The 144,179-nt window shown below is 40.6% G+C and overlaps 1 protein-coding gene across 2 annotated transcripts; it reads left to right on the top strand.

Moving 5' to 3' along the window:
- The first annotated feature begins 34,730 nt into the window (after positions 1-34,730).
- LOC126334756 (exocyst complex component 7) lies at positions 34,731-136,212 on the top strand. Of its 2 annotated transcripts, none has more exons than XM_049997324.1 (14): positions 34,731-34,946; positions 35,044-35,209; positions 36,831-37,021; positions 41,007-41,124; positions 53,087-53,322; positions 62,962-63,023; positions 71,134-71,234; positions 92,887-93,071; positions 100,999-101,178; positions 118,539-118,773; positions 129,153-129,369; positions 131,537-131,651; positions 135,800-135,933; positions 136,048-136,212. In XM_049997324.1, exons 1-14 carry the CDS (start codon positions 34,896-34,898, stop codon positions 136,148-136,150), a joined length of 2,094 nt encoding a protein of 697 aa, XP_049853281.1. In that variant the 5' UTR covers positions 34,731-34,895; the 3' UTR covers positions 136,151-136,212. The 2 variants fall into 2 exon arrangements, with proteins under 2 accessions (XP_049853281.1, XP_049853283.1); XM_049997326.1 differs by having other exon boundaries at positions 34,765-34,946; positions 53,087-53,319.
- The last annotated feature ends 7,967 nt before the right edge of the window (positions 136,213-144,179 follow it).

The following is a 144,179-nucleotide window of genomic DNA, read 5'->3' as shown; positions in this document are numbered from 1 at the left end:
TCGTATGCAGTCCTGATTGTGGCGCTCACCTGCACGGCGCCAAACACGCATACGACCATCATTGGCACCAAGGCAGAAGCGACTCTCATCGCTGAAGACGACACGTCTCCATTCGTCCCTCCATTCACGCCTGTCGCGACACCACTGGAGGCGGGCTGCACGATGTTGGGGCGTGAGCGGAAGACGGCCTAACGGTGTGCGGGACCGTAGCCCAGCTTCATGGAGACGGTTGCGAATGGTCCTCGCCGATACCCCAGGAGCAACAGTGTCCCTAATTTGCTGGGAAGTGGCGGTGCGGTCCCCTACGGCACTGCGTAGGATCCTACGGTCTTGGCGTGCATCCGTGCGTCGCTGCGGTCCGGTCCCAGGTCGACGGGCACGTGCATCTTCCGCCGACCACTGGCGACAACATCGATGTACTGTGGAGACCTCACGCCCCACGTGTTGAGCAATTCGGCGGTACGTCCACCCGGCCTCCCGCATGCCCACTATAAGCCCTCGCTCAAAGTCCGTCAACTGCACATACGGTTCACGTCCACACTGTCGCGGCATGCTACCAGTGTTAAAGACTGCGATGGAGCTCCGTATGCCACGGCAAACTGGCTGACACTGAAGGCGGCGGTGCATAAATGCTGCGCAGCTAGCGCCATTCGACGGCCAACACCGCGGTTCCTGGTGTGTCCGCTGTGCCGTGCGTGTGATCATTGCTTGTAGAGCCCTCTCGCAGTGTCCGGAGCAAGTATGGTGGGTCTGACACACCGGTGTCAATGTGTTCTTTTTTCCATTTCCAGGAGTGTACATTAACACTCTTGTTGATTGGTCCTGTCTGGTTTTACCTGAAAAAGAGAAAGACACACTCTGTTGAGGGATTAGTAAGACAATCCCTCAGCAGGTCAGGCCAACGCGTGGTTGGCCTGTGATGTGGTTGTTGGCCCAGTCCACGGATGAGCCGGTTGCGGGAGTGTTCCGTCCTCTCGTAGAACTTCCTGGCGATGGCGCGGAACCTTTCTCGGAGAGGCAGGATCCCGGTGTCCTCGTTGAGTTGGCGCGTCGAAAAGCGCCTCGGAAGATGCATAGCAGTCTTCAGGGCGCGGTTCTGTATCCGTTGCAGAGTCACAATGTGAGCATCTGCGGCTTTCCTCCAGACCACGGCCGCATACTCTAACAGTGGGCGAACCAATGTTAGGTAAAGCGTGATGCCGTGTTGCGGTGGCAATGACGACTGCGGGTTTAGCAGTGGATACAGGGCGCGGAGGCGTCCAATTGCTCTCCCTTTCACATCACGGATGTGATGCTTCCATGTGAGCCTGCGGTCTAGGGTAACCCCTAGGTATTTCGCCGTCCCACTCCATGGGATAGGTTCTCCCAGGATTTCGAGCGGCGTAAGCCCTGGCGGCAGAAGTCTTCGAGTGAAGACGACTGCCTGGCTCTTTGTGGCGTTGAATTTCAACCGCCACTTTGTTGCCTATGAGCCCAGTGCGTCGCACCCGCGTTGGAGGCGGTTTCTCAGCACCTGGGCATTCATGCTGCGCGTGAACAGGGCTGTATCATCGGCGTACAGCGCCAGTTCGACTCCTGCCACTTTCGGCGCGTCTGCAGTGTACAGGGAGTACAGCGAGGGGCCGAGAACCGACCCCTGCGGCACCCCTTCACGTATCTGCCGGTCTGTGGACGTACCGTCGTCAGCCCTCACGTGGAGGGTTCGTTCGGACAGGTACGACCGCAGCAACGTCATGTGAGACGTCGGTATCCCTTGTTCAAAAAGTTTGAACTCGAGGACGTCATACCACACCGAGTCAAACGCTCGGGAGACGTCGAGGAACACTGCGCCAAGGAATTCCCTTGTTTCCAGTGCCCTCATGGCCGGTTCTACCACCCGCAACAGCTGGTGGGAAGTGGCATGCTCTTCTCGGAATCCGAACTGCTCGTCCGGGATGATGCCCTCCTGGGTGACGTGTCGCATCAGTCTTCTCGCGTACAGTCTCTCGAAAACTTTCGAGAGGGACGGGAGTAGGCAGATGGGTCGGTAGCTCGATGCCTGGCGTGGGTCCTTGCCGGATTTCAGGATGGCCACGACCTCCGCGTGTTTCCACGCAGAGGGGTAGTCACCCGATCGGAGAATCTCGTTGAAAACATCGGCAAGTATGCAGTACTGTGTACTGCATACTATACAAGAACACTTCGTAGACGATGACTGTTTGTACCAGTACGACAAAGAACTAAAGCAACATCTGCGAAGTAATGTTTTGTCGACAATAACAATCCTGTAACGGGCTGACCGGCCGGACTCCCGATCTGAACCTAATGGAACAGATTTGAGGTGAGTCACCACGGCGACTTCGCTCCATATCCCAGCGGCCAACGTCACTGTCTTCTGTGGTTTCGATTCTCGAATGGCTTCCGTTGCTCCAAAGACATTTAGACATCTCAATGCGAGAATCCCCAGCACAGTTACAGCCGCCAGAAAAGCCAGAGTGTGCACGCACCTCATATTCATGTCCACTAATAAGTATCCGGATACTTTTGATCAGATCGTGTAATGTGGAAGAATACGTACTGTGGATTTTTAGACCTACATAAATAGTGAATAAACAGCGATGATAGCCTTGTTCTAATTGTGTTAACATCCTAAAACTAATTCTTTGCATGATTCCACAGTGCCATTAGCCATATTATCAGTGATGTATTTATGTTCTTTTTTAAACTTTGCATTTACATCTACACTCCCCAAGCCATCTTGTGAGGCGGAGAATACCTCGGCTTACACCACCATTTCCGCTTTCCGTTCTCGAATGCTGTTTGTGACAAGCCACTGTGGTAAGCCTTTGTCAGATTTTCACACAATTTTTATTTCGTGAGTTGTATGTGGCAGAAACTAACATGTGCCTGACTCTCCTTGCAACGTACGCTATCTGAATTTTGTTAGTAGAACTTTCCATGGTACACAACGGGTCTCTTGTAGCGTCTGTCATTGGAGATTGACGTCTCTCTCTCTCTCTCTCTCTCTCTCTCTCTCTCTCTCTCTCTCTCTCTCACACACACACACACACACACACACACACACCTCTATTAATACCACCTGATAAGATTTCGTAGTGACAAGCACTATTCAAAAATCTGTCGAAAGTGGGTTTTGTAAGCTGCATATTTTGTGGGTGAATTACATTTTCGCACGATTCTTGCAAACGGATCTCTGTTTGGCACCTGTTTTTTCCACAACTAATTTGATGTAGCCATTTTCTGGCGACATTTTGCAGTTGTTACTGTTCTCACTCATTGATCACCGACCGTGATAATCGGACCATAATACGTACTTCCGTTTATTTGTGGGTGAATTGCATTTTCTCACGATTCTTTCAATGAATCTCTGTTTGGCATCTGTTTTTCCCACAACTAATTTGATGTAGTCGTTATTAGGTTGATTTTACATCTTATCAGTTTATGAGATGAATCGCAGGGATGGTGCTGAGAAACTGTGCTTCATGCCTAACGTAGCTCTTATTCTGAAGAATCTGAGAAAGCATTCAACAATTTGCCATCACATTATTCTTCTCAAAGAAGTCGGTGAAGACAACAGTTTGTCACTTCCGCCTGTCTCCACTGAGCCTGTTGTGAAGATGTATGGCTTCGACAAATAGAAAAATCGAACACTACGAGGAAACATAACAATACCAGGGCATTACGATAAAATGAAGGTTGTTCCTGCTTAAGCACTTTTAATTGTATTGTTTCAGCAGCAGCTAAGTATGTAATAGAATAAAAGATACTTTAAAGTTATACTGAGTCAACTTCATACTTTATCGAATTAATTACTCAGTAGTTTAAAATAATGACTTTAAGAGGCAGGAAAACTGCAATGTTTAAAACTGTTGAAGGCAAGCACGATGCTGCTCTCTATAGTGCCCCACGAATGTTATCACGCTGACTGAAAATCTGAAAATTGAGAAGAGGGGTACCTGGTAAACATCACCGGAGCTTCAGCCAATAGTATAGTGTTTTCGATCACGTGACCAGATCTTTATATTTAATGGTTTTAACGATTTAAGTAAATAAAAACAACAGATATTTTGCGAGAATATTGATTGAAAATGCTATTTGAATGTCATTACCGTTCAGAATAACAACAATCTCAACCATATATGAAGATAGTAACTGTTCCCGAAAGAACAGATACCATTGACGACCGTGCAGCTTCTCTAGAATAAATAATAATTAATTGAAACCCTCAGCTGCCGACAGGTGTTGTTGACATACCTTGATGGGGACAGCTGAGAATGTTCGAGTCCCAGCCGGGGCACACATTTTCAGCTGTCCCCATCAAGGTATGTCAACAACACCTGTCGGCAGCTGAGGGTTTCAGTTAACTATTATTTAATCTCAACCATATTTCTAACACAGGAAAACAGCGTATTCTACAACAGGTTGACGCCTGTGATACAGGTCAATTGTAACTGTGATAGAGGCCAGTTGTTGCGTAGTACATTTTGAAAACGAGAATGAACTGCTTTCTTTAGCAATGGTTTGAGACGCTTGGTTCCTCTGACGACCTACGATAAAGTACTGGTAGAAGGAGAGATCTTCCGTTCCCTCCCTCTTTTAATTTTTTTCTTTATCTAATTTGGATGACATTGAAAAGCGATGGACGCAAATACACGATGCCGCATCTATTCAGAAGGCAGGGTGAGGCGGATCTGGATTTCGTGCACTGCCCGTTACGTAAGCTCGATCACATGGCCGACCACGCCACTGTGCCCGTAGATGGCCGGGTGGCGACAGTGCGAGCGACAAGGGATCCCAAACAGCAACATATAAAGGAAGGCGCAGCAACGGCGCTTGACCTTGCACAAGGGCGAGCGCGCCGCTAAGCAGACAATACGGCTACGCAACAGGGGCGGTTGCCGACTCCGCAACACTATATACAGCAAACAGCGGCGAATTAACTGCGACCAAGCCAAACCACAGCCTCATTTCCGATTCCTCACGAACGCAAAGCCCGGTTGTACCTTGATCAGGAAGTAATTAAGTATTTTGTAACTATACTCAATCTCATTCAGCACGTTGAATTAATTATTTATACACTGGTCGTTTAGCCATACACTGGGGTGATAAAAGTCATGGAATATCTCCTAATATCGTGTCGGATCTGCTTATGCGCGGCGCAGTGCAACTGTTCGATGAGGCTTAGACTCAACAAGTCGTTCAAAGTCGCCTGAAGAAATACCGAACCATACTGCCTCTACAGCCGTACAAATAGTTCAAATGGCTCTGAGCACTATGGGACTTAACATCGGAGGTCATCAGTCCCCTAGAACTTAGAACTACTCAAACCTAACTAACCTAAGGACATCACACACATCCACCCCCGAGGCAGGACTCGAACCTGCGACCGTAGCGGTCTCGCGGTTCCAGATTCAAGCGCCTAGAACCGCTCAGCTATACCCGTACATAATTGGGAAAGTGTTACCGGTGCAGGATTTTGTGCGCTAACTGACCTACTGATTATGTCCCATTAATGTTCAATGAGAGTCATGTCGGCCGATCTGGGTGGCCAATCTTTCGTTCGTACTGTCCAGAATGTTCTTCAAACCAATCGCGAACAGTTGTGGCCCGGTGACTTGGCGCATTTTATTCATAAAAATTCCATCGTTGTTTGGAAACATGAAATCCATGAATGGCAGCAAATGGTCTCCAAGTAGCCGAAAATAACCATTTCCACTCAATGATATATTCAGTAGGACCAGGGAACCCAGTCCATCCCACGTAAAAGCAGTACCTTTATAGAGCCACAACCGTCTTGCACAGTGCCTTGTTGACACGAGGTGGCGCAGTGGTTAGACACTGGAATCGCATTCGGGAGGACGACGGTTCAATCCCGCGTCCGGCCATCCTGATTTAGGTTTTCCGTGATTTCCCTAAATCTCTCCTGGCAAATGCTGGGATGGTTCCTTTGAAAATGGCACGGCCGACTTCCTTCCCCATCCATCCCTAATCCGATGAGACCCATGAGCTCGCTGTCTGGTCTCCTTCCCCAAAACAACCCAACCCAACTCTTGTTGACAACTTGGGTCCATGGCTTCCCATGGGGTCTGTGTCACACTCAAACTCTACCACCAGCTATTACCAACTGAAACTAGGACTCATCCGACCAGGCCACGGTTTTCCAGCCGTCTATGGTCCGACTGGTAATGTCACGATCTCAGGAGAGGCTCTGCAGGCGATGCCTGTTGTCGGCCATCTGCTGCCATAGCTCATTAGCGCCAAATTTCGCCGCACTGTCCTAACGGATGCTTTCGTCGTACGTCTCACATCGAATTCTGCGATTATTTTACGCATTGATGCTTGTATGTTAGCACTGACAACTCTACTCAAAAGCCGCTCCTCTCGGTCGTTAAATGAAGACCGTCGGCCACTGCACTGTCCGTGGTGATAGGTAATGCCTAAAATTTGGTATTCTTCACGCTGTGGATCTCAGAATACTGAATTCCCCGATGATTTCCGAAATGGAATGTGCCACGCGTCTAGCTCCAACTACCACTCCGCGTTCAGAGTCTGTTAATTGTCGGAAACTTTCTCAATGACTCACCTGAGTATAAATGACAGCTCTGCCAATGAAATGCCCTTTGAAACGTTAGTGTACGCGATACTACCGCCATCTGTACATGTGCATATCGCTGTCGTATGACTTTTGTCGCCTGAGTGTGCAAAACATATAGCACATACAACGGGCCCAGCGCTGTCACGGAAACCCGCAGCTGGGCTGCTCACTTTTGAGTGGGAAAATTAATAGCAGTTTCGAATTGAGTACGATAATACTGTTTAGGATTATGTGCAGCACTGGAAATGACAGATTACTGAAGTAAAATTGAGTCACTCAGTTGATTTGATCTGATTAATACAGGGAGACAAAAACAACAGTGGTCTTAGCCTAATGCCGCCCACATCGAAACTGAGTTTCTCGTGCGATTTCGCTCCCTGTGGTTCTAGTAAAACCCTTAAGAAGTAGTAGGAGTGCCTTCACTAGTTTCTCATTAGATACGATTTCTTCAGGTCTGCCGACGCGAAAATTCTGTGTCTCTTGCCTTCCAGAGCTTCGCATTCGAAGAATAGATTTGGTGTCATTTCATCTTCCTCGCCACATACTCTACACTTAGGGGATTCTTCCTCTATACCCATCGTGTGTGTTTCTTAAAGTTCCCATGGCCAACCGTGAGTCGCACCATGAGCTTAATCAGTTTCCTGTTAAAAAAAAAAGGCTCTGAGTATTATGTGACTGAATTGCTGAGGTCATCAGTCCCCTAGAACTTAGAACTACTTAAACCTAACTAACCTAAGGACATCACACACATCCATGCCCGAGGCAGGATTCGAACCTGCGACCGTGGCGGTCGCGCGGTTCCAGACTGTAGCGCTTCGAACCGCTCGGCCATTCCGGCCGGCTAGTTTCCTGTTCAAGTTCAAGTTTCCAAAACTTCTCTTGAAACATAGCTTCAGCGTAATTAGCTTGCCATGTTTTTGTTTTTGTATCGTAGTCCAATTTCTACATGCTGCCTTCTGATCCAGCTGCACTATGTGATCAAAAGTATCCGGACACCACCAAAAACATACGTTTTTCATATTAGGTGCATTGTGCTGCCACCTATAGCCAGGTACTCCATATCAGCGACCTCACTAGTCATTACACATCATGAGAGAGCACAATGGGGCGTTCCGCGAAACTCGCAGACTTCGAACATGGTCAGGTGATTGGGTCTCACTTGTTTCATACGTCTGTATGCGAGATGTCCTCACTCCTAAACTTCCCTACGTCCACTGTTTCCAATGTGATAGTGAAGTGGAAACGTGAAGAGAAACTTTCAGCATAAATGCGTGCAGGCCGATCTCATCTGTTGACTGACAGAGAGGCCGGCCACGGTGGCCAAGCGGTTCTAGGCGCTTCAGTCCGGAACCGCGCGACTGCTACGGTCCCAGGTTCGAATCCTGCCTCGGGCATGATGTCCTTAGGTTAGTTAGGTCTAAGTAGTTCTAAGTTCTAGGGGACTGATGACCTCAGATGTTAAGTCCCATAGTGCTCAGAGTTATTTGAACCCTTTTTTTTTTTTTTTTGACTGACAGAGGCGGCCGACAGTTGAAGAGGGTCGTAATGCGTAATAGGCAAACATCTATCCAGCCCACCACACAGGAATTCCAAACTGCATCAGGGTCCACTGCAGGTACTATGACAGTTAGGCGGGAGGTGAGAAAACTTAGATTTCATGGTCGAGCCGCTGTTCGTAATCCACACATCACGCCGATAAATGCCAAACGACGCCTTGCTTGGTGTAAGGAGCGTAAACATTGGACGATTGAACAGTGGAAAAACGTTGTATGGAGTGACGAATCACGGTACACAATGTGGTGATCCGATGGCAGGGTGTGGGTACGGCGAATGCCTGGTGAACGTCATCTGAAAGCGTTTTTAGCGCCAACAGTAAAATTCGGAGGCGGTGGTGTTATGGTGTGGCCGTGTTTTTCATGGAGGTGGCTTGCACCCCTTGTTGTTTTGCGTGGCTCTATCACAACACAGGCCTACATTGATGTTTTAAGCACCTTCTTGCTTCCCACTGTTGAAGAGCAATGCGGGAATGGCCATTGAATCTTTCAACATGATCGAGCATCTGTTCATAATGCACTGCCTGTGGTGGAGTGGTTACACGATAATAACATCCCTGTAATGGACTGGCCTGCACAGAATCCTGACCTGAATCCTACAGGACACCTTTGGGATGGTTTGGAACGCAGACTTCGTGTCAGGCCTCACTGACTGATATCTATACTTCTTCTCAGTGCAGCACTCCGTGGAGAATGGTCTGCTATTCCCCAAGAAACCTTCCAGCACCACCTGATTGAATGTATGCCTGCGAGAGTGGATGCTGTCATCAAGGCTAAGGGTGGGCCAACACAATATTGAATTCCAACATTACCTATGGAGGGCGCCACCTACTTGTAAGTCATTTTCTGCCAGATGTCCGGATACTTTTGATCACATAGTGTGTGTAGTTTCGCTTTTACCATCGCCCTAGTGATGATTAGGACAGGTTCTGGTTCAAAAAATGGAGTCGTCGTGCATGTCCTGGCCAGTCTATCAACTTGTTCATTGTCACTAATTTCTCAGTGACCATACACCCACAGCAGATTTACCTTGTTGCTTTCCCCTATTCTCCCAAGAGGTTCACGGCATTCTGCAACTATTTTTGATCTCGGCGCAGGACCTGATAGATATTTCAGAACTGCTTATTTCTCTGACTAAATTTAGATGCAACAATCCTTGTTGCATACACAACTTCTCCTCTGTGCACACTTAACTACGTCTCCGCAACTGTGTCGTGGTTGATTCTTCTAACATTCCCTTCTTCGAACTGTTACACTGAAAGGTTTATTGAAGCAGGCGGAAGTTACACTCCTGGAAATGGAAAAAAGAACACATTGACACCGGTGTGTCAGACCCACCATACTTGCTCCGGACACTGCGAGAGGGCTCTACAAGCAATGATCACACGCACGGCACAGCGGACACACCAGGAACCGCGGTGTTGGCCGTCGAATGGCGCTAGCTGCGCAGCATCTGTGCACCGCCGCCGTCAGTGTTAGCCAGTTTGCCGTGGCATACGGAGCTCCATCGCAGTCTTTAAGACTGGTAGCATGCCGCGACAGCGTGGACGTGAACCGTATGTGCAGTTGACGGACTTTGAGCGAGAGCGTATAGTGGGCATGCGGGAGGCCGGGTGGACGTACCGCCGAATTGCTCAACACGTGGGGCGTGAGGTCTCCACAGTACATCGATGTTGTCGCCAGTGGTCGGCGGAAGGTGCACGTGCCCGTCGACCTGGGACCGGACCACAGCGACGCACGGATGCACGCCAAGACCGTAGGATCCTACGCAGTGCCGTAGGGGACCGCACCGCCACTTCCCAGCAAATTAGGGACACTGTTGCTCCTGGGGTATCGGCGAGGACCATTCGCAACCGTCTCCATGAAGCTGGGTTACGGTCCCGCATACCGTTAGGCCGTCTTCCGCTCACGCCCCAACATCGTGCAGCCCGCCTCCAGTGGTGTCGCGACAGGCGTGAATGGAGGGACGAATGGAGACGTGTCGTCTTCAGCGATGAGAGTCGCTTCTGCCTTGGTGCCAATGATGGTCGTATGCGTGTTTGGCACCGTGCAGGTGAGCGCCACAATCAGGACTGCATACGACCGAGGCACACAGGGCCAACACCCGGCATCATGGTGTGGGGAGCGATCTCCTACACTGGCCGTACACCTCTGGTGATCGTCGAGGGGACACTGAATAGTGCACGGTACATCGAAACCGTCATCGAACCCATCGTTCTACCATTCCTAGACCGTCAAGGGAACTTGCTGTTCCAACAGGACAATGCACGTCCGCATGTATCCCTTGCCTCCCAACGTGCTCTAGAAGGTGTAAGTCAACTACCCTGGCCAGCAAGATCTCCGGATCTTTCCCCCATTGAGCATGTTTGGGACTGGATGAAGCGTCGTCTCACGCGGTCTGCACGTCCAGCACGAACGCTGGTCCAACTGAGGCGCCAGGTGGAAATGGCATGGCAAGCCGTTCCACAGGACTACATCCAGCATCTCTACGATCGTCTCCATGGGAGAATAGCAGCCTGCGTTGCTGCGAAAGGTGGATATACACTGTACTAGTGCCGACATTGTGCATGCTCTGTTGCCTGTGTCTATGTGCCTGTGGTTCTGTCAGTGTGATCATGTGATGTATCTGACCCCAGGAATATGTCAATAAAGTTTCCCCTTCCTGGGACAATGAATTCACGGTGTTCTTATTTCAATTTCCAGGAGTGTATGTCATGCATATTACTCAGTCGAGTTTCCTGCTTCGGGGACGCAAGTTGCAACCCTGTACCGGTTGAGTGCCTCAAATTGTTGCGTGTTAAGTGGCAGTGTGTGACGTAACTATATTGGTATACTGTGAGGTCCTCATAAAACTGAAAGCGCTAATTTGAAGACTTCATCCATCCATGAAGCACGCTCTCCTTTAGCGTGATAATGCCAGAACACACACGAAAGCTGTGACATCTGCAGCAATCCGACGCCTTGGATTCATAGTCATCGACCATCCTCCGTACAATACTGATTTAGCCCCATCCAGTTTTTGTGTGTTTCCGAAACTTAAACAACATTTTCGAGGACTTCACTTTTATAGTGATAAGGGGTGCATGCAGAGGTGTTTTGGTGACGTCAGCAAAGTCAAACATTCTACAGTGACCATCAAACTGGTCTCTCACTGAAAACAAACGTGTTCGTCACCATAGTAACTATGACGAGAAATAAATATGAAGACACGAAAAATAATGATGTACACGGACTAGTCACATTAACGTGACCACAGCACATGTTCAACTTCAAGGTGCAATAACCACTCATAGACGGAAGATCGCAGCACTAGCACTCGAGGATATTTAAAGTCTGTCAGGGAGACGTGGAAAACAGTGCAGTCGTTGTCTTAATGCGGAAACGGAGCGACTTATCTGACGTCCTAAAGGGCATGACGGGTGAAATCATTTCCGAAACGGCTAAGTTTGTAAAGTGTTCGCATGCTGCTGTTGTTGAAGTATACCAGACATGGCAAAATGGTGCTATCCAAGACAGGCGCCGAGGCAACTGCAGTGAATCATGGGTCACAGATGACGGGGGTAAAAAATGGCTGCAGAGACGTGAATGGGCGAAAAGACGTGCAACTGTCGAACAACTGGCGACCCTCTGAACTGAGGCGCTATCAACAGTGTCTCTTCAACGTCAATTCTGCGAATGTTGCTGCGTTTACCCTCTGCAGCAGGTTCCTGTTTCATGCATTCATGTTGTCTATTCTGTCGCCTGAGGCCACTTGAGAGGTATCAAACGGGTTTCCTGCGCTCAGGTGCCAGGACAGGTGCGAGTCACCACTCATCTGAATGGGTGTGGAAGTCTCTGAAAAGTACATTCTTAAAGGTGCCGGACAAAGGTGCGTGGATGGCGCCAAGGTTGCTGCCGAACTGAAGGCTCTTAGAGGGACCCTTTGATGTTTTATTCATACGTGTCAGTGGTGCACCCCACTGGAGGGCACGAAACAGAAGGGCTGAAAGATGTTTCGGGTCATTTTCAAATTTCGTCGAACGGTTGAGAGGTGGCTTGAGCCCCCTCTCATATTTCTATCTTAGTCTGAGTAATTCGATCTTCCTCTCTAATTGTATGCAGTGAAAAGCCGCTATTCCTTCACACGCGGACTTCCCACGCAGCGTCTCTCGTCACGCGGGTGGTCCGGTGACAGACGGGCTCTGCTGATCTTGAGAGGGTTAAGCCGACGGGTGTGAGGGAGTCGAGTGAATGCTTTCCAGACGCCGACATTGTCATAAGAGCGGCGGAGACACGCCCGCAGGGGCCTGAAGCAGCGGCTGGGCTAGAGATTGCGTTACTTCGCAGAAACTTAGTGAAAACCGTTCCTGGCGGGCTACAGCGAAGCGTGGGAATGACTTGTGTTCCCAGGCAGTCTTGGCGGGCAAATTCCCGCGTTTTCTGCAAAATCGTACTGTGATTGGCTTGCTCAGGGCATAGTTCCTTGACGTAGCAAAATCGGCGCAGAAATTGGCGCCAAGAATCTCCGTTGGTTGAATGGTAGTGCTTCGGCAATAGAGTGGAATTTTCCGCCGGTTTTCGAGTTGCTGATTGGAACGTTTAACCACGGCCACTGTCGTGGGGGCGGGAATATTCTGTGATTGGCTTGAACGGGTGCTCTTGAGAGAGTCGGCTCTCGCCTTTCGGTCGGAGTAGGACAGCCTGCCTTCCGTTGGCTGTCTAACATACTTTTATTTAATTGTAACGGTTTGACGAAGTTGCTGAAGTTTCGACTTTCCAAGTACAGTTGGCAATTGAGCGTTCTGCGTACAATCGGCCTAGTTGTCTGTCTTGACCAGTTTTGGCTAAAGTTGACTGTATCACAGTTACTGTGTGACTTCGCTTGTTAAAATCAATCACTGTACCGTCAGTGATTGTGTGGTGAGCCTTCTTCGTCTCCCTCAGAGGCGCATTTGTATTCCTAGGAAGTCTTTAGTCTGAAACAACCAGACCAGGATAATTTGTTTCGGGCTATACTCGCGACATTATCATCACCACGTCGAAGCAACCAGCCATCGCCTCCGGTACACCAGATCATGTCCTTGCAGTTAAGAAGACAGTTTGGTAATGTATGTCCGCAGCACCGGCAGATAGGGATTTTCCTAGGTGATAATGAGAGATCAGCAGAGGGCGCCTGTTCGTCTTTTTCTAACTTTGTTCTATCTTGGGTGTTCATTGTCTGAGTTCTCACTACTGTAGCAGCAATTAGTGTTGGGTTGGCTGTGTGTTTCTCTTAAGATATGAGTTGCAAGGAATTGGCTCCACATACCACTTCGTCATAAATGTCACAATCTACTTTAGGGACAACTTCACCTTCACAGCATTTATTTGAGTATCCAGTTTGAGCCAATTTGATGTATTGTAAATGTTTCATGTGTTTTGTTTATTATTTTGATTTTAGTCATAATAAATCATGTTGTTATTTTGGACAGAACTTTCATTCTGTTAATCGGTAGAGCTACCCTCTCATTTCTCACTACGTTAATGAAACTTTCCCTTATTTAACTTATTTATAAAATTAAATTATTGCAGGTGGCAAACTCTTTTCTACTCCACTTGCAGGATCGATTACAGTTAGTTCGCGTTTCTTTTTAATCCATGTGCAACAGCAAAAGTCGGAGTTAGAATACGGGCCCTTAGAGCATCATTTATATATGAAGATTCTAAAAGAATTTAGTGTTAAGTACACTGCTAGCCCCGGCACCTCGCACGGTCTTGGGTGATTCCTAGAGGTTTCACTTTGTATACCAGAGCAAATGTTGCGGTCGCGTTTCGGTCAAAAGGTCAGAACACATTCAATGGTGGTGAGTCCCCAGTATCCTTAAACGGGGTTGAATCGTCCGCGAGTGTCAGCAGTATCGGATGTAGTCAAGAACGTCGTCATGTTGCTCATCGCACTGCGAACTGTTGTTTTCGACCGGGAAATGTGTAGGGATAGTCTCCTGACGTCCTTTATGCCACCTTCTGAAGGCTTTCTGTGTCGACTCTGAGCGATGGTGGGTTTGAAATGTTATTCTCGGTCACCTATAAGAAAACCGCGTGTTTTCAACACTGTCGCAGTTCTGACCTCCATAGCAGAGACGTCAAAATTGTTGTTGTTGTGGTCTTCAGTCCTGAGACTGGTTTGATGCAGCTCTCCATACTCTATCTTGTGCAAGCTTCTTCATCTCCCAGTACCTACTGCAACCTACATCCATCTGAATCTGCTTAGCGTAGTCATCTCTTGGTCTCCCTCTACGATTTTTACCCTCCACGCTGCCCTCTAATACTAAATTGGTGATCCCTTGATGCCTCAGAACATGTCCTACCAACCGATCCCTTCTTCTGGTCAAGTTGTGCCACAAACTTCTCTTCTCCCCAATCCAATTCAATACTTCCTCATTAGTTATGTGATCTACACATCTAATCTTCAGCACTCTTCTGTAGCACCACATTTCGAAAGCTTCTATTCTCTTCTTGTCCATACTAGATATCGTCCATGTTTCACTTCCATACATGGCTACACTCCAAACAAATACTTTCAGAAATGTCTTCCTGACACTTAAATCTATACTCGACGTTAACAAATTTCTCTTCTTCAGAAACGCTTTCCTTGCCATTTCCAGTCTACATTTTATATCCTCTCTACTTTGACCATAATCAGTTATTTTGCTCCCCAAATAGCTAGACTCCTTTACTACTTTAAGTGTCTCATTTCCTAATCTAATTCCCTCAGCATCACCCGACTTTATTCGACTACATTCCATTATCCTCGTTTTGCTTTTGTTGATGTTCATCTTATATCCTCCTTCCAAGACACTATCCATACTGTTCAACTGCTCTTCCAAGTCCTTTGCTGTCTCTGACAGAATTACGATTTCATCGGCGAACCTCAAAGTTTTTATTTCTTCTTCATGGATTTTAATACCTACTCCGAATTTTTCTTTTATTTCCTTCACTGCTTGCTCAGATTGAATAACATCGGGGAGAGACTACAACCCTGTCTCACTCCCTTCCCAACCACTGCTTCCCTTTCATGTCCCTCGACTCTTATAACTGCCATCTGGTTTCTGTACACATTGTAAATAGCCTTTCGCTCCCTGTATTTTACCCCTGCTACCTTCAGAATTTGAAAGAGAGTATTCCAATCAACATTGTCAAAAGCTTTCTCTAAGTCTACAAATGCTAGAAACGTAGGTTTGCCCTTCCTTAATCTAGCTTCTAAGATAAGTCGTAGGGACAGTATTGCCTCACGTGTTCCAACATTTCTACGGAATCCAAACTGATCTTCCCCGAGGTCGGCTTCTACTAGTTTTTCCATTCGTCTGTAAAGAATTCGTGTTAGTATTTTGCAGCTGGGACTTATTAAATTGATAGTTCGGTAATGTTCACATCTGTCTACTCCGGGGGCCTTGTTTCGACTCAGGTCTTTCAATGCTCTGTCAAACTCTTCACGCAGTATCGTATCTCCCATTTCATCTTCATCTACGTCCTCTTCCATTTCCATAATATTGTCCTCAAGTATATCGTCCTTGTATAGACCCTCTATATACTCTTTCGACCTTCCTGCTTTCCCTTCTTTGCTTAGAACTGGGTTTCCATCTGAGCTCTTGATATTCATACAAGTGGTTCTCTTATCTCCAAAGGTCTCTTAATTTTCCTGTAGGCAGTATCTATCTTAGCCCTAGTGAGATAAGCCTCTACATCCTTACAATTGTCCTCTAGCCATCCCTGCTTAGCCATTTTGCACTTCCTGTCGATCTCATTTTTGAGACGTCTGTATTCCTTTTTGCCTGCTTCATTTACTGCATTTTTATATTTTCTCCTTTCATCAATTAAATTCAATATTTCTTCTGTTACCCAAGGGTTTCTACTAGCCCTCGTCTTTTTACCTATTTGATCCTCTGCTGCCTTCACTATTTCATCCCTCAAAGCTACCCATTCTTCTTCTACTATATTTCTTTCCCCCATTCCTGTCAATTGCTCCCTTATGCTCTCCCTGAAACTCTGTACAACCTCTGGTTCTTTCAGTTTATCCAGGTCCCATCTCCTTAAATTCCCACCTTTTTGCAGTTTCTTTAGTTTTAATCTACAGGTTATAACCAATAGATTGTGGTCAGAGTCCACATCTGCCTCTGGAAATGTCTTACAATTTAAAACCTGGTTCCTAAATCTCTGTCTTACCATTATATAATCTATCTGAAACCTGTCAGTATCTCCAGGATTCTTCCATGTATACAGCCTTCTTTTATGGTTCTTGAACCAAGTGTTAGCTATGATTAAGTTGTGCTCTGTGCAAAATTCTACCAGGTGACTTCCTCTTTCATTTCTTTGCCCCAGTCCATATTCACCTACTACGTTTCCTTCTCTCCAATAAGGGATGAAATGTGGATAAGAAGGGTTGAGACGACCTTTCCATAGTGTGGCTCGTCCGCTACGGCATCGGGCAGAATTGTGGTAAAATCTGGCGTCAATGTTACATCATTAACCCACCACCCACCTCACATCAACTTCTGAGCTGTGACCTTTCTTTCACACGTGTCGACATACTGCTGTTTGAAGCGTCGCCTAGCCCGGAGGTTGGCGTCCAGGGAGCACCATTTTTGGACCATTACAGAGGAAAGTTGCAAGCATCTTTCAGCCAAATTTCAAACTTGTGCATCGCAATGGAATATTTTTATGGTCTTTTTTGTGCTGTGTGTATTGAGGCACGATAGTTAAAAGATTGTTTTTCACTGCGGAATAATTCAAGGTAAACTCACGTGGCCTGGGACTGGACAAACATTATTCAATTTTGATGTGCTAAAGATAAAGCTCTTTTGGTGTTTCCCTCCTGATGAGCAAAGTTGATTTTTATATAAGTAATGCAAAAGATTTAATTACTTCTACAATATCATAATTACATAGAATAATTGTGTAGATAACTTACGAGGGCCACATTGAAATTAACGATAATAACTTTTTCCGAAGATAAATATAATACATAAACTATGTGGTTCAATTATTTATCGCTTTTTCATCATGGCCTCACTTTCTTTACACATTTTTCAACCATCCTGCAAAACATAGATTTTTTTTTTTTTTTTTTTTTTTTTTTTTTTTTTTTTTTACGACAGCACTTAAGTTCACATACCATTCCATCTAGTTTCTTCGTGTCCTAACAAGCAGTCAGCGGTAATTTTGAACGATGGTTTTTCACAGCATTTATCGAATACTGCATATCAGGAGTAGTATAGATCTTGCCATAGCAGACACTGTATTCCATCCATGATAAAGAAATGCAACGAGAATACAAACCTTGATATTTAACGTTTTTTATTTCTTTCTGTATCACAAGATTCCGTGGATTATACAGGCTTCCTCATTCTGACATATCTGAAGACGGTCTCCTACAATGATTCTTCTTAGAACTTAACTGTTTTCAGTGGATAAGTGTGGAACCAAGCACACTATATTTGAGTCGATCACTAGTCATTTAGATTTTCCGTCACTACTTGATACAACATTTTCGAAAAATAGTGGTGCGGCAAAAACTAGTATTTTGCTGTAATGTCGGTGGTTGTAATATGGATACTTATCCAATTACATAATCATTACGTTAAGACTCTTTCGTTACGAGGAAGTTTTTATTCGTATTATACTAGGAAAGCAATTTTTGTATTTTTGTCACATGCGTTAGTACAAATTAAAAGAAAGAAATTATGGCACAAGTTACGCGAACATAACGCATATTCTAGATATGATAGACGCGAATATTTTGGCATCTTAGCAGTTCATCGTTCTACACGTTAAAAAAGATATATTTGTACCGACATCAATAACGCTAATATGCTGGGAACAACCATCGGCTGTATAAGTGAATGACGAGAATGAAAATTTGTGATGGAATGGGATGCGAACCCGAATTTCCCGCCTTAAGCGAGCGGTCGCCTGAAACACTTCAGCCGCGCGGATAGAGCCGCCATTTCACTGACTGCGCGGCTCCTCCCGCCGGAGGTTCGAGTCCTCACTCGGGCATGGGTGTGTGTTGTTCTTAGCATAGGTTAGTTTGAGTTAGTTTAAGTAGTGTGTAAGCCTAGGGACCGATGACCTCTGCAGTTTGGTCCCTTAAGAACTTACACACATTTGAACATTTTTGAAACACTTTCGCTATCCATTCACGTCTCACCGCCATAACCAAACTTCCATATGTCGTCGTTCCTGCGTCACAGCCTCTGCTCGCACACGCATTATGTAACTCTCGTACAAGGGAGGACATTTTTAACTGAAAATCGCTGCCTGGTGTTGGCTGATAAATGCGATACTGCAGTGCTTGTGTTGTTCAAAATGGTTCAAATGGCTCTGAGCACTATGGGACTCAACTGCTGTGGTCATCAGTCCCCTAGAACTTAGAACTACCCAAACCCAACTAACCTAAGGACATCACAAACATCCATGCCCGAGGCAGGATTCGAACCTGCGACCGCAGCAGTCGCACGGTTCCGGACTGCGCGCCTAGAACCGCGAGACCACCGCGGCCGGCACTTGTGTTGTTAAGAAGATCCATAAATGTTATCAGGCTCGAGAGTGAATGCATGCGTAAGATATATGCGTAGCATTCAATTGTTATATCAGTTCTCATTATGTATAGTTAGCGTGGATGCCACCGGATAGTCAACGATATTTTCACGTGCTCTGTTTGGTGTCTGGAGTACCTCTACTCACATAGGACATACCTGTCAGTTTTCCATAAATGCTACAACATGTCTGATACCTTTCCCCATTCCCTTCTCCATTTCGACCATACGACTCTAGATCAAATCACCCCGTAACCTACGCATTATCCAAAATTACTCTGTTATCAGCGTAGCTTAGTTCTCGGCATATCACAGCTGTTTTCCTTCTGTTCAGCAGTGAACCAGTTTGCATTTGCCTTTACGGAAGTGGAGACAGGAGGGGCGCTGACGTAAAGTCCCTGATCACCAGTCATTGCGCCAATGTTCTGGGTTCAGTCCCAAACCTCTCTGCAGTGTCTAACGAAGTGAGGGCATGCGACACTGTAGATGATGATCCGTCCGCTGGATGGGGAAGTTAAGCTCGGCGGCCCTTTGGTGTTATTCGAGAGGAGTAGGCTATGTTCCGGCACTGGGTTTCACCCTCTCCCTTCTCTCATCATCATCCAACACATATATAGCATCACACTACACACACACCCATTACAGTCTCCTACATGTAACAATTGCACTAACCAACACATAACGCTCACACTTACCGATGGAAAGATCCCTACCCATGTGAAGGACAGAAAATACCTTTCCGATTCAGGTGGCTAAACCTGCCCTTCTGTTTCTCCCAGCCAATCATGACATACGTTTTTACTTCCACTATATTTCTGTTGCATATCTTTACGCACATGTAACAATTGCACTAACCAACACATAACGCTCACACTTACCGATGGAAAGATCCCTACCCATGTGAAGGACAGAAAATACCTTTCCGATTCAGGTGGCTAAACCTGCCTTTCTGTTTCTCCCAGCCAATCATGACATACGTTTTTACTTCCACTATATTTCTGTTGCATATCTTTACGCACATTTCACAAGAACATAAAGAGGAAATTGTCTAGTGTAATATTAATAAGACCAGCACTTATTCAACTATATGTATTAGCTATATTATTATCTGTTAAATGTTACTCATGTACTTTAAATATTGTAATGTTGTCCCATTAACAATCTCTGGTCCGACGTGATAGAATGCCTAAAGATCTTAATCTCGCCACGTGAAGTAAAATGCATAAATAAATAAGTAAATCGGTCGCTGAACTCCCCGAAATGTATATGTGGCGCATGTAGACACATACAGGATGCCATCCACTCAGAAGACTTGAGATCCTTGCTCAGGGCCGGTTCGAGAACATTTTTCCATACAAACAATTTTCCTTTCGCAGCCTCCGCTCCCTCCACCCTCCTCCTCTTCACCACCGTACATATTCACTGGTATCCCTTTTCCGCTAGTAACTGTGATGGTACGCAGCCTATACAAGTCTTGTACGAGAGCGACCCTCCCAGTTTGGCGCCCCAAGCGGCCGCTACCACAAATTGTGATACGTCCTGTACAGAAATCTTACAGCTGTGGCGTCTCCTTCTTCTTGGCACCCAAAGCGGCGACTTGTGTCGCTTGGGTCTTAAACATGCCTTGCCCTTGCTGCTTATAACGTCACTTTTATATTAATGTAGCCATCGCCTGTGTTCGATGTCAAAGTGCAACAACCACTCACTGGCGGCAGGTGTCAGCAATAGTAGTGGAGGGTATACAAAGTGTGTTTGGGGTATGTGGACAGCAGTGCAGTCGTTGTAATGTGGACATGGAGAGATTTATCTGACGTCGAAAAGGGTACGATCACTGGATTTTGGGCCAAGTGTGGAAAACATTTCCGAAGTGGCTAAGTATGTAAACTGTTTCGGTTGTAGTATACCATGAATGGCAAAATGGCGCTATCCAGAACCGGTGCCGAGGCGACTACGGGGCACCAGGGGCCATAGATGACAGGGGTGAAAGACGGCTGCGGAAATGTGTACGCGCGAATAGACGTACAACTGCTGAGCTACTGACTACCTAGATGAATTAAAGGGCTATCAACAGTGTCTCCTCAGCGCTCGTTCAGCGATCGCTGCTGCCTATCGGCATCCACAGCAGGCGAGCGGTTGGTTGATTGGCTGATTTGGGGAAGTGACCAAACAGCGAGGTCTTCGGTCCCATCGGATTCGGGAAGGAGGGAGAAGTAAGCCGGCCGTGTCCTTTCAAAGGAATCATTCTGGCATTTGCCTGAAGAGATTTAGGGAAATCACGGAAAAACTAAATCAGGATGGCCAGACGCTGGTTTGAACCTGCGTCCTCCAGGATGCGAGTCCGGTGTGCTAGCCACTGTGCCACCTCGCTCGGTAGCAGGCGCCTGCTTTATGCACATATGTTTATTGCTGTTCATCGGCGACGAAAAAAGAAATTTGCACGCCAATATCGCAAGCAAGCCAGTATCGCAAGTGGGCGTCCAGTGAGGAGCGACAGGTGGCCTTCTCAGATGAATCACGTTTCATGCGCCATCGGACAGATGGCCGTCAGCGTGTACGGCGTGAAGCGAATAAAAGAAAACATCCTGCATGTGTTATGATCTGGGGAATGTTTTCGTGTCACTCCCTGGGTGATCTCGTCATTCTGGAAGGTTCAAATGGCTCTGAGCTCTAGGGAACTTAACATCTAAGGTCATCAGTCCCCTAGAACTTAGAACTACTTAAACCTAACTAGCCTAAGGACATCACACACAACCGTGCCCGAGGCAGGATTCGAACCTGCGACCGTAGAGATCGAGCGGTTCCAGACTGAAGCGCCTAGAACCGCTCGGCCACAAGGGCCAGCATTCTGGAAGGCACAATGGATCAACACAAGTATGCATCTATCCATGGGGACTATGACCATTCCTAAATGAAGTTTGTTTTTCCTCAGCAGGATAAAGCACCGTGCCACACGGCTCGCAGCGTACTGTATCTGCGTGATTCAAAGAGCACCAGGGTGAAATGTCGTGTGGCTGGGCTTCCTGTCAGGGAGACCGGTCGCCTGATGCAAGTCTTTTCAGTTGACGCCACTTGCGCGTCGATGGGAACGAGATGATGATGATGATGAGGGCAACACAACACCCAGTCCCTGAGCGGAGAAAATCTCCGACCCAGCCGGTAATCGAACCTGGGCCCCTTTGCACAGCTTCCCGTCGCGCTGACCACTCAGCTATCGGGGCGGACCAGGATGAGTTTACCGTACTCTCCTGGCCACTGAGGTCCCCGGATTTAAATCCAATCGAGAATATGTGGAATCACCTCGATCGGGCTGTTCGTGCCATGGATCCTCAACAGAGTTGGTGACGGCACTGGAGTCATATGATTCCTCATCACCGTCGGTACCTTCCAGAACCTCGCGACTCTCTTCCTGTACGTCTCGCAGCGGTTTGCACTGCAAAAGGTGGTTAATTAGGCTTCTGACAGGCTGTCACATTAATACGACTGGACGGTACACTTCTACACGCTCAGCAGCTTTTCATACTTCATTGCCCAATTTTTTGGTTATGCTTCCCGTGTTCCAAGGTTTCCTGTACTGCACCAATCTGAAACGCATTTTCGTGCGCACTTGCCTCTACACCTAACGGCCAGTGGTATAGCGGAAGAGGATACGTGACAGATGGGTGCACTCGCGACGTAAGCGAGGCTGCGGGCCGAGTGAGGCCAATGTGGAAAGCGGGCAGGATGGAGCTCGCGGCGAGGCCTTCGCGGGAGGCCGTGTCCGATGGCGCCTGACGCGTGTCTCCAGCTCTGGCGCAGCCGGCCGTGACGCGGCCCTGCAAAGGCGCGCTATCGTCCGACATCAGAGTAAGCTCACCTGGTACTGCTTTATAAGAGCACAGGTCAACCTGTTCTGTGATAGTGCCGACCAGCACTGCGAATGATCGTGTTTAATTATTTTTTTTTTTTTTTTTTTTTTTTTTTACTGTGTAGGCTGATTTGTAGGGTGGCTAAGGTTTTTGACAATGTCGATTGAAATAAATTCTTTGAAATTCGGAAGGTAGCAGGGATAAAATTCAACGAACGAAAGGCCGTGTGTGACTTGTTAAGAAGCCAGACGGCAGTCACAACAACCGAACGACGTAAAAGTTAGGGAGGAGTTGAGAATGGATAGAGAGAGACAGGCTTGTAGCCTCCTAGCCTTGATGTCGTGCAGACTGTTTCTTGAGCATGCTCTGAAGGAAATCAATGAGAAATTTGGGAAGGAAATCAAAGTTGAGAGAGAAGAAATTAAAACTTTTTTTTTTATTTATCGATGTCATTATAAATCTGTCAGAGACGGCACAGGGCTGCGAAGAGCAGTTGAACGAAATGGATAGCGTCTTGGGAAAGACGTTACAATGTGAGTATCAGCAAAAGGAAATAAGGACAATGGAATGTAGTCGAATGAAATCAGACGACGCTGAGGTAATTAGATTAGAAACTACATCAGTTTTGCTATTTGGACAGCAAAATAACGATGACTGAATTAGATAGGATATAAAATGCAAACTGGCAATAGCAAGAAAAGAATTTTTGAGAAACAAGACATTCCTGACACTGACTATAAATTTAAGTGTTTCGGAGTCTGTTCCGAAGGTATCCGCCTGGAGCGTAGCCTTGTACAGAAGTGAAAAGTGATCGATAAATAGGTCAGACAAGAAGAGAATAGAAGCTTTTGAAATGTGGTCCTACGGAATAATATTTAAGAGTAGCTGGACAGATAGGACAACTTATGTGCAGGTACTAAATCACATAGAGAAGAACAGAAATTTATGGCACAACTTGGCTAAAAGAAGGGATCTATTGATGGGAAACATCCTTCGGCATCAAGGAATCGTCAGTCTGATAATGGAGGGAAGTGTGTAGTGATGGGCGAGTGGATGGTTTTTAATGGAGACTACGGCTTCACAAGAATAAACAAATTCCAACTGATGTAGGTTGTAGAGATGAAAAGGCCCGCATAGGACAAATCAGCGTAGAGGACTGCATCAAACCAGTCTTCAAACGGAAGACCACAACAACAACAACATCAAAGCCCACTGCAACAGGTACGACTTATTCCCACCCGAAACAGCTACTTCCTCCAATAAGTCACATGCTTCTGTGACCGCTTTGCTCAAAATCCAGCACAGATTATGGTTTCTTGCATAGCCATCTCGATAACCTTGGAAGTTGTGAAGCTCCGGGAAGACCAGAATTACACATTTCTTACGACCGTGATGTATTTTCACCTATAAATTTGTATGAACTGATTTACACGTCATTTATAGAATTGAATCAACTCTATGCGACAATTATAATGATAATGAAGTAAATTAATGTGCATTACGTTTGGCGACTGCTGTATCGCCGTCCGTCCAACACATTGGGAGGCACAAAGAAACGTATCATTAACTCTCAATGACGGCCAGTAATTGAAGCACAGTAAATTGGATCAAGTGTCTGGACGAGCATCAGACTATGTGTACTGAATATGTCGTGAAAACTGCAAGTTTGTGCCAGATCGAGAGTCGAACCCAGATTTTCTCCTTTTTGCGAGCCGAGAACATTAGGCTAACTGAACACTCTTCCAAACCCGTTCTTTTCCCTCTAGGATTTCCGAATAAAATACGTATCCCCTTATCAGTGGTAGCACCGCCCCTCTTAGGGTAGGCCAGAGATTATTTCGCAGGGGGACTGGGTGTTTGTGCTCTCCTCATCAGTTCATATCATTTTCATACAATCGCATATCGCCGAAGTGGCGTCAAATAAACTGACGGAAAAAAATATCGCAACACTAAAAAAATATGTAGCTTAATGAAATTTCTGGAATACATTCGTCTACGTATTTAAGCGACTAACGCTGCAAGATCACGTGTTAATGCACACATGAGATAAGGCATTGCAAACGTGAAATGCTGGTACATTAATAACCGTTGTAGTCACCCGAATGTTGAATGCATGCATCGTGCATGCACTGTGTTGTATGAGTGCCGAATGTCAGTTTATGAGATGGAGTTCCATGCCTGTAGCACTTCGTCCGTCAACATAGGGACGGTTAATGCTGTTTGTGGGTGACACTGAAGTTGTCGTGCGATGATGTCCCATATGTACTCAATTAGAGACAGATCTCTAATTAAGCAGGCCAAGGCAACATGTGAATACTCTGTAGAGCAAGTTGGGTTACAACAGGGATATGTGGGCGAGCGTTATCCGGTTGGGAAACACCGCCTTGAATGCTGTTCCTGAATGGCAGCAAAATAGGTTGAATCACCAGACTGACATACAAATTTGCTGTCAGGGTGCGTGCTGTCATACGAAATCGTACACCAGACCGTAACTCCAGGTGAAGGTCCCGCGTGTCTAGCACGCAGACAAGTTGGTTGGCCGGCCGCGGTGGTCTAGCGGTTCTAGGCGCTCAGTCCGGAACCGCGCGACTGCTACGGTCGCAGGTTCGAATCCTGCTTCGGGCATGGATGTGTGTGATGTCCGTAGGTTAGTTAGGTTTAAGTAGTTCTAAGTTCTAGGGGACTGATGACCACAGATGTTAAGTCCCATAGTGCTCAGAGCCATTTGAACAAGTTGGTTGCAGGCCCCCAACTAGCCTCCTTCTAACCAACACACTGCCATCACCGGCACTGAGGCAGAACAGGCTTTCATCAGAGAACACAGAAGACCTCCTCCCTGCCCTTCAATGAACACCACTGAAGTCGCAAATGGCGGTAGTTTGGATTCAGTGGAATGCACGCTACAGAGCATCTGGCTCGGAGCTACGCTACAGAGCATCTGGCTCGGAGCTGTTTGAAAAACCGATTTGTGACTCCTGCTCAAATCGCCGCTGCAGCTGCAGTATGATGCGCCAGAACCATATGCCTACCACGATGTCTTCCCTCTCGGTAGTGTCTCACGTAGCGTCCGGATTCTTGTCTTCTTGCGACCGTACATTTTCATGACCACCGCTGCCAGCAATCATGTAACAGATGCTACATTCCTGCCAAGCCCTTCTGCAATATCGCAGAAGGAACATCCTTCTTCTGGGTTGTCCTATTACATTACTTCGTTCAAACTCAGTGAGGTGTTGATAATGGCGTCTTTGTCGCCTTAAAGGCTTTCTCGACTAACATAAACTCATCACGTCCAATCCCAAAGGCTACTAACGCTCACGGCCGTTACAGCGTGTATTTAAAGCAAACCTGATTTGCATCGTCGTAGTGGCGATACTAGCGCCACTCTTATGCGACTGGGGCGAAATTTGAATGGACATCATCTACACGCCTACCAACTTCCGCTTATGTTGCACAACTCCTTTTTTCCGTCAGTTTAGAAAGACTTGCACCAGGCGGCCGAACAATCGCAGACGGGGTCTCCCGGTCAGTAATGCCGTACGATCATTTCATTTCATTTGCGAACACTACTATCAGAAGCTCTTCAATGGTGTATGTGGGAATAGTACTACTGAAGCGGACAACAGCGAAGAATTGTGATTTAACTTGCCACTCTAATAGCCTATCTGGCTGCACCGATATCATTTCATATGCATTTCATACATTTCATATTTACATATAATTCATCAATAACAACGCTGTGGAGACGCACGACTCGTGGAAAGGAATCATCACTGAAAAGCGGCAGGACGGACACTAATTTAGAATTTTCTACGTGGTCTAACAATGAACTGGACAATTAACACAGTTGTGGTGCTATTTTGACGGATAAGATGCCAGAATTCAACTCATAATCTCGAAACACCTGTTTCTGCAATGCCAATCTAGTAAAACTCTTATCTAAACCGTCTTGGAGTAAGTCTAAGAATCCATATCACCGATACCAACATCATGTTGTTTGGACAGACGATGATTGATTATCAGATAAGGCATCCTTCAACATTTTCTCAAAGAATAAATCCGGTTATGTATGGCAGATGCCCAAAGAATTTGTGCAAGTGATTCCCTTTTCGGGCGTTTAACGTCATAGTGCCTCGGTGATAAAAGTTGATGCGTTTTAAATGTGCTTCACTTGTCTACGAGTTAAACGAGGACAGACTACAACCAAGCTGTATGCATACATTATAGATTCATCATATGGCACCGATATTTTGTAAAAAAAAATTGCTTCTAATGGGATAGTAACCTAATGTAAGGCAGCTCACTTTTTTTAGTAGTGGTCTGAGAAATACAAATGACAGTAAGTTAGGGTCTGGTGTCCCACTAACGACAAGGCCATTACAGAGGAGGTCCTGCGGGAATCAAAGCAGAATAAGGTAAAGAGTCGTAGTATTCGGCTTAAATGATTCAGGAAAACCAAAGGAAACAGAAGCCAGGATCTTCATAGAAGGATTTGAACTGCTCTCCTCCCGTACTCCCCCCCCCCCCCCCCCCCCCCACTTAATACCGCTACGGTCGCATGTTCGAATCCTACCTCGGGCATGGATGTGTGAGATGTCCTTAGGTTAGTTAGGTTTAAGTAGTTCTAGGGGACTGATGACCTCAGATGTTAAGTCCCATAGTGCTCAGAGCCATTTTAACCATTTCCCCCACTTAATTCTGTAATGTTAGCCCATTCTAATCACGTTATTCTTTGAAAACCATTCATACTAAGGAATGAACTTTTTAGCTCTAACGTCTTAGCTATCGCACCATCTTGGTCGGTAAAATACTTAACGATGTACCTCAACAAATACTCTGGTCTGCTCATTCACATGATTGTAATATATCAAACATCTACGTTAAGCTTTGAATATAAAATGAAGAAGACATTTTTTCTCGAACTTTCTGACGGAATTACGTGCTATTGCACTAAATTTCGGGCTGCTACTTCGATATGGTATTATAGGAGCTCAAAGGTCGAAGATTAGATACTAAAGACACGATTTAAGCCGACTGTGAACTGGAGCGAGACGCGATGATAGCAGAAGCAAGCAAAATATATGTAATTTACTGGCAAAAAACTGTTTTTTATTGTACACTATACAAAGAGCAATGTACAATAACTTGCCATATACAGTAAAATTCCCCTGACCCCATGAACCACGGATCTCGCCGTTGGTGGCTTGTGATCCTCGACGATGCAGAGAGGGGTGGTATCTATTGAGAGGCCTGACAAACATGAGGTTCCTGAAGGTGGGTGGGAGCCTTTTTCGGTAGTAGCAAGAGAAACAGTCTGGATGACTGACTGATCGTTCCTTGTAACATCAACCAAAACGGCTTTGCTGTGCAGGTACTGCACACGATGAAAGCAATGGGAAATTACAGCTGTAATTTTTCCCGAGGCATGCAGCTCTACTGTATGATTAAACGATGACGGCAGCATCTTGCGTAAGGTATTCCGGAGTAAAATAGTCCTCCATTCGGATCTTCTGGTGGAGACTACTCAGGAGACGTAATCAAGAGAAACAAAACTGGCATTCTACGGGCTGGAGCGTGGACAGTAAGCAGATTCAGACACTGGGAGATGAAGAGACTGCACAGGATAGTGTAGCATGGTGAGCTGCATCAAAATCTTTGGACGAAAGACCACAACAACAACACACAATAAAATATATATTTTATTTCACTTCCAAACGTAAATTATTGTTATCAGTAACACATTTTTCAACAAAATTGTTCACTTAAGTAAGGCTTTTCATTAATAATTCTTTTTACTAAAACTACTAACAAAAATAAATGCATAGCAAAAATTACAGAAATTTTTAAAAATAGGTCAGAATAAGAGGCACTCTGTATAATTATGGCTGTTAGTTCCTCTACTTAGGCGTATGCAAATCATATAATCACTTCCATCAGTATGGGTTATTGATTACATACAGATCAAACAAAATCCTTGAATGTACTTATTATATCATATGGCAAGCGCCTGCAATCCAACTACTAGTCCTGCAGCTTTGTACCATGAGTGGTAACCTTCATCGGCTGCTCGCTACATAGGCTACCAGCCAGAAGACCAAGGAGCAGTCTGCCGGCCGCGTATCGAACAGCTGACCCACATCGAGTGCCCCGGCACAACTTCGTGGGACGTCACGTTCGACATTGTCTCCAAGCTTTTGCCTCGTGGGACACCACATACCATGGGCTCCACCCACAACTTAAAGACAGTGCAGCACGACGCAGGCCCTATGTCTAATCAATGGGCCATCGCTGAATGACTTGTCGGCACTGCTTTGTAAGATGTCGCCTTGGTCTTCGTCTCCTAGTCCTCTGCCTTGCGGAACTTCGTTCTGCCACTGATTAAAGCCACCTACAACCATTCTCAGCACATTCCAGTGCAGAGTGACGTACTCTAAGCCAGCATCAAGTTATTTACCTGGAAACTATTGTAGCGTTTGTTCATTGACATAAAAGAGCTATATTATTTTGCCTAACTAGTCTCTTACCTAATAGCATGTCGTTCCCATTGAACACAAAACTGGCAATGAGGATTGTTGATTTTCGGATTGCACCTTCTAGAGACAGGCTTGGGTCTCGCCCAGTGTAGCCTCTTTTCGGTTCATTCTTATTGGGCGGTGAACAACATATTTTGTTTCTCTTTTCGCTATGGCATGTCAGCACATGGTTGTTTTGGTGCAGTTGCTCCTGTTACAGACCATACAGTGCAACATCAGTACTGTGAAACACAATGCTATGCTTATGTTGCAGTGACTCACCCCACCCAGTCACTGCACTTCCCCAGGCAAGGACGCCACAGCACCTGCCGCTTCAGGTCTTCGATGACACCTTGGAGCTATGACTAAACGTCCTTATCTGGCTGAAACAGTACTTCTTAGCCTACATGATTCACGAGAACTCTCGTCGACAAGCTTTTCTCCTCTGGTTCTTTGGCCTATAACATCCATTAGTCTCTTAACCTTGGGGCCGACCTTTTCACTCTCTACTATACTCACCTTTGGGACCAACTCATGGTCTACTATGCTGACAGCTACTGACCTCATGATTCTGCGCCCCGTTTCTCTTCAGGGGCATTTTCTCTTTCCCCTTGGGACTCCTGGCTAGGTCCTCCTTCCTGACCTCTCCTCCTGAATCCTCCATTGCATCCTCTGTTGCACCAGGTGCTGTCACTGTGGGTATCATTGCAAAAGGCACTGACACCTGTAAAGGTTGGCCCCTGCAAATGCGGGCGCTGTCGACGCTGGCTCGACACCAGCCCTGTAACACTGGCCTAGTCGATGCCAGCTCTGCTGACACTGGTCTAGACAACACAGGCTATGACGCCACCAACCCTCTCTTCTGCCATCCCGCTGTCCTTCTCTCTCGGTGGGCCTCGCTCCTCATGTTGCACTTTTGTTGTGTCGACTGGTGATTCTCCAGCTTGCACAGTGTCTTTTACAGTATCCATCACACGCCACCCTGGCACAGACACCATTCTCCACAGTCTCCAGTCGTGACTGCCACATGCGACCTCCTGGACCTTCCACACTATGTCAGGTGGTCGTCTTTCTGCATCTGGCTGCCTCAGCAGCACCGTTTGGCTTTCAATGCACTTTCGGCGCTACCATCATGGAAGATTTGTTGAAAACCTGGACCATGACTCTGGTGCCATTTTTCATAGCAGAGCCATCGTTCCACCACGACAGCCTAGTTTGTTTCTCTTCCTGCTACAACCACACACATGTGGCCTGCCTCTGGCCCTGGCTCACTGGGATTGGGCCTCCTTCACCTCGTGTACACCTTCCAGGGACTTCCTCACCACTCTGAGATGTCTCCCCCCCTGCAGGGTTACATCATCTCTCAGATGGTGTCGCCATCTCTTCCTAAGTGAGGGTAGGATCTATATTATATGGCTAGCGCCTGTGATCCAACAACTGCTCATACAACCATGCACCATGAGTGGTCGCCTTCCTTGCCCGCTTGCTACATGGGCTCTGGCACTAACAGGAAAACAATCCACTGTACACAAGAACATGCAAAACTGTTTTCCCTCTGAGTCTCCAGCAGTCACCACAGTTCATGGTGGCGTGAGCCTCACTACATATGACGCTGCCAAAACTAGCACTTCATTGGTGGCACCAGTCATGTGCCGCCAAGTGCTGGTCTCCGTATCCATCCACGACCTGGCTATATAGGTTGCTGCTTGGCCCATCTACAGCAGTTCACATCCGAGGTCACTCTGTAGCTTAACAGCAACTGCCAATGGTCCCTCAAAACAGAGCTCCCATCATTGAGAGTACCACTCTCTCTGGATCAAGCTCACCACACTTTGTGGACCCTCCAGCTAAAGTCCACAGGCAAAGATCTAGGAGAGCTTCACAGAACACATGTTAAACCACTGGGCCCTCTCTTTGTGTCTTCTCCACATTGCTCTGCAGAGCATCATCTCCAACATTGTCAGAGCTATTGCTCCATGTGGTACCAGCTGCTATGTACTTCACCCATAAACAAAGACTGAGGAGTACATCATTGTCCACATGTCAGATTTCCAGGCCATTGCTGGGTGGTTTCTCTACATTGATTTATTGTCTTCAAGCCTTCTGCCTAGCAGGATTTCATTCTAAAACTATTGCAGCCACATACAACCATTCCTAGAATATTCCAGTATACAGTGAGAGACTCTAATCTTGCACCGAGTTATGCCCCTAGATGCTATTGTTGTGTTTGTTCATTGTCTTAATAAAGTGTTATTGTTCTGGCTACTTGGGTCACATTAGTAGCATGTCGTTACACTCGGTCATGGACGCAAAAATAGTCTTTCAGGTTTAAGACCAATAAATGTTCTACCTACGCTTAAAATGGCAAACTCAGTGCTCTAGCTACACTGATGACTTAACAGATGGCATCAGGAGAGATATTGGGTCTAGTTTACAAGAGAAAGGTGTGGTAAATAGCAGTGTCGAACATCTTTTCTTTTCCTCGTCATTCTTTACTAGGCAATCAGCTGTTAGACAGTAGTCTATCTACTACCTAGTCAGCACTTTAGCAAATATAGGTAGCATGTTGGCTGTCAATTTGGAACGCAATAGAGATGTGTTTTAACCAGTCTATGACAATAAAATACTATAATTGGTGAGAGTAAGAAATGAGCATGGTTTCAATGCACAGTATATCTTTTCTCTAGCCTTAACAACCGTTTTCTTTTTCGCTTACAAGGGCGCTAATAACCTCGATGTTGAGAGTTCTAAATCCACATACACAACAGTTACACATTGGGTATTATCCAATATATGAGCTCGCACATGCAGATGATATTAAAGGAAATTGTGCATTGGAGTTTTCATTCACGGGCATTAAAATAGCAACACTATGGTGGTGGCATGTAACGAACATAAAACTTGCACGAAGTGTACTACATGCCTGGATATGCAGTGAATGAACATTTTAGCACAACTGACCAAAAAGTAAGTTGGAGTACTGTCATCTACATTCTGTATACAATGAAAGATTCGCTGCAAGCTATTCATTTAGAAATCACATTTGAATATTGTTTGTCTGAAATGACATGAAATGTTTGTATGGCATTGATGGCCAGAAGTCCTCATCTGTGGAAGTTAACTTTCCCAGTTGATGACATATTGGGTGACTTGTGTGTCCATAATGATGAGAACAACACAACATCTGGTCCCCAAACAGAGAAAATCTCACACCCAGTCAGGAATCGAACCCAGTGCATGACAGTCAGATGCGCTGACCACTCAGTTAAGGGGGCAGACTGTGAGACAGTTGTGTAATCCCTTGTGCAAGAAGAAAAAGGTCTTTGGCAACAGAATTCAACAATATAAAATTGTGGCGTATTGAGACTGTGGTCTATTGTTCTGTGATATTGCTACTTGCTTTGGCTGGGACCCCACGACTGCCATGTCACTAGGAAATCGATGGGTTCAGCTGGGCCATACCCAAAGCCATGAAGGACCTCAATGGCCACTTGTGATTAGCCCCTAAGGGGATAAACATGGACCCCACCACTGCCATGTCACTAGAAAATCGATGGGTTCAGCTGGGCCATACCCAAAGCCATGAAGGACCTCAATGGCCACTTGTGATTAGCCCCTAAGGGGATAAACATAATTTGTTCCCTCGGCCATCCAAAAACATACAGCTACATCACATACCTTAATTCATAAAATGGACTATTTTGCAACAAGGCAAATATACAAACATACAATAGAGAAACGCAGAATGCCAGGATGACCTCCATTGACACGGTGGCCGAGAGAGGTGCGACGACAATGGTGCACCCAACGACAACGACACAGGAGTGACATCACGTTGTCTTTTCAGAAGAGTCCCGGTCTTGCATAAAGCATTACAGTGGACTATCCAGGGCTTAATTTCGGCCGGAACGAAGTTCCGACACCTCCCAGGGAATTTTTTTTAACTTATTGGAACAACTCGACACTGACGGTACACGTGTATTAAATTACAATATAACTATAGGGTGGTACATAAAGAACGAAGTTTTTAATGTAATAATGAAACACTTAATTTATTTGAAAATTGCTAGTTTTATTATGTCAATATGAAACACAAAGACTGCGATTAAACATGAAACAAAATATCAAGCAAATGTCCTCTATGGCTTCGTTTGTACGCCTCCACTTGGTGGACAAAGTTTTTGACGACTCTAGAGCAAAGTTTCGCTTCAGTTTGACCCATGACACACCGAATTTCTGCCTTGAGTTAAGAGATGGCTCGTAGATTGTTCACGTAAACACAAGATTTGACACATCCCCACAAAAAGTCACATGGTGTCAAATCACACCATCTCGGTGGCCATTTATGACCACCATTGTGAGAGATGAGGCGAGGACGCATTCTTTCTCTTAGCAACCTTGTTGTTTCAAAGGCAGTGTGGCAAGTTGCTCCATCCTGCTAGAACCACAAGTGTTCCACATTCAGCTCTTGCAATTGCAGCCACAAAAACTGTGTTATCATATGGTGATAATAATCACCAGACACTGTCGCTGTTTTTCCAGTCCAGTCTTCAAAAAAGTGTGTTTCAATTTGTCTGCCAGCCATAATGCGCACCAAATAGTGATTTGTTGTGGATTAAGACGCTTCTCTTACACTTTGTGAGGATTCTCTGTGCCCCGGGTCCGGCAATTTTGCGTATTCACATAATCATTAAGTTGGAAGTGTGCCTCGTCATTGAAGGTTATTTCCTTATGAAAATCACTATCGAATTCTCGTTTTCTGAATACACAGTCAGCAAATACCCGACGCTTCAAATGGTCCTTCGGCTTCAGCTCTTCACATTCTCTACCGGTCGAAGAGAATGAGGACTTGCAGGTAATGTGATGTTCACTGTCGATCCTATATCTTCAAATTTCCATACCAATCTCTGCATTCGCCCACCAAAAATTAAAGGAAGTCTTCGAACGGTCTCTGTATAGCAATCACTGTACTTGAAATGCACTTTCAAAATTACAAGATTACGCAAGACCGTTCATTGCCCAGAACTACCTCAGTCCAGACGGTGATCGATTCTGGCATGAGCAGCACATCCCCTCGAATTTATCCATTCCTGAAATCATCAGGAAAGGGGTTGCCGAAAGACTGGCTTGCCATTTCTTGCCAGCCACTGCAATTGTCACATGGAATGATGTAACTGAATCATCCAAGCTCAGTTCGACTGCATTCCCGTCCAGGACGAGCCACTGTTAGTGCCAGTTAGTAACTATGTGTACTAAAATTCACACCCTTAATACCCCTCAAATCACCCACAAATTTAATCATGTTCCTCGAGCCATGCTGTATAAGTAAATTTACGTTACCGGTATTTGCTATAAGTACCAGTGTACAATTTTAATGGCCAGCAGTGTAAACTGCGTTTCTGTTTCTCCCCAACATCAACCAGTGCCCATAGTAATCACATTATTAAAACCTTTTATGCACAGTTGTATGAAACAATTTTGATTGAGGTACTACCTAAGTTACCGATACCTGTTCCAGATTTCACGGTGAGTATACATGATCTAAGCACTTTCAATAAAAATACAATGTTAAAAGGAAGGCGATAGGTGCATCGGCACTAGAAACTATCGAATATAACAGCTACGTTAAACGATATTCGTTTGTGAACTGATTACACATTTTTATCTTTCAGAAGGTTTGAAATGAGAGTTTTCTACCATCGCGCAAGCTTGGCGACACTGTTTGTTTATCAGTGATTCAACTGTCAGCTGTCAAGAGGAAGGAGGCGTTTATGCTTGTGTTAGGTTATGTACTGTATTGACGTTATTAATAAAGTCATCGAATCAAACAGTTTACGAAAATGCATGACGCAACGGAACGAAAATGCGAAATCGAATCAAAACTTGAAAAGGTTTGTTAATAAATATTTTCGATTACATTGTTTTATTGTTGCTTTGAGAACTTTCTCGGAAAACATGGTAATACTTAACGTACGTTTCTTGTTGAAGGAGTTGAATAACTTGAATATGCTTAAGGAACTCAAGGGCAAAAGTAATCACCTAACAAAAGGTATGATTAATATACTAGATTCCTTTGAACATCGATTGGCACGTTTGGAGGAGACTATATTACCAGTTTACAATGAAACTGGCAACTTACAGAAACGTCAGGAAAGTATCCTTTTGAAATTAATAAAGTTTAAATTGTAATATGTAGTCTGAGAAAAAAAAGACTTCATGTGGCCATTGTATTATGAATCTGATTTATTGTGCTGAGGTATCTTCAGTAGAGGAATTACTCAGTGTACAACAAAAACAGTTTTCTTCAGAGTCATATGTGAAACAAACAAATTTGTGCATTCATTGTATACACTTCAAATAGTAAACTGTCATAGCAGTGTGAACATAATACAAAATATTTACTAGGTATTTTTAGGTTAAGTTTGCGGAAAACCATAAATAGATGGTATCAGTAGGTCTGTAAAGACTGTTCACAGTCAAAGTACTGTTACATCAACTGAATGTAAAACCATGTTTCGTAGAAATTATAAAATATTGTGAAGTCTATCATTAAGTATACTGTAACTCAATAGTGTAAGAATCCTACCAATCCATGAAAATGAAGGCTGTGTTTGAGCTTATTAGCATCACCTATGACATGGTGGTATTCAGTGTCAATGAAGCATCCATTTCATTAAGGGTAACCTGTCCTGTTACAGACGCAATGAATTAGGCACAGGTGGGGAACAATGCTTGTCTAGACACATACTATTAACAGAAAAACCTTACAGTGTTTCATTTTCCAAGAGCAAAATTCTGTTCAGTAACTAATGAAAGGAAGAGAAGTTTCAATAAATCATTCCATTTCAACATGATATCAGAGTCAGTCAGACATCTCTAGAAAAGACAGATTAACACCACTTACTGCTGACAAGGAGACTGTTTTCAACATCCCAGTGAAGTGATTTGTCAAGTGACAGATTATTTTTCCTAAATAACATATATTGTCACACAAAGTCTTACACTTTCCAATCTCATAATGAGAATATGGAGTGGGAGTAATTATAACATAATGAGTTTCTCATTGTCATTTTTGTTATCGATGTGGTCAATCCCAGTTACATTTTCACTGTTGGTTAGTGTATTCAGTTTATTTTTCTAGTTTGAAACAAATTTGGACAATGAAAACTTTTGTTTACATTGTCTGGTTTATTTAGTTTGTGATGCTATAGTTTAGTTACTTTATTAATACTAGAAGTATCCCGGTAAAAGTTTATTTTCAAAAGTTGTATTTACTATCATGGAATCATGTACTGTGGGAAACAGTATAGAGAACAAGTGCAAGGTCAGGACAAGTTACAAAATAAAACAGAAACTTTCTGCACTAATGTGTAAAACAGAGGCAGCTCTCTTACATTAAAGAAAACTGTAATTTTTGAGCCATAACTGCTTCAGCTTAAATTACTACTCAGCTAATAGTGTTCAATAAGTTTGAAGACCCATTTAAATGTTTCTAGACAAACAAAATTATAGTGCTAATGGGAAAATAGATAGCAGGCTGGTGGGTTTTCATCTGTTATGTGAGGAACTAAAGTAGTCCCAACATTTTGCTAAGTTAAAAATGCATTCAGCCATAAATTTTTCAGATCAAGCAATATGAGACCAAAGCTAATAAATAAAATAGTTCTAATCTTTTTTTTTTTTTAGTTCTGTTTTTTTATTATTATTATTATCCTTATAAGAGATTTATTTGATAGGAGTCTGACAAAGAAAACATCCTTGACTGCCAACACCAGACATTGAAAAAGCACTTAAAGCACTGGATCATGTCATTGGTTTCTACAGTGTCAGCCAAGAAGTGGCACAGGTAGTGCAAGCAGGGCCTGCTCCAGGATTGGAGCCTTTCCTGGCAGCGATGGATAGACTTCAGACAGCACAACGTTACTTTGAAAAGAATAATCCACAGAGTGTTGAACTCGAAAACATAGTGAGTAACTTTTTTTGCTTTTGCTTTTTCTTTCAATAATGTGTGTGTGTGTGTGTGTGTGTGTGTGTGAGAGAGAGAGAGAGAGAGAGAGAGAGAGAGAGAGAGAGAGAGAGAGAGAGAGAGAGAGAGAGAGATGGAAAACTTAATCCAATATATAAATAATATCTAACTACAACTTAATTCATCCTGTGTGGTGAGTAGCAGCCCGTCCTTTCTGTATTGTTGTCCTATATTTTCATGTTGATATACAGATGCATTGGTAGCCTGTTTGTCTCTTCCAAGCAACAGGAGAGGAAGGGGGGTGGGGGAGAGGAAGAGGGAGAGATAGTATTGAATGACTACCTGTCATGATTATAAGTGACTAATGAAGAATGTAGAACTGGTAGAAGCCGACTTCGGGGAAGATCAGTTTGGATTCTGTAGAAATGTTGGAACACGTGATTCAATACTGACCTTACAACTTATCTTAGAAAAAAGATTAAGAAAAGGCAAACCAACATTTCTAGCATTTGTAGACTTAGAGAAAGACTTTGACAATGTTGACTGGAATACTCTCTTTCAAATTCTAAAGGTGGCAGGGGTAAAATACAGGGAGCGAAAGGCTATTTACAATTTGTACAGAAACCAGATGGCAGTCATAAGAGTCGAGGGGCATGAAAGGGAAGCAGTGGTTGGGAAGGGAGTGAGAAAGGGTTGTAGCCACTCCCCCATGTTTTTCAATCTATATATTGAGCAAGCAGTAAAGGAAACAAAAGAAAAATTTGGAGTAGGTATTAAAATCCATGGAGAAGAAATAAAAACTTTGAGGTTCGCCGATGACATCGTAATTCTGTCAGAGACAGCAAAGGACTTAGAAGAGCAGCTGAACGAAATGGACAGTGTCTTGAAAGTAGGATATAAGATGGACATCAACAGAAGCAAAACGAGGATAATGGAATGTAGTCTAATTAAGTCTGGTGATGCTGAGGGAATTAGGTTAGGAAATGAGACACTTAAAGTAGTAAAGGAGTTTTGCTATTTGGGGAGCAAAATAACTGATGATGGTCGAAGTAGAGAAGATATAAAATGTAGAGTGGCAATGGCAAGGAAAGCATTTCTGAAGAAGAGAAATTTGTTAACATCGAGTATAGATTTAAGTGTCAGGAAGTCGTTTCTCAAAAGTATTTGTATGGAGTGTAGCCATGTATGAAAGTGAAACATGGACAATAAATAGTTTGGACAAGAAGAGAATAGAAGCTTTTGAAATGTGGTGCTACAGAAGAATGCTGAAGATTAGATGGGTAGATCACATAACTAATGATGAAATATTGAATAGAATTGGGGAGAAGAGGAGTTTGTGGCACAGCTTGACTAGAAGAAGGGATTGGTTGGTAGGACATGTTCTGAGGCATCAAGGGATCACAATTTTAGCATTGGAGGGCAGTGTGGAGGGGAAAAATCGTAGAGGGAGACCAAGAGATGAATACACTAAGCAGATTCAGAAGGATGTAGGTTGCAGTAGGTACTGGGAGATGAAGGAGCTTGCACAGGATAGAGTAGCATGGAGAGCTGCATCAAACCAGTCTCAGGACTGAAGACCACAACAACAACAACAATGAAGAAGGAAGTACATGTTACAATATCTTTCTACAAAATCTAGTACTTCATATTTGGGTCTGAAATAGGCCAAAGACATGGTCTGTTGTAGCATGTGTAGTGAAATATGAGCAGTGTTATCTAAACACACAAACTGTAACCTATAGTTGTAATATCATATAAATTGTAGTCTCAACAATAAGCTTAATGCTTTTTTCATTTGCACCAAAAATAAGAAAATATGGAAGGTTGATAGAAGGATAACTTGCTCAGCATCCTCAACTGGACTGAGATTAAAGTCATAGGAATGAAAGTGAGACGACAAGGGCTGAGATGGTAGACACTGCATGAGATGACATTTGGAGTAGTATCTTTCCACTTATGATACTTCTAAGAATTGGCATTAAATAGGTAGGTTTGAAAGATATTGGCAACAGAAGTTACTCTCCATTACCTTCTCCTGACATGTGGTTCCTTCTTAGTATGGGTATTTAGTGATTTCTTTCTTTGCTGAAAAAAGTATCTGTTGTTCTCGAATGGGACATTCTGTGATATGTTTTTGCCCACTTTCAACATAATACTCGGAGTTGGGTCTTCTGATGACAATTGTATACTGTCTTTGGACAATGTCTTCATATGAAGTTAAGAGGTATATAAAAATATATAACAGTTATTTATTCATACATGCAGTGTACATTTGAGGATCATCCAGAAAGTAAACAATGGTTGCACATCACGCACAGCACTGGTCCTACACCAATTTTTAAATTTATAGGCAAATAAGTAAGGTTTATGGTGACAGTGCAATGAACAAGTAGTCAGTGAGGAAATAGTGCATTATATTTAATCAAAGAAGAAGCAGTGTGCTCAAGGAAAATATTCGGGAAAACCAACAGTTTGCTTTAAGCATATTACATGAATCCATCCCACAAATTTCACATTTGTGAAATTGTGACAGAGCATCTCGGCTACAAAAAATGTGTGCTCGATGTATGTCTATTTTACAGATGTCCATAACATTAAACTGGTGGGGGAAGCCCTTGAATTTTTGTCTGATTGTTGGTCAAAAATTTCTTGACTGGATAATAATGGAAGTCAGGGTTGTATTCAAGATTCCAGAGAACTAGCATCAGTTTGTGGAGTGGCATCGCTCACTCCCTCCTCCAGGCCCAAAAAAGAAATACCAAATCTCAACACCAGAAAGTGGTGACAACAATGTTTTGGGACAAAAATGGTGTGATCCTTTGGAGTTCATGCCAAGGGTTTGAATTATCAATTCAGACACCCGTTGTGAAACTCTTCACTGATTTTAGTACACTACCCAAAATGAGAAATGTGGAATGCAATACTGTTGCCAAACTTGATTTTGACTCTGGATGTCCTCCTTACAGCCCTGACTTGGGACCGAATGATTTTCTCTTGTTTCTGAAACTAAATGAAGTATTGGGTGGAAAACAGCAAGCAGTGATGGAGAGCAACAAGGGAATTGAAATAATGGCCCCACCTTACAATAAGTGCCTTGACAGCTGTGGTGATTACATTGGAAAATGGTACTCTAACTTCATAAATAAAGTTTTGTGTCACCGTCATGTAGAATCAGTTGCAGTGCAGGTGGTCTGCATTTTCCCAATATCTTTCATTTTTATTTAGTTATGTCAACTGTTCCTTACTCTCTGGACAAACCTCATGTATTTGAGTAAGTCTCCCATGATTATTGACATAAAATTGCACATTAGTCTTGTAAAGACCATCTTAACATAATTCGTAACAGTGAATAGGTTGTTGCAAGAAATTAAGATGTCCAAGCCCTTCTTAGAGCAAGGTAGCAAACATGTGTCATTGAATCTGAAGCAGGGCAGCAATAACAACTTTCACTGTCACCACCGTTCTAATTAGCAGGTGGCCTCAAAAATGACAAGTATGAGAACAGTCATGTGTAATCTAATACTTACAGTTGAAGTAACTGCCTCCTACAAGAAAGATGAAATAATTAAATCACTATTGTGGATGTGGAGAGCAAAACTGTACGTAGGCTATATAGAAGTGTAATTCATGATGACTGAAGTATTGCAAAGTAAGGATGATGCATGTTGTTCTGGTGATGCTAATGGAGTGGAAAAGAAAAAGATTTAGGGGAGGCAGGTTGTTGTAGGAGGAAAAAATAGCAAATACCAATAACTGAAAGCTTTTTATAATGGATTTAAATATACTGCACTTAAAAAAAGAGGGGTCTGAAGTACGCTCTCCTATCATAATGGTAGTTGTCATCAGTGATTGTAATAAACATGATGGTCCTTTTTTTGTGAGTATCATAATAATTATAAATACTGTTATTCAAACAAGGATTAATTTTTTTTAAATACCCAATTGAGCAATTGAGATAATTTAACCTGCTGTTCTTTTTACACAGACAACACTATTTAATGCTGGAGGTGATGCACTGAATAGAGAATTTAAAGATCTGCTCATGCGACACAGCAAGCCAGTACCTCCAATTGTTCTCTTGGATTTGATTGGGGCAGATGAAGGTAAGTCCATTCTGCATTACTGTTTGGCTGATGCTGCGAGCAGTGTCGTGTTTAATACATGCATAATAGTTATTAAAGGTTTTGAAACTAGTTCACTGCCCGAGTGTTACACATTACCTGTCTCAAAACAACAAATAAATAATTGTCATTAGTTACATTATACTATGAAGACTGGAGTTAGTAGTGCAAACTCATTTATTACACTTGCTATTCAGTTATTTATTATTATAACATAATTTGACATCAGTTCCAATTAGCCACAACATTTATGCAACTGATTCTCATTGAAACACTTGTCTGCCTTTCACCTGCCTGCCCCTCATGTGCTTCTCACCTGTCACCCCCCCCCCCCCCCCCCCCACACACACACACCCACCCCCCAACCTTCTGTAACCCATATCCTCTACTTGAACCTGCCACCCACCCCCTGCTGTCCAGCCAAAGTCATTAGCATTGCATCTTCCATGCAGTGACGCATTGCATCTTCCATGCAGTGACACACCAAATGCATGGCTTGTATGGCTGTGCTAGTCATTTTAACATTAAAAAAAATGTTCAACCATTCATGAATGTGAAATGATGTTAAATCTAATGTTATTGAAGTCCACTGTCTAATATGCACATCAGTGACAACCATTTTCTCAGGCACTATGGTGCTTCCATGCTGTTATCTGGAGAGCATAGAAAGAGAGTAGGCCACTGACTTGGAAATCTAATAAGATATGTTCATCACATGGAGGTGAGGTTGAGCTATGGACAGGTTCCAGATATAGAAAAAAACACAAATAAAAGAAATTATTCAGATAGTGAAGGGATGAAAATTTAATAGTCATGGGTGACTGGAATTCGGTAGTAGGGAAAGGGAGAGAAGGAAACGTAGTAGGTGAATATGGACTGTGGCAAAGAAATGAAAGAGGAAGCTGCCTGGTAGAATTTTGCACAGAGCACAACTTAATCATAGGTAACACTTGGTTCAAGAATCATAAAAGAAGGCTGTATACATGGAAGAACCCTGGAGATACTAAAAGGTATCAGATAGATTATGTAATGGTAAGACAGAGATTTAGGAACCAGGTTTTAAATTGTAAGACATTTCCAGGGGCAGATGTGGACTCTGACCACAATCTATTGGTTATGATTTGTAGATTAAAACTGAAGAAACTGCAGAAAGGTGGGAATTTAAGGAGATGGGACCTGGATAAACTGAAAGAACCAGAGGTTGTACACAGTTTCAGAGAGAGCATAAGGGAGCAATTGACAGGAATGGGGGAAAGAAATACAGTAGAAGAAGAATGGATAGCTTTGAGGGATGAAGTAGTGAAGGCAGCAGAGGATCAAGTAGGTAAAAAGACTAGGGCTAGTAGAAATCCTTGGGTGACAGAAGAAATATTGAATTTAATTGATGAAAGGAGAACATGTAAAAATGCAGTAAATGAAGCGGGCAAAAAGAAATACAGACGTCTCAAAAATGAGATCGACAAGAAATGTAAAATGGCTAGGCAGGGATGGCTGGAGGACAAATGTAAGGATGTAGAGGCTTATCTCACTAGAGGTAAGACAGATACTGCCTACAGGAAAATTAAAGGGGCCCTTGTCGAAGGGCGATGTACTTGAGGACAATATTATGGAATTGGAAGAGGATGTAGATGAAGATGAAATGGGAGATACGATACTGCGTGTAGAGTTTGACAGAGCACTGAAAGACCTGAGTCGAAACAAGGCCCCGGAAGTAGACAACATTCCATTAGAACTACTGACAGCCTTGGGAGAGCCAGTCCTGACAAAACTCTACCACCTAGTGAGCAAGATGTACGAGACAGGCAAAATACCCTCACACTTTAAGAAGAATATAATTATTCCAATCCCAAAGAAAGCAGGTGTTGACAGATGTGAAAATTACCGAACTATCAGTTTAATAAGTCACAGCTGCAAAATACTAACACGAATTCTTTACAGACAAATGGAAAACTAGTAGAAGTCGACCTCGGGGAAGATCAGTTTGGCTTCCGTAGAAACGTTGGAACACGTGAGGCAATACTGACCCTACGACTTATCTTAGAAGAAAGATTAAGAAAAGGCAAACCTACGTTTCTAGCATTTGTAGACTTAGAGAAAGCTTTTGACAATGTTGACTGGAATACTCTTTTTCAAATTCTAAAGGTGGCAGGGGTAAAATACAGGGAGCGAAAGGCTATTTACAATTTGTACAGAAACCAGATGGCAGTTATAAGAGTCGGGGGACATCAGAGGGAAGCAGTGGTTGGGAAAGGAGTGAGACTGGGTTGTATCCTCTCCCCGATGTTATTCAATCTGTATATTGAGCAAGCAGTAAAGGAAACAAAAGAAAAATTTGGAGTAGGTATTAAAATCCATGGAGAAGAAATAAAAACTTTGAGGTTCGCCGATGACATCGTAATTCTGTCAGAGACAGCAAAGGACTTGGAAGAGCAGTTGAACGGAATGGATAGTGTCTTGAAAGGAGGATATAAAATGAACATCAACAAAAGCAAAACGAGGATAATGCTATGTAGTCGAATTAAGTCGGGTGATGCTGAAGGAATTAGATTAGGAAATGAGACACTTAAAGTAGTAAAGGAGTTTTGCTATTTGGGGAGTAAAATAACTGATGATGGTCGAAGTAGAGAGGATATAAAATGTAGACTGGCAATGGCAAGGAAAGCATTTCTGAAAAAGAGAAATTTGTTAACATCGAGTATAGATTTAAGTGTCAGGAAGTCATTTCTGAAAGTATTTGTATGGAGTGTAGCCATGTATGGAAGTGAAACATGGACGATAAATGGTTTGGTCAAGAAGAGAATAGAAGCTTTTGAAATGTGGTGCTACAGAAGAATGCTGAAGATTAAATGGGTAGATCACATAACTAATGAGGAAGTATTGAATAGTATTGGGGAGAAGAGAAGTTTGTGGCACAACTTGACCAAAAGAAGGGATCGGTTGGTAGGACATGTTCTGAGGCATCAAGGGATCACCAATTTAGTATTGGAGGGCACCGTGGAGGGCAAAAATCATAGAGGGAGACCAAGAGATGAATACAGTAAGCAGATTCAGAAGGACGTAGGTTGCAGTAGGTACTGGGAGATGAAGAAGCTTGCACAGGATAGAGTAGCATGGAGAGCTGCATCAAACCAGTCTCTGGACTGAAAACCACAACAACAACACATTTATACAAGCAAAACTCTCTCTCTCTCTCTCTCTCTCTCTCTCTCTCTCTCTCTCTCTCTCTCTGACACACACACGGCCCCTGCTGCCTCCAAGCACAGGCATGACCGCAGTGAGCAGCAATCTCAGCTGTGGAGGATAGTGAGATGTAGAAGAGGTGTGACGCAAAGGTGGGAAATAGTAATGGAGTAGGGGTGGGGAACATGCTGTTGTGATGATGTGTGAGAATGTGCAGGGATATGGCAGGGACAGGATGGAGGGCTACTGGATGTTGCATCAGGATGCTGTGCTGGGGAAGAGGGTGGGGGGGGAGGGGAGGGGGGTCACAGAAAAGGAGCAAGGACTGGTCTGGGCAGGTGAGCTGGGAGGATAGACATAAGTGTAAGGCTGGAGCAGTGGCAGAGAAGTGCAAAGAGTGGAGGAGAGGGACTGCTAAAAGTTGTGGGCACAGGGATCCAGTCCACAAGGGTTACAGGAAGGAAGGATATCCTACAGGAAGAATCGTCACCTTGGCAGTTCAGAAAAGCTGGTGTTGGTGGGAAGAATCTAGACGGCCTGAAGATAGTCATTAATGTCATGCGCACAATTTTGCTTGGCATGCTCATCAAGTGGATGGTCCAGCTGTCTCTTGGTCACAGTTTGGCAGTGGGCATTCATGCTTATTAGTGGTCATGCCCACATAGAATGCATTGGGGTGCAATGCAGATCTGATATCTGTGACATCAATACTCTGAATTTTCTGTATTTTTGAAGTTGCATGTATCAAACTGTGTCGTGAATTATCTTTCAATTTTTGTTAATAAATGCACTGTAATGGCACCATGGAATTTATAAAAAATATATCAGCTACCTGCACTTCCATTTATACCCACATAGGCAGGCTGTTGTCAACTCTGAATGAAACCAATATGCTACAAGAACTGATTCAAGGGACTATGCCAGCAAGAGAACAGAACAGGTAGGGAGGACTTCAAAGTGTCTGTACACTAAGTTGATCCAGAAAGAGCTAAGTTGACTTTTGAAATTTTCGAGTGAGAAGAAATGACCAGTTATACTGTACATTGCCTATATCACTTTCTACAGACTCGTGGTTAGCCGAGAAACATCTGTGGAGGCTTAGTATCATGGGGGGATCTTGCAAGGTCTTTTCCAGGGATTTGAACCATGATGGGCACCTACTGTATAGATGAATATCTTAACAGAGGCTGTTAGGCCCCAACTTACGTAAAAATGTCTGTTAGATTTCAGTTTTCATAGCACTTGGTCACGTCAAGATTAGGTATTTTGTGTATGATAAATTTAGTAATAGTGCATATTAATTCTGTAAATATTAGCTGTTCCATTTTATTGTATCCACATATTTTCACAATCTCCTGATAAATAGTCAGGGTAGTAAGTACTATATTCAAATGTTTTATGTTTTTATGCTATACTTTCTGACTTGTTACACACCCACGAAAATTATGTCTTTTTTTTGGATCTGTGGAACGAAAACTGAATCTAATCTAATCAGAACAGTTGCTCTAGTCTGGGGTGGTACGAAGTCGTGAGGGAGGAGCTCTTTTGGCCAGCCAGTGGGTAATGTCTGTGCAGATATGGTACCTGATGGGCAGTGATTAATTTTTATCCAAAGCACTGGGTGAGTTCATTTGTTTGTTCAGACAGGAAGGTCAATGACAGAATCAAGACGCAAGCCCCGCAATCTTTCTCAAATGATTTTACAGTAGAGGTCACTAACTATTTGATGGATACTACATAATATGTTGCTACATATGAAATTTAGCTAACATGCTGAATTTTTCTTTAGACTTGGTAGAGATCTCCATCTGTCACCAGTTTTAAGAAAATTGATCTGATGTAGGACACTCATTTGTGATTGTCCCATGCCAGCGATAAAGCCAGAGTAAAATATCCACACCATTCCTCATATTTCATAAATGGTGTGAGATATTAAAATCATCTTTTGGAAAACAATATCAGACAAAGAGGAGAGTATTTTGCTGTATGGTTATTATGCAAACCTTCACTATCTACTGTATTATTCCACTAACTACAAACTTTTTCCATGAAAGAATATAATTTTTAAGGGCCATCGATAGTTGGTGAAGTGGGAAATCATATGGATTTTGGAACAATACAGCTGGAGAGATTACACACTTATTTTGCATCAAGGATGTGCTTTTTGATAAGATACTGACCTTATTTTTCCCCAGTTCCTTACTTAATAAACCAGTTTCAAAATTCTCTCACAATTGCTTCTGCACAACATGCTAGTGAAGTGACACTTGCGTAAATTATGCTGTGTTTTTGCAAAAGAAGTAAATTTTAACATGGCACCAAGAGAAATGGGTAGGTTTTACTCAAAATTCGCCACTTTTGACACTTCTCTCAAAGCGAAAAATTGTTGACAAGCGAGGTGGAAATAAACCGCTGCATTTTCAGAGAAATTCATTTTAGATACGAATCAGAGCGGATGTGACAGATCTTTTTGAATGGTCACCATGCAAGCGTGGGCATGGAGGGAACCTACTTAATATCTTTAAAAAATGTAAATGTAGGCTTCAGTTTAAAATGGTACATCCCTTCCAGCATTTAGCATTTTCCCTACAGTGCCTGCTCACAGCCCCCACCACTGCCACTCTCCCCATGTGTGCCCTGTCACCTGCACATCTGCCGACCATGGTATTCAGCATGGATTCTATCTGAGGGACAGTAAGTGATTGGAGAGACAAGACACGGGAGGTCTGTGCGGTGGGTAGTTTGTCTGTGAAGACCACAGTGATATCCTCATGTGATCATGAGGGCAGTGGAGTAGATAAGACATTCTTCCAGTGCTAAATTTCATGTCTGTTCCAATTCTCTGAGTGCCCATCACTCTCTGAAACATTTGTTGACAGCAGATAAAGTACAGTAGTCCAGACCATCAAGGATGCCCTCCTCCAGCTACAACTACTAGGGAAGGAGGTGTCTTTATGCTGGGTACCAGGGCACATGGGAATTTTGGGAAATGGAAAGGTTGTTCTAGCAGCCAAGGTGGTGTGTCATAATCTTCAGGGATTTCAGTGTGCCATCCCCTTGCAAGCTATAACCTTGTTCTTGAGCTCCAGAGTCTTGTGTCGTTGGGAGAAAGAGTGGCTGTAAGGACAGACAATAAGCTCTGTCTATTGAAGCCCATGGCACATCCACTGTGTGCTTCCTTCCAGCTATGTAGACAGGACGAGGTTCTCTTCACTTGTCTTCACATAGGCCACAGTCCTGTGACACATTCTTCTTGCTCCAGCAAGAGGACCCTCCAGTGTGTGTCACTTGGGGCATGCAGATCATTGTTCACCACATTTTATTGGGCAGTGTTTTATTTTCTGAGCAGCGGGCCATGCCCTCTGTTTTAGGTAACATTTAAATTAAAGTGGTTAGTGTTTTAGAGTTTTATAAATTGTACAATGTTTCTTTCAAGATTTTAGGGAGATAATTTCAGTCTGTTAATAGGGTGACTGGATCATCATTTTTTTTTTTACATAAGTGGCCAGCCACTGACATTTTCCTGTGCCTTCTTTTTAACTCCTTTTTCGTTTTACTTGTTTTAGTCTCTTGTATAGCATCTTTTATTCTTTTCTGTTTTCTTAGCTTGTATGGTCACATTTTAGTAATTTTATGCACATTCGTTGCTTTTAATGTGTGTAAGGGTACTGACAACCTCGCCGTTGAGTACCCGTAAGCACTCTCATACATCCATCCCTACCCTGTTATGCTGTCCATTCCCACCCTACACCTCCTCTGTACCCCCACTACCCACCCAAACCGAGATTGATGCTCACTGTGGTTGAGGCTCTGTGTCCAGAGATAATAGCAGTCCATGTGGGTGTGAGTTGTGCATGTATGAATGTGTTTTTTCCTAACTCTGAATTAGGACTTTGTCTGACAGCTTAGTGTATTTTTAAATGTACTGGGTAATCGTAATTAAAGTACAGCTACTCATGGATGTCCAGTGTGGGCTGTTAATTATTGTATGGTAACAAAACTTAGTATATATGCCAATGCATTGGTGCAGAACTGATTCACACTGGGAAAAAATAGTTCCAGTTTTGGCCACCAGGTGCAAATCTGGCAATGTACACTGTTTGTATGACGGTATGACATCCATGATGCCAATTGACAAGCCATAATGTGAGTGAACAGCGTGGATATCTAGAAGAGAGACTGCGTGCTTTTAGTGAAATTGTTTTATGTGAATGGCAGCAATTACAGTGCTAGATTGAGAGAATATTGCCAACTGAAAGGCCAGAGGAGAGGCTCGATGTCATTAAATGTTTAAAGATGATGAGCTCAATGTGGCACCTGGGAGAGGTGTCCTATGCCAGTGGAAGTTACTCATGAGGTTTGCTGCTGCTGCAACTGACCATGCAATGCATGCTGTGGGTAGTGCTAGTGCTAGGGGTAGTGCTCGTGCAGTGTTGTGAGAATTGTCCAGCTCATGGTCAACAGTACAGAAAGTTTTGTGGTCTGTTTTGCACTGGTACCCATACAAGATCCCCAGATGGTGCTGAAATCTCATGATTCGCAGAAACATTCTGAATTTGCTCTTCGGTTTCTGGCAGGGCTCGAAGCTAATGACTTGTGGCCAGGTAATACTCTGTGGAGTCATGAGGCACATTTTACACTATAGGGTGCAGTGAATATATAGAGCTGCCAAATTTGGGGTACTGTTAAACCATGTGTTCTGTACGAAAAGGCATTAGACTCGCAATGTGTGGCTGTGGTGTGGATTCACAAGAACCTTTATTCTTGGTCCTTTCCTCTTCGAAGCGAATACACCCAGAGGGCCTGTCAGGTGTACTGTGACATCTGCACATTATCAGACCTCCTTGTACAGCATGTGATTTCTGCTTTGGAAGAGCGCAATTGTGTGGAAACCAGTAACCAGTGTAAATGCCTAAATGTCACATGCAAGCATGCAAACATGCTTGTATTATGTCATACAGGCGCTGGATGTCAATTTGTGTCATGGAGTTAATTGCCTGTTGTACTTGTCACTTAATAAAGGGATGGTTAATACTAGATGTCGAGACGTATCTGGTGATAGAGTAGGCCCAGCCAACATGACTGTAGAGCTAACTCCTTCTGAATCTGCTTAGTGTATTCATCTCTTGGTCTCCCTCTACAATTTTTACCCTCCACGCTGCCCTCCAATGCTAAATTTGTGATCCCTTGATGCCTCAGAACATGTCCTACCTATCGATCCCTTCTTCTAGTCAAGTTGTGCCACAAATTCCTCTTCTCCCCAATTCTATTCAATACCTCCTCATTAGTTATGTGATCTACCCATCTAATCTTCAGCATTCTTCTGTAGCAAGCTTCTATTCTCTTCTTGTCCAAACTAGTTATCGTCCATGTTTCACTTCCATACATGGCTACACTCCAAACAAATACTTTCATAAACAACTTCCTGATACATAAATCTATATTCGATGTTAACAAATTTCTCTTCTTCAGAAATGCTTTCCTTGCCATTGCCACTCTACATTTTATATCTTCTCTACTTCGACCATCATCAGTTATTTTGCTCCCCAAATAGCAAAACTCCTTTACTACTTTAAGTGTCTCATTTCCTAACGTAATTCCCTCAGCATCACCAGACTTAATTCGACTACATTCCATTATCCTCGTTTTGCTTTTGTTGATGTCCATCTTATATCCTACTTTCAAGACACTGTCCATTTCATTCAGCTGCTCTTCCAAGTCCTTTACTGTCTCTGACAGAATTACGATGTCATCGGCGAACCTCAAAGTTTTTATTTCTTCTCCATCGATTTTAATACCTACTCTAAATTTTTCTTTTGTTTCCTTTACTGCTTGCTCAATATATAGATTGAAAAACATCGGGGAGAGGCTACAACCCTTTCTCACTCCCTTCCCAACCACTGCTTCCCTTTCATGCCCCTCGACTCTTATAACTGCCATCTGGTTTCTGTACAAATTGTAAATAGCCTTTCGCTCCCTGTATTTTACCCCTGCCACCTTTAGAATTTGAAAGAGAGTATTCCAGTCAACATTGTCAAAGTCTTTCTCTAAGACTACAAATGCTAGAAACGTAGGTTTGCCTTTCCTTACTCTTTCTTCTAAGGTAAGTCGTAAGGTCAGTATTACCTCACGTGTTCCAATATTTCTACGGAATCCAAACTGATCTTCCCCGAGGTCGGCTTCTACCAGTTTTTCCATTCGTCTGTAAAGAATTCACGTTAGTATTTTGCAGCTGTGACGTATTAAACTGATAGTTCAGTAACTTTCACATCTGTCAACAGCTGCTTTCTTTGGGATTGGAAAAATTATATTCTTCTTGAAGTGTGAGGGTATTTCGCCTGTCTCGTACATCTTGCTCACCAGGTGGTAGAGTTTTGTCAGGACTGGCTCTCCCAAGGCTGTCAGTAGTTCTAATGGAATGTTGTCTACTCCCGGGGCCTTTTTTCAACTCAGGTCTTTCAGTGCTCTGTCAAACTCTTCACGCAGTATTGTATCCCCCATTTCATCTTCATCCTCTTCCATTTCCATAATATTCTCCTCAAGTAAATCACCTTGTATAGGCCCTCTGTATACTCCTTCCACCTTTCTGCTTTCCCTTCTTTGCATAGAACTGGGTTTCCATCTGAGCTCTTGATGTTCATACAAGTGGTTCTCTTCTCTCCAAAGGTCTCTTTAATTTTCCTGTAGGCAGTATCTATCTTACCCCTAGTGAGATAAGCCTCTACATCCTTACATTTGTCCTCTAGCCATCCCAGCTTAGCCATTTTGCACTTCCTGTCAATCTCATTTTTGAGGCGTCTGTATTCCTTTTTGCCTGCTTCATTTACTGCATTTTTATATTTTCTCCTTTCATCAATTAAGTTCAATATTTCTTCTGTTACCCAAGGTTTCGTACTAGCCCTCGTCTTTTTACCTACTTGATCCTCTGCTGCCTTCACTACTTCATCCCTCAGAGTTACCCATTCTTCTTCTACTGTACTTCTTTCCCCCATTCCTGTCAATTGTTCCCTTTATGCTCTCCTCGAAACTCTGTACAACCTCTGGTTATTTCAGTTAATCGAGGTCCCATCTCCTTCAATTCCCACCTTTTTGCAGTTTCTTCACTTTTAATCTACAGTTCATAACCAATAGATTGTGCTCAGAGTCCACATCTGCCCCTGGAAATGTCTTTCAATTTAAACCCTGGTTCCTAAATCTCTGTCTTACCATTATATAATCTATCTGATACCTTCTAGTAGCTCCAGGATTCTTCCATGTGTACAACCTCCTTTCATGATTCTTGCACCAAGTGTTAGCTATGATTAAGTTATGCTCTGTGCAAAACTCTACTAGGCGGCTTCCTCTTTCATTTCTTAGCCCCAATCCATATCTACCTACTATGTTTCCTTCTCTCCATTTTCCTACTCTCGAATTCCAGTCACCCATGAATATTACATTTTCGTCTCCCTTCACTACCTGAACAATGTGGACAAATGTTATCGTGTTGAAAAACATCCCCTTGAATGCTGTCAATGAACGGCAGCAAAATAGGTTGAATCACCAGACAGACATGCAAATTTGCAGTCAGGGTATGTGGGATAACCGTGAGAGTGCTCCTGATGTCATACAAAATCACACTTAAAACCATAACTCTAGTTGTAGGTCCAGTGTGTCTAGCTCACAGATTGGTTGGTTGCAGCCCCTCAACTTGCATTTTCTGACCAACACCTGGCCTCAAATGGTTCTTGTGCAGAAGTGCTTTTCATCAGAAAACACAACAGACCTCTGCTCCACCCTCCAATGAGCTCTCGCTTGACACTATGAAGTCACAAACTGTGGTGGTTTGGGGTCAGTGGAATGCACACTTCAGAGCACCCGGCTCAGAGCTGTCCTTGAATTTGTAACAGTTTGCTGTGTCACTGTGGTGCCAACTGCCTTTCAAATTGCTGCACAAATGCGCCACAGCCATACACCAAATACGATGGTCTTCCCTCTTGGCAGTGCCACATGGCTGTTCAGAGCCTGGTCTTCCTGTTACCATACTTTCCTGTGACCACTGCTGCCATAAAGTCATGTACAGTAGCTACATTCCTGCCAAGTCTTTCTGCAGTATCGTAAAAGGAACATACAATTTCTCTACACGACCTCGTTCATAGTCAGTGAGCTGTTAACAATGGTGTCATGGTTGTCTTAAAGGTATTCTTGACTAACATCAACTCACCATGTTCAGTATCAAATGTAATGTTCACAACCATTACAGCATGTGTTTAAAGCCAACCTGATTTGCAACCTTACAGTGACATCACTAGCGACAGTAGTCAAAGGCAGTGGTCATGTGTGTATGATTTCCTTTTGCATGAATGTGTGTGTATGTTGTCTAATTTTTGTTGTGTCGGTTTACAATGCAACATCCCCAGTGTATGGTGAGTAGCAATTTATCCTTTCCATAGTACTGTCATTATTTCGTCCTGGATTTTCCATTGTTTGACAACACCATCTTGGTGTCGGAGATTTTTTTGTCTGTCTGTCTATATTGATTTCATAGTATAAGGAAATTCCCCACACTTCTTTTGTGTGTGTGTGTGTGTGTGTGTGTGTGTGTGTGTGTGTGTGTTTCCGTTTCCACCCACAATATTTTTCACTTAGAAATGGATTGGAAGATACGTACATCCAGTTTGTATTGTTGTTACCAGTATATAGTTTTTCTCTACACATTATCATTAATGGAAAAGAAAGATTGTATTAGGGCGTATGTAATTCTTGTTTATACAAATTCTGCCCACAGATACACCAGTAGAGGAAGTCCCTTCAGCTCCAGTCCAGCTGCCTGAGGATGTGGCTGCTGAGTTAGTACGCATGGCTGATTGGCTTATCCTACATAATCGTGATGAATACATGAATGTGTATGCTAGAGTTCGTGCTACAGTACTGCTCAAGTCACTGCAGCAGCTCAAGGAACACCAGAAATCTGCAAGTGGTGGCAGCATCCAAGGAGTTGCAGCTGCTAACTCACCAATGGTAGTAAGTTGTATATTCTAAGCTTGCTGCTGTACTGCTTCAGATCCTGCATTCCAGCTTGGTAAACTATATTGTACAGTAATTCTTTGCAAAATACTTAAGCTGAAGTAAGTCTGAGGTAATTATTTATGTAAATGTTGAGGAATCAAATTTACTACTGAGAGTACAACAGCGCTTCAGCATGTGTATTAGACTCGCATGAGTTCTCAGTGTGTGGAAAAGACATGTCAGGCATTTATGTTTTCCTACTTGCTCCTGTATGGAGCATGTGGGGGGCAAAAATGTGGCATGGGGTGGGTGGGCACTTGTGTGTGTGTGTGTGTGTGTGTGTGTGTGTGTGTGTGTGTGTATTTTCTTGTCTCTAAGCTTTACAAGCAATGTGGAAGAGAGGCAGTAGAAATATTTTACATTATGAATCATGAAGATGCTTTCTGCTTGTACCAACCATCTCTCTTGAAAGAGCAGTTTTGCATTACAGAGATTTTTCTAATTATGTTATCCTCCTATACACCATTAAGGATGTCAGCTTAACAGCTTTCAAGAAGAGATTGTGTATTAGCTCTGTAACTTTATGACACTGATGAAGAATTTCATTCATGATCCAAGACTGTCTTCCTCTTCTTGCAGCTAGTTTGAGGTGATGATTTTATACCAGTTCGGGGAGTTACCCGTAAGTATTTGACTGATGAAGTAGTTCAGAGCTGTATAACAAATCTGTTAAGCTTTTTCCTTCTCAAGTACCTTACCTATCTGTCATTTTGGAGTAAACAACCTTACACAGCACCAACATGTAAGCAGAAACATTTTAAATTTCATTAGAGATTTTCTCTTTTAAATCAGTTTCTCAATGTCAATACCTCTTTGTAAATAATGGCATCATTATGGGCTACTGAATTCGCACAGCACCTGGTGTTTTGATACACATCTGGATTAATGACTGCAATATTTTCTGCAGGAAAGCAAGACCTGTTTTCTGGAGGAATTATTTTGTTAAAACATTGTTTACTTTTAATTGAAAGTGTTTAATTTTCAAATATTACAGGATTTTACAGTAGAGAGGTGCTAATAATTTATATTTTGCTTACTTGATTTTACTGATACTCCTGGATGAAAACAATTCATGCTATTTTTTTCAGTCTTACAGGTCTGATCCATATACAAGATATCTACAGCAAACAGTACCGTATTGCCATCTGTAAAACAGTGGGAATTGCATCAGGTTTACTATGTGGTCTTGTTACTTTTCAGCAATTCCTTGTACTTATCATTGATACACAATTTTCCGTTGTGTCCTCAAATTCTGTATTTGTGTAGTCAATGAAGACATACTGAGATGTTACAGCATAGATGAGCCTCTGATATAAGACTTATGTTACATCTACCTTTCCGAGTTCTGGCAAATGGTACAAGTAGTCTCTGACGCAAGAACCCAAACACTCTGGTATTCTATTTAAGAGATTTCACTGAAGTATGTCTATGCAGCTTACTGAGGGATACCTGCATGGCTTTGCAAGCAGATGCATGATTTGCCATCAATACTTTTGGCTGTTGCTCTATGTTATCTTTTGAACTGAACGTCCTGTGATCTTCATGAAATTTGCTGGTATTTTGCCATATTTGTCGTCATGTTACATGTCACACAATTTTCCATGACCCATTGGATGAAGTATTTGAGTGCACCTCAGCTGCTTTGTGTAATTAGTGCTGGAGGTCAAGCAGTCTAATTATTTTAATGTTGACACAGATTAAATTTTGATCCTTCTCTCCTTACGAATTCCTGTCCCCCGTAGAAAATGTACAGTCTTCTTGGCTAAAGGCAATTTGTTATTAGGTTGTCCTTTTACTAGATACAGGCGGTGGACAAAAAAAGAGGAAACCCCAAAAACAAAACACGTTACCATGCCTAACATGTCATAGGGAAAACTTTGGCATTCAAAGCAGCTTCCAGTCATCTCAGAGTGGATAAATACACTGGTCTAGTTTTCAAGGGAATCTTATACTATTAAAATAGTAACAAATTCAGGTAATGATGATGGAGGTGTATCGCGATCTTGCACCTTCTCTCCAAAGTAAATGACAAAGGTTCAGTAATATTGAATTTGGTGACTGTAGTGGTCAGGCGAGATGTGACAATTCATCCTTGTGCTCACAAAACCTTCCTAGAAAATGCAAGCTGTGTGAACAGAGACCCTGTCATCTTGAAACACAGCATCACAATGGGGGAAGAAACATTGTATCACAGAATGGGCTTGATCAACCAGAATGGTCACATAATCCTTGGCCGTAATGTGACCTTGCAGAGTAACCATGGGGTCCATAGAGTACCATGATACGGCTGACCAAATCATCACTAAACTGTTGTCATGTGTCACATGGATGTAAACTCGGCAAGAAGCTGGATACTGTGAAACAAGTCACATATGACCAAATGACATTCTTCTATAGCTTCATACTCCAGGGAGCACATTTTCCCATTATGGGCCTTTCCATCACTGATGTGTGGTTTTGGAATTCCAGCTTGCCCTGCAGTTCGCTGCTTCTGGAGCTGCCTTCATGTTGGTTTGGTGCTGAGAGGGTCTGCAAGTATGGCATCGTTCTGAATGAATGATATTTCTCCATGTTCCTTGTATGCAGTGTAGACCTTTGATATAGTGCCTCTTGAAAAACCAAACACTCAATCTCCTTTGGTTATGGAAACTCTCACCATATGAACATCAACTATCAACCAAATTCTAATTCACCTGGCTCTGACACAATGTACTCACAATTATGCAGGACTCTGTTCTGCCCACAACTTCCACTTGCAATGTACTGAGAATATTGGAAGGCGCCATTCATGGTCAAATACAACAGCACAACCTGCAGACCTGGCTAGCATCTGTGTTTATGTTCAAACATGCATATGTTGTGGTATTTCCACATTTTTGTCCAACCCCTGTAATATAATAATGCTTATATTGCTCCTGAAGTAATCAGCTGTAGCATCTGGTAGTTGATATAAATAACATAGTACTGTATTTGTTTCACATTAGACTGCTATCTTCACCCAGATGTTTCTAGTCACATCCACGATCAAGTGCTTTGGACATCAAAATATGTTTCATTAACACAATGTGGAAGAAACATCTGGTGAAATCTAGGCTAATTTTCTTATAGACATATCTCTCATACTTAAACATTCCACAACTGTTTACATTCAGTTTCAACAAACTCTTGGAGTCTGCATTACAGAAAGGTTACAACTTAAGTAGATGTCTAATTTTCAGATGTCCAATAAGATTGAAAGTTCAGCTCTACACACAGTATTTTGATGACTGACCTGTCTTCAATGTCAGATGATGGTATTAAGTGTGCTTGTAGCTTGGAAATTAGCCAGGATTTGAGGTGTATTTGGTGTTACATCACTGTTCAAACACCAGTTTGACTCCTGACCTTTGACATACTTTTGTTGTCTGGCAACCGTACTAGCATTCTGTGAAACATACACCAACTTAGCTTTATCCTTTGCTCAGTGAAATCTGATGCATCCATATTAAGCTCACAAATGTACAGTGCTTTCCGCACTCAGAGTTTCATGTGAATGCATGATTTGGATGACTAGTAAAATACTCTTGCTTTGAAATCTGTTCCATTAAATTGTTTAATGTCTACCTTATCTTCTCTTCTCTCATTATGTCAGATGACTGTATCGTAACAGTGTGTGTCTGTGCTACTTGGATTGCCCAGGTGAGGCTGTATCATCTGTCAGGCAATCATAATGTTTGACACTTAATATTTTTGACATACGCAATGGTTAGGGTTTATGGTCAACAAGAAAGTGTATCATCTGTACCTTTGGGTAAACATGTTTAAATTTTAACCACACAAAACATTTGGAAACACATCACATGTTATTAACATTAGAAATCATAGTTCGTTGCCTCTGCAACTAGTTGCAAATTACATTTTTTTATTTCAGTTTTAATAAAGGATCATTGATCAGTGTTACCTACAGCTATTCAAATTTCCTGTTTATGAGTTAGTAATTAGAAGTCTGTGATCTAATTGTTAAATTTATAAAAAACACTATCATCCACTTGCAGAAGATATACTTAAAGATAGCATGTGAGGTAAAATGACATTCTTCTATACTCTACTGAAAGCCTGACAGGCTTCACAAACTATCTGATGCAAGTAAATTGTTACAATCATGTAACTCCAGCTGAAAAAAGGAAACATCACGTCCAACACCTGAATGCTTATGAAATACTATCAATTCTCATCCATTTGCTTAATGTATGAAGCAAATTTTGTTTTCCTGTTACAATAATGGAAATTCCAGGGTGGAGCAATGTGTGAAATAAAGGAAAGGCAACCACTCACCTATAGCAGACTGATGTGTGGAGCACAACAACGCACAACAGACAACTGCGTTCTCACTAATTTTTGAGTACTAGCTCTTTTTTCAGCAGTAGGACACACACACACACACACACACACACACACACACACACACACACACACACACACCTGTGGGTGTGTGCCTTTGGGTGTCTGTGTAGAAGTATGTATGTATTGAAAAGCATGTGTATGCTGTTCTCTGTTGTGTGTTACTATGTGTCACACATTGATTGGCTATACATGAGCGGTCACCTTTCCCTTATTTTGCATACTGCTAAATTTCTTTTTCTTATAAAACAGCATTACTAAGCATGTAACTGAAGTATGTTTCTGTATATGCCCATTTGTAGTTGATCTTTGAGAAAAAAATTGTGCAGCAATTTAAAGTTTGATTATTTTATATGCTGAACATTGTTTTATTAATACAAGACAAAAACCCATATAAATAAAAAAGTTATTGTCACGAGAAAACTCAAACAGTAGCAAGTATTTGTCCATTATTACCCCATTTGCATGCACTCTCACAGGCAAGAAAGTATCAATTAGTCTATATGAAAGTAACTAGCAAGTTAGTAGACAGTAATTGGGTGCATATCCAGATTGTAATGTCCAAACATGTGCCAGGTCCTAAAGGGACCAAGAGTGTTGTCACTGACCCCTTTTTATTGACAAACTCGGTCTTGATGTTTGCTTAGCAATTCTGCAGGACCAGTGTGAGTTTAAATAATTGATGAAGTGGTTGGATTGTGTGAAGCACAGTATCCTCATGTGTAGCCCCCGGAGATGATGGTTTAGGGGCACTCTTGTATGTAGTGATCTTGTTACAGTGACAATGGGTGTGTGCCTGTGAAAATTGTTGGGTAGCAGTGGGAATCTGCCTGGTGGGAGGGGATGACAAAGTCATAGGAGCTCTATGTTGGAGCAGTGGCTGCTGGAACATGAGTCGGAGCGGGTTCTGGTGATAATACAAAGGTAATAAAAGATAATACAAAGGTGAGAATACAAAACTTAGCCTTGGCAGAAGTAGAGTAGGTCCAGCAACTATCACATGGGAACTGGGCCAGACAGATCCTCACCTGATGCCCCTAAGTGCAAGCCAACACACACATCCCTGAACTGTATCAGGAGTGCTGTGACATGGGACATAGTAAGTTAATAACTGTCCAGTACTACTGCCCTTCTCAGAATTTGAGACAGCAATTCAGTCCTTGTCTCTGTCCCTTTAACAACTTAATGAGATGTAGATACTAGAGATCATACGTAGGCTCTGTATACTAACTTTAAATTCACCACTAAGCCCTATGAAGTTGTTTCTGAACTCACTGTCTCCGTTGGTTTGGAGGCTTTTCTCTCTGGTCTGTGTTGCTGCCCATTTAGCTGGAAACTCGTCACTAGGGTCTGTTTGTCAGGTACAAGTGGACTCAATTTGTGTTGAAAGGAGAGCAAATACTCACGTTTGCAGGTATAATTATGGCATTGCCACTACATACATACACGTAGAGCACGACAGTTATGATGTAGTAATAAAATGACTGACCGGTTCTAGGTGAATATTGTTCTGCATATAAATGTGACTTTTTTGAACAATGCTGTAAATTTGTTTTAATATTTAATCTCCATTCAGAAAATGTCTAACAATTACGTTGACTTACACACACTTTCAACACACTACTAAGTCTGTGGTGACAGTACAAGAAAAGATGACATGAAGTGCTTTCTCTAAATAGTTATCAATTACAACAGATTTACAACACTCTCAAGAAAGCTACAGAAATTAAAGCTAAGGTGCACAACTTGCTGTTAGCCCATAAATGCAAGTAGCCATAATCAAAAGAGTGGTAATATTGCTTTGTGCCCAGTTTTGGTTTGACAGAGCATCTATGTTTTCTCATGGTGGAGGCAGAATAAATAAGAATACAAAAACTTTGCATTGGATAAAATCGGTATGTTTTTCATCTGAAGCTTGAGTCACCTCCTCAGCTAATGGGAATTGCACTGCCTCTTGGGAGCCTAAAAGCAGAATACACCACCATGGGCAGCCAAGATAGAGCATTTGCTTTCACATATTGGCTAATTGGTATGAAAATAGTTTTGATTACAGTATGCTGAAGATGTGTCTTCTAAGAAATGGGTGAGAGTTCTCAACTCCATTATAGTTAAGATTCAATCTGTGCTCAACAGATTCCAAATGCACTTGTGCACTCCATCGGGGTTGAAATTGCCCACATAGTGTCCCCCTGCATCATTGAATTGATCTCCTTTAGTTCCTGGGCATGCCACTCATTGCCTTTTGAAAGTTACATAACAAGTCATGTTTTTGAGATGATGAAAACAGACACTTCATCAAAATTACCATGTTTCATTTAATAACTGCGCAATCTGGACAAATGACAATTTTTTCAATCTATCAGATGGGAACAGTTCTGAGAATTTGTGGCAGAGGTCATCTATGGCTAACAATTCTTTAACATTAGAGGTTAATGTAACATTTTTATGAAATGAAAACTCGGACATGGTAATCACATCCAATCCTAAAATATTTCTAGCGATAGGCACAACTAAGGAGAGCAGGAAATGCCTATGTCTTCAATAAATCACTTACAGAGAAAACTGATCTTTGATGGGATTTCTTTGTCCACTACAGCTAAACAAATGTTACAGCTGAGTTGCAGGAGGCGAATGTGAACACAGACAGGTATGTTTCACAGTGGCGAAGTCACAGGCTTGTGGCTTGTTGGTGTATAGGGAGGTGGCATAACGGTGATAAACAGGCATCCTGGTGGTAATCATTTGGGGATGGTTGAGAAGTGCTGAAAGAAGCAGTTTGTGTCCTTCTTGCAGAAATTTAGGCATCAGTCAACAGATTGGAGTGTTGGTTAGCAACAGTGTAGCCATGGTGTTCTCAAACCTTACCTCTCTGTGTCCCCTACTGACATCAAACCCATTGCCACAGTCCTTACACATCTGATCTACTATACCCATATTGTAACTACTTCTCCTTGTAGAAGACGATTTACGAATAAATTTGTGGCACAGGCACCCGCATTTCACTCTTTTATGACAACATATTTATGTGCCACCTAGAGAAAACCTTCCTAACCATCCACGATCCTAAACCCCTGGTCTGGTACAGGTTCACTGGTGACATCTTCATGATAGATATCTAGGGCTTATACATGCTATCCTCATTCCTTCACAACCTCAACACTTTCTCTCCTGTCCACTTCACCTGTCCCTTTTCAGTTCAGTATACTACCTCCACAGAACAACCCAGCTTTCCAGAAGTCACACTACCTACATCCTTATATCATAGTCAACTAAAATCATGGAACGATAGCCAAAGTAGTTAAGAAGCCACTTGCAATAAGTGGGAAATCCAGTGTAAGTCCCAGTCCAGCACAAATTTTGATATCTGAATACTGGGTAGTAAATATATACAGGTGATGTCAAGGAATTTGCAGTCAGCAAATTAATTTTGAAGTATCTCTTACCATTGTAGATCAGTGTCAGTTCTTTCAGACATGCATGTAAGCTTTCATTATTGTTTATGTGCCTGTCGACTGCTCAGATCCTCAACTATATGATGAGAATACAATTTCTCTTATTTATGTGTCAGTATGACTTTCCTGAGTCATACCTGTAATAATGAGACTGCTGTGTGGATGGCAAGGTCAACTAGAACCTCCAGCTGAATTGTATTGAGTGTCTGTGGAATTTGATTGAAAAGGGTATTACAGCTAGCTGGCAAATACCTCAACTGTTTCAGGCATGGAAATGCTGTTATTTAGTATTGGTAAAGTTTTACTTAGATACTCCTCGCTCTTCTTCTTTTCCTTCAGTGTTTGTCCAGCGTACTTGCGGGGTCCACTACATGGATCCATTGTCTCCATTTTGCTCTATCATGGACTACATCTGGGTGGATGTTCAAGCATTTAAGCACTTCTCTCACGGGCTGCATCTGGGTGAATGTTCACACATTTAAGGTCTTTATGAATTGTATCAGCCCAACATTGCTTAGGTTGTCCTTTGGGTCTACTGCTGATGACTTTAAGTGTGTTACCCGCCTTGGGAATAGAGTCATCTCTGGCTCCTACTTCTAAATTTTTGCCACAAAGTTGAATACCAATATGGGATGTTCATGTTTACAATGGAGACTGTAATAATGGGTAACTTGACTTGTTTCTGCGCAACAATTTCCTCACATCATTGTATTCATAGTGAAGAATTACAAGCCACCTATTTTTTATATTCCTGTAATTTACTATTTATCTGGAAGTGATCTTTCTAAGTAATTTAAAGTAAATGGAAAGCTCAACTTTCGATAATATGTGATTTCTCAAGTGACCCCTTAATTGCTTGGGTCACTGAATTCCACTTAATTTTTCACAATACACAGGTAAACTGAAAAAAGGCCAAATGGGAAGAAAATACCGTAAATATATCAGACAGGGTTTTCACAGGAAAATTTGTTTGTGAAGTAAAAGAAAGGGAAGCATTAAACATTAAAAATGATAAATATAAGTAACTATTAAGCTCAAAATTAGCTGCATATTTTCCTTTTTCAGAACTTTTGTTGTACCCAAGAAACATCATTACATTATGCTTTCGCAGAGTTAACATTGGTGCCAAAGTCCACCAGACCAAAAAAATTACATATAGTTGGTATGATTGGTGAAAGGTTTTTCCCATTGCATAAGATTTATTCCTTAAATTGTCGTGTGGATTTGTTATTTACACTGGATGACTTTGGGTGACTGTAAAAATTAAAATGCCTGTATTCAAAATTGGCATGTCATTGGTTTGTTGTTAATTTCAGCATTTTTGTATACTATACTGCATTACCTTCAGACATAACATGATAACCCACCCAGCTTATAGGCTGTATTGATGTAGGCAACTGTTGGTTTTTGTATTACCCAGGGCATAAGTCTTGTAGTTCGAACTTGGTTTTCCCGTACTGAATTTGCATACTGCATTATATTACATAAGTATAATAGGATATTCTAATTTTTAACTTACAAGTTACACATTGTCATTTGCTTCTTGAATCCCAGCTCATGCTGCTTTAAGTGATCGATAAGTGGCTGTTAAACCTGTAACAAGGAGAAAAGCTGTGCATGAAGCATGTTTGTTGACAGTTAATGGTTGTTATTACATTGACATGATTTTTGAAACACAAAATTTTTATTGTGGGACAACTTCATTCATTACATGACTACTTAGTATATGCAGAAAACTTATACTCAGTTACTACTGTTACAGAGACCTAAATTTCAATCACGTCATGATACACCAAATCGAAGAGGATCAAAGAGACTGCAAGTGTAAGTACTCTGCTGTGCTACTGTTACTATAATATGTGCCATGTGTTACATGTTGTTCTTAGCTGCCACAATCTTATTTAGTTTTGCTGGTGATTTGATTTCAAATACTTACTACAGGAAAACCAGTCAGATTATAGTACCATGACAGTGAAGTTGGTGCACATGTGATTTCGTTAGCTTTTGAGGAGGATCTTGTTACAAAGTCAGCAATATTTTCAGTCTTGTTTATGTGCTTATCAACTACTCAGCTATATGACAGGTAGTTTACCTTTACCTCTTCCATTATTTGCCATACAGAAGGCTGAAAATTTACAATTTCTTCCCCAAAAGCCTGGTAATATGAAATTTTTAGGTAGTTTCTCATAAGATCTATTGTTGTTATTCAGGTGTATGCTGGTTTAAGCATCTCTAAGATTTCTGATAAATGATCTTGGTGCCAACAAGTGAATGACCCTTTGTGTTGTCTTTTTCCCACAAGCTTGATGTTCTCAGTTAACTTTACCTGATATGGGTTCTAAAAATTTGAGCTGTAGCCAATTGTGGGTCATGCAAATGTTGTGCAAACAATCTGTTTTTGAAAATAATTTGCAGTTTTCCAGTATCTCAATGATGAATTGAAATATGCCAATTGCTGTATACATAATTGAACTTTTTCAGTCTTTTCACCTCATAGCTATAACTATTGTAACTACCAGATATTTTTGTGGCAGTTTTGACTCAATGGTCATGATGCACTGAAAGGGCACTACCACCACAAAGTTACATTTTGTTAAGTGCGGATTGCCCCCCCCCCCCTCACCACCACCACCACCACCACCACCACCACCACCACCACCACCACCACCACTGGGATGGCATTTTTGTCAAGAAGTAAACAATTGATATTACAAGGTCATTCAATAAGTCCTCAGAAAGAGAAAGAGATAGATAAACAAAATTATTTCAGGATTTTAAAAAATATTTTTCAACATAATCCTCTTTTAACTCTCTACACTTTTACAAGCATTGCTCCAAATTTCTTAAACTATCCAACTTGTAGGATTTCAGAAGATCTGCAAAACAGGCATATGTATTGGGTGATTACCTCCTCATTCTAGGTGAACTATTGTCTGCTGAAAGTAAAAAAAAAAAATCACTGGGGGCCAAATCTGGTTTATGTTCCAGTAATTTGAACTGTAATTCCATAGTTTTGGCCATTGAAACTTCACAGGTGTGCATCCCTGCATTGTCATCATGGAAGGAAATCTTTTCTTTTTCAAACAAACATGTTTTTCCTTGAGTTCTTCATTCACCCAGTGCAACACACAATACTCTCCAGTTATTGTTGGTCCCATTTTGAAGTGATCACTTAGACTATTCTGCATGCACCCCAAAAAACTGTGGCCATCACATTGCTGACCGATTTAACTGTCTTCACCTTTTTTGGAGCCCATTTCCCTTCAAAAACCCACTGTTTTCATTCTTCCTTAGCCTCTAGAGTGTAGTGGTGTACCCATCTTTTGTCCAGAGTTTCCTATATATGCTGAAACCTGGAAGGATTTAGACAGGAATGTGCCAAACACAACCTGAGCATTTATTCTCCACTGAGAACAAATGCAGCATTCATCTTGTGGATGTTTTTTTCAGACCCAATTTTTTGTGCAAAATTGTAATTGCTCTACCTTGTGATACACCTGTGGCTTCAACTATTTCATGCACTTTGATTTGTTGAACTCGAATTTTATCATAGATTTTGTCTGTTATTTCAGAGGTGGTCACATCAACTGGGCTGTTCATCGTTTGTGAATGTACACTGATATCTAAAGTCATTTGCCCACTTCATCCAACTCAGTTTTGATCTGTATGAGTATTAAGCCCTTTAAATAGAAGTGTTTAATCACTGCTTGAAAAGTACTTTCTTCCATGTTGCGAAATAAACATAAGCTTGTTGCTTGAATTGACTGGAACAATGACATCATGTAATTAGTTCAAAATTAGAATTATATATTAATACCTTCAGCTGCTGATGGGCATTGATATATACCAATGGGGACAGGTGAAAATGTGTGCCCTGACTGGGACTCGAACATGGGATCTCCTGCTTACATGGCAGATGCTCTATCCTTCTGTGCCACCAAGGGTGCAGAGGACAGTGCGACTGCAGGGACTATCCTGCGCATGCCTCGCCTTATATGTCCACACACTACATTCGTAGTGTCCCTATCCAGCACACTCATTACTCGTGGAAGACATTCTTACTAAGTCCCGTAAGAGTTCGGCTAATACATGTACATCCGCATAGAAGAGGAAGGTCATGGCCGGTATTGCCAGAACTATATACTTATATGGATATGGTGTCTGTTCTTTCGGACACTGGGGAACAAACACTGTAACATGGGCTGGACCTGATCAGTCAAAATGGTCACAATTTCTTGGCAGTAATGCAAGCGTGCGAGTACTAATGGGGCCTCGTGGAATATCAAGATGTGGCTGCCCAAATCATCACCGAATCCCTATCATGTTTCACTTCTGGGACATCAGCTCGGCCAGAAGTTGGACATAGTGTGCATCAAGACACATCTGACCAAATGATGTTCTTTCATTGTTCCATAGTTCAGCTTTTATGACTTAGGTTCTGTGTTTTCCTGTTATGGGCATTTTCATTACTGATGAGTGGTTTTGGAATTCCAGCTTGCCCTGCAGTTCCAGGCCTATGTTGTCCTGGTGCTGACAAGGTTCATTCAGTTCTGCAATAACTTTTTCAGCTATTGTCCTTTTTTAGGCACAATCCTCTTCAATTACCAGCTGTCAAGATCACTCAACATACACTTTCATCTGTGCTGTGACTTAGTGGATATTTTTCTGCTTTCCCATGGTGCCTCATGCAACATCAAACACTTTGGCTACCTTGGTTACGGAGGCACCCACTGCATGAGCATCAATAATTTTCTCATGTTTTAGTTCATTTAGCTCCTACATAATGCGCTCACAATGACATGGAATGCAGTTCTGACAGGCTGACACTGGCAACATATTGGAAACATTGCACAGGTACCATTCATGGTTAAATACAACAGTGCAAAATGCAGTCAGCTGTCATCAACATTTATCTTCAAGCATGCATTTCTTGTTGTGCTTCCACTTTTTTCTCCAACCCCTGTACACAAAGCATTGCCTCATGGGATAGGAATATTACGTTCCTTGAAAAAAATCCTAAAACTGACTGTGGATAAAACTCTGCATGTTTGGATTAATAGCTCAACACTTAACCTCTAAGATATAAATTTTATGTTACTGTTATGCATTGTGTTTGGTATTTTAATTTTTGATGTATCATTCTTAGCTTACACATAGTTTCTGGAATGAGAAGCAGTAAGTCTTAATAAGAGGATTTAAGCGGTTTTCCTTTATACCTAGTGTTATGAGTAGTTTGCCATGAATTTTAGTTGCTGAATGTGGTTATCCTGTACTTTATATGTTAAAGTATGATCTTGTGAAAGTTATGTTCACTGATGAGCAAAGGCATTATGAGTACTACCCACAGTGAGATTAAATGCCACCTGACAGTGTTGCAAACACAGTAAGAGAAGTATACAAGTGGAGCAGAGTTGAATGGAGAATCATTCTAGTGACAATACAGACTACAAATGGAGAAAACCACTGACATAAATGGTTTTGACTAAGGGAAGATTGTTGTGGCACCCTGACTGGGGACAAGCACATCGTAAGTGGCAAAGCTTGTCAGCTATACGCATGCTGCTCTAATGAGCATCTAGAGAAAGTGCTTGAAGAACAGTGAAACCACAAATAGCTGACAGAGTGGTGGATGTCCATGCCTCATCTCAGAACACAGAGGTTGGAGGCTTGTCAGCTCTGTAAAGCAGGGTAGGAGGTGTGTGATGATATGATGGCAGAGTTCAGTGCTGGTGCAGGTACAAGTGTTTTACAGCACATGGGGGTTCATAGCAGACGTCCACCAACTGTTCCCACGTTTATTCAACTACATTGTTCCTTATGATCACAATGGGGATGGAATTATCAATATTGGACTATTAATGGAAAATAGCTGCCTGGTCAGATAAATTACATTTCGTGTTACACCAAGTTTATGGTTGTGTTCGGATAAGCTTTTTCATTCAGGTGAAGAACTGCTTGAAACCTGCACTATGCCTCAAAAGCAGTAGTTTGCAATGGAGGACTTTTACCTGAGCTTCCATGGGACCACTGATAGTTATCAAAGATATCGTGACAAATGCAGACTACATGAAAATTACTGATTACAATATGAACACCTGCATTTTGGTTTGAAGAATGGACCTGTAGTTACAATGTGGAGAATGTGGTTTTGAGTAACTTGGATAGATGCTCAAAGACATGCAAATGATCACTGGAGAACTCCAGAGTTTGGGTTCCAGTGTGTTACAGAATCCATGTCACAAAGGCTGATTACAGAGCACTTAAGGGAACAAATTTTAAGTTAGGTGAATGTGCAGCCCAGTTTAGAAAACATCTGTGGTAGTTCCTTAAGAAGGAATACAGGACGGGCTCTGTCAGTGCCATTTGCCTTTCTGTAAGTAAATACCATGTCGACGAGCTCTCGATTTGAACATGGAACCATTGTGTACCATGCTGTACCACATCCATTATAAGGTGAGTCAGCAAGAGAAGTGGCTTGGACACAACATTACCAACTACTATGGCACGAGAGGGTGCTAAGGTATGACTGCAGTATTTCCAGTTCAAAAAGCCGACAGTATTTCCAGTTCAAAAAGCCGAAAGGGTTGCTGTTGTATGGGATGTGCTCTGGTACACCATTTATAGTGGTAAAGATATTTAATGGATGGAGAGGGATCATGGGCAGGTAAACTGGGACAGCGCATGAGGCTTAGCCAGCAGATACTGACACTGACACTTCTTCAATGACGTACCAATGGAATGAGCGACTGAGATGGAAATTCCACCAAATCATAATTATGATCATTTAATGCACACACCACCACATGCAAAACTATACCACATTATTGCTAAACTTCAACAACTTTACTTAATATTAAAAATATAGAGATTACTTATGCCTTTGGTTAGCAATAGAATATTCATGTTAATGTAATATTTTATGAGAAGCTATTTGTTTTAAATATATAGTGTTTGATGTCATTTTGTCCAGCATTTGAGCATGATTTATTATGAAAATCTTTTTACTAATGTTGGGCTTAGGTCCAAAAGTTGTCTACAATTGTAATGTAATGCATGTCACTAGGATGGAATGAAAGCAAGCTATAAGAAGTAGCGGGTATAAAGCATTGTGAGCTGGTCTTGCATGTTGACACTGGAAGGGATATAGTTGATGGAGTTCAAAGGGTTAGGAGTTCTGCCTCCAGGATGCGAGTTCGAAAAGACTGTGTGATTGATTTGTGGCCAGCAAATGGCATTGTAGTGCAAGTCTTGAGGCCATAGGAGATCTATTTTGCAAATAAAACTATTTAGATAATTTATATTAAAAACAAAGGTTCCAAGACTTACCAAGCGGGAAAGCACCGGTAGATAGGCACAATGAATAAAACACACAAACACACACACAGAATTTGAGCTTTCGCAACCGGCAGCTGCTTCGTCAGGAAAGAGGGAAGGAAAAGGAAAGATGAAAGGATGTGGGTTTTTAGGGAGAGGGTAAGGAGTCATTCCAATCCCGGAAGCGGAAAGACTTACCTTAGGGGGAAAAAAGGATAGGTATATGCTCGCGCGCGCGCGCGCGCGCGCGCGCGCACACACACACACACACACACACACACACACACACACACACACACACACACACACACACGCACACGCACACGCACACACATCCATCCATACATACACAGATACAAGCAGACATATTTAAAGACAAAGAGTATGGGCAGAGATATAAGTCAAGGCGGAAGTGTGGAGGCAAAGATGATGTTGAATGACAGGTGAGGTATGAGTGGCGGCAACTTGAAATTAGCGGAGATTGAGGCCTGGTGGATAACGAGAAGTGAGGATATATTGAAGGGCAAGTTCCCATCTCCGGAGTTCGGATAGGTTGGTGTTGGTGGGAAGTATCCAGATAACTCGGACGGTGTAACACTGTGCCAAGATGTGCTGGCTGTGCACCAAGGCATGTTTAGCCACAGGGTGATCCTCATTACCAACAAACACTGTCTGCCTGTGTCCATTCATGCGAATGGACAGTTTGTTGCTGGTCATTCCCACATAGAAAGCGTCACAGTGTAGGCAGGTCAGTTGGTAAATCACGTGGGTGCTTTCACACGTGGCTCTGCCTTTGATCGTGTACACCTTCCGGGTTACAGGACTGGAGTAGGTGGTGGTGGGAGGGTGCATGGGACAGGTTTTACACCGGGAGCGGTTGCAAGGGTAGGAGCCAGAGGGTGGGGAAGGTGCTTTGGGGATTTCATAGGGATGAACCAAGAGGTTACGAAGGTTAGGTGGACGGCGGAAAGACACTCTTGGTGGAGTAGGGAGGATTTCATGAAGGATGGATCTCATTTCGGGGCAGGATTTTAGGAAGTCGTATCCATGCTGGAGAGCCACATTCAGAGTCTGATCCAGTCCCGGGAAGTATCCAGGCACAAGTGGGGCACTTTTGGGGCACTTCTGTGAGAGGTTCTGGGTTTGAGGGGATGAGGAAGTGGCTCTGGTTATCTGCTTCTGTACCAGGTCGGGAGGGTAGTTGCGGGATGCGAAAGCTGTTTTCAGGTTGTTGGTGTAGTGGTCCAGGGATTCAGGACTGGAGCAGATTCGTTTGCCACGAAGGCCTTGGCTGTAGGGAAGGGACCGTTTGATATGGAATGGGTGGCAGCTGTCATAATGGAGGTACTGTTGCTTGTTGGTGGGTTTGATGTGGACGGATGTGTGAAGCTGGCCATTGGACAGATTGGACAACACTATAAATGGACATACATTAAGGAATTTAGACATTTTGTTCACAAAATATTCACATTGACTGTGTACTCCTTCATGAAATTTGTTTACTTTATTAAAAACATAGGTGAGCTGGTTATTTAGATTTGATAGGGTGAGTGTCTTTGGCTGCAAGAGTTTCTAAAGTTTATGTCATTTGATTTCCAGGCAGTGAGTGGCCAGACAGTGCAGGTGTTATGAGCTTGATTTTTTTGCGACCCCAGATTACATTGTGATGTGGAATTTTTCTGTGAGCAAGACCATAGAGTAACTCTAAAGTTTTCATAGGAGAGTGTGATGATACACTGTGTGAAATTACAAGTGTGATTAATTACTCACAAATTGCAAGGGACACTTTGACTCTACTTTTTGTGAATTGTATGACTGCTAGATTTGCTGAGCTATTCGAATTTCAAAGGTATTCCTTGTGTCACCTAGCAACATTTATTTATTTATATTGCAGTTAACAAGTCTGGAAAAAGCTCACAGACTTTTTTTTATTTTTTTCTTTTTCTTTTTTTTTCCATTCTCAAGATATGTTTATCAAAACAGAATGGTAACTAGCAACCACCTGCAACGTTTCATGCTTAATGCCTTCCCTGATGATGATGGCATCTTCCAGTAGGATAACTATTCATGTCACAAGGCCAGAATCATGCTACAGTTGTTGGACGAGCCTGATAGTGAACCCAAGTTGGCTATGAACAGATCTGTGAGACTGTTGGGTGTCAGCTCCATGCACACAACCCACCAGCCCATAATTTAGGGGAATTGTGTGACCTGTACAGCCATCTGCTGCCACATACCTCCGGAAATGTACTAAAGACTTGTTGAATCTGTCATGCAGAATTACTGCTATATTGAGTTCCAGAGGTGGACCAACATGCTGTTAAGCAAGTGGTCAGAATGTTTTGGCTCATCAGTGTATATTTTGATTGCATTTTTCTTATTTGAGGGGAACAGCAATTAAGATATTGATCTGTTGCCTTTTCAATTATTCAAAAGCTGATTAGTACCTACAATTCCATGTTTTTAGAATGCTTGTGTATTCTGTTGTTGTGAAGATATTTTCCCTGAATACAAATGGTAAAATATGAAAACTGAGATTTTGTGTAACAGTGTGTTGGTCATGTAATGACTGTTTACAGTTTGTATACTTTTTAAGCTCATAAAAATATTTGATTTTCAGATTTGAGAAGAAAGCTAATAAGATGTTGATGAGAGCATCACAAACTATAGAACATTCTACTGGTCTCACCTTAGGCACAAGGCGAAGTGCTATTCATCTGGGTCAGTAAGAAATAAACTTTGAATCTTATTATTTCTTTAGTCACTAATTTAGGCTAATTTATATTTGATAAAAATTACTCAAGATAAATAAAGATATAAACATTCTTGCAGTGCCTTGTAGCTAATTGAGATGATATTCCAAAGTTATGATTTTAAAATTAAAGCTGCTGGTCCTAAGTACCTTTAGAGGCATATTATTAATATAATGAAATCCTATCTTTAATAAATCTCACAACACAGTTATTGCGATTGGACTGTAGTGAAAAGTGAATGTGTGCTCATATGCCAATGGCCAAGTGGAAACTTATAATAGGTCTAAGATGTGTCTGCAAAGCTAGAAATGTGGATGTTTGGAGTGTGTGTGCTGATACTTTACACTATAAATAAATGAATTGTGAAACTTGGCATTTAATTTTAAGTGAGACACACAGTCGAGTTCAGCTCATTAGTGAGTGCTGCAAAAGTTGCAGTATGAGTAATTTTTTATCAGAATGATTTTAAGATTAGGGGCATATATTGCTAGTGATTAAAGATTTGCTGAGTAAACACCTGCAATATTATTGGGAAAACATCCAATATAAAGACAGACTTGCTCTTACTCTCTGGAATAAATTCACTGTTGTGCATTTGATTTGGCATCTCAAATAATGGAAACTGCAAGCATCATCTTTACAGTGACCAGCAGTTATATTGTTTAACCTAGTAGTAAAGAGTCTTCTTATGTTTTTTATACACAAAATATATCCCATCAGACCATATGACATGCAGTGATCCATTATGAATTTCTTTCAAAAAAACTTTAAAATAATTAATGCCGATTTTTTTCTGCTACATTTTTCTGTTGAAACTATGTTTATGAATAATGAAATATCCACAAAAATTACTATCAGTATTATGCTGTGAAGAGTCATTAAGTTGTGAGGACACACATTCAAATTTTGGACCAGTCAAAGCTTGGACATCAAATGTATAAGAAGGGTCACCAGGAATCAGACACTCTGTGAAGACTATTAACGTTCATTACCACCATAGACTCTTTTATGAACTTGTAGTGAGGAGAAGGGTTCATGCTATCTGGCAAGCAAAATATCACATGGTGGATGAAGCAATGAAGATATAAGAAGCAGGCAAGTGTAGACAAAGAGAGCTTTCTGATTCAACAGAAGTCTATTAGTTTCAAACTTAGCCTTAATTTTTTAAAAAGTGAGTACACATTGTTTGAAAGTTGATCACAGAGAGTAACCAGAAAAGAAGAGAATTTATGCTCTCTTAGAAGAATGCTAAGTAGACTGGTAAGGAATAAGGTGGTTTTCCATAAAATCAGCTTGGAAATCATACTTAGAAAAGATCAAGTAGATGAAGGAACAGGGTGATAGATCATGTATTAAGACATTACAGTATATCTCCTCAATGGTAATGTGGGAATCAGTAGAGGGCAAAAATTGTAGGGAAGGGCACATATTGGATTATATACAGCAAATAATTGATGATTTTGGGTGTACATGCTACTCTAGAATGAAGACACCAAGATGCAAGAGGAAAATGTGGTGGGAAATGTCAGAACAGTCAGAGGACCAGTACCAAAAAGAAAGCTTGACAGTTGGTCTCCTTAAGCACCATTTGCAAATGGAATCTGAAAGGAGGAAATAATAGTTTTTTTTTTAGTAAATACCATTTTTAAAGAAGGCCACTGCAGCACTGTGCTCAGTGATTTGTGCATGTGCACTGACTATCTGCAACAGTTGCTCAGTCACAGACACAATAATGGAATAATTTTTCCCCATTTACATCTATTTGTGCATATTTAAAAGTCTCAGTTAACTGAAAATTCCATCAAATGTGAAATACAGGCAGTGATTAGTTTTCTGTGCACTAAAATCTCAAAAAGAATAAAAGTTGACAGTTTATAGATAAAACCTTGCAAGTTAATGGGTTTAAACAATTAGTTGGTCATACTAATGTTAATTTTGAAGTGTGAAGTGGGTGACTACCAGTCATCTCTAAAGACTTGGTGCTAAAAGTTGATGCAGAAGTTCAAGAAAACATATTTTGTCCTTATTTAATGAATTTCCTCATATTTTGAAAGTAATCTCTATGAAACTCTTGCAGAACACTTAAATTACAGGAAATTGTATTAGAGACAATTCTAAACATACTGAATGGAATCCACAAAACTTTTTGAATTTCTTGAGTGTCACAGTAATACAGGTTATGGCTCTTTAAAAGTAACCATTTTACAAGCCAAAGTAAACGCACGTGCGCACGCGGACACGCACACGCACACACGTAAGCTTAAATGCACATGCGTTTGTGCGTGTGTGCGTGTGTGGGTGTGTGTGTGTTTTATTCTAGCTTGTAAAAGGATTACTCCAAAAGCCATCAGTTTTTCTTTCTTTTTGTGTGTGCCAATTGACAACTTTTAATACTTTTCATTTTCAGTAAGTGGTTTTCTTAATCCAAAAGTATCTACAATCTACCAGAGCTTTCATACAACACTTAGGGGTATTTAAGCAGAATTATCACTGGAGCCAAAACTTGGGTGGCTCACATTAAATGTGTTATGGGATGGGCAGGCACTGTTGTAGGCTTTTTTGCCCCAAAGTAACACAATAAATCCTAACATACACTATGTGATCAAAAGTATCCGGACACCCCAAAAAACATACGTTTTTCATATTAGGTGCATTGTGCTGCCACCTATTGCAAGGTACTCCATATCAGCAAACTCAGTAGTCATTAGACATCGTGAGAGAGCAGAATGGGGCACTCCATGGAACTCAGACTTCGGACGTGGCCAGGTGATTGTGTCACACTTGTGTAATATGTCTGTACACGAGATTCCACACTCCTAAACATTCTCAGGTCCACTGTTTCCAATGTGATAGTGAAGGGGAAACGTGAAGTGGAAACGTGAAGGGACACATACAGCACAAAAGTGTACAAAATGGTTCAAATGGCTCTGAGCACTATGGGACTTAACATCTGAGATCATCAGTCCCCTAGAACTTAGAACTACTTAAACCTAACTAACTTAAGGACATCACACACATCCATACCCGAGGCAGGATTCAAACCTGTGACCATAGCACTCGGACGGTTCCAGACTGAAGTGCCTAGAACTTATCGGCCACATCGGCCAGCAAAAGCATACAGGTCAACCTCGTCTGTTGACTGACGGAGACTGCCAACAGTTAAAGGGGGTCATAATGTGTAATAGGCAGACATCTATCTATACCATCACACAGGAATTCCAAACTGCATCAGGATCCACTGCAAGTACTATGACAGTTCGGCGGGAGGTGAAAAAATTTGGATTTCATGTTCGAGCGACAGCCCATAAGCCACACATCACGCTAGTAAATGCCAAACTATGTCTTGCTTGGTATAAGGAGTGTAGGCATTAGACGATTGAACAATGGAAGAACGTTGTGTGGAGTGAGGAATCACAGTACACAATGGGCGATCCGATGGAAGGGTGTGGGTATGGCAAATGTCCGGTGAACGTCGTCTGCCAGCGTGGGTAGTGCCAACAGTGAAATTCGGAGCTGGTGATGTTATGGTGTCATCATGTTTTTCATGGAGAGGGCTTGCACCCCTTGTTGTTTTGTGTGGCATTATCACATCACAGGCATACATTGATGTTTTAAGCACCTTCTTGCTTCCCACAGTTGAGGAGCAAATCAGGGATGGTGATTGCATCTTTAAACACGATCGAGCAACCTGTTCATAACACACAGCCTGTGGCAGAGTGGTTACATGACAATAACATTTCTGTAATGGACTGTCCTGCACAGAGTACTGACCTGAATCCTATAGAACACCTTTGGGATGTTTTGGAATGCCGACTTCATACCAGGCCTCACCACCTGACCTCGATACCTCTTCTCAGGGCAGCACTCTGTGGAGAATGGGCTGCCATTCCCCAAGAAACCTTCCAGCACCTGACTGAACAGTCCTGCAAGAGTGTAAGCTGTCATCAAAGCTAAGGGTAGGCCAATACCATATTGAATTCCAGCATTACCGATGGAGGGTGCCATGAACATGTAAGTCATTTTCATCCAGGTGTACAGATGCTTTCGATCACATAGTGTATATTACTAGAAGTTAACGGAAATTCGTAGAGCAGTTGAAAACAAAAGATTTGCTTCATGATAATGTCTACCCATATTATTACTTGAGACAAAATTTTCATTCTTTTTTTTTTTTTTTTTGTATTGACCCCTTGGTAAACACCTATTACCAGTAAAAGGTTACAGGATGCCAATTTTTATCAAGAAGACAAAGAGCACTTTATATAAGTTTTTTGACTTGCCAAGAGGACCAGCAGACCAGCATTGAGCTCTTGTTTAGTTTCAGCCTGCTCCTTAAATCACCAAGCTCATTCCTTTCTGTGCCTAATACAATCAAATTATACAGGTTTTTTTTACACACATTTCTATAGGATATTGGTCAAATTAGAAGAAAAATTCATGTAATTACACATCCAAAAACCAACACCTGTCGAGATATGAGCCAGTATGTCCCCTCATTTCCATTTGTCTGTTAAATAGGAGTAGACACTATGCCATGGCTGCATTTGGTTACCATGCATCCTGATGCCTCTTTCAGCTCTTTTTTGCACTGAATTATGCACTTATTACACACTTGGCTCCATTTGGTGCATCTCACACTCCTGTGACAGTTGCACATTTGGAATGGTTTGGGAACACACCAGTGCCTTTAAATGTCCCCATAGCCATAAATCAAACTGATTAAGGTCCAGTGAACAGGGAGGCCATGGTACTGGTCCTTCACAACCAATTTATTGCCTATAAAATGTTGTGGTGATGGAATGTCACATGATCCTTTGAAAATGGGGGTGGTACCTCATTGTACACGTATCAGTCACCTTTCTGCAAGGGTAACATTCTCCAATAGTGGTGGTAATTCATAGCTCAGAAATCAGTGATAAACAACACCTGTGAACCTGGCAAACTGTGTGGCCATATGAGTGTCACTAGCAGTCCGTGCCTACACATACATACTGATGCGAACCTGATGCCTCACCTCCATGGCAACTCAAGGATTAGCATCTGCCCACACTTGCATATTGTGGCAATTCACTAGGCCATCTATTGTGAATTCTGCCTAATCTGTAAATACTGCTCACTACTTGCCACAAGTAAAGCAGTCCCTTCAAATTTATAATAATTTTCCTTGTAGTTTTGACCAGTACTACCTCCTGTAAGAATATACACCACCTAAAAAAAAGCACCCTGTATATGTTTCACATCCTGAATCCCACCACAGCTGCAGTGAGGTGGTGGTATCGCATCAGTCCTGTGGAGATAATGTTGGTAGTGACCGTAATTGAATTTTTATTTGTAAATAGTCCTCAAAAACTGGCTTGTGTTCCTTTGATCAGTGGAATTATCTTTTATTTTCTATTTTACAGTCCAGTATTGTGCCAATGTAGTTTGTGCAGATGTATTTGAATGTACCAGGAGCCCTTGTGCCCACTTTCAGTCATTTGTTACTTGTTCCAGTAATCTTTAAGTATGTCTTTGATAACAACAACAATCATTGCAATCTGGAATGTATTCCTTTTGTACATCATTCTTTGCTGTGTAATTTGCAGATTGGTTGGCTTTTCCTGTCCCTTTCTCACCACAAATGAAATATGCACACCATTCCTTTGTAATTCTGAAATAATACCTGCTATTTGATATGGGAAATAGTACCTTTTGCCATCTTGACCTATTGATGTTAGTCTTTTGCAATGGGGAGAGAGAGTTAATTATTATTACATTATGATCCACTTGAATCATTGTAGTAGTTCTTACTGATCATGCAAGTATGAGTTTTGTCATACTAACTGACATCTCCTCCGAAAAGCAAAATAGACTGCAGTTTTTACTTCCGGTATATCTTCATATGTATAACTGAAGGCATTATCACATTTGCACATGTGCATACATAAACGTGTAGCACTAGGCCTTTTTGGAGAAAACTTTGTAATTTTTTATTATTCAGAGCTGGAATATTTGCATAACCTGTACTCATAGGCATGCTATGTACCTGATGGATATTCATGTATTGGTGAAAACAGGGTAGTAGCCCAACTCTTTAGATTAGATTCTAATACTTGTTTAATACTGAAAATGCTCCAACTGGAAGTGGAGAGGATTTGTAGTGATATAGCTCCTTATTGTAAAATCACAGACTTATTTTGGCAAGTCATCCATAAGGTGTTGTATTTGTTTCAGAGTACTTTCCACACCTGTGTACAGACACTTCCATTGTTTTGACCAGTAGTGCATTCAAGGCAGTTGATCCTGAGATGCCTGTGCAGAGTAGCAACACTTTATGTTGATATGCCAAGTGAATTCAAAAGCTGCCGGGAAGCTGAAGTATCACCGGCCACAATATGTACACAGGGATGCACAGTGATGCTATGTGTGGTTTACAGATGACAGATGTAGTGTGTCTACTCCCTACTTCTCATAACTGAATTGTAGCCAACTTGCTTACTTAATGTCTCATAAATGCTGCACTAATTGGTTTCTTCTCCATCACTCATGAGCTCCAAAGCTCATGCAATAAACAGTGCATAATAATGTTACAAGTGGGTATGTCTAAATGCTAAGAACAATAAGAATCATAAAATGTTAGGATGCCAAGAAATTCTCTTTTATTTCACCAATTGCAAAATTATTAAAACCATTTCTAGAGCCAGTATTTTGGTAATATTCATAACAAGATTCCTAGTCATTAATCATTAGTTCCCAAGCACTGCAAAAGTCACAAAAATGCTTCACATGATACTTAGAATCAACATGAGATTGCACAAATATGTTTTATGGTCATACACAAGTTTGCATGTTGCCAAGTTGAAAGCTGATCATAGACTGCTTAGTGAGCTATCTTAACAGTTTGGCACTGGCCCTTTCAGGGTTCACTTGTGATTGGTCTGTTATTTCCACCAGGAAGCACTGACAGTAACTACAATTTGCAATTAGCGTTTCCTGGAGGCAGTGATACTGAAATTCTTAAACAGTAACTATAAATGCTAAAACATTCACTTCTTGGCACCCAGCCCAGCGTGATAGGTCATTCTCCAATCTCTCTCTCCCTCTCTCTCTCTCTCTCTCTCTCTCTCTCTCTCTCTCTCTCTCTCTCTCTCTCTCTCTCTCTCTCTCTCTCTCTCTCTGCTCCAGTGCAATATGGCTCTTGTTCGTTGTTCGCCTGGCCAGTCTCGGGCTTTATGACCAACTGGTGCATTTTTCGATGGGTCTACTTAGTGATCCTACCTAATTACCAGCCTCCAGTAACAAACTCTTTCTGCAATCTGCATTAAGACACAGCAACAGAAATGTAATAAACATGAGCAGGGTTTTAGATTAGATTAGATTTACTTTCATTCCAATTGATCCATTGTGAGGAGGTTCTCGAGGATGTAGAGCATGTCAGAAAAACAACAATATATGACAAATATTTACAACTGAAACAAATAAGCTCAGTACCTTCCACAGGTCCCAAGTGCAATGATTATTATATATATATATATTGTTCACTGAAATTGTTATATTATACAAATCAGTTCGTTTTACTGAGAAATTCATCAATGGAGTAGAAGGATTTGGCCACCAATAAATCCTTTAGGCTTCTCTTAACCTGAATTTCATTGGTTGTTAAGCTTTTTATGGCTGCTGGCAAGTTATTGGAAATGTGTGTTCCTGAATAATGCACACCTTTTTGTACAAGAGTAAGTGACTAAATCCTTGTGAAGATTATTCTTATTTCTAGTACTTATTCCATGAATTGAGCTGATGGTTTGAAAAACTGATATATTTTTAATGATAAATTTCATTAAGGAAAAAATATATTGGGAAGCAGTAGTTAGTATCCCTAGTTCCCTAAACAGGCTTCTGCAGGATGTTCTTTAGTTCACACCACATATAACTCTTATTGCACATTTTTGTGCCCAGAAAACTTAAGCTGCTTCATTTTTATATCCCATGTGTCTGACACAGTTCTTATTGCAAATAGAGATTTGTTAAGACACTTCAGCAGTTCTGTGGTGTGCTATCCCCCCAGTTGAATTTATTATCAAGCTGTAGTTCCAAGAATTTAACACTGCTCACTTCTGCTATCTGCTTGTCATCGTATGTTAGGCATACAAGTATACGCATGCGAAACCCCTTACAAGTTCTGAACTAAACTACATGTTGTGTGTTTTTTCAAAGTTTAGTTAATAAGAATTGGCTAGGAACCAGTGATTAATGTTCACAAATATTTTATTTGCCGGTCTTTCTAAGACTGTACTTGATATGCTATTTATTGCAATGTTTGTATCATCAGCTAACTAAACAAACATTAATCTGGTAATGTTACTGATGAAAGATCATTGATATATACAAGAAAAAAAGTAAGGGCTCTAATATGGAACCTTGTAGGACCCCACATGTAAGTAGTTCCCAGTTGGATGATGCCTGATAGCTTAATACATGTCTCTTTCCTAATAACACCCCTTTTTCCTGCCAGAGATATAAGATTTGAACCATTTTGCAGCATTTCCTGTTACACCATAATTTTCTAATTTACTTAAAAGGATTTTGTGATTTACACAATCAAATTCATTTGACAGATCACAAAATAAACCAGCTGCCTGCAATTTTTTGTCTAATGAATTAAGTACATGCTCACTGTAAGTTTAGATAGCCTTCTCCATAACAGAACCCTTTAGAAATCTGAACTGCAACTTTGACAGTATGTTATTTGTGATAAGATTGTTATAAAGCGGATTGTACATTACCTTATCTAAAATTTTTGAGACTGTTGGCAAAAGTGAAATTGGACGGAAATTTGATGCTATTTCCTGATCTCCATTCTTAAACAGTGGCTTAACGTCAGCATATTTCAACCATTCAGGAAATATTCCACTGATAAATGACTGGTTACGCTGATAGCTTAATACGTTACTTAACTCAGAATCACATTCTTTAAGTAACTTTGTTGATGTTTTGTCATATCCACTAGATGTTTTTGCTTTTAAAGATTTTATGATGGACATTACTTCTGCTGGAGTGGTGACAGTGAAATTCATATTATGGAAGTTACTTGAAATGTCTGGTCTGAGGTGTTCCATAGCAGCATCTACAGAACCTGACAACCCCATCTTTTCAGTAACAGTTATAAAATGTTTGTTAAAAAGTTCTGCAACACTATTCACATCTGTCACCAATGTATAATTTACTCTTAATGCTATTTCTCCCTCTTCATGTCTGGTTCTACTGGTCTCCTCCTTCACTTTGTCTTTATTTTGTAATCTGATATGACTATCTTTTCCTTGTAATATTTTTGCTTTGATGTCCGTATTACAGTCTTTAACATTTTGCAGTAGTTCTTGTAATGTGCTATAGCATCAACATCAGAACTTTTTTGGATTGACAGATACAGTTTTCTTTTTGTTTTACAAGATACCTTTATTCCTTGAGTAATCCATGGCTTCTTTGTAGACTTTGCTCTAACCTTGGTTAGTTTTGGGGGAAAACAGTGCTCAAATAAGGTAAGCACTTTATTAACAAAAGTGTTATATTTTTCATTCAAGCTATGAGCACTTTAAACATCACTCCAGTGAATGTCTCTGAGGAGTGTCCTAAAATAATCAATTTTTGTCTTATTGATTACCCTCTTGAGTTCAGATTTAACAGATTTTATACCCTGTTCAGTATTAAATTTAACAGAAGGAATTGCATATCATGGTCTGAGAGGCCACTGACTAATTGGTTTTGTAATATAATTTTGTTCATTGGACTTTTCTATAAAGATATTATGAATGGCTGCTTGTGAGCAATTGGCTATCCTAGTGGGGAACTTTACAGTGGAAATTAAGTTGAATGATAGTGTTACTAACTCACATAAGTTCATATTGAGTGTCTTCAAGGGAATCTACATTGAAGTCACCAGCAACCACAATTTTTTGTTTTTTTGTTTTTGGTTGTTAAATGGGCCAGTACAGCTTCAAGGTGGTTTATGAACAGATTAAAGTTACCTGCAGGTGCTTGATACACACTTAATATTGTGAAGGATTTTTTGTGAAATTCTACCTCTGTTGAACATGCTTCCATATGCTGTTCTAGGCAAAATTTATGAATGTCTATGTTCTTAAATTTATGATAGTTCCTGATGAATGTGACAACTCCTCCTCCTCCATTTCTGCTCTACAAAAGTGAGATGCTAACCTAATCCTGCAACATTTAAACATTCCATACCAGTGGTCACATGATGTTCAGAGAGGGCAGATATGTCAACTGGGCTTGAGGACTCTAATTCGTCTATGCAGATAATTTATTCATTAATTTTATTTCTCAGTCCTCAAATATTTTGATGCAAAAAAAAAAAAAACTGACATTTCACATTGACTGAGCTAAAATTGGGTAGAGTTGAAATTTCTGCTGATTGTTGAAAATTCTTAACCAACAGCTGTTTATGCTGATGTAATGTTTTGTGGTTTCTTTCTAAAACTGAAGGATTGTCTCAACTCTAACCTCTCTTAAAACTTGATTTCTTTCTGTCCTCCTTGCCCTAAAAAGGGGTCATTTCTGAAGCAAATAACCACTGCTGGTATTTTACCACTCGTGACAGTGGCATAATGTGTTTTCCATTGTAATGCAAATAATGTTCAGGAGCATTTTGACTCTCAGAAATGTCTGTGTTTTCATCTGCTGAAACCATCCAAACTTACTATGTATGAAGCCTTAGATATTTAATTCCTGGTTTGTAGGATATCTTTTAACTATTTAGCTGTACAGATTCAGTCATTGTGAACCTGTGTTATGTGGAAATCCTTGTTGTAGTTTAACTAGGTGTCGAAGATAATACTGTATGATGTCTTTTCCAAAATGTTTTTGACATCTCCCCATGGTTCATCACTTTGTCTCTAATGAGTGCAGTGTTGATGGAACATTAAACTCTAATCCTGCTTCTGTGTGATAATCAGTAGTATATATTTACAAATCATCAGTAAATTGAAACATTGTAGTTTCTCCCGACAAAATATCTAAAATATTATTTATGTAATTGTTAAACAATAATTGGGACAGAACAGATCTTTGTGGTAATTTGATTTTCTTATTGTATTTATTTTGGGAGAAATATTTGGAGGAAGTAATATGTTGCTTAGCTCTTTTTGGAACATAAACTTTCATAATGTTAATGGCAAATCTCTCCATAAAGGCAACTTTTCTCTTGCAGAGTCTGCCACTGAAGATTTGTGAGTGTATAAAAAATGCTCTTATGTGCTGTAGAAACCTGTCATCAAATGTGTTTCCTTTATTTGTGTCCTCTGTTAATCTGATCCGGCAATAGTCCTGGACTGATGAACATTACTCAAGAATTGGCTGAAAAAGAGAGCTTTTAGATATGGTGAAACCCTGCTTTTACACTTTTCAAGGGACTTCAGAAAAATGGTGTAAAATTCGGGGAAGTGTAAAATGTGGGAAATAACATTTAAAGCTATAAAAGTTACATATAGGATGTCCCCTTGCATTTTCATACTTTATGTATGATATATGTACATAACATGCTTCAAAAGACTTGCCAGGGACTTGTTTATTTTCCAATAAAATCCGCTGATGTAATTGGAACTGATAACTGTCTGGGAAGTAGGAACATGCGACCCAATTTCATACATCATAATCAATGTTTCTGAAAGCCTGCAGCTGTCATTCATTATTTAAATAATGAAATACAGCACTAATTACATATTTTTTCACGCTTAGCACCACGACACGTTTTGAGATTTTTTTCCTTGTTGTCAAGTACAAATATGTACATAAGTATTTTGTGTGGTGTCCAAATATGTGTTATTCTATGTCTCTTGCACTATAATTGTCTTTTTGAGGTTATCAGGTACGGTGCCTCTTGCCTCTTCAGTTACTTAGAAAACCACACACATGCTAAAATAACTCACATTGTTTGTGTTACATCACAAAAAATACATACGTAAATACTGCACTTGACAACGAGAATAAGTTCTTGAAACTTGTTTTGCTCAGCATGGAAAACAAAAATATGTAACCGGCACTGTCTTTAAACTAAAAACATCTGAGCAAAGTGAATGATGGTCTTGACTAGCGCTCCAAGTGGCCAAACACCGAAAAACACTAAATATGGTTTGACAAAGGTGTCACCAGGATTGCAACAATTGGGAAACTGCGTTTGTACAGTAGAGACGGTTTGTAAATGGTTGTGATTGCTCACGATATATTCACTCGAACGAACCTAGTTACTCCGATCAGCCACCACGCCAAGTAAAGCTGGACAGCAGCAAGAGATACGGCACAAATTATTCCAACTTTTACTCATTTACCAGTCCGAATCTGCTGAGTAGAGTGCCCTGATGTCAAGAAACTTCTTCTTCCTTTTAGTGTTCAACCCTGAGATTGGTTTGCAGCAGAGCGCCATTCCTCTCTTCTGTCTGCCTTCCTCTTCATTTCCATGTATGTGTTACATTCAACGTCATTCATGATCTGTTACATGTACGATATCCTTGGTCACCCCCGCCGATTACTTCCCTCAATAGCTCCTTCTACTATTGTTCCAGTGATGTTGTTGTGTCATAGGATGTGCCCTACAAGTTTGTCTCTTTTTGTTTGGATGTGCCTCCACAGAGATCTGGTTTCCTGTACTCTTCTAAGCACCTCTTCATTTGTTACTTTGTCTCTCCAGCTGATCTTCTTCATCCTTCTGTAGCACCACATCTCCAGGGCCTCTAGCCGTCTTCTCTCTTCTCTTCCCATTGTCCAAGTTTCACATCTGTATAGGGCCACACTCCAAATGAAACCTTAAGTTTCCTTATTTTCAGACTGTTGTTGTTGCTGGTGAGTAAGTTCCTCCTCCGATTAAATGCAATTTTGGCCTTTTATGTTCTACTCGCAATTTCTTTCCAGCTTGTACCATCCCTTGTGATTTTGCTTCCCAGGTAAGCAAATTACTCTACCACTTCCAGCTCCTCTCTTCCAATTCTCATTCCCAGAGGTTCATATTCTGCTCCTGTACTGCATACCGTCACTTTAGTCTTTTTCTTGTTTATTAGCATTCCATACTGATTGCATAGAATTTTTTCCATTGTTCTGAGGACTTCCTCCAGATCTTGTTTTGTCTCCGTGACTATAGCAATATCATCTGCATAATGTAACATGTCTATCTTCTGCCCATTAATTTTGATACCCACCTCAGTAGTTTCTCGAACTTGGTCTATAGCTTCCTGCATGTAAGCATTGAATATAAGAGGAGAGAGAGCACAACCTTGTCTTACCCCTTTTCTAGTATTTGCTTCTTGTTCCTGGTGAAGTTCTTAATCACTGCCACCTCATTCTTATAGAAACTGAGTATCACATGGATGTCTCTGTACTTTATTCCACTTTTCCTCAGAACTCTTAACATCTCTTGCCAGATTGTCTACAAAGGCAATATAAGTTGGTTTACTTTTCTGTAATTGCTTTTTGATAACAAGTCTCAGTGGCAGAATCGCTTCTTGTTCCCAATCCCCTTCTGAAACCAAACTGTTCTTCACTCAGCATATCCTCCACGTTGTCTTCAATTCTCTTCAGAACTATTTTTATGAGAATTTTTGATGCATGTGGTATTAGGCTTAGAGTTCAGTACTGTTCACATTTTGTAGCTGCTGCCTTCTTTGGTGTAGGAACAATGATAAATTTCTGAAAGTTTGTCGGTATTTCTCCTGGACCTAATAAGTTTAAGCATAATCATTTTCATGCTGTCACCAGCATTCCTTATTAGTTCTGCAAGGATGTCATCAATACCCATTGCTTTGTTGTCTCATAGTTCTTTTAGAGCTCTGTCAAATTTTTCTTGGAGAATGTCATCTCCCTTGACATCTTCGTCTCCTTGCTCTTCCCTTCCTAGTGCTTCCTCTGAAAGAGGTGTTCCGGCATACAACTCCTCTATCTATTCTTTCCATCTCTTCACCAAACAGCATTTTGCCCTCTTTATTCTCTATTGTGCCTGAGAGTGTTGTTTAACATTTGTTAAAAGATTGATTTGCTGTTCTGTAGGCTAAGTCAGTTCTTCCGCTTTGCATATTTTCTTCCACTTTCCTGCACATTTCTCCAAGAAAATTTTCTTTTGCTTTCATAGCTTATCTATTAACTAAATTCCTTAGTCTTCTGTATTCAGCTTTTCCTTGTTCATCAGTTGCATTTTTGTATAATCTCCTGTTTTCTATAAGCTCAGTAATATCTGCTGTAATCTATTTCCTCTTGTTTTTGGGTTCAGTTCTTCCAACTATCTTTTCTGCCAGTTTGTATATACCAGATTTAATTTGATCCCAGTCTTCATTTACTCCAGCATTTGAAAATTATTAGCTAGGTTGTCTGTTTCATGAGCATAGTGCTTTGCCACTCCCTCAGTTTTCAGTTTTTCTAGTTCCCATTTAAGTTTTACTGGCTTCTTACTTAACCACGTAATATTTGTAAACACTACTGTAAGGCCAACATCAAGCCATTGCTATTTTTCTCCATGAACATTTGTTCATAATGTGTAAATCACAGGAAAATTTGAAATACATTATAAATTCGTCAATGCAAAATAAGGTGCAAATTAACATTGTGGCCATAGGAAATTTGATGGGAACGATAAAAATGCCGTAAACGCAGGTAAACATTAGTTCTAGGAATGTAACAATGGGTTTATACTGTACTTATTTCATAGGTGAATAACTTTCTCTTTGGAATCTTCTGTTGAAGCCCTGTGGCATCTGCTGTTTTGACAGTAATAACTGGTTACAGCATTTTAGGTTACTCCAAATACGTACCTCTAGATATGTGCCAGTTATTACTGTAACCAGTGATTGCTAGTCAGTTTTAGAAAACAGTGAAATATAATTGGCAGAAACCATCTAAAAAGCCATGGATTACTTGTAAACAGAAAAGGGAAATGTAGGCTATATGTAAGAGGAGTAATGATCCAGAATCAGTGAAACATTATAAAAACCTACTGCACTGCAATAAGAAAAGTTATTAAAAGTCCAGAAATATTTGCATTGTGTTTGAGATTAGCACATCTAGCAATAAAATTAAAACAATTTGGAATATTGTTAAAAGGGAAACAGGGCAACCAAGAGCACAGGAAGACTGTATTTCTATTAGACTCAATAGAATGATTATTAACAAGAAGTCAGAAGTAGGTGATGATAATAATAATAATAATGGCCTCCCATCGGGCAGACTGCTCGTCTGGAGCAAGCCTTTTGATTTGACACCACTTTGGCGACTTGCGTGTCGATGGGGATGAAATGATGATGATTAGGACAACACAACACCCAGTCCCTGAGCGGGAGAAAATCTCTAACCCAGCCGGGAATCGAACCGAGCCCTTAGGATTGACAGTCTGTCGCGCTGACCACTCAGCTACCGGGGGTGTACGGCAGAAGTAGAAAACATTTTTAATAATCATTTTCTAACTGTTGTAGAGAAAATAGGATCCAGCTATTCACTGCAAGACAGTATATAAAGCACACATGGAATTGATGGCATTTCCAACAGATAAGTAGGATTCTCAGCCACATGTGTAGTAGCTCACTGAAACAGGGCATTTTTACCTATAGACTGAAGTATGCTATTGTTAAACCATTGCATAAAAAAGGGGATAAGTCTGATGCCAACAACTACCACCCAATCTCACTTCTTACAGCTTTATTCAAAATTATTGAAAAAAATAATATATTCAAGAGTAGTATCAAATATTTGTAAAAATGAAGCACAAACTAAATGTCAGTTTGGTTTTCAGAAAGAAAATGCTATATTTGCTTTCACTGATCAAATGTTAAATGCCTTGAATAATGAACATCATCCATTGGGATAGTATGTGATATCTCAAAGGCTTTTGAGTGTATGAATCATGAAATTCTTTGAGATAAGCTTAAGTATTGTGGTATGAGTGGGGAAAGTGCACAAATGATTTAATTCATATTTAACTGGAAGAATGCAGAAGGTTAAAATTAACAGTACAGGTAGTCTGCAAAAGTCCTCTAACTGGGGAGGTATCAAGAAAGGTGTCCCACATGATTCGGTCTGTGTTCCTTATTGTTCTTGATACATATTAATGACTTTTATAAATTATAGAGTGCAGCAATCAGTTGTCCTTTTTGTGTGTGTGTGTGTGTGTGTGTGTGTGTGTGTCAAATCCAGATTTCGGCTAGTACCTAGCCATTATAAATGCACTATTTTCTAGTCTTGATACATGTCAGTTCCCTGTTGTTTGGGCATCAGTCACAGTTCTTTGAATACTACTAGAATCTGACTACCGTTTGTGGAAATAGCAACACCAAGAACGAAACACATGCATGAATTCAATTGATTTAATACCACAGGTTAGGTACAAGACAAGTAACAAATGATTACCTTTTCAAATCTTTACATGTCCTTTGAGCCCTACTATTAAGTATGTCATGTGGCGACCATGCTCTGCAATTAAAGCTGCTATACACTGTAGCATTGAATCAATAATGTTTTGAATATGTTTCTGAGGTATTTCCCTCCATGCAGTTTGTATCTGAGCCCACAAATCCATGACACCAGTTGCTGGAGGACCGTGAGACACCAGGTGCCGACCAACCATATCTTAGACATGTTCGATGGGCAACATGTCTGTTAAACATGCAGGCCAGGAAAGCAATGGTACCCGTCGCTCTTCAAAGAAGGCCTTTCCATTCCTCGCAATATATGGCCGGGCATTATCATGTTTAAATGTGGCCTGTGGAGATGCCTGAAGCAGGGGAATATCTCAGGCTCCACAACCTCTGTTAGGTGCCAGTTGCTGTTCACAGTGCCCACAATATGTACGAGGTGAGATTGGTTGTTGTAACCAGTAGCACCCCAAACCATCACACCTGCTGCTTGTCCGCTATGCCGCTCCACAGTGCAGCCCTCCAGGTTGCGCTCACCACTGTACTGCTTGACACTTATGCAACCATCACTGTAGGACACGTTGAAGCGGGACTCGCCCGAAAAGATTACATATTGCCACTCAGCACTCCAGTGACGGTGTTCACATGCCTATTGCAGTCTGAGGAGCTTGTGGTTTCTGGACAATGGAAGCTGACATAACGACATATGTGCAACCAATCTAGCCTGCAGCAGACGGCAGTGAACCATTGATGCAGACCAGTTCACACCTGTTGGAGTGCTCCAGTGACGAACCAACACTGTGGATGACACTGTATGGTCCGTAATGGCCATGTGGACAAGATAACATTCATCCTGTGCTGTGGTCATGTTCCGTGGTCGTTTCTGCACACGGCCTTCCTCTATCCATTGCTTCCACACACACATCGCTCTCATAGCAGCATGCCCTGTGCAAGCTGAAATGTCACAGTATGACTGCTCCCATGCCTATATAGCTCCCTTTTATATCGACGGTGCGTACTGGCACTCACTGTATTGTTTCCACCTTGTCGGACCAACATAAGAGGGCTCTGCTCGGCCTGCAAAATGTATCATACATTGGCTGCACACCCATCGCCACTTCCACCAAGTGTGGTGCTATTCGGGTAATTCCTTCTTGGTGCGTCACTTTTCACAAATGACGGTGTACAGTTCTGCACAGTAAATGGCATAACACCATTGATAAATACAGACTATGAACAGAAGTCTGTTGCTAAGGCAGAATATTCTAAATTTGGGTTTGTGCATTGGTGTGAAATTGAACTAAAAGAAACACAGCAATGATCTGCTGTTAGGTTCAATTACTTATGCTATTAGGGCTACTGCAAATTTTAGCAATAAACATATCAGTAAATTAGTCTACTATGGCTGTTTTCATTCACTGCTTTCATATGGTATCTTATTTTGGGGTAATTCATCATTAAGAGAAAAAGTATTCATTGCACAAAAGCATGTACAGAATAATAGCTGGAGCCCACCCAAGATCACCTTGTAGACATTTATTTAAGGAACTCGGGATGTTCACAGTACCTTCGCAAAACTTACGTTCACTTATGAAATTTGTTATTAACAACCCATTCCAGTTCAAAAATAACAGCAAAGTGTATAGCTACAACACTAGAAGGAAGGATGATCTTCACTATTCTGGGTTAAATCTGACATTGCCACAGAAAGGAGTAAATTATGCTGCCACAAAAATCTTTGATCATTTGCCAAATAGCATTAAAAGTCTGACAGATAGCCAACCCACATTTAAAAACAAATTAAAATAATTTCTGAATGACAACTCCTCCTACTCAATAGATGAATTTTTACATATGAAGTAGTAAGTGTAAACTAATAGTAGTAGTAGTAAAAACAATAATAATAATAATAATAATAATAATAATAATAATAATAATAATTTTGTGTAAAGAAAACTTATGTTAAAGTGACACATTCCACATAATTATGAAAGGCCTTATTCATGCTCAATGGAACAAGTATTAATATATGTATGTATGTATGTATGTATGTTGTGTAATGGAACAATAATGGGTCTTCCTTCATTATTTATTTATCATAGTATGTGACAACTGGGGTAATGTGTGCTGCTGATGTCAGAAAATAGCTCAAATTGTCCTCTTTGTGATTCTTATCTTTTGACCATGTGTTCCAGTATTTATTCACACACAGCAGCAGCAATACTGGTTAGTGTGAATATTGTAACCCTTACTTTAGAGCAGTTTGGTCCCTCCCCCCCCCCCCCCCCCTCCCCTCCTTCAAACCAACCAATCAATCAATCTTAATTTAGGGCCAAGAAAATTTTTTCAGCACAAATAAACTTATGTAACTACAAATTAAAGTTCAGCCCACAAAACCAAAAAGTAATAGTTATTACTGGCGGAACTTAATGTAAGGCATATTGAAACTGATATGGAATAGTTCCCAATAAAGTCCAAGCCCTACCAAGTTGCTGTGCTCACACGTAGCAAGTCTGATATTAAAGAAAGTGTCATTAAGCCTGATTAAGTTGGAAACTACACATTTCTAAGTCAAAGCACTGGGCACAAAGATTTATACAAGGTCGAATAACAGACATGGAAATTGTTTCACAGATGTTTATTACTCCATTTCAATGTTTACATAATTTTTTCAAAGTACTCGCCTCCTACATGAATGGACTTTTTATAGGATCTCTGCCAGTCCTTGAATATGTGGTGCAGGTCATTCTTTGTCAGGTCCTTGAGAATCGCCTGACTTTTCTTGCGCACTACTTCAGAGTTCTCAAAGTGAATGCCCCAAAGCTTTGTCTTTAGTGATGACAACAATAACAATAATGATAATAACAGGCTGCAAGATCGGAACTACAAGCTGGAGGTGGTACACATGTAATGTTGAATTGAGCCAGAAACTGAACGACGTGATTTGTGACATGAAGCCGCGCATTATTGTGATGAAATCGCCACTCAATCCGAGAAGAGTCTTGTCATTTCTTTGAAATGTGCTTCCTCAGTTTAGCCAATGCTGACCTATAATATGCTGTGTAACAGCAATTGAGGGAGAACTGTACACTGGTAAATCATTCCAAGACAGTAAAAAACAGTAATCATTGCCACTTTTCCTGCAGATGGAAAAACTTTCATCTCTTTTGGTGTTGGAGAACATAGTAATTTCCACATTATGCTGGCTCATTTTTACTCAGGATCACAAAGATGCAGCCATCACCATGATAATCAAGTCCTAAAACATATCCCCTCCATCAGCAAAGAGATGCAGCACCTCATGGCTTGCCTCCAAATGCACAGCCTTTTGTTCAGAAGTCAATGAATTTGGCACCGGCACACACACATGTTATAAGGAGATGAACATGCACAATCGTAAAGACATAGTCATATGAAATTCTCAAAGGAATTCAACACTTCACTGAGGTTACATAACATTATCCACTGATCCTCATGGACAATCACAGGATGTTCACTTCGGTCACCATTAACAGGCAATCACAATTCTTTGAAGTCCTTTAACCATCTAATACTGTTGTGTGAGTTAGTGCGTCTTCACTGTACACTTGTTCCAGTTTTTTGTAAGTTTCAGTGGCTATATAGTTTAAATGAACACAAAATTTTATTGTACCATACTGCTCCTCTCTTGTCACCTCCATTGTTTGGCATGTTTAATGCAAAGAACGCTACAAAAGAGAGCGTTACTACCAACCTACCTATATGAGAGTGCTGTTGCCACCAATGGACATAATACAGAAAAGCCCACTCTTTTCAAATACTCATGGTACAGATAGGAAACCATCGTGGAAGCTACGTGAAAAAATTAGTCACAGTATTTGTTGTTCAGCCCTCATTTGATCCTGGCAAACAGTTGGTGCAGTTTTAGTCTGCCAGCAGAGGCTAGTCGGATAACAGCAATTGAAGAAGAGACTACCTCTGGTTGGCTTTATATTTGCCCACTATGGAAATTCACATGATTAGCTAGCAATACTCCAGCCACAGGTGCCCACACAGAATGTGGGTAGCGTTCTTGTCGTCATCTTCAGTCTGAAGACCAGTTTGGTGCAGCTCTCTCCGCTGCTCTATCCTGTGCAAGCCTCATCATCTCCAAATAACTACTGCCACTTACATCCTTTTGAGCTTACGTACTGGATTCATCTCTTAGCCTCCCTCTACAATTTTTACCCCCTACACCCCCCCCCCCCCCCAACCTCCAGTGCTAAATTGTTGATCCCTTGATGTCTTGGGATGTGTCCTGCAGTAGATAGAATTTTAAGGAAGATAAGTCCTGCTATAGTAAGACAGGAGATAGAACAAGCAAGGTATGAACTCAGTGTGTATATGTAGGAACAGCTTGTTAGTATATGCAAGATGATGATTAAGCTATGTCTGATCGCTTAACTCATAAACAAAGAGGTGGATAACACAGTTTGAGGTCTGAGTGATGTGCCTCTCCTTCCCAATATGTCCCACTGTCCTCACTAAGGAAGGAACATAAAAGTTCCAAAGGCTAGGTTTAATTTTTTGTGCTTCTAATTGTTTCTGTTGGCAGTACTTGCCATTTCAGAATTTCACCTCCTTTAACTAAGTACTGGCTAGCCTTACTGTCTCCTTGTAAGTTACCAATATACTTGCTAATTCAGGGGAGGGGGGGGGGGGGGAGGCTCGGAGGGAGAGAGGCATAGTCATATCTCTAGCATTAGCAGTTCTCTGCCCTGCTTTCAGAACAGCTGAAAGTTTGTTGCTGTTCTCCAGTATAAAGTCCATTTTGTGACTCGGATCATGTGCATCTTTAGTTTCCTTGAAAAACTTCCTTGAGATGCTGTATAATATTCAAATAAATACCATAATAAATTATGAATTTAGATATATTTAACTCCATAAACTGAGCCGGTATGTTACTCTTGGTCTGTTATTATGCTCTTCTATGCTATAGGCATGCTTAACTTAGCAGGAATGGAGAATAAATGAACCATAGGTTTTTAAAACTAAATGAATACCAGGCACAGACAAAACACTACTTCTGCAACTCAGTATGATGAATGCCTTGCATCTCGGTGATATACCTCTCTCTGCTTTGTGTGTCAACCTCTCATCTATATGTACTGTTATAAATGTTGTCAAGTTAGGAGTAAATTTATTATTTAGCCAGTTTCTACTTTAAAGCCCTGTGTATAGCACATTGTAACTGAGGTGGTAATTATAAAATGCTTGTTTCAGAATCACGCGAAGATGTTGTGGATGAACAAGAAATGGAAAATTATCTAGTGTGTGTAGTTGCATTACAGAGGCTAATGCAAGGTGAGAGAGCTCTTATGGCTGGTATTGTACCTCTGCAGCATCAACACCAAGTGTTTGAAATTGTTATACGGGAAGCCATGGATATGGTTGTGCAGGATGGTGAAGTAAGTCTATTCTACTGTACACCAGAGGGGATCAAATAGTTTTTATTGCATTGTTTAAAATTAAATTGAAGAAAAATTTATCATATTTAGACACTGGGAATGAATCCTACTACTTCTTGTGATTTCAACGTGCTTCACAGTGAAATTATCCATCAGTAATCGGTACATTCTCTGAATGTGTACACACAAACTCTCTCTCTCTCTCTCTCTCTCTCTCTCTCTCTCTCTTGTACTACAAGTAATACAAGAACAACTGTTGCATGGAAGCTGTATTTTATAGATAAGTGTGTGATGTAAATATTTCAGTAAACTTTTAGAGTTAGAGTGAGTTAAGATTAGATGTCTGTTTAATGTTGAACCTACATGCATGACTTGTTCATAAATAACTATAAACTTTGTGACATTTCCATGAACAATGAAATGTCTAAGAGAGTGTTGTCCATGAGTGTGTGAAAAGGTAGTTTTCCTCTATGACATCTTCTTGCACCAGTCGTAATTGGTTGTTACTATAGATAACAGAAGCAATCTACAGTGGTTACTTATGTCAATCTATTATTTAACTTATTCTCAGTCTATGGAGGCTTTCTTCACTGTGGAATTTTTTGAATACAGTATGTAACTGGATGAATAAATGTATTTTGAGTCTCAGGAAGTCGTCAATTTGTATCCTGTCAGGAACCAGGATTTCAGATACTCCTCAACATAATCTTCACCAATGTGTGAGTTTTTCATATGAAAATGTAGCTACACAATTCTCAGAACTCAACATGAAAATATAGGTTTTTGCCTCTCTGAGTACGAGCATGCTGTAAGGTACAGTTCGATTTTAGATAAGAGAATAGCAATGCAAATTCTGCATAGCTTCTTGTATACTTAGAGATGCGATGGAATATTGTATAAGCTTAAGATTAAATCTGCCTTATAATATATTGACCCTTCACTAACAAATACAGGGCAAATTCTAAGTTTGGCACTATGCAGGAACAACTACCTAGAAGGCCAACTCCAGTTGTCACAAATGGTTCAGACAGTGACATGCAGTGAAATCATTTTAGATGAATTAGATGAGTTATGACCATCATTGGAAAGAAACGCAAGAAAATCATTGTGCCATTTAGCGACTGGTGTAGCAGTAGCATTATTAGTAGTTTCTGTCAGAAGAATGTCTGTGTGTGTGTGTGTGTGTGTGTGTGTGTGTGTGTGTGTGTGTGTGTCTGTCTGTAATCTATAAAAATCTACAGTTGTATTTTGATCTTGAGAAAATTTTGCACTGTTTTCCTTTAAGACAAGATGAAGATCACCTCGGCATAACATTATGTAAACGAGAAAAGTGGTTACCAAAAATAAAGGAGAAATTTTGTTATTAAACATCAGAAAAAGTACTTTGACCGGTTTACTTCAAAGTTCTTGGCTGATTTACTTCAAATTTCTGTGTTCAAATGAAACAATGAAGAAAATTAATGAAAATTAAATGTCTAACAAACAAAATATGTTGTGGTAAAGTATCTGTAATTCTTATTGTGAGAATAAATTACATTGGCAATACCTGTTATGGAGATAGTACAATCAGGCGTCACTAGATCTTGGGACCAACAAAAGACTGAGAATTTGACAGAAATATAATTGCAAATTCTTATGTATTGATTAAATGCCATTGTTACATTTGCAACGGAACAAGACTGGCTGTGAAGAACCCATTGTCTGATGTAACAGTGACCACCAGCATCACATGGTATGCTGCAGGCAGATATTAAAGATCCCAGACAGTGTTGCACACTGCAGTTAGTACTGTCATATAGATGCATTGACAGTGTGTGCTCCTAGATGTTATAACCGTAAATCTTTTTATTAGTTGTTAGTTCTCTGAAAAACAGCATGCAGTCTCTTGTTCTTATACCTCTCAGAAATTATGATGTGATGGGACATTATTGGTCCAGTAATTTGCATTGTACTAATTGCACATCACAGGCCTATTTTGAAATCATACATGGGTTCTTAATTGATGGGAATTTTTAGAACTCTAGCATTAATTTTTCTGGGAGTTTGAGTATCCTGTTAAATGCGCCTCTGCTTCACCAGGAAAAAACAGCTTTCAGAATCAACCAATCCACCATGCATAGACTGTGATAGCCAGTTTGAGTACTGATGTGCAAAAATATCATTTGTTGCAGTACAATTACTGTGGAAGGTTTTAGTTTGAGTTTACGTACGGCTCTGTAAGAAATGCTACTAACGTACCAGTCTTAAGTGTTAAGCAGTATGATTTTCTCAGATTTCTTTCCTAAGCTGCTTGGAACAACTCTAGTTAAACTAAAATCAAAATGCCCTTGTGACTGTCTGAAGAACAAACTGGAGAATATGTGGTAATTAGGGCCTGACTCTTTGGTATCACATGTAGCACTGGAGATGAGACTTGTCATATGTGTAACACCCTATATTTTAATCTGTTTCTATTTCTTCTTTGAACGTTCATGTTCCTTGAACGTGCATGTCTGTTTCATCCTTGAACATGCATGTGTGATAGCGAATGAAAAAAAATGTTAAAAACCAGTATGAAGTACTTTACAAATCAGCAAAGTGCAAATGCTACAAGTGAAAAAAATCAAAATCACAAGGCAATACATGAGTCAGTATAGAGCATATTCAGATAAATGAACCTTAAGCTGGAAGCTCTCACTGGGACTTAATCTGCAGGAAGTATGTATTTAAAATAATCTGAAAATGTTCCTATAATTTTACTTTCTGGATTTTATTGTGTTGCTGCAACGAGTCCTGCAGTTAATTTTCTTTGAAATCACAAGTAGAATGTGGAGGCAGTTCATGACATCCAAATCAGCTTGTATGAGGATAATCCCAAAAGAAATGACCCCAGAGCACTGGGTCTATTAGGGAACTGTTTGCATGGTTCTTGACCACGCTATTTTTTGCCTTGTTCCCTCTGCTCTCTACAGAATCCACCTCTCGTCCACTGCGGCTTTCAGTCTTGGCTGGGCAACCAGTTGTAATGGAGCTCCCATTAGCTACTACAGCAAAGTTCGTGCAGTTATTTGGTTTTTGGGTGCGAAAGGTGTTAATCTAATCAACATTCATCAACAGTTGAAGGAAGTTTGTTAAGAGTCTGTATTAATGTCAGAAATGTCTGCAAGTGGTGTAGAGAGTTTGTAGGTGGTTGTACTGAAATTTGACAAGGAAAGAAACAGGAGAGCGTCAATTCCCAAAGAGACAATTGCAGAGGTTGAAATAAATCGTGCTTCAAGATTGGTGGATGACTTCGATGAGCTCAGCGTAGTTGTTCGTGAGGGTTCTCAAAACAGCATTCACTGGACTTTGACTAGAGAGTTGAACTTTTGGAAGGTGTGCACAGGATAGAGCCCGAGAATGCTGACAGAAGATTACAAATGACTATGCGTTGAAACTTCCCACCAATTTCTTCAATGTTATGCAGATGAAAAGCACAGCCTTTTCGATTCAATAGTCATGGGTGAGGAAACCTGGGATCTCCACTTCACACCTGAAACCAGACAACAATCATGAGTGGCAGCATTCTGATTCACGCAAGCCAGGAAAATAAAGAACACAGTCTGCCGGTAAAATCATGAGAGCTGTGTTTTGGGATTGAAAGGGGATATTGTTGATCAACTTCATGGTTCTTGGAACAACAATAAATGCTGACAGGTATTTTCAGACTTTTTAAAAAAAAAAAAAAAAAAAAAACGTACAGGCAATTCAGAACTGAAGAAGACGATTGTTGAGCAACGACATAAACTATCTCCACGACAATGCTCATCCCCACATTGCACATCAAACAGCGGATCTTCCACAACAGGTTGGATAGAGCATCAGTACACTGCCACCCTCTAGTCTGGACTTAGCGCCCAGCGAGTAGTAATTGTTTCCCAAGTCGAAAGAACACTTGACTGGTAAGCACTTCAGCAATAATGGGGTGAAAGATGAGGTCTAATGCTTCTTCAATAGCGTGACGGTGGGCTGGTATGGCGTGAGCATACAAAAACTGCCACAGCATTTACAAAAATTGCATTTGATTGAAATGGCAATTACATGGAAAAACAGAAGAATGTTCAAGCTTCAAAACTATGTACAATTTATTGTAAATAAATGTTTCTTTTAAAAAACTGAGATCTTACATTTGGCATACCCTTTGTAATAAACAAAAGTGAGAAAAGGCAACACCATCATGTGTAGCTGATCAGAAAGATGTGTAACATTTACCCCTTTTGGTCAATACAGTCATTTTCAGACTCTTCAGTTAACAATGTGACCAATGTGAGGAATTTGCAGTGATGTACAGGGCAAGGTCCTAACAGAGGTGTTTTGGTATTGGCCCTCCTTAGACATACTGTAAAGTGGCAGATGTGTATCTGTGTTAATGGATGGCTCTTGTAAGAGCCTATTTATTTATTTGACATTAGTCAACATAAGTTAAAATAGACAATTACATACTTTAAAGGTTGATCACATTTGATAGTTTACATGTGTAGCTTTACTGTACACATTCAAATTCCTCAATATTATACCTTACTATATACATTCATATTCCTTAGTACTATACACACACTTATCAATTAACAATTTGTAAATGTGCTTACGGAAGGTATCACTTAGGAAGTCTCTCACTGGTGGTGGTAGCTTGTTATATAATTTTATCCCTATTTGTTTCAAGCTACTTTGGATCTTACACAGTCTTATAAAATCTACATCTACGTTATTTCTGTATCTAGTTTCATGCGAATGGATGTCTGTTTTGCAAGGTAGTGTGAGTATTTGATTTTTTGTAGAGAGAAGACATGTTGTAATGTAAAGGGAAGGTACAGTCAAGATGCTGAGGTCTTTAAATTGATCCACATGCACACTGTCTGAATACCATGAGAGTTGCCCCATAGTTTTATTGCATACAGGAGGTGACCCTGAAAGAAGGCAAAGTAAGAAGTTAAAAGTTGTTTGCTAACTAATGTTTTTAATTTCTTTAACAAGAAGACTACTCTCGATACTTTGGTACATAACTGTTCGGTATGGCAGTTCCAAGTCAGTTTAGGATCCAGGTGGATTCCAAGAAGCCTTACTGAGTCTGATTCATTTACTTTTTCGTTAAGCTTGTGCAGGTAGAAAAACACAGTCTCAGATTTGCTATTGTTTAGGATTAGTTAGGATTAGCATGTTACTTTGGAGCCATATGGCAGCCTTTTCAAGACTAGCTTTTGTTTTTTGTTTCTCCTTCTCCAATTAGTGGCCCACAGTAATCAGGGTAGTGTCATCAGCATATATTATTGGCTTGTCAGGCAAGAAAGTAGGCACGTCATTCAAGTAATTAAGAAAAGGAATGGCCCAAGCACTGAGGCTTCTGGCACACCTCTAACTACTGGCAGGGCATTTGATTGACAGTTATTTACCATGACCACTTGAGTTCTGTTAGTCAAATATGATCCAATTAGTGTCAGTTCATTATTCTTGATACCATAGCACTCCAGCTTATTTATGAGTATTTCATGTGACACAGTATCAAATGCTTTGCTCAGATCTAGTAGTAAGGCACATGTGTAGGAATTACTCTCAAAGCCATTAAGAATGTCTGTTACAAGAGTTGCTACTGCATTTACTGTAGAAAAACCTGGTCTAAATCCAGAGACGATTAGATAAGATTATGAACCTCAAAATAGTTGCAAAGTTGAATTAATACAACGTTCTATTACCTCGGATATTATAGGTATGAGAGATATTGGGCGATAACTTTCAGGTTTTTTTCCCCTTTTTTATAAATAGGGACAACAATAGTAGCCTTCAGGACCTCAGGAAATTTTGCAGTTTCAAAGGTATTATTGATCAGAAAGGTAAGAGCAACAATTATGTCAATTATTTGCTTCAGCATGTTGTTTGAGATACCATACAGATCTTTGCTGTAAGATGGTTGTAGGTTTATGACCACTTTGTGTACAATTTGGCATGTAACCTGCTTCCATTTAAAGGATACATTATTGTCAGGTATGTTATGGAAAAAGCTTCCAGATGTTGCATCATTTGTTGCAGAGGTAGGAGCAGCTTCATACTTAGTGCTGTTTACAAAGATTTCTTTCAAGTTATCTGGCAATATTGAAAATTCTTGTATGTTTTTATGTTTTCCTGCTATTGTGTTGATTACCTTCCAAGCTGCTTTGCATTTGTTGCTTGGAATTTTCTATGAAAGCATCATTGGCTCTTTGCTTTGCTGTCTGTATTTCTGTTCTGTACTTCTTTTTGGCTTCTTTGTACCTCTGTTTCCAGTCTAGATTACCAGTTTTAGCCATTTTATGTAGGGCAATAAGAGTTTTTCTCTGGTCATGCAGGTTAGGAGTGAACCAATTGTTACTTTTTCTTGCTTGATAGACTATGTGTTTTCACCTTTTCAGTTACTTGTGGGCAGCACCTTTGAACTAAGCTCATTAGGATGTTAATAAATATTTTAAAAGCATTGCCATTGCTATCACAGTTATATACTCTATCCCACTCAAGTTCTGAGAATTTTTCTCTTAGCTGTGTGATGTTGGCTGGAAGTAAGTCAGATCCTCTTAATGTGTTTAGGTTGCTGAATAGCGTATGTTTCACAGTTGACCCTCAGCCATAAGCCATGGTGATCAGATAATGGTGGATCTATCACTCCATACTGATACTCATCTTTTATTAAATTGGAAATTATGTTATCCAGGCATGTCGCTAATTGTGTTGGCTGGTCATTCTCACAGTACAAGTTATTGGATCTTAGCAGTTTTTGAAAATGTGCAACTCTTGGTGTTTTTTTTGTAGAATGTCAATATTAATGTCATCAACGTATACTATCTTGTGGTGCCTGTATTTTACCAACAGGTACTTATTTAGTGTCTCCATTTGATCAATAAACTGATTTGTATCAGAGCTTGGGGTGCAATAAATAGAGATGAGCATTAACTTTTGTTTTGGAAGTAGCACTACAACAATTTCAAAAAGTTGGTCTTTGCAAAACTGATAAACATTCTGTGCTACATATTCAATGTTAGAGTTTTTATTTACAAAACTTGCAACTCCTCCATGTTCGCTTTTGTTTCTACAGTATGAACTTCTTAACTCAATTCCTTCAGGGATATACAGAGCAGTCTCATCAGGTGTGAGCCAGTGTTCATTTACACAAAAAAAATGTGGCATGGGTTTGAAATTAGGAATACATCTATTTCATCTATTTTGTTTATGATTGACTGTACATTTAGATGCAAAATTAAAATTCTGTTGTCAGCAAGGATAGGCAAAGAATTGGATACTTCTGTATTTACAGTTTTTGTGGCACTGACCGGGGCATAATAGTTCATAAAAACATTATAGAAATATGACTGGCTATAGAAAGAAAAAGAGCTGAAACCTAGGTCCAGCATATAGCTTACATCTCTCAAAGACCACTAAGGAGGTTGTAGAACGTAGCAGGTTTGGTCTTCATGTACAAAGACGCCTTTGGGTAATGTAATTATATCATTTCTTGTTACTTTATGACTACAGAAGAAAACTGTATTGTCTCATGATATTGCTGTTGGTGGAAGAATGCAAGCATGTTTCTTAAAAGCCGGCCGCGGTGGTCTACCGGTTCTAGGCGCTCAGTCAGGAACCGCATGACCGCTACGGTCGCAGGTTCGAATACTGCCGTGGGTATGGATGTGTGTGATGTCCTTAGGTTAGTTAGGTTTAAGTAGTTATAAGTTCTAGGGGACTGATGACCACAGATGTTAAGTCCCATAGTGCTCAGAGCCATTTGAACCATTTTCTTTTTTTTTCTTAAAACCGCTATAAGGCTGTAATTGCTCTCGAGAAATTAAATGACATTATATTGTTTCTCTTATTTCTAATGATAGAGATTATAATTTACATAAATAATTTCTTATTTATATGTCACTCAATCACTATTTAATTTCAGAGCATAGCAGCAAGAGCAAAACGTTGCATCAGCCGACATGATTTCGCAGCAGTCCTGGTTGTTTTCCCTATCTTGAAGCATCTACTGACCCTGAGGCCAGAGTTTGAGCGAACTATGGAAGGCTGTGACCAGAATGTCCGTGCCAAGTTTTCCTCAATTCTGCGAATGTTACATACAACTGTAAGTACGCCTGTCACTTGTTAAATTTGATGTTTTTGTTACCAAATGAGATTTAGAACAGATACTAATAATGGAAATTTTATTCTTGGATATGATAACATTGTCCTCTATACTTGCCATACATTGGAAAACTGCACGATCTAATAAAATGTCATGAATTGAAAAAATGGTAGCAATGATTTTACGTAGTGATCATGCACAGGAAACTGCGTATAAAATTACTACCTAACAAATTGAGTGCTGAATGTCTGTTTTTTCCCCTTATCTAAAGTTCACCTGTGTTTTTGTAGTCTATTCTGGAATTATATTACCTTCTTGAGTTTGTATGTATTTATCAGTTCCTCAGCTGAATTAGACTATCCTTATTGGTATATTAGAAACATGGAGTTTGGCTTATGTACAAATAGCATTCATGTAAAAACAACTTGACAATTGCTAATGCTAGAAGGACAAAAATGAATCTGTTATGCTAAAATATAATCACCATCAATGTAAGAATTGGTTTGGACATTTCCTGTGGCAGCCAGTTTTCATGTGCTGATTTGCTACAGTACATTATAAATTGTGGACTAAATAATCATAGACTTAAATTCTTCCATTTCTCTTCAAAAGCAAGCTGGAAATCACACTAAAATTATGCAGGTTCTCTTTGAAATTGAGCCTTAACTCACACTAAAATTATGCCATTTCTCTTCAAATGCATGCTGGTATGAAAATATTAATGCTTTGTAGCACTCTCTCTGTCAAGTCAGCTCAGACATGGGACACAGCTGTCTGTTTTTGACTGTGCATCCTCTTATGTCACATCATCTCTTCCATCACCATGAGTACTACATTCCTCATGGCACCTGGTTGAAAGCTTTCTTTGGAATTGTGTGAAGTGTTAGTTGGTGAATGACGCAACCAGCCACAAATGCTTTTTAAATGTTTTATTTTAGTACCATAACCAGTTTTGGGTTACCATGGCCTTTTTTATATGATTAATATTTTTCGTTAGGTAAATGTTCTAAAACTTGATGTATGTATTCGTGAATTCCACCACAGCACACATACTGTAAGTAAAATAATGTGGCACACTTTATAATATTATTCTTAAAATGTGTGTTGAGCATCACACTTGTGTTATACAATTGATGTTTTTGTTTAAATTGCGCAAAGATGCTAGGATATCATTCATGAAATACTGACCAAGGGCGTAAACAGAGCAAAGATGATGTGTGGAATGTGCAAATTGCAACATGTTAATAACAGAAAAATGTTTGCACATTAAGCATAAACTCATTATTAAAAGACAGTAGGATAAACTGTTTTTACTAGATTTTTTACTGTCAGTGAAAATTATTGATGAAATACTTCATAGTCAACTGACTTCATATTATAAAGTAGGCACATATTTATATATAGACACACATATGCACACATTTAATATATACAGATATTTGATTATCACTACAATTCATAAATTAACTGCAGGAAATATAAAATGAAAAAAATATACTGGTGTCTTAAATTGCAGTGGTATGACTGTTGTGGTGCATTTGTGTTTCATTTCTTATATTGAAGCTTCTGCTGGTCTACCTAAGATAAAAGATGGGCAGTTGTCCCAAAAAACCTTGTAAATTCCTGATTTTTCTAGGCCCAGCTTGGTCGTTTCAGTGCTGTGGAAAATGTTACGTTGCACAGCATTATTGGTGCAGGTCACACCACTGCAGTTTAAGATACCAATATATAACTGTATAAATATAAAGAGCCATGACGAACAAATGTGTTACCCTCATCCTAGACTCCAGCTGGTTAATTATGTATTTCCTGCAATTAACTTATGAACTGTGGTGATAATCAAATATCTGTATATATTAATGTGTGTATGTAAAAGTCTACTTCATGCACAAATACAGACACAAGCAGACATGTGTAAAGGCAAAGAGTTTGGGCAGAGATGTCAGTCGAGGCGGAAGTACAGAGGCAAAGATGTTGTTGAATGACAGGTGAGGTATGGGCAGTGACAATTTGAAATTAGCGGAGGTTGAGGCCTGGTGGGTAACGGGAAGAGAGGATATATTGAAGGGGAAGTTCCCATCTCCTGAGTTCTGATAGGTTGGTGTTACACTGTGCCAAGATGTGCTGGCATGTTTAGCCACAGGGTGAGCCTCATTACGAACAAACACTGTCTGCCTGTGTCTGTTCATGCGAATGGACAGTTTGTTGCACGTCATTCCCACATAGAAAGCTTCACAGTGTAGGCAGGTCAGTTGGTAAATCACGTGGGTGCTTTCACACGTGACTCTGCCTTTGATCGCGCACACCTTCTGGGTTACAGGACTGGAATAGGTGGTGGTGGGAGGGTGCATGGGACAGGTTTTACACCGGGGGCAGTTACAAGGGTAGGAGTCAGAGGGTAGGGAAGGTGGTTTGGGGATTTCATAGGAATGAACCAAGGGGTTACGAAGATTAGGTGGACGGCAGAAGGACACTATTAGTGGAGTGGGGAGGATTTCATGAAGGATGGATCTCATTTCAGGGCAGGATTTGAGGAAGTCGTATCCCTGCTGGAGAGCCATATTCAGAGTCTGATCCAGTCCCGGAAAGTACCCTGTCACAAGTGGGGCACTTTTGGGGTTCTTCTGTGGGAGATTCTGGGTTTGAGGGGATGAGGAAGGGGCTCTGGTTATTTGCTTCTGTACCAGGTCGGGAGGGTAGTTGCGGGATGCGAAAGCTGTTTTCAGGTTGTTGGTGTAATGGTTCAGGGATTCTGGACTGGAGCAGATTCATTTGCCACGAAGATCTAGGCTGCAGGCAAGGGACCGTTTGATATGGAATGGGTGGCAGCTGTCATAATGGAGGTAGTGTTGCTTGTTGGTGGGTTTGATGTGGACAGATGTGTGAAGCTGGTGTTTGGACAGATGGAGGTTAACATAAAGGAAAGTGGCATGGGACTTGGAGTAGGACCAGGTGTATCTGATGGAACCAAAGGAGTCGAGGTTGGAGAGGAAATTCTGGAGTTGTTCTTCACTGTGAGTCCAGATCATGAAGATGTCATCAATAAATCTGTACCATACTTTGGGTTGGCAGGCCTGGGTAACCAAGAACGCTTCCTCTAAGTGACCCATAAATAGGTTGGCATACCAGGGGGAGGGGGGGGGCGGCATCTTGGTACCCATGGCCGTTCCCTTAATTGTCGGTGGGGTCAGGATGTTGATGGAGTCCGGTGAAAGGTTTTGTAGGGGGCTTAAGGTTCTGAGGATTCCTTGAAGCTCCGCATGGACATCAGGAATGGGATTACCTTGGCAAACTTTGTATGTAGTGTTGTCTGAAAGCTGACGCAGTCCCTCAGCCACATACTCCCGACGGTCAAGTACCACGGTCGTGGAAGCCTTGTCCGCCAGAAGAATGACGATGGATCGGTCAGCCTTCAGATCACAGATAGCCTGGGCTTCAGCTGTGGTGATGTTGGGAGTAGGATTAAGGTTTATCAAGAAGGACTGAGAGGCAAAGCTGGAAGTGAGAAATTCCTGGAAGGTTTGGAGAGGGTGATTTTGAGGAAGAGGAGGTGGGTCCCGCTGTGATGGAGGACAGAACTGTTCCAGGCAGGGTTCAATTTGGATATTGTCTTGGGGAGTTGGATCATTAGGAGTAGGATTAGGATTAGGATTATTTTTATTCGTGGCGAAATGATATTCCCAGCAGAGAGTACGAGTGTAGGACAGTAAATCTTTGACGAGGGCTGTTTGGTTGAATCTGGGAGTAGGGCTGAAGGTGAGGCCTTTGGATTGGGAGAGAGGTTTGGAGGAAAGGTTAACTACTGAATTAGGGTGTTGTGGTTCCAGATTGTGTTGATTAGAATTTTGAGGTTTTGGGGGAGTGGAGCTGGAAGTGGGGATTGAGTAGATTGGAGAGACTGGGTCTGTGTGCAATGAGAGGAGGTTGAGGTATGCTGGAAAGGTTGTGGAGGATGAGTGAGTTGCCTTTCTGGAGGTGGGAAACCAGGAAATTGGATAGTTTTTTGAGGTGGAGGGTGGCATGCTGTTTCAATTTGCAGTTGGCCTGTAGGAGGATGCTCTGAATAGCCAGTGTGGATGTGGGAGAGGAAAGATTGAGGACTTTTATTAAGGATGGGAGTCGACGGGTGTGTTCATTGGCTAAGGTGATGCGTATGTGAAGGATTAGGCGGGTGGGGCTATGGATTGTTCAGTTTGGAACTGGTATAGGGACTGATGGAAAGAAGGGTTACAGCCTGAGATGGGAACTTTAAGTGTAATGCCTTTGGGGGTAATGCCAAATGTCAGACAAGCCTGAGTAAATAAAATATGGGAGCGTAATCTGCCTAGAGCGAAGGCATGTTTGCGGAGGTAATGTAAATAAAACTTAATGGATTCATTGTGGGGATGTTCTGAGGGTGACGTGTGTGTGTGTGTGTGTGTGTGTGTGTGTGTGTGTGTGTGTGCGAGTGTACACCTGTCCTTTTTTTCCCCTAAGGGAAGTCTTTCCGCTCCCGGGATTGGAATGACTCCTTACCCTCTCCCTTAAAACCCACATCCTTTCGTCTTTCCCTCTCCTTCCTGAAGAAGCAACCATCGGTTGCGAAAGCTAGTAATTCTGTGTGTGTGTTTGTGTGTTTTGTTCATGTGCCTGTCTGCCGGCGCTTTCCCGCTTGGTAAGTCTTGGAGAATATATATATATATATATATATATATATACTTCCACATGGGAAAAATATATAAAAAACAAAGATTCCAAGACTTACCAAGCGGGAAAGCGCCGGCAGACAGGCACAATGAACAAAACACACAAACACACACACGGAATTACTAGCTTTCGCAACCAATGGTTGCTTCTTCAGGAAAGAGGGAAGGAGAGGGAAAGATGAAAGGATGTGGGTTTTAAGGGAGAGAGTAAGGAGTCATTCCAATCCCGGGAGCGGAAAGACTTCTCTTAGGGGGAAAAAAGGACAGGTGTACACTCGCGCACACACACACATATATCCATCCGCACATACACAGACAGTGGCGGCATGTGCGGATGTCTGTGTATCCGCTGCTCATACCTCACCTGTCTTTCAACAACTTCTTTGCCTCTGTACTTCCACCTTGACTGACATCTCTGCCCTTACTCTTTGCCTATAAATATGTCTGCTTGTGTCTGTGTATGTGCAGATGGATATGTGTGTGTGTGTGTGTGTGTGTGTGTGTGTGTGTGTGTGTGTGTGTACACCTGTCCTTTTTTCCCCCTAAGGGGGGGGGGGGGGATTGGAATGACTCCTTACCCTCTCCCTTAAAACCCACATCCTTTCATCTTTCCTTTTCCTTCCCTCTTTCCTGACGAAGCAGCCGCCGGTTGCGAAAGCTCAAATTCTGTGTGTGTGTTTGTGTTTTATTCATTGTGCCTATCTACCGGCGCTTTCCCGCTTGGTAAGTCTTGGAATCTTTGTTTTTAAAATAAGAAAGAAACTTCCACATGGGAAAAATATATTAAAAACCAAGATTCCAAGACTTACCAAGCGGGAAAGTGCCGATAGACAGGCACAATAAAATAACACACACACACACCCACAAAACTTCTAGCTTTCGCAACCGACGGTTGCTTCTTCAGGAAAGAGGAAAGGAGAGGGAAAGACAAAAGGATTAGGGTTTTAAGGAAGATGGTAAGGAGTCATTCCAATCCCGGGAGCGGAAAGACTTACCCTAGGGGGAAAAAAGGACAGGTGTACACTCGCGCGCGCGCGCGCCCACACACACACACACACACACACACACACACACACACACACACACACATATCCATCCGCACATAAACACACACAAGCAGACATTTGTAAAGTACTGTAGTGTATTTGTATTAATTAAACAGCTAATACAGTGACACAAAATAGTCAAGTATTTGTGTGCAGTGTGGAGCAGACCACATGCTGTTGATCAAAACATGGCATATCAGGAAATTTACAGCTCCTCCCTCCTTTTTCTCTCTCTCTCTCTCTCTCTCTCTCTCTCTCTCTCTCTCTCTCGAGTTCTTCAATGTTGTGAGATTAGTTCCTTTCATACCCCTTTTCATGCATGAAATAAAAAAAAGTTGGACGGGGCTAGGTCAAGTGAGTAAGGTGTGAAGGGCAGTGGAACCATGCCATTTTTAGCCAAAAACTGTCTAACAGAGATGGCTCTGTGTGCAGGTGCACTGGCATGATAGAAGAACCAGTCTCCTGTCTGCCACAAATAGTCTTTTTTGACTGCACAATCTTCATACAACTTCCAAATAAAAGGTTTCATTGACGGTGTGATGTGGGAAACCAACTCTGATTGAACTACGCCCTTGGCATCAAAAAAGCAAATAGCATTGTTTTGATGTTTGATTTGACTTGACAACATTTTTTTGGATGTGGTGACAATAATGTCTTCCACTGCTGCTTTGTTTATGAGTCATAACCATAGCACCACGACTCAACTCCAGTAATGACCTTTGACAGAAAATCAGGATCAGTTGCAAGCTGTTGTTTCAAATGACGACATGTTTCAACTTGACATTCCTTTTGACTGTCAGTTAGAACCTGAGGAACAAATTTGGTAGCAACATTTTTCATCCCAAACCTTTCGTTAAAATTCACTGAACTTTGCTCCAAGATAACCCACTATTCTCCGACAATTGATCAGTTGTCTGTCAACAGTATGTGAGCACAAACTCTCGAATTTTTTCAACATTTTCATCAATTTAGGTTGTTGATGGACGTCCAGAACGAGGTTTGTTATAAATCAACATGTCGCCATTTTTAAATCAAGTAGATTCACTTGTACACTTAAGTTTTTCCCATAGTGTCATTTTGTTAAGCTGTTTTCAACAATAAAACAGTTTCCGCAACATGTTTACCAAATAGAAAACAAAATTTCACAGCTGCACGTTGTTCAGTTAAACTTGGCATAAAAAAATGAAACAAGAACAAAACATTGCTAGCAAAAACAATTACTGCAGATGTGAACAAGTCGACAACACAGGCGGCACTGAACTGCCAATGTGTTGTACTATACACGCCTAGTGGCAGAAATGCATACTACGCAAGCTCTGAACATGGCAGTGTTTTTCCGGTATTTTTGGGTACCCCCTCATAATATTAATACATTCAATTTACTGCCTTTGTAAATCATATGACTATAATACACTGGTTGATGGTAAAAAGAGCTAGTACTATATGAGGAAATTTAGTATGAAAGACTAAACTAGATCTTTGGAGGAAAAAGTGAAATTTACAGAATCTGGTAGATCTACTTCAAATGTAGATGTAGCAATAAAGGGTTGTGGGAAAAGACTCACCGATTTGGCTTACATAATACTGAAAATTCTGAAATCTTGCAATTTATTTTGGTCAGATTATTACTTTCCAGAACCAATCTATACGCTTGAATATCCAAACACTTGTGAAAATCTACATGATGATTTACCTCCAACTATCAAAGAAATTGAAGTTGATAAAACCTTATAAAGCTAGTGGAGAAGACGGAGAAGACTCTATTACAGCAGAACTTTTGAGGTGGTCTGCACCAATGATAAAAGAAATGAACTAAAGTTAGTCTTTGAGAAAACATGGAAAACGGAAAAACTCCCAAGAGAGTGAAGGTGACATTGATACATCCCCTACATAAGAAATGCAATCACCAAAATGTCAACAACTGCAGAGAAATTTCTTTGTAACCATAACATATTTTCCAAGATTATACTAAAAAGAGTAGAAATAACACTGGATAGGTGCTTTTAGGAAGGGCAGATCATATTATGAACAAATACTTAATCTGAAGTCTGATTTCCAAAAGGCCATTGATTCTGTAGACAGAAACGGTAGATGAAATAAACTGCGTTGGTAGGAGCAGATTCATGGCCCTTTCAGCGTCCTAGATTATTTTGCCTGAGTGTGCTGTTGAAAAAGGTAAACCACACTCTAAAAGACTTATGCAAAGTGTATAAGGGATTTCTGAGCATTAGTTTTTACAATGGCACAACAGATGTGTGGTTAAGAGCATTGACTGGCAATTTATTTGCTCAGGTTGGATCTCTGCTCCTGCCATAATCTTTTTTTGCATTTTATTTTATTCCTCACAATGTTACACAATTAATTATAAAATTTAAATATATTTACTCAATTCAATTAATATATTTGTAAAATTAATATATTTGATTTAATTACAAGTAAGTCAAAAGGTTATAGGCCACCCTATTGTAGGGAATTGGTAAAATTTTGTGTGAGCTGCCACTGAACACTACAGAAATATATTAGAAAAAGATATACATTAGCCTGTCTCTAAACTGAAGCAGGGAGGACTTACAATCAGCACATTGTGATGTTACTGATTCGAGTAAGTAATGATACTTTTCTATCTTCACCTATAATATCAATATTTTATCGCTTCATAGTGTTGTAAGAAATATCAGAGTACAGGATGATGGTACCCACCACCACCACCACCACCACCACCACCACCACCACCATCCCCATCCTTGCATCAGTCTGAGCTTATCCATTTCTAATGACCTTGATGTTGACAGGATGTTAAATTCTGATCTTCCTTTCTCCCTTTTGAATTTGATTCACTACATTGATCTACCCATCTAATTTTCAGTGTTCTCCTGTAGGACCACATTTCAAAAGCTTCTCTGAACTGTTTATCGTTCACATTTCACTTGTGTACAATGCTACACCCCAAACATACTTTTATAAAAGACTTCCTAACTTTTAAATTTATATTGGATGTTAGCAAATTTATCTTTTTCAGAAACTGTTTTATTGCTTTTGCCAGTCTACATTTTACATGTTCTGTACTTCGGCCATCATCACTTGCTTTGCAATCCAAACAATAAAAATAATATACTACTTTTGTTATCTCATTTCCTAATCTAATTATATAAGATTCACTGACTTAATATAAATTAACCCTGTTTTCATTTTGTTATGTTTATCTTATAAATCCTTTGCAATATCCTATACATTGTGTTCAACTTCCTATACATTCTGTTTAACTCCTCTGCCAAGTCTTTTGTCTTCTTGGCCAGAACATTGTCATTATCACACCTCAGAGCCCTGTTACATACAGAATTTCACTGTATTTATTTCACTCAACATTTTCAAAAGTTTCTCTGATCTGCAAATGCTATGTTGTAAGTTCACCTTTTCTTTCCATCTGTCTTTTAAGGTAAGTTATAAAGTCAGTATTACACACATTTCTGCATATATCCTAAAGCTAAATTGATCGTGCCATAGTGTTTCCATTAATTTATGTCAGCATTTTTGAACCATGTCTTATTAAATTGATGGTGTGTACTATTCACACCTGTCAGCATTTGCCTTCTTTGAAATTGTGATTATTACATCATTCTTGAAGTCTTGGGGTATTTCACGTGCCTCATATATCGTGCATGCCAGGTGGGATAATTTCGTTGTTATGTTCTCCCAAGGATATCAGTAATTCAGAGGGAATGTTGTCTATGCAAGGAGCATTGTTTTGACACAGGTCTTTCAATCTCCGACTCTCCTCACAGTCTCATGTCTCCTGTCTCTTTTTTGTCCATTTCCTCATCTCTTCTATAGTAATATATTCACATAGGCTAGGAGTGTATTACAATAGACATCTCAGGAGAGAAGACTCTAACAGTATTGAAAAAATTCCTATGGAAAAGTGTTTGATTGCACACCTGAAAATTTTGAGCACAAACAGTGGTAATATTTTAACACTAAAGAACCATTCAGTTGTTGATGTGTAAAAGTGGTTGGACTTTGTAGAACAAAATTGTAGAATTGTGGTAAGATTCAAGAAAATACAGTTTCAGTATTCAGTTGATGTGCCAGAGCAGTTAGCAAGCTGAAAAGGCTTTCATCTAATCAGAGTTCTTTTGGTGACTGAGGAAGAAGTTACTGTAAAAGAAATTTGATTTTTGGTATACACATGAGCCTGCCCAATGCCAGGAAGGGAGGAAAAACAGTGATTAATCAGAGGTACTCACATACCGTTGACAGACAACTGATCAACTGTCAGAGAATAGTGGGTTATCTTGGAGCAAAGTTCAGTGAATTTTAACGAAAGGTTTGGGATGAAAAATGTTGCTACCAAATTTGTTCCTCAGGTTCTAACTGACAATCAAAAGGAATGTCGAGTTGAAACATGTCGTCCTTTGAAACAACAGCTTGCAAACCCAGTGACCTTTTTCAATTAGAGTCTATAGAAAAGTAAGAGGACATGAAGACTATTTTCCACGGATTATACAAGTGGGCGAGAATTGATTTACTCAACTTGAGAACTTCAGTGACTTGTGAATATCTTTTTTCAAAAGCAGGAGCCACTATTCTCAAAGAGAGAAAGCCGCAGTCACAAAAGAGAGAAGTTTGCCTTGTGACACACATCTGGTGTAGCTAATACGTTTAGCATATTTCAAGCAGACATAAAATATTGGAAAGTCCAGGTGGGTATTTCAACAGTTATGGAAAGGATAGGTTGTTCACCTTCAAGACAGGCACAACAAAAAGACTGTCACACATTAAGCTTTCGGCCTAAGCCTTCATCAGAAAAGAGAAACACATTCACACTAGTCAGCATACATCTCACACACGACTGCTATACCATTATCTCTGGCTAATCAGGCACGCCTGAAGCTCGCAATGTGTAACAGTCTTGTCATTGTCTGTCTACAATTCAACATGTCATCTTTCAGTGAGTAGCAGTCTATCCTTTCTATAATTTTTTCAAGTAAATATGACTGATACACTCTGAAAACAAGTTCTCTTGTGATAATAGTATGAAATTTACATCAAAGCCTATATTTTAGCTTGTGTCTTAAATGTTTGTCCTTTACTGTTATGTTTGTAGTTGATTTTATACACAAGTTGACACATGCAAATATAGCTTAATTTCTGTATTTCACCTTAATTTCAAAATAGGTCTTTTTGTCCTACAGGAAAGGTTTTAATAATGGCACATATATGTGGCACAAAGTTTATGTTAAGTCGTGTAATTTTGTCGTCTACTGCTAACCTGTGTTAGCTGGTGGCTGCCGTTGACACACAAACAAAAATAAAACTAATGTAATTGTGTGTGCATAGGCAGACATTCTGGAAGATTAAATATTAAATTTGGACAGAAGAAACTCAAGATGAAAAGGCTGTATTTTGGTGTGTCGGAAGTGGAACAGATAAAGAAAAAAGATGTAAAGACTCGAGAATTGCACAAGGCTACAGGTCTTTCTATAAAAAGCAACAATGACTAACATATAAAAATGTAAACATTGAGACCAGAAAAAGATCACTGAAAAGATCTTTAGAGCACAGTTACGAGGGTCTAAAATGTGGACGAAGGGAAAGACAGAAATGAAATGATTCAAGGTGTAGAAGTGTGATGTTACAGTGTGCCGATGAAGATCACGGAATGAAATTGTCCTCCAACAAATCATTTAGGAAAAATAGCTGGTAAAGAACATACTGAATAGGTGTGTGTGTGTGTGTGTGTGTGTGTGTGTGTGTGTGTGTGTGTGTGTGTGTGTGAGAGAGAGAGAGAGAGAGAGAGAGAGAGAGAGAGAGAACATAATGCAGACTGTCAGTGTGTGGGATGTTTGTAATAGTAACAGTTGTGTGTAGTGTGACTTTTAAATCATGGCATATATTTTTGTTTATGTTTGGCACATTTGTCCCCGAATCAGTGAGCAACATTGGCCTTCCTATTTTCTGACATTAAGACAGAAGGTGGAACTGATCTGAAAATACTTGATAGTAACACAAAATCAAGATACTAGCTGCAACATTGTCCATGGTCGTGTAAGCTAGTAATATGTATTTCTTTGAATAATCTGACAGAAGGTAAAAGTTAATCATAAGAAAAACTTGAGTATGGCTCAGAACTGTGTGTTGTATCAATCTGAACTGTAATGTAGGTGCTGTCAGTGTACTTTATATACTTTCTATGATTGGATGTGTTATATTTTCAAATGTTGCTTTATTTGACCTTAAACTACTGTGCAATAACAGAAGTGCCATTTCCAGCATGAGAAGTAAAATGTTTATTCATAAAGAATGCAAGAAGGAAACTGTCAGTTTCTAGCCATGAAGTTATTGGTGTTTCTTTCTTTTAAAATTTACATAAAACAATATGGTTTCATTGAAGTAATTAATAAATCAACTGAAGTAGTGTCTGGAATAGAATATCTTGTCCAAAATGACGACAGATTTCTTCTCTTGCTTATTAATTCCTTTCCCATCTTCATTAAATTGTATGTTATTTTCTCAATGATCCCTACAAAGTGAACTCCTCCTCAATGCTTACTCTCATCGTATTTTTATGAATTTGATTCATTAATATTCAGACTTTGTTAAACTCTGGTTTCAATTGCTCTTCTTCTGTGTATTCTTTAATTGTTACTGTAAGTGAAACAACTGTATTATATGTGAAGTGAATAATATCTAATACAGTGAGAAGATCCAAAAATAAATCAAATATGCATATTATGCTAACCAAGCACAACATTTAAACAGTTTAATGATGACACTTCTTGATACAGCCCATGCATTTACATGTGAGAGTCCAAAACAGCACAGCCAAAAACTAAGTCCAAGAGTATTGCAAAATTCATTTCACGAGAGCAGAGTACTAGTAATGATTATAACTATGCAAGCAAAAGTTAATTAGATGGTTTTTGCTCCAGGTTATATGTGAGCAATTGGTGTCTCAGTGAAAGGTGGTAACTGCTGGGTTGTGCAGGCCTTAGTGAGACCTCATCCCTGGGTTGGTGGTGCCACCTGCTGTAGTCAGCCCTGTACTGAAACTAGTGAAGGCACGGGCAAGCTGGTAGCAGTTGCTTGTGTGTGTACCCCATCTACATCTACATGACTACTCTGCAATTCACATTTAAGTGCTTGGCAGAGAGTTCATCGAACCACAATCATACTATCTCTCTACTATTCCACTCCCGAACAGCGAGCGGGAAAAACGAACACCTAAACGTTTCTGTTCGAGCTCTGATTTTTCTTATTTTATTTTGATGATCATTCCTACCTATGTAGGTTGGGCTCAACAAAATATTTTCGCATTCGGAAGAGAAAGTTGGTGACTGAAATTTCGTAAAAAGGTCTCGCCGCGACGAAAAACGTCTATGCTGTAATGACTTCCATCCCAACTCGTGTATCATATCTGCCACACTCTCTCCCCTATAACGTGATAATACAAAATGAGCTGCCCTTTTTTGCACCCTTTCGATGTCCTCCGTCAATCCCACCTGGTAAGGATCCCACACCGCGCAGCAATATTCTAACAGAGGACGAACTAGTGTAGTGTAAGCTGTCTCTTTAGTGGACTTGTTGCATCTTCTAAGTGTCCTGCCAATGAAACGCAACCTTTGGCTCGCCTTCCCGACAATATTATCTATGTGGTCTTTCCAACTGAAGTTGTTCGTAATTTTAACACCCAGGTACTTAGTTGAATTGACAGCCTTCAGAATTGTACTATCCCATGGCAGTGGATGTGGCATTAAGTGCTGGTTTGCTGGTTCCCAGATCAGTAATGACAACTCAGTTGGTCCTTACTCTGCATGGTAGAAAATGACCAGCTGATTTGGTGACAGTTGCAGAGGCACTGGCCAGTGAAGAGATGTAATATGGGTGTGTCACCACAGTCCTCCTCCCTTGGGGAGGTGACTATTAGTCAGCAGCTGAGAGACTAACATGCTGTGTAATGCTGAGTTTCCCCCACGTCTAGGGTGTCGGGATCTGCTCTGACAAGGGAATGGTCCACATCAGAAATTATTTTGTTCTACAGTTTTCTGAAAAATGCTTTACACTCTCGCAAAAATTTCTTTATCTGGAGAGGTGGACTCACGCTATTCATTCCAGGGGGAATCCAAATTATATCAACAGTCTTTTTATCATTTTCCTAAGGACAGAGGTGTCGTTATGTCGAGACCAAGAATCCAACAAAAGTAGTGATCTATTTCCTGCAACTGAAAAGATTTTTCGGATGTAATAGAAAATTATACTGTCCCATTTTCACAGATTTTGCCATGTTGATTACAAGTATGTGGTATACAAATGTCATAGCAAATATCAACTACACATGTGACTCTGCCTTTTTTCATTTGAAATGGTTTGAGTAAAATCTGACTGATCAGCTTTATACACAGCATTTCAGGGGCTAGCAAGATGCTTTGTCTTTACACGAGCTTCTAATTTCTCTGTAGTATTACCTATTAATAACCTGCCCTGTACATGTGTACTTGAAGTAAATTTCATAATTCCGCAACTTCCTTTTCCATATAATTTTGTGAATCCATTTAACATGGTTGAAGAAGCATGGAAATCAGTAATGTTCACCTCATTTGTAGCTCAGAGCTCCCAGTCTTGTATATCTCCCTCGGTAACAGTGCATTGACTCTCATGTGCAGTTTGAAATCTTTTAAGTTTTTCTTTCACACTTTTGCGAGTTTCATGTTTGTGCATACTTCATGACAATCTTTCTTCCTTGTAAACAATTCACGATCAAATTTTATGAAATGAAGTCAGTCTGCACACTGCTTAGCCGTAAGGGTTTTCTCCTTCCTTCACTCATTTCGACTGCAAGCCATGTAATTTAAATTTCATATTTGCAAGGTTCATCATCATTCAAACCACAGTTCATGCAACCGAGTTACTTACTGTTTCTTCTAAAGTTTCCACAGTTTCTAGCAAAATGCCAACATCATTTGAATGAGTGTCCAAGAAATTAACCAATAAAAATGACATACGTAGATGTGCAAGTGAAGTAGCTGATTTAGTTGTTCAGGCCACCCCCACAGGTCACTTGTTGGAAAACATGGTCAGCACGAATAGCATTGGTGATGCATTAACACATAATTAGGAAGGCATGTAATGCTTATTGACCATCCACATCTAGAAAAAAAATGGAGACTTTTGCCTTGGTTGAAGCTTGCATCTGGACCCATAGGATCACCAGATGTGGAATCTATATCGACATGCTGTGCTGTTTTTCAAAATTGAATTTTGTAATTTTAGCGGCTGAGAAATGAGGCCTAACATTGTAGATCTGTGTGCTGTTTTATCCAGAAACTGCACAGAAGGGCTAAATAATAAAATTAGCAGTTTGTGGTCAGTGATGAGGTGACATTTCATGCCACATTAAAAAAAAAAAAAAAAAACCATGAAAAATTTGTTACATATATTATGGCTAGGCCCTCCTTTTCTATTTGCAAATAGTTTGACTCTGTAGTGTGTAGCTTTTTAGAGGTGAATGCTGTCAGCTGCTCCAAACCATCTGAATTTCAGAGGACAAATACTGCTCCGAGCCCACATTGCAATGCATCACTAACTACTACAGACGTTTCCGTGGTTTAAAGGTGGCCAGGCATGGAGCTGAACGGAGACTGTTTGTTTATCAAGGTTTGCAATGGGTGTTCACACCAGATGACCTGACAAATAACATACCTTTTTTATGTAACTGATGTAATGGATGTGCAATTTCAGTTGCATGTGGAATGAATTTTTTAAAGTAAGTAATTTTGCCCATAACAGGCTGGAGTTCCTTTATATTTGAGGGCTGTGGTAGTGCATTGATAGCTGTGATGTATCTGTCCATTGGCAGAATTCCTAATAGAGCAATTACGTGCCCTAGGTACTTAATAGAGGACGGAAAAAAATTTATTTTTCTAAATTGCACTTCAGACTTGCATTCTGGAGAGTCTGAAAGAGATTTGTGTGGTTTTAGTCAAGTTCATCTATGATTGAACACATGACCACAATACAATCCGGTACTTGATGCAACATGGAATATTTAGCGTGAGGTGCTCTAAAAATGCTGGAAAAGTGCAAGGGGTGTTTGCCACGCTGAAAACTATTTCTCTGCATTTGTACAGTCCATAGGATCTGTTGACCACTAGCAGTTGTTGAGAAGCTTTACTGAGTGGAAGTTGCAAATATGCACCAGAGAGGTTCACTTCAGAAAAATTCTGACACCCCCTGTCAGTTTTGCTATTCTGGATGAGGAATAGGGTACGTATCGACTACTGTTTGAGAGTTTTCTGTCACTTTGAAAATTGCAGCAGATGCATAGTTTGCCATACAGTTTTTTTATCGCCACCAGTGGTGTTGCCCATCAGATAGGCATAATTGGTTCTGTCACTCCCAGCTGTATTAATCTGTCAGGTTCGTGCTTGACTTGTTCGCATAGTGCTTATGGGACAGGTCATTCCCCAAAGAAACATGGCTATGCTGTCGGGTGCAAACTGACGCAGATATACTTATTTCCACGATGGGTCTTTGCTTTTTACATTTATTGTAATAAGACCAACAATTTGGACAGTCAACGTTAGGTTTTGTGAAACATGAGGGGCAAGACGGAAGTGGTCATTGGATGGCAGATTTCACTTGAGTCCGCTGTTGATGTGGTTGTGCTGAGATATGTTTATGTTTATGCCTCACTGCTGCTATGTACACCTCGCTTTGGTCATTGTGTACTATGGGTATGTCTGTCCAGGACTCTTTAACTGATGGCCAGCACTCGTGACACTTCAAATGGCTGAGCAAATTATTGTATCCCTGATCAAGGTATCTGTGTATGACTCTTTATAGCTTGTAGTGACCAGTCTGCACTTCCTACTAAGGCTCTGTAATTCTGGTTCCCAAGCACAGTCAGTGCTTAGGCTGCTTCTTAGACTGATATAACTATACTCTTGAGGATATCACATGGGAACGGCAGTGATGGTAAATTATTAGTGACACATTTCATCGAATGATAGTGATGTGGGTTCCAAAGTGGAGCTGACTTGCATAATAGGTGATACATGTGGGGGTTTAATTCACAACTGGAGAAGAACTTCTATGGAACCATCATCTGTCTGAAGTACCATAGCTGAAAACAGTACAGGAATATAACAAAGTTCAGTTCACGAGAGCAGAGTAATGACATTATGGCAATGCTGGTAGGCACTGGTGTGCGCAGGCTTTAGCGAAGTCCCATCCCATGTTCATCGACAGCCAGCCCCTTACTGAGCATAGCAGAGGTGCAGGAGAGCTGGTGTCTTGCATGGGCGCCCTGCTGAAGTGGAGGCAGCATTCAGTTGTGGTCTGGTGGCTTCTGGACCAGTGTTGTCAACTTGATTGGTCATTAATTCATACAGAAGACCAGTTGATTTAGTGTTGGCAGCAGAGGCACTGGCCAAGGAAGGGTGGTAACATGGATGTGTAACCACATGTGGTTATGTGTACATGGTCATATGAGGATCAACTAATGGGCATACTGAAGCTACGGTAACAGTGAAATTGAACAGACGTTATATCACACACATTTATGAATGTATATTGATGATTCCTAGCAAATAAAAATTTTAACTAAACAAAATCAACTGGAAATATGTTTCAGGGTGCTAAAGCTTTGGAAAACTTCATAGAGAGTGTAAGGACAGAGCCAAGCACTCAGTTGCCAAAGGATGGTACTGTTCATGAATTAACAAGCAATGTACTTGTATTTTTGGAGCAACTATTGGACTATGTTGATACAATTGGTGGTGTTCTGGGTGAAGATCCAGCATATAATACATCTGTGGCAAGTCATGGCAAGGTAGATAGAAACAAAGCACTCGTCGGAATTTACATTCGTAAGTATTTTGATGTTTTAGAAGAAGTATATACAGGTACAGTCTTAATGAATTTCTAAAATCTTTCTAAGTAGTGGAGATGAGTATAACCTGATTAAAATTTGGTTACTTGATGCTTCATACTGCAGTGCTTAGCTCCTCTCATCAAAGGTTTCAGTAGGACATGAGGAACAATCCACTGCAGCTGGAGCACAATCAGAAAGTGCCATTGTACTTGCAATGTTTAAGTAGTGTGTTGTTCACAAGTAATCCACTATTGAGCAGATTTGACAGTCCATTGTACTGTTTCTGGCAACAGTAGGTTAAACCATTTTCTGTTGGTGTCTTACTCCTCTTGATTAGAGCTGCCATGTCAGTACTGGAGAAGGAGGGTTCCCTTACAGGTGTTACATTTAAAAAGCAGATTCCTAGTTCTTTAGTAACTCAGAGGTAATAAATATTACATAAAGGCACAGGTGGCAACTGATGTGGTATTGCTGTAAAGCCATGTGGCAAATGTCAACTTTAAATCAGTGTGTACACAAATACACACCTTTAACAAAGTCATGTTCAGGTGAATGCAATATATTTATATTCCTTATATACCACAGTGTCTATAGTGTCTTATTGATTTTTGCTGTGCTCATCCCATTGTTGGCTATTACTAACTTAAAAAAAACTGTTTGTAGTATTGCTATCATGTTAGTTCTTAATTAAAATGATAAATCCTCATAGCTGCATATACATTTCAGTAAGCTTTCATTAAAGCTGTAATCTAAATCACGCATTGGACAAGTATGTGCCGAAAAAGTGGGTTATGGACAGAAAAGACACACCGTGGTTTAACAACACAATTCGGAGAATGCTCAGGAAGCAAAGGCAGTTGAACTCGTGGTATAAGAAAGATTGGGAGAATGAGGACGGGCAAAAGTTAGTAGAGATTTGTGCTGCTGTAAAAAGAGAGATGCGCGAATCATTCAACCACTACCACCGTCATACCTTAGCAAAAGATCTTGCTGAAAACCCAAGGAAATTCTGGTCTTACATAAAATCGGTAAGCGAGTCAAAGTCTTCCATCCACTCACTCACTTATCAGTCTGGCCTGGCAATGGAAGACAGCAAAACGAAAGCTGAAATTTTAAATTTAGCATTTGAGAAATCTTTCATGCAGGACGATCGTACAAACATAGTGCCATTTGAGTCTCATCACATTCCCATATGGAGGACATTGTGATAGGCATCCCTGGGGTTGTGAAGCATCTGAATGGGTTGAAAATAAATAAATCACCAGGTCCTGATGGGATTCCAATTTGGTTTTACAGAGAGTACTCTACTGCATTGGGTCCTTACTTAGCTTGCATTTATCGCAAATCTCTTGCCCAACGTAAAGTCCCGAGTGACTGGAAAAAAGCGCAGGTGACGCCTGTATATAAGACGGGTAGAAGGACGGATCCTCGAAATTACAGACCAATATCCTTAACATCGGTTTGTTGCAGGATTCTCGAACATATTCTCAATTCAAATATAATGAATTTCCTTGAGACAGAGAAGTTGCTGTCCATGCATCAGCACAGCTTTAGAAAGCATCGCTCCTCTGAAACACATCTCACCTTTTTTTTTTTTTTGCACGTGATATCTTTCGAACCATGGATGAAGGGTATCAGACGGATGCCATATTCCTTGACTTCCGGAAGGTGTTTGACTCGGTGCCCCACTGCAGACTCCTAACTAAGGTATGAGCATATGGGATTGCTGTGGTGTACGGGAAGGTGTCGTCGTTGAGTGACTGTAGGAGGATACAAGATGACTTGGACAGGATTTGTGATTGGTGTAAAGAATGGCAGCTAACTCCTAATATAGATAAATGTAAATTAATGCAGATGAATAGGAAAAAGAATCCCGTAATGTTTGAATACTCCATTAGTAGTGTAGTGCTTGACACAGTCATGCCGATTAAATATTTGGGCAGCATGTAATGGCAGCTGTGGGGAAGGCAGATAGTTGTCTTCGGTTTATTGGTAGAAGTTTGGGAAGATGTGGTTCATCTGTAAAGGAGACTGCTTATAAAACACTAATACGACCTATTCTTGATTACTGCTCGAGCGTTTGGGATCCCTATCAGGTCGGATTGAGGGAGGACATAAAAGCAATTCAGAGGCGGGCTACTAGATTTGTTACTGGTAGGTTTGTCATCAGGCGAGTGTTACGGAAATGCTTCAGGAACTCGGGTGGGAGTCTCTAGCAGTACAATTTTACTGCCGCCAACTTACATTTCGCGAAAAGACCACAAAGATAAGATAAGAGAGATTAGGGTTCATACAGAGCCATATAGGCAGTCATTTTTCCCTCGTTCTGTTTGGGAGTGGAACAGGGAGAGAAGATGCTAGTTGTGGTACGAGGTACCCTCCGCCACACACCGTATGGTGGATTGTGGTGTATGTATGTAGATGTAGATGTAATCTACATCTACATGGATACTCTGCAAATCACATTAAAGTGCCTGGCAGAGGGTTCATCGAACAACATTCACAGTTCTCTATTACTCCAATCTCGTATAGCGCACGGAAAGAATGAACACCTATATCTTTCTGTACGAGCTCTGATTTCCCTTATTTTATTGTGGTGATGGTTTCTCCCTATGTAAGTTGGTGTCAACAAAATATTTTCACATTTGGAGGAGAGAGAGTTAGTGATTGGAATTTCGTGAGAAGATGCCATCACAACATAAAATGCCTTTCTTTTAGTGATGTCCAACCCAAATTCTGTATCATTTCTGTGACACACTCTTCCATATTTCACGATAATACAAAATGTGCTTCCTTTCTTTGAACTTTTCCTATGTACTCCATCAGTCCTATCTGGTAAGGATCCCACACCGCGCAGTAGAATTCTAAAAGAGGACGGACAAGTGTAGTGTAGGCAGTCTCCTTAGTAGGTCTGTTACATTTTGTAAGTTTCCTGCCAGTCTTTGGTTGGCTCTCCCCACAACATTTTCTGTGTGTTCCTTCCAATTTAAGCTGTTCATAATTGTAATACCTAGATATTTAGTTGAATTTACGGCCTTTAGATTACACTGATTTATCATGAAAGTGAAGTTTAACGAGTTCCTTTTAGCACTCATGTGGATGACCTCACACTTTTCGTTATTTAAGGTCAACTGCCACTTTTTGTACCATAGATATCTTTCATAAATTGTTTTGCAGTTTGTTCTGATCTTCTGATGACTTCATTAGTCGATAAATGACAGCGTTATCTGCAAACAGCCAAAGACGGCTGCTGAAATTGTCTCCCAAATCGCTTATGTAGATAAGGAACAGCAAAGGGCCTATAATACTACCTTGTGGAATGCCAGAAATCACTTCTGTTTTACTCAATGACTTTCCGTCAATTACTATGAACTGTGACCTTTCTGATAGGAAATCACAAATCCAGTCACATAACTGATACGATATTCCATAAGCAAGCAATTTCACTAAGAGCCAAAGCTAGTTGTGTTTCACAAGAACAATGTTTTCAACCCATGTTGACTGTGTGTCAATAGACCGTTTTCTTCAAGGTAATTCATAATGTTCGAACACACTATATGTACCAAAATCCTGATGCGTATCGATGTTAATGATACGGGCCTGTAATTTAATGGATTACACCTACTACCTTTCTTGAACATTGGTGTGACCTCTGCAACTTTCAAGTCTTTGGGTACGGATCTTTCATTGAGCGAACAGTTATATATGATTGTTAAGTATAGAGCTAATTCATCAGCATACTCTAAAAGGAACCTAATTGGTTTACAGGCTGGACAAGAAGACGTGCTTTAAGTGATTTAAGTTGCTTCACTACTCTGAGGACATTTAGTTCTACGTTCCTCATGTTGGCAGCTGTTCTCCATTCGAATTCTGGAATATTTAGTTCGTCTTCTTTTGTGAAGGCATTTCAGAAGGCTGGGTTTAGTAACTCGGCTTTGGCAGCACTGTCTTAGATAGTAATTACACTGCTATCATGTAGAGAAGGCATTGATTGTTTCTTGCCGCTAAGATACTTCACATTCGACCAGAATCTCTTTGGATTTTCTGCGAGGTTTCGAGACGAAAGTTTCGTTGTGGAAACTGTTATAAGCATTTCGCATTGAACTCCGTGCTAAATTTCGAGCTTCTGTACAAGATTGCCAATCTTGGGGATTTTGTGTCTGTTTAAATTTGGCGTGTTTGTTTAGTTGTTTCTGCAACAGTGTTCTAACCCGTTTTGTGTACCAAGGAGGATCAGCTCCGTCGTTTGTTAATATATTTGGTATAAATCTCTCAATTGCTGCTGACACTATTTCTTTGAATTTAAGCCACATCTGGTCTACACTTATATTATTAATTTGGAATGAGTGGAGATTGTCTCTCAGGAAGGCAGCAAATGAAGTTTTACCTGCTTTCTTTGAATAGGTATATTTTTCACTTATTTTTCGAGGATTTGGGGATTACAATATTCAATCTTGCTATGACAACCCTGTGTTCACTAATGCCTGAATTGGTTTTGATCCTTGTTATTAACTCAGGATTATTTGTTGGTAAGATGTCAAGTGTGTTTTCACAACCGTTTACTATTCACATGGGCTCATGAACTAATTGCTCAAAATAATTTTCAGAGAATGCATTTAGCACAATTCCGGATGGTATTTTATATGTACCTCTTGAATTAAGAATGTATATTCACCAACATTTCAATGGTAAATTAAAGTCACCACTAACTATTATCGTATGAGTCAGGTACGTGTTTGAAATCAAACTCAAGTTTTCTTTGAACCTTTCAGCAACTGTATCATCTGAATTGAGAGGTCGGTAAAAGGATCCAATTATAATTTTATTGTGGTTGCCAACAATGGCCTCTGCCCATACTAACTCACAGGAAGTATCTACTTCAATTTCGCGACAAGTTAAACTACTTCTAACAGCAACAAACACACCACTGCCAACTGTGTTTAGCCTATCCTTTTGGAACACTGCTAGGTTCTTCGCAAAAATTTCAACTTAGCTTATATCCAGCTTTAGCCAGTTTTCAGTGCCTGTAACGATTTGAGCATCAGTGCTTTCTATTAGCACTTGGACCTCTGGTACTTTCCTAACACAGCTACGACAATTTACAACTATTATACCAGTGGTTCCTGTATCTACATTCTTCCTGTGTTCAGCCTGCACCTTTTGTGACTGAAGCTCTTCTTGTGTTTTGCTGAGACACCTTTAACTTAAAAAACTGCTCAGTCAATGCCACACAGCCCCTGCTATCCGTGTAGCTGCCTCCTGCGTATAGTGAACACCTGACCTATTCAGCGGAACCTGAAAGCCAACCACCCTTTGGCGCAAGTCAGGAATCTGCAGCCTACACGGTCGCAGAACTGTCTGAGCACCTGATTCAGACCCTCCACTCGGCTCTGCACCAGAGGTCTGCAATCGGTCCAAAAACCAGAGATGATCTCTTCTGATCCAAAGTGACACACATCATTGGTACCAATGTGAGCAACCACCTGCAGTTAGCTGCACACTGTGCTCTTCATGGCATCCAGGAGGGCCCTTTCCACATCTGGAATGACTCCACCCGGTCTGCAGATGGAGTGCACATTTGTTTTCTTACCCTTCTTGTCAGCCAAGTCCCTAAGGGGACCTATAATGCGCCTAATGTTGGAGCTCCCAACTACCAATAATCCCACCCTCTGTGACTGCCTGGATCTTGCAGGCTGAGTGGTTTCCTCTGAAACGGAACAGGCGACAGCGTCTGGCTCAGCAACAGTGTCAGCCACAGACAGCACCTGGAATCTGTTTGTCAGACAAACCAGGGAAGCATTACGTGTGGCCGCCTGGGAAGCCTTTCGCCGCCTGCTTCACCCCAGGGCGACCTCTCACTCAACCACAGGTGAGTGGTCAGTCTCAGTGTGAGCAGTAACTGGATTGGCTACTGGTGATAACCGATCGGATGGTTCGGACATGCTGGACGTCCGTTGAATCCCCACGACCAGCTCACAACAGTGGTGCCCACCAACTGCAGCCTCAAGTTGTGTAACCAAAGCCATCACAGCCGGAAGTTGAGAGCGAAGTGTCACCAACTCGGCTTGCATGCGTACACGACAATCGCAGTCCCTGTCCATACTAAAGACTGTGGAAAACTAAACATTGCAGATAAATGGACTATCGGCACGTGCTGCATGACTCTACTGTAGACCTGATGAAAACGCACAAACTGTGACTAGTAATACGTAGGTATTCAAAAACCTAACTACTGAAGGACTCGGGTGAAACTAAATAATTTGCCTGATTATGAACTTGTAATATGTCACAAAATCGGTTTACTTTCCAACGTAAACAGAAATGCGAGAACAGTGGCTATTAGATATTAAATTTATATGCAGAAACTCAATTAACTAAACTATTAAAGCACACAGATGATGTAATAAAATTTGCTCCTGGTCAGGAGCTCGTAAATGTCACAAAAGTGGTTACTTGTCTGTTGCTGTGTCTGTCTGGGCTGACATACCACAAGAACAAAATTGTATAGGTGATACAAATAACTTATTATATCCCTGAGAAATGGTGGTTATCCACTCAATTTTAGAAGCATTTGAGAATTTGGCAGTAAATAAAACTTGATGCTTCACATAGATTCTGGAGGGCGAGAATGGGGAGGAGGTGGACATGATGCGGTGCTTCCTTTGTTGCAGATGCCTATGGTTCAGAGACAAGTGGTGCTGAAAGCAGTGTAAAAATTTTGCATTGTTAACTATATAAGGTTTCCTTTCATATCAAGTTATTCTATGTATGGTTCCAATATTTTGTGGCCATCACTTTTCTGGTTATTATAAGTTGGAAGATATGTGCAAGACATTAAATTGAAATGTTAATGCAACTCAGCACAAGCAAAGGTAAGAGTAGTTTTGCAATGTGGGGCACTTGTAGAACGAGCCACAATATGCATTTGAACATACTTAAAGTTACAATGGTAACAAAGAGAACAGAAACATAGAGGAATCCTTGGTCCTGTCTGCATTTGTATTTCACATTATTATACAAGGCTATCGTTAAGGTAGAAAACTTGCTTTTTTGTGTGTACCATACTACTTATACTTTCAGATTTTGAGAAAAACAGCATTTATGGCTATTTAAAAAATGTTAAATATGCAAAGTTCAAGATATTTTGCATTCTCTAATTGAAAAAAATGATGTAGAAAGTAAAATTTTCTTTACAAAACAATAGTGTTTTGAGTTCTTGTGCAGTTTAAGAGGTAACTGACATTGGCATGGAGCAGTTGAAAGCATTCTGGTATGCAGAGTGGTATTTTAGAGCTGGGACATCACTAACTTATTACCTACCTGCTTTGCTACTTCATTGTTTCTTTTTTCCGGCACAAATTTTGCAAACTCTAGTTGACTGGTCCTTCTCAGTAGCCAATTTTTTTGGAGGGGCAAGTTTAATATCTGTTCATGACGAGGTAATTACAGTTCTTAGAATTCATCTTCTTTGCAGTACATTACTGTTGGTTGCATTAGGAACATTTCTTCAAGCAATGTAGTACACATATGAGAAAGCTCTTAACTAATCTGGCACAAAATATAAGGAAATGGAATCTGCTCCTGTGAATGAGATTCCTAGGATTCACTGCAGGTGCTCGGAGCAAGTGGAGGCAGGAGCAAGTGAAAGAACAATTTCTTACATCACTTCATATGTTTTCTCTTGTGCGCGTAGTAAATCTCCTGATCACTGTCAACCCGTGTAATGTAAAGATTATAGTCAAGAATGGCATCTAGTTTGGATTTTGTTTTCCACTGATACAGAATCGTGCAATCTCAAATTCCTCTGAAACATCATTGTATTCCAATAAGTCTTTTGCAGTAGGTATGAATTTACTTACAGTTTTCATTTTATTTTGGCACTGGTAAAATGTCAAATCTGTCTTTCCTTCTCTTATGTAATCAGCAAGCAATATCTTACGAAGTAGCACTGAATTATTTTGTGATGCATTGCCAGTTCTCTACTCTAATACAAGAACATAACAATTCTTTGAATTACAAACAATTAACATTGTTATTCAGTATTTGTGCTAATGGAAAATCTTAGTGTAATGTAATTAATTGAAAGAGTAAAAGTAACAGTTTATCAAATAGTTGAAGCATTGAGTCATCAAAAGGCACATAAACGAGACTGAAAACTTCGCTAACGTATTTGGAATCAGAGTACACATACACAAACATACACAAGCATGCAGGCATGCATACATCTGTATGGCTACAACATGCTGGCAGAATACAGTGTGTCAGAACAGCAGTTCTGCAGCTCAACTGAGGTGGAACTTATATTGGGTGGAGCAGGAAAGAGGAGAAAGGAGGTGAGAGTGAGGATTGGGAATGGGCCTAACAGCAGGGGGAGAAAGGCGACAGGTGTATGGAATATGAATACGACATGGACACAAACACTGGTGGTGACACTGTACAGCACACTATGACTGTGACCTAGTGTGTATAGGTGTGGCAGACAGAATAGAGGATGGGAAGTCTGTGGGAAGAGGGTTTGGGCAGAGTTAGGGTCCTGGTTAGGGGTGGAAGGAATTGTGGGTGGGGGCTATTGGGGGCTTAGGCCCAGAAGGATTATGAGTTCGAAGGATGTGTTATAATGACAACTCTCATCTGTGTAATACAGAGAAGCTGGTGTTTGGGGGTAAGGATCCAGACACCACAAGGGGTAAGCAGCCACTGAAATCAAGAATGTTTTGCTCAGCACTGTTTTCTGCCACTGAGTGGTTAACTCAGCTCTTGACCACAGTTTGACCGTGCCCATTCATTTGGAGAGCCGGTTGGTGGTTATGTCCACATAAAATGCTTGGCTGCCAATGTGTTAACAGAGGAATAAATCAGTAATCATGTCTTGTAAAATAACTAGATATTTGAATTTTTGAGTGTGAGCAGTATGTTTACATGTGAGAAAACCCAGCTTCATTACTAAGCCCTTAAAAATTCATTATGGGGGGGATATAGAATACTACTTGTTTAACAGACATGTTTAAACAGTTGGGTCAAGAATAAGATTAAATGATTGCTCCTTCAACACAGTGATCAAAAAATTACATTGCTGCAGTAGCCATCAATAAAACATGACCACCCTTCTTAAAGCCCTGATTTTGCACCTTACCCTACCCTATCTGCCCATGAGAGGACTAAACTGAAATGGTATTTTTCTACACAACATGATCTCCTGCAGGTGTAAATTGGTGCATGAATCCAGCTACCAGAAGAAACTTGGCAAAATAGTTTGATAAGTTACTCTGAAAACAAGAGATGCAATGAGTGCAATAGAAGATATTTAGAAAAACAGAATAAATAGGTCTCCATCACAAAACTTTGTCCACTAGCTAACACTAACATTATAATGTCACATATCAGTACGGTTCACATAATTTGCAGTTTTACTTTTGAGTGTAAAACATTAATGTTAATTTAATCTGTAGAGTGTTTATTAATTTCATTAAACACATTGCATCATTTGTGGGAGACTCAACAAGTGAAAACTATGTCTTGTGATATCGCCCAAAGGGCAACTTCTCAGCAAGTCCAGCCTGTCATTAGTTTGACAGTGTAATGTAAGAAGCAACTGCGGATAACTGTACACTGTGGAGGTGAAATGTCAAAAAGCTGACACATTTTCAATTTTTCACACACAAGTCTCTTATTGAATCATATTCTGAGACAACTTTTCATTGTGGAAGAAAGTGATCATTGTTCTGAAGCATATAATAAGGATGAACTTCGACTACCATTATTGAACCTCTTGTAGACAGTTCTTTAAACAACGAGGTACATTGTACATTTATTCCTTTTTCTAATTTTGCTGTCAAAAATCACTGTTTGGAAGTAGAGGAACAGCCATAAATATAATACTGAAAGGATCTTGAGCACAACTCCAACTCCCACCCATCAGCCTTAATGTGGCACAGAAAGTAGCAAAGTATTCAACTTTAAAAAGTTTTGACCATTTACTCAGTAATTTGAAGAATCAAATAATTAAATTAACTTTCAATGCAAACAGAAATCGTAGCTGAATGAAAACTCCTTCTACGCCGAATAAGAATTTTCTGAATGATTAATATATGTGTGGGTGGGAGGAGGAGGGACGAGCAGTATTTGTCACTGAGAAAGTGTATTATATGTATGAACTGACATGATTCTCATCATAGCAAGAGATAAATTATGACCCATTGAACATGCAAATAACTCACTTTTTCACACAGTAGCTGTATGTGTGCATGTGTCCATTACTTTGAAATGCTAGGGAGATTTGAAACTAAAGCTATTGCTCTGTATACTAAAATGTGTGTATGCCATAATGTTTGTGTTGGTATTCTTCTTGTGTGATATAAAAATTTACTTTCTCAGGTAAAGTACTGGAACAGTTGAGCCAGACCTTAGTTGTGAAAAGTGAATTTTATGGAGATGTTTGCTTGCGAGCAGTGTTTTTGTTGAACAATAATAATCATGTGCTGAAAGCACTCCAACGGTCTGGGTTATTAGATCTAGTAAAACTTTCAAGGCCTAACTGTGAAGAGTGGTACCATAGCCGCATACGTGAACATAAAGATGCTTATACACAAAGGTAAAAATAGTTATTTTCTAACCTAAGTTAGTTGATAAGATTTGTTTAAAAATGTTTGGAAGAAAAGTAGAATTGTTCCTCTTTGATGAAATTCATGTGCATTACACATGTAAGTTTCTCTCAATTTAGATAATGATATGAGAATACCAAGTGTTTTCTAAAGTGTCATTTGACGTCACAAGATGAACTTGTGCCTGAATGAAGATAGAAACTTTGGATAAATTTTAACTCTGGCATTGAAGATAAGTTTCTTTGCACAAGTTATACGGTGCCAGTTCATGTGGATGCTGGAAGAGCTCTCCCTGGCATAGCTAACTCACACGTGTGCTCATTCATTACGCACAAGTCAAGATCGTGGCATCACAGCAACAGAATAAATTTTGGGTTCTCTTTTTCAACAGATGCAATTCAGTTAAAACTGTGCAGCATGATTATCATCAGAAATACAGCACTGTATCTTCTACATCACAAAGCATTCGATGATGGTACCAGAAGTTTGACACTGCTTGCTCGTGTAAAAATAAATCCACATGTCCTCTCTGTGTGCTTGCTCAAGACATAGAGGATAGTTAGCCAATCCTCATTTGTCTGTCTGGTGTGTTTTGTGGTGGTGCTTGTATTTCAAACCACACGGGACGCAGTTGCTACAAGCACATTGTGATGGTCATGAACAATTCATTCTGGGTACAGAGCTGGATAATAACACTTTTCTTTCACATTTAGTTTTCAGTATTGAGGATACATTCCATTTAAGTGGAAAAGTGAACCATCACAATATAAGTGCCACATACGCTAGCCAAGAACAAGACAGACTTTTCAAAGCTTCGTAGCTTCATGTGTGTTGCACCAGTCTCTCTCTCTCTCTCTCTCTCTCTCTCTCTCTCTCTCTCTCTCTCTCACACACACACACACACACACACACACACACACACACACACACACACACACAGTTACAGGAATCATGTACCTGGATCTGTTGGAGAGCTGGCTTTTCCACACTTGAGTAAGCACCACCACACTGGCATCTGCATTTAACAGCATTTATTAACAAAGAACAGTCTCAATGGTGGATTACCTACAAAGGGTGTATGGATCTCTTATTGCACCAGTGGACTCAAAGGTTGTCTGGTCCCATGTTATGAGTATATTTTTTCTTTTATGGTGGCTTTTGAAAGACTGTCTGTGTGCCTCCCCTTCCATCAACTATGGGTGGACTGTGATGCTGCACAGCAACAGCAAACATTCTCACAAAAATATGGGACAAGTTTGACTAGTGTCTGGATGTTTGTTGTGCAAGCAGTGGAGGCTATGTTATTAATCTGTGAAAGAAACACTAAACTGTTGATCCTAAATGTAATTGTAAAAGATTCTATATGCATGCATATAGAAGAAATGCCCTTGTAAAATTCAAACTGCTCTTTTGATAAAACTTTTAGTCCTGTGTGTAAGTAGAAACTGATCTCAAGTTTCTTACTTTATTAATACAGAATATACAGTATTATGAAACCAGGTGAATTATTTCAAAACAATCTGTACATTGGACAATAATACTGTAAGTGCAGCCCACAGAGATAAAGATTCTGTACTCATATTTTTTATTTTTCAGTATTGATCCTTAACCTTCCTTATGTTCATATTTATCCAACAGTTTTTTAGATTTTGTGTGCAATATTAACCTTTTATTATACCAAGGAAATTAAGAAACTGTTTTGTATGTCTTTCTTATGAATTCTACTAATGAAAAATTTGTTACTCTGTAAACTTGAATGACTTCCTCTATTAAGCCTCGATAGGTTATGTAAACCTCTGCTCATAATTTTGCTTCCAGATCTCTGTACAGCTCTCAGTCTTAAAAATTGAAAGAGTGCAGTCAAATAGTGAATCAGTGTCAGTGAATACCAACCTCTGGAATCAGTCGGCTCTTTTATGCATAAACAGACATATTGCTATTGTCCAACTTTTCTCTTACTTTAAGGTTCTTTTCATTCAAAATTGCATTTATGTGCCTCAGTTCATTGGACAGTTTGTGGATTGGGAGACCATCCTCCAAAACTGTTCAGTGACCAGTGTGTGTACCGTAATAGCACATTATAGAAAGTATTAATTGGATGATGCATGCTTAGTGGCTTTCCATAAACATTGGTTTAAAATTTGGTTTCTTCCACAGTAGTTGGAGTAAAGTGCTCAGTTACATTGCTCCATCAGAAGTAGTGCCTTCATCTGTGCTACAGAATGGCAGGTTACGTGATAAAGATCGTGCTGCAATCAAGGAGAGATTTGCTGTAAGTAATCTTCATTTGTAGCACTTTGCTATTAATAATTGATTTATTACAAGAGAGAGGAATACAGAAATTCTGCTTACTAACTTTTGAGACATGGCCAATTACAACAGGGCTGTCAGAACTGCAAATTACATAAATATTTTCTGAAATTCAGAAAATAATTCCTAAATTATAAGGAGGTGGTTTTTTAAATGGCTCATTTCTTTCTTCTTTTTTTGTTTTCATAGCATCATTGAAGAAACAATTCCACATAACTAATTCTGTGTTGATTTCCCACCTAAATGCAAAAATGCGTGTAGCCAAAGCATATTGATCTGGCTTTGTAACCAAAACATACTGGTTTGGATGGTGATGCTTCAATTCCTAGTGGAAAGCAGTCTTGAGACAGGATTTCATATGCCAGAAATCAGGCTAAAATTTCATGAAGAAAGAAATCATTGCTCACTTGAAAGTAGTGGATGAAAGTGGAGATTCACTTTTGAGAGTCACTGATAGCTGCTGACCACTGCATGAATCATCAGTCCTCTGCATGTCATCATCCTGCATTTTGTTCAGTAGTATAACAATGGAACTTCACTTTAGAAAATAGCCTTGTCGCCTCCCAAAACCCCAGATACGCGGAGATACACAGACAATGAAAATCCAGAAATTGGAAAAGTCATGATGTGATATTGTTTCTTCAATGACAGTAGCTGTTAGATTTGTTCTGATGGCTCATGACATACTAATTGGTAAATAAAGGCTCCTTCTCCTAATTATACTATCACGTTGCTTACACTAGCTAATACTTGTATTTTTCTTCTTTGAATCAGACAAATAATTTTTCTGGTGTGTCCACTTCAATTTCCACTGTACTTTTGTTAGATGTTGTATTTGTATGGTACAAAAAGATAAACTTTTTTTTAATTCCAAGTTTAATTCTGAAATACACATTCTTTGATTTTAACAATTTAAATGGTGTCCTAGTTTGGTGTATCTGAGGAGGACTGGTTTGCAAGCCATATCTACTGATCCTGACTTAGACTGTCAGTTGCGTGAGTACAAATTTGATACTTGTGAAACATTTAAGACAATGAATGAGGTTACAACCACTAATATATTGATGGGTCCAATATCCTTGACATTGATTTGCTGTAGAATCATGGAACATACTCTGAGCTCAAACATAATGAGGTATTTTGGACAGAATTACCTCCTCAATGCTGATAAGCATGGCTTTCGAAAATATCGATCATGTGAAACCCAAATTGCACTTTTCTTACATGACATACTGAAAGTGATGCATCAAGGCAGCCAAATAGATGGACAGCCAAATAGATGCGGTGTTCCTTGATTTTCCGAAAAGCATTTGACTCAGTACCGTACATGTGATTTATTGTCAAAAGTACGATTATATGGGGTATCAAGTGAATTTTGTGACTGGATTGAGGACTTTTTGATAGGAAGAACACAGCATGTTATCTTGGGCAGAGAAACGTTGTCAGATGTAGAAGTTTTGTGCTCAGGGAAGTGTGTTGGGACCCTTGCTGTTCACATCATATATAAATAACCTTTCAGACAATGTTAATAGTGAAATCAGGTTTTTTGCAGATGATGCAGTTATCTATAATGAAGTACTATATGAAAGAAGCTGCATCAATATTAAGTCAGATCTTGAAAAGATTTCAGCGTGGTGCAGAGATTGGCAACTTCTCTAGACCTGTCCCATACATCCTTCCACCACCACCACCACCACCACCACCACTACCACCACCACCACTACCTACTTCACTCCGGTCACAAGCATCACCTATCCCCTCAAAGGCAGAGCTACCTGTGAAACCAGTCATGTGAGCTACAAGCTAAGTTGCGACCTCTGTGCTGCATTATACGTGGGTAAGACAACATTATACGTGGGTAAGACAACCAACAATCAGTCTGTCCGTATGAATGGCCACGACAAACTGTGGCCAAGAAACAGCTGGACCATGCCATTGCTGAGGCTCATAACCCAAACACCACCATCACCAAACCATTGCTGAGCGTGCCGCCCAAAGACAACATTCTTTATTTCACTGACTGCTTCACAGCATGTGCCATCTGGATGCTTCCTATCAACACCGCCTTTTCTGAATTGCGCAGGTGGGAACTCTCCTGCAGTGTATCCTATGTTCCCATAACCCTCCTGGCCTCAACATTCATTAGTCTTTGTCCTCATCCTCTAGCCCCTTCCCTGTTCCAGCACTACACAGTCCTCTCATCTACCAATGCACCCACAGTCTTTTTCTCTCCATCCTTTTCCACTAACCCTCCCCTGCCCTCCATCTAACCTCCCGACTGCATCTAGGTGTTCAACCCTCTCTCCACCTCATCTCTGTATGCTCCAGCAAGCAGCACTTCGCCATCCCACACCCTACTATCCCTCCTCCTTCTTGTCCCAGCTTTGTCTTTACCCCCAGCACCCAGTTGTGTGTCCCATCTTGTGGTGCTGCTCACATTGTGGCCTCAGCAGCCAGAGACAATGGTTGCGCACGCGCGCGCGTGTTTGCGCGTGTGCGTGTGTGTGTGCGTGTGTGTGTGTGTGTGTGGGTGTGTGTGTTTGTGGGGGGGGGTTCTACCTCCGACAAAGGCCTTGTTGGCCAGAAGCTCATTTTCTGCAGTCTTTTTTTTTTTGTATATCTGTTGCTCAGCATATCCGCTTTATTGAAGCATCAGTTTATGTCGAATTACTTTTATATCATCTAATCATATTGGCATTGAGCAGAATACTTTGAATAAAAAATTATCCATATTTCAGACTGATTACATTTAAGTGAAGCTGTATTCAAAAATATATCCAAAAATCCAGTTTTAGGTTTTATTTGGTTTCCTCAAAAATATCACTTGTGTCAAATGCCAGGGTGACAGTAAAAGAGGTAAGCAAATTCCTTCCCTAGTGCAGTTCAGTAGGTTGTGGCTTCGTCACCAGTTACGCGCTGCCAGACACAGCACAGTAAACCCTAATTTTTCTTGCTTTCACTCGATACAATCATAATGTGCCATTTAACAAAGCTTATTTGCTTTTATGCAGGGAGTGTAGATTGCTTTATGAGTAATAACATGCAAGAAGTCTCATGCAGCAGCAGCAATTATACACCTCTTAAGAAAATACTGCTTCCACAGTGGTCATTAAAAGCAATAATAATTTGTACATGGTCTTCCCACTTCTCACAATTTTGTTAGCAATAATTAGTGCCATGAGCATTACTAATAATTAAAGTGGTTGTTGTTTAATTAAACTAGAAAACCCAGCAATGCTTTGCAAATGCTAAATATGTATTGGAACTGGATATATTTCCAAATCCTCTTCTTCACCCCGCCCCCTCCCCTCTGTCCATCTCCTCCACCCTTCTTTATCACCTCTTTCCCTCCTCTCTCTGACTTTAAGCCCTGTTTATTGTTATTGCAAATGAAACCTTATTGGAAATGAAGTCACTTAAAATGAGTAGGTAAATTGGTTGGGATCATTGTTGTACAGGGTGTGAGAGAGACCTCTCCAGCTGCTGGATCTGAAGTGGAAGTAGTTTCAGTGACAGTATTTTGCATAGTTTTAATCTGTGAAGGGCTGGATTACAAAGTTTCAGACAGTTCAAATTCTGTTATAGTATTCTAATTGTAAGCCAATGAGCCATTAAATACAACTTTCCTGTTTTCTGTTAAAATCAACTGTGAAGAAGAAAACAGACAGCACATTGTTGTATGTACAATTTTTGTTTAAAATTATATGTATATGGAAAGAGAATATATACAGGAGAAACAATTTGTCTAATAATTTGAATGCCCTGCTATTGTAGTTAAAATTGACTGCCAGAAAGAAAACTATAGCACACATTTTCACAGCACAGCATTTTCTACCTCTTAGTTAGTTTTGACAGGAGGCCTATCCTGTCTCATCTTACTGTATTTCATCAAACTGTTGGAGAGGAGGTAAACTCTAATTTTATGCATATGATACTTAATAAACTTTTCAGTTTCATCACAAGTAAGCTGTTAACACATTTTTGTTGGGCAGAATGGTAGTTTTATTTCTTGTCTGTATGATGGTTTAAAGAGCAAATAAAGAGTTCTATTTTCTGTAAGAGAAACAGGATATATCTGTAAACATACAATGAAGCTTGTTTTTCTTCCAGGGATTCAACAAGGAAATGGAAGACATAGCAAAAGTGCAGAGGAGTTATTCAATTCCAGATGTTGAGTTACGAGAAAGCTTAAAGCGAGATAATAAGGAATACATACTTCCAAAATATAATGCCTTTTATGAAAGGTAAGGCTTTAATTTCATATAAAAAAGACCCCCACTCCATACACACACACACACACACACACACACTTACACTAATTTGTGACATAAATTAATTTTTAATTTTTCTCTATTTAGGTACTGCAATGTCCAGTTCACAAAGAATAAGGAAAAGTATATTAAATATGATCCAGCAGGAGTATCAGAAATGATTGACAGATTTTTTGACGTCGCAGCATAAGTTATCTCTGTAAGATAAATAAGCATTGTAAATTTGTGAATTAAATAGTTTGTTAATTGAAATGGAGATTTTATGTGCCTTTACAAGTCTAAAATGCAGTATTTGCAATTTGTGCAATAATGAACAGTTAATTCTATCAGGATACATAAATTGTTGAATATTAATAATAGAAATGCATCATACTTGAAAGGTTGCATTGAAATAAGTGTCTAAACCTTAAAAATCACATGAGAAACAATTATTTAAACAATTTTCTTGGTTGAATTAGAAACAGAGGTCACCAGCTTGTAAAAATAAAAGTTTCATAGTAGGGGAAAGTCCTAAACTGTATGTTGTGCTACAGTTACAGACCTGTTTTATAAATTTTCTGGCTGTGTACCTGTCTGATATTTCATTAGTATCCTTCAGTCACCAACAAGCAATATAGTTTCTGAATAGCCCTTTAATGTGCTATTTAAAGTTTTGAAATGTAATGACCTTTACTATGGCTCTTGTGATCTGTTGGATTATGTTGATGCAACTATGTAATATTTAAATGGAGAATCTGCTCACAACTTTCTGGTAGCAATACCAGTGTTGTAGTCTGAAGACACACAGGTGCTCTGTTGAATATGGCGTAGTTCAGCAACAACATCTAAAGTAATGCTCAAGATCCTTAGAAGTCAAGCTATTGGTCACAAGGATACTATCCTGTTTTCCCACACTAAGGTTAATTGTATAAAGATTGGGTTATATTTATATAAGTGGATGACATTACTGTATAATACTTTAATTTCCAGCTAGAATTTTATGGTCTAAGCAGAAGACGCTAACAGGTCAGTTCCCCTTAGTATGTTTGTGAGGTCCTATTTATATCTTTTTCTGCATAGAATCCATTACCAAACACAAATTAGGCTGAAGTTAACAAGCTGTATTGAGAAAAGTGACTTACTACTACCTTATAAGTTCCTTTTTCAACATTTTTGAAAGACAAGAAGTGAAGTAATTTAATGTTACGTGTTTAAATTTGTTGTTGTATATAGGGGTAACTGATGTTTTTTATGTTGGCCAATATATATGGCAAAGTGGGTTACAAAGGTAGGTAAAAGGATAATGGGGGTTCAATAGAATCAGCACAATTTTAATACTGTATTAAGAACACTAGAGTAAACAGAGGAATTGATCATGCATGAGTTCAGGCACTCAACTTCCAGGAGGACAAAGTTCAAATTCCCGCCACAGCAACCACAATAGATTTTCTGTTCTCATAAATCATTTGGGGAAAATATTTGGATTCTTCCCTTGAAAAGAACGTGGCTGTTTTCCTTCTCCATCCTAGTCCAATCTGAGTATGTGTTTCATTCCTAATAAACCATCAACAGGATGTTAAACCCATAACTGATTCTGTTCAGCTTCACCCATCAAGTCAACAGTTATTTCTTTATGATAGTAATGACGAGAGGGCTTATAGAAACAATTGACAGTAGTCATACAATAGAACGTTTTGAAGAATAGATTCTGGAATATGTGTATACAAGGCAAGACTCAATTGTCCTGGCAATATTTTTTCATGGATGTTTACTAAATAATTTGACAAAAAGAATTGTGAACTCAGTTGTTGTATCCAGTTCAATTTGTTAATCTTTTAACATGTAATGTCTTTTTTAAATACAAAACATATCCACTGACATGGTACACTCACTGTTGACAGCAAAGTACAAAGGACATAATAACACAATTCGTAACTTGAAAATCACTGAATGTAATTACAGGAGGCAGAATTTGTCATGACCAGGAGTCAATGATGGACTATTGATTTAAGCCTAGATTAGTGAAGATTCCTTCAACCCTTTCCTCTTTCATTTTATGACAATACCTTTGTCTTGTTTTGTTTGTGGCTATTTCTGGTGCCATTTGGAAAGTAGATTTTTTGTTTTTATTTGGCTATGACAAAATGATGCCTAGGAAGACGCAGCAGGAGATGAAGCAGAGGAAAGTTTTGGGAAGACCTGATAAGATGGAGAGGCATGTGTTTCAACCAAAGCCACCTGGTGGCAGAAGACTACAAGATGATAATGATCTGACTAAAGTTTCATTTCGAAAATTTGAAATGCTCATTAAAATAAACCAAATTTACTCATTTCTACACATAAATGTCTACATAGCAGCTACAAAGCATTTAAAGTCACTGAGTTTGATTAAGATTCAAAATTAACCTTTCAGCACCAGTCTTGGCATAATGACTATTTGTATAAAATCGTTTTTAAATTTGTCAACTGTCTTGTCACACACATCACTACTTGTTACTTTTTTGTTATAATTATATACTGAATTCTAATATTACTTGTTATGGAGATGGCCAGCAACAACTGCTAAAATGCACCTTTTGCAAGTAAGATAATTTATATCTAATTTGAAACGTGCAAAATATTCTCCATAAGGCAAGCAGATGATCATGCTAATTATCATATACACCTCATTGCACTTGTACTAGTATGAGAAGGAGCAAAATAATGCATTCCAAGCTAACCTTTCTGATGAACTGAGCTAGAGTCCCAACAAGAGGCCAATCAGAACATCAGAAGACTAAAGGAAAGAAAACCTTCTCTGAAAAACTCTTAGTGGACTCCCCCAGAACATGTCTGCTACAAAATTAACCAAGGATTTCTTCATGCCACATTACATTATTAACATTATCCAAACTCTGTGTCCCTTTCTTCTGCATGAAAAGTAAAAGGTGAACCAGAAATCCACCAAGAAACAAATCACAGGTTGTTCAGGGATATCTCCTGAGTATTTTGATATAATGAACCAATGGTCTCTAGCAGCTGACCAGTAGGGCACAGGGGAAGTTGGTTTTGATGGTGCTGTAGATGCCAGGTGCACTGTTCCTCTTGTACAAATACCTCTGGTTGTGAGTAAATTCTGTTGTTTGGGTAGATAAACTGGCTTTTCACAAAAGAGGCGAAGGGCAATGAGGACTAGGAAATTTAAGGAAATGTTTGACAACAACACATTCAACTTGCACCACAGCAAATATTATGACTTTTTCACTCATCAACTATCTTCAGATTCTACAATGCTCTACTGTTAACTGGGTTTTTATTTCTTTAATGGCTAGTGGAACAGAATTTAAGGAAAGTTTTAATCCATTGCAGCGTATATAACATACATATGGATCATTCCACACCAAATGGTCTAGCCTCTCCAACTTAGCATCTCACATTTTGTTGAAATTTAGTAGGTAATTCCTTAAATTTTTAGCTCTTTATATGAAATGCTTGAGATGCTGCACGCATTCAAGTAGGGGTTGTGAAAACTTTCAGTGAGGTGTCTGAATGTCTATAGAGGAATGACAGCTCATTTTCCCTCAAGAATCAATATTAGTTAAGCTAACAATGTTGGACTTTCTAACCTATGTGAGGGCTGTTTCATTGGTTTCAGGTCAGGACTCTGGGCATGCCAGTCTACTTCAGAAGTGTTGCCTACAAACCGTTGCCTAACAGAAGCTGCTTTATAACAAGCTTTTTTGGTCATGTTGACACAATTAGTCGTCATTCCTGAACTATTCCTCTACTCTACACAGTACACAATGCTGTAAAATGTGTTCATATCCTTCTGCATTTAGCATTTTCTTAAGTACAATAAGTGGATAACATCCTAACCATGAGACATACCCCTTTATACTAACACCAACTCGTCTGTTCTTCAGTGTTGGTGCTACACAAGATGGCAAGTGATGTTCTCCAGGCATTTGCAAATTCAGGCCCTTCCATTGGATTGTTACAGGATATAGTGTGATTCATCACTCTAAATCACCCTTTTTCAGCCATTCACTGTCCAGTAGCATTGCTCTATTACACCAACTCAAGCACCACTTGGCTTACAGGAATGTGTGGCTGATGAGGAGCTGCTCAATCACTGTATCCCATTCTCCTGAACTTCCTATGTGTTCATTGTGCTAGCTGGACTGCTGGTAGCATTTTGGAACTTATGAGAGATCCTGTATGCAGATTACATGCAAGTTTTTTGCAACCTGTGTCTACCATGCTCAGTGGTCCATGACCATCAATACAAGAGATCTGTCTGGTATTCCTTCTGGTACATATATTAATAAAGTTAGCCTCGGTGCTAAATCTGTAACTCTTAACTTTTCCTTCGTATTTAAGTAAATTTCACATGGCTAAAACACCAGTTTAATTTTACATTTTTCTTTGATATAGTGTTATTTTTGAGTTAGCCTCTTATTTTACTGTGCCTACATTGAGAGTTCATTCCTTTGGACACCACACCATTATTGCAATGAAACCGTAACATGAATTTAAGTTCACAGCCTTTAGTAAAAATGTTTTCAATAATGCTAGGCAACGAGGATTCCTTTCGTCAAATGTTGTTGTTGTTGTTGTTGTTGTTGTTGTTGTTGTTGTTGTCTTCAGTCCTGAGACTGGTTTGATGCAGCTCTCCATGCTACTCTATCCTGTGCAAGCTTCTTCATCTCCCAGTACCTACTGCAACCTACATCGTTTTGAATCTGCTTAGTGTATTCATCTCTTGGTCTCCCTCTACGATTTTTACCCTCCACGCTGCCCTCGAATGCTAAATTGGTGATCCCTTGATGCCTCAGAACATGTCCTACCAACTGATCCCTTCTTCAAGTTGTGCCACAAACTTCTCCTCAATTCTATTCAATACCTCCTCATTTGTTATGTGATCTACCCATCTAATCTTCAGCATTCTTCTGTAGCACCACATTTCAAAAGCTTCTATTCTCTTCTTGTCCGAACTATTTATCGTCCATGTTTCACTTCCATACATGGCTACACTCCATACAAATACTTTGAGAAATGACTTCCTGACACTTAAATCTATATTCGATGTTAACAAATTTCTCTTCTTCAGAAACGCTTTCCTTGCCATTGCCAGTCTACATTTTATATCCTCTCTACTTCGACCATCATCAGTTATTTTGCTTCCCAAATAGCAAAACTCCTTTACTCCTTTACTACTTTAAGCGTCTCATTTCCTAATCTAATTCCCTCAGCATGACCCGATTTAATTTGACTACATTCCATTATCCTCGTTTTACTTTTGTTGATGTTCATCTTATATCCTCCTTTCAAGACACTATCCATTCCGTTCAACTGCTCTTCCAAGTCCTTTGCTGTCTAACAGAATTACAATGTCATCGGCAAACCTCAAAGTTTTTATTTCTTCTCCATGAATTTTAATACCTACTCCAAATTTTTCTTTTGTTTCCTTTACTGCTTGCTCAATACATAGATTGGAAAACATTGGGGAGAGGCTACAACCCTGTCTCACTCCCTTCCCAACCACTGCTTCCCTTTCATGCCCCTTGACTCTTATAACTGCCATCTGGTTTCTGTACAAATTGTAAATAGCCTTTGGCTACCTGTATTTTACCCCTGCCACCTTCAGAATTTGAAAGAGAGTATTCCAATCAACATTGTCAAAAGCTTTCTCTATGTCTACAAATTCTAGAAATGTAGGTTTGCCTTTCCTTAATCTAGATTCTTAGATAAGTCGTAGGGTCAGTATTGCCTCACGTGTTCCAGTATTTCTACGGAATCCAAACAGATCTTCCCCGAGGTTGGCTTCTACCATTTTTTCCATTCGTCTTTAAAGAATTCGCGTTAGTATTTTGCAGCTGTGGCTTATTAAACTGATTGTTTGGTAATATTCACATCTGTCAACACCTGCTTTGTTCAGGTTTGGAATTATTACATTCTTCTTGAAGTCTGACTGTATTTCGCCTGTCTCGTACATCTTACTCACCAGATGGTAGAGTTTTGTCAGGACTGGCTCTCCCAAGGCCATCAGTAGTTCTAATGGAATGTTGTCTACTCCCGGGATGATGAAAGATGAACACTAACTTCACTTAACAAAGGTTTATTCAGCATTTGCACATACAAGAGAGCAGAGTGAACTGCCTCCAGCCAGAACACATACATTATATATACAGCTACAGAGAATTCCAGCACAATGATTCTTGACATTTATGGATATTTCTAGAATGTACCCCGAACCGAATATAGACATTAAAATTGTACAGTCCAGGTGAGTTTTGAACTCGCAATCCTCCATGCAACAGTTCAGTATCATAACCACTTCGCCACGGTTTTGTGGATAATAAAGCAAAAAAAATACGAGCAATGCTGATTCTTCTTCCAATTATATCCACTATTTGGTCGTGGTGCACAGAACACTCCATGGAGTCACCAATCAATAATATTTAATTCACCCAAAAATTATTGAACTTATAAAATGTTTGAAAAATTGTAGCAGCTCATTTTTCTCCAATTTCACCCTATGTAGCACAAAGTGGTGAATGAGTCAGTCTTCAAATTCTAACACTGTGAAGAGCACAAAGGTTGTGCATGTAATCCAAATATATCTCTTATATAATTACTAGTTTAAGTGTTAAGCTGTCTTAAATTTGCTTGGAACAATACAAATCAAATTTTGATACCCTTCACTGAAGACTCCACACTTCTTGTTCTGAATGGTACATCACAATACCTGCACTGAGGATTCCACACTTCTAATTCTGAATGTCAGTCACAATTTCTGTGTGTTCCACAGTAACAATCAGCATTAACTGTTGTACTTTTGGGCATGAAGTCAGTGAGCAGAATTTATCTCCCAGAACACTGTGCAAATCACTTGCCACATCAATTTGGTCTGTTTAAACTTCTTGACTGGTGAGGTAAATGCATCAACTACAGCTTGATTTCCAGGGTAAAATGAGCAACCCACATCTTACTGCCTGTGACAAATCTCTCTAGGCATTTTTGTGTCGTTATGATACCACTGCAGCAATGTCAATACTTCTCCCAACTGATTCATTCTGAGTGCAGGTGTTGGATTTTTTTGGCAGCATTTTGGTACACACTTTCTTGAACAGCAAACGCTTAGGGACAATGTTATGCAACAAGGATTGTGATATGTGTGAAAAATACCAGTTAAGGCAAGAGTGTCAGCACTGCACCATCTGTTCATGACCTTTGGCCCATACATCTGACATAGCTGACAACAAATTTCATTTGACACTGTGTTTAGTGTATTAAGAAACTTTATCACAGAGCAAAAGTAACATGTAACATTTGACATCTTTTTTTTTTCTTTTTGTAAAACATGTCATTACTGAATTTTGGAAGACTGTATTTTTAAAATTATATATAAATAAAATAGAAAGAAACTTCCACATGGGAAAAATATATTAAAAACAAAGATTCCAAGACTTACCAAGGGGGAAAGTGCCGGCAGACAGGCACAGTGAACAAAACACACAAACACACAAACAGAATTACTAGCTTTCGCAACCGATGGTTACTTCTTCAGGAAAGAGGGAAGGAGAGGGAAAGGCGGAAGGATGTGGGTTTTAAGGGAGAGGGTAAGGAGTCATTCCAATCCCGGGAGCGGAAAGACTTCCCTTAGGGGGAAAAAAGGACAGGTGTACACTCGCGCGCGCGCACACACACACACACACACACACACACACACACACACACACACACACACACACACACACACACACCCATCTGCACATACACAGACACAAGCAGACATATTTAAAGGCAAAGAGTAAGGGCAGAGATGTCAGTCGAGGCGGAAGTACAGAGGCAAAGAAGTTGTTGAAAGACAGGCGAGGTATGAGCGGCGGCAACTTGAAATTAGCGGAGGTTGAGGCCTGGCGGATATCGAGAAGAGAGGATATACTGAAGGGCAAGTTCCCATCTCTGGAGTTCGGATAGGTTGGTGTTGGTGGGAAGTATCCAGATTACTCGGACGGTGTAACACTGTGCCAAGATGTGCTGGCCGTGCACCAAGGCATCTTTAACCATAGGGTGATCCTCATTACCAACAAACACTGTCTGCCTGTGTCCATTCATGCGAATGAACAGTTTGTTGCTGGTCATTCCCACATAGAAAGCGTCACAGTGTAGGCAGGTCAGTTGGTAAATCACGTGGGTGCTTTCACATCTGGCTCTCCCTTTGATCGTGTACACCTTCCGGGTTACAGGACTGGAGT

Source organism: Schistocerca gregaria, chromosome 2 (genome assembly GCF_023897955.1).
Source record: "Schistocerca gregaria isolate iqSchGreg1 chromosome 2, iqSchGreg1.2, whole genome shotgun sequence".
NCBI lineage: Eukaryota > Metazoa > Arthropoda > Insecta > Orthoptera > Acrididae > Schistocerca > Schistocerca gregaria.
Note: the sequence above shows the minus strand (reverse complement) of the source record. Positions and strands in the feature narration are given on the sequence as shown.

Excerpts from the sequence above, each read along its gene's own strand:
- LOC126334756 (XM_049997324.1), top strand. The coding sequence starts at position 34,896 with ATGCATGACGCAACGGAACGAAAATGCGAAATCGAATCAAAACTTGAA. Across the intron at positions 35,210-36,830 it reads CTTACAGAAACGTCAGGAAA|ACATTGAAAAAGCACTTAAA; the intron begins GTATCCTTTTGA and ends TGCCAACACCAG. Across the intron at positions 37,022-41,006 it reads GTGTTGAACTCGAAAACATA|ACAACACTATTTAATGCTGG; the intron begins GTGAGTAACTTT and ends CTTTTTACACAG.